Below are 107580 nucleotides of genomic sequence, written 5' to 3' on the forward strand. Positions count from 1 at the left end.
TACTTTCACAAGCCTCCCCTGCATGTAAAGCCAGAGACAAGGACAGGGAACTCTAAACTGTCAGAAAGACTTACAGGCTTTAGAGCCTCAGGATTGCTTCAGATTCCAAATACCAGAATCTAAAACCTTTTCTTTCACACTACCCACAGAACACCTAATCCCAGAAAAGAGATGGAAACAAGGGAGAACGGCAAAAAATAACTCCCTACATACTTTATTAAGTATGCTTTCTTTCCTGAGAGCAGACTATGCGTTGCTTTGCTCCCCTTCCCCTACACAGTACCAGTTGTAATGGGTAGTTTCTGCTTCCCCTTTTCTCTAGCAGCTGCTTTACTAGCCTTAAACAACTGCCTAAACCACAAGCAGAATGTCCAAGGCTTAATCTCTAAACCTGCACTGGAGTTTCACTGCATCCCAACATTTCCATAGCACATAGTATCAGCAACACCCTACATACTCTCACCTCACAAATAACCTTTCAAAAGCTTCTGTCTCAGCAGGCTCCTTTTATAGGAAAGCCTCACTGCTCAGCTGCCCTCTGTACCACATCAATTCCCCCCATCTGGAAGGAGGCAGCAGGCACAGTTGAGGGTTAGCCTGGCTCCCTGTAAGGGGTCAGCCCACCTTTCCTCAGCAGAGAAGTTACAAGCTTGTGCTAAGTTCAGTACAAGCTCTCCAAAATGCGCAGGCTGAGCCCCTAACTGTGCTTGAAAGAAATTTATTAACATATTTGAAGGAGCATAAGCAAATGATTTACCATCTTAGCCTTGCATAGAGGACATCCAGCCCAAGTTTTACATATGGAGAAGGTGATTTTGGAAATCCTGCAAAAGATACAGTGAAGCACCCAGTTTTCAGAGGGCAGGGGCTTTTTTTTTTTTTTTTTTTTTTCCTGGTGTAAATCAGGATTACAGAAAGTTTTATGACTGTGGGGTTTTTTGTTAGATGTTTCTGAGTTCTGCTCTTGGAAACTCGCTAGTAATCACTAGTTCCTTGGGAATTCTGGCTTTTGTCCTCTCCCTCTCAGTGAAGGGGGAGGGAGAACAGCTCCAAATTACCATTTAGCTGATGCTACGAACAACATCTGAAGCAATCCTGAGGCTCTAGAGCCTGTAAGTCTTTCTGACAGTATCACATGTAGGACACACTGGGGCTGAGGTCATGAGAGGACATGGCAGTGGGCACTGTTCCCATTTGGTGGGACACTGAGGGCAGAAATCTCAGAGGACTGAGTGATTTTATTGGAGGTCCTACAACATTCCTTGTGACGTGCAGGGCGCTTGCTTCTTCGGGGCATGGGGAAGATGGTGGACATGGTAGGATGCTGCTGAATTCTCCTCTACTACATCATTAATGCAGTTGCTTTGGGAGAGAAGGAGGAGAGACCCCCAGTTTGGTGGAAATGCTGACAGAGTCCTGATATCCAGACCCTTCTTCTGAGAGGAGACTTTGCTATTGGAGTCAACTTAGCAAACAAGATGCCATTTGATTAGTCAGTTGTTTTCTGGGCCAGTATGCCCAGAAATGATTGCAAACTTTTTTGCAATTTGATGCAAATGATTGCAAACCTTTGGCCAGACATTTGATAGAGTGCCACATTATATATTTATTAAGGGAGTGAAGAAATCCTAACTGGATAAAAATAGCCAGGCTTGGATTAGAAACTGGCTGGCAGATGAGGAACAGAGGTTCACTGTTGCTTCAGGATGCCTAATGTCGCCAGAAAGATCCTGCATGGTGTTCCTGTGGGTCTGTTAAGCTGAGGCAGAGGAGACACAGAAGACACATGACTGGCCTGAGGAACCATAGTGAAAAATACCAGGTTTTTTGGATGACTGTCTGATGTCTTGATCAAGAGAGGTAGTAAACCAATGAAATGGACTCTCTCTGGTAGAGACTGCACACAGATCTGCTCCTTGCAGCCCAGCAAAGCTGGAAGACATACCATTGGAGGTGAGGTGCACAGTAGGGTCCACTCTTCTGCCATGCAAGATGGGAAGTTCACTCTCTTAATGACAGGTGGAGCAGTATTAATGGTCCTTACATTATTTATGGGAAAAGGACAAAATGTCCTGTTTATAATGTCCTTTGTCAGGCTTCTTTTAGTCAGAAGGGAGTTTTCCTTATGAAGTGATACCTCCTACCTCCCGTGGTGTGTCTAGTGAGTGGCTGAAAATGGAAAAGAGACTGGAGGGTCCAGTCTCCTCGAAGATTTGGTTTTTGCTCTCTCTCCAGACAGGTCAAGGGTATCCCTTTGTAATGAAGTTACTGGTTCATTCTCCTGTTCATTAGCCCTGCTCTCTAAGGAGTTGCTCCCTGCAGAGAACCACCACAATTGCTACAAAATCGCACTTTGGGATCTAAGACCGGGAGCTGACTTATTTTTCCCACACAGAAGAAAGCTTCTAGCAGGCAGTGGAGACGGTGAGCACATCGTGTCTGAGGTGCAGCGCTGCCACTTGGAGGGCAGTCACCTCCACTCACAACCCAGATGTTACACCTTCTGTCACTCCAAACCCAGAAAGTGGTTTTATATACATACACTTTCCTCTGTCACTTCGTATCACACATGTGATCTGGAGTCAATATGGCCAAAGGATTGTTCAGGTAAGTTAATTCATATAAAGACTTGGATGCTTCTATTAAGATACTGAGTGAAGGCTGCCATCAAGATCAAGGTCTCCATTGTGCTGGGTGCTGCACAAACCCATGCTGGGAGATACCCACTGTTTCCAAAAGCTTACGGTCTAAGTAAAAACTTGAATGGGGAGGGAGACTGGGGCTTGTGAAAGAGGAATAATTTATCTGTGGTTGAAGGCTGAGATGGAATTGAAGCCCCTGTCTCCTGAGCGGGATCTGCTATCTCCTCTAAGCATCGCCACCTACGAATGACTGATACAGTCTGTAAATACTCATAATAAAAAGCCTGGCAGAAACAAGCCATGCTTAATTCCTGAGGACATTTTGTTCCTTCTCTGGTTACAAACCATGGGCGGGTAAGGGCTGTTCCAGCAGCTGCATGCAAGGCTTTGGACGTAGCAACAGCAGGCAGCTGTAAGAATGGCTCCTGTCATATGCGATCAGCTATCAGCACACCCTGTGGTGCTAATAAAAAAAGCCCTTCACAGAGTGCACAGCGTGCATTATTAGCTGAAGTTACAGCTGAGGCAGCATCGCCGTCCCTGAGTCGGAGAGGGAACTGCAAGGGAAATGCATCCAGAGTTGGTGCCTTCAGTGCCACTGTGAGTTACGTATTTCTCTTTGCTCACCCTGATGGCATGAGGACTGAATCATGTTGCCGTATTTCTAAAAACTGAGGAGAGGAAGTGTGGGACTCTGCCTCCAAACTGGTACTGCGATGAAATTTGACAGCAGAAAGTCTGGGAGTTAGCACATCTTTCACAGTGGCAATAGGTAAGGACAAAACTACCTAAAGTACACCATTCCAGAAAATACCACCTAGTGATGGATTAATATGAATGTTAGTTTCTTCTAATGTGGTGGAGGTTGGGGTTTTTTGCTTTCTTCTCCGTTGGTGTGGCAATGAATGCTTTGTCCTCTAAACATAGGGCTCGTTCCTACATTGCACGTGTTAATGTAAAACCGGTGCAAACATTGCTATTGATTTTCATTCCGAGACCAGATGCAGGTCCTCATATAAACTCTGATGTTTGGGAAGAGCTGACTTTCTACAGGATCCTCTTTTGCTCCCAAGGAGGTGCCATCCCACTGTACTGGGGTCTCAGCCCCCAGCAACCTCTAGCCAGCAGCCAGGATGTTCTTGCATCTTCTTTGGTAGGGTCCCCCCTTCTCATCACTGACATGTTGTAGGGGTACCCTCAGCCTCCTGTTCCTCTCCCTAGCAGCAGGCTATGCTCTGGTCTGTTTTCAGTTCAGATGTATCCTACAATACACCATCTCGCTGTCTGAGTCTGGACAAGTCATTATCTTTGCCATGCCTCAGTTACCAGCCTCTAGTCAATGGCTGACATTTCGTATGTGTACTGAGAGGTTGCAGTAGACTGTGTCCTGGGATGCTGCAGTGATGGAGATCAGATATGGATGACTTTGCAAAACATTCGTACAAAGCAAGCTTGACTGCTATCAGTTGTGACAAATGAATGTAACCAGCCAGAACAAAGTTTGCCATCATGCATTGACTCCCCTCAGCAGCACCTGAGCAACATGAAGCCATCTTTCCTAGCTGTTCTTCAACAGTGGCACTCAGAAAAGGGTTATTATTTCTAGCCAAATTTCTGTTTCCTTCCTTCTCTGGGTCTCTGTTTTTCAGGGCTCAATGGAAAATCTTGATCAGGCTACAGATCATGCTTTTAGCCTGTAACCAAAATGTGCCTTTAGACAGGAAAAGAAACACCTCCTTCAGACAGTGTTATGCTTCAATAAAGCATCTCTTTGTGGTGGCCTCATCAGGGGTGAAACCTCATCCAGGCTGACAGTATGAAAGCCAAGGGGCTTGTCCCCAACAGGCCAACAAAAGTGCTGCTTTATTATTTATGCAGCAGCCTATTTCTTGGGACACCTGTAAAAGAGGTCAGGGTTATCCAACAACACTGTGTCTGCAACATTTTTCCAACAGCCATCAATAAAAGTGCCTCATGTTTAAGATTTTGACAGGAAGCTGGATTCTGGCTCTGTCAGCAATGGCATTTGCAAAGGACTGATGACAAATTTTGTGGTGCCAGTTTCTCCTGACCATCCTGGAGCTGTTTCTTCATCTTGGCTGATTCAGCCTCCAAGCTTCTCATAATCACCATTTATTGGGACTGACTGACTGTTTTGGCAGAAGAGATGGTCCCAGTCAGTGCAGATGACACTGGAGAACACTGGAGCTGGAGCCAGATCCTGAGCCCTGGGTTTTATTGGGAAATGATTCAGTTTTCCTTACAGCTCGCTGGGGGACACAGCACCCTGTGGGCTGATCTAATGCTCGCCACTGAAATGCAGCCGCTCCCAAGGTGAAGAGTAGCAACAAGTAACACAATGAAGGCCAAGAGAAGTTCTTGGCCAAGGACAGAACAAAAATGATCCGGTATTTTAATGTACGAACACCGAACACGTGAAATCTCTCAAGCAAACAGCCAGGACCAACACTCAGTAAGTTTTGGGCAACGCAGAGAGGTCCTACATGCCTTCTCAGCCTTGCTACCCCCTGTGATGTACGGCAAGCTTTTTGACATTCGGTGTTCATGGGAAAGCCTGATCGCCTACAGCCCAAGACTCTCAGCTTGCCTTTCATGCGAGAGAAGAGCATGTTCCCAGCCCTGCCAATTCCAGAGGAAACAAGCCCCAAGAGTACCTTAAAGGCTTGGACACAAATAGCTCCCACTGTGTATTATTTTCAAGCCAGTCTTATGATTTTGCAGGCCTGACTCATTCTGGGTAAATGCCGAGGGTTAGTCATGTTAGTCATCCCTAGGCAAAGAGGAAGGGCCTCACTGGACTTATGCCAGTGCAGTTTTTACCGCTGTTTTAGGGCAAAGAGCCAAGCCAGATTTGCAGGTCCCTGTCCTTGGGATTTCTCCTAGGACCTGTTAGGGGGTACAACTGTGAAAAAGCATGGATCCGGTTCTACTGTTCCCACCTCTGATGACTTTACAGCCATCTCCCAGCTGAGGGTTGAAGGGCACCTGATCCTTCCTGAGCTAAGGCCAGGTGTCGGTAGAGGACTCATCAGCTGCCACCGCAGCCCCATGGGGAAGTGTGCCGCAGCACGCCGCAGCAGAGAGCTCACATCAGGGCGCTGCTGGCCCTCCACCCATGAGCACAGCCGCCAGCGGCTCCACACCGCTGCTGTGAACACTGAGCCACTCATGATTATCTCTGGTCTTAGCCCATGCTGAGGCCTCATGGTGCTTGCTCTGGAGAAGAGGGGAGGAGGAGAGGAGATTTTTTTAAGCCCAGAGCCCCTTCAGAGCCTGTTGTCTGTGTGGGACACGGCAATGCCCAGCACAGGAACATTTCCCTGCATCCCTGTGATCCAGGGATGCTCTTCAGCAGCAGCGCCGAGCTCCAGCCCGGCGGCAGGCCGAGCCGGGAGCACCATCTGCCGGCTGCCGAACAGCGAGCTGGCTCACCAGCAGAACAAATTACAGGGTAATTCAGAGCTACATACGCCACTGCACGGTCATTAGACAGCATAGCAAATTAGAAATTGAAAACATCACAGGATTGCATAAAACGCTCAGCTAAACCTCCTCCTGCCTGCATTACAAAAAGGGCTCCAAACCAATCAGTCTCTCTTCACCAGAGCTGAGAAAAATCGCTTGGGTGAGGGATAGCCAGTTGTAAGTCGGCTGGAGCTATTTACAGCTCCTGCAGAGCTCAAGGACAATTTCAGCTAAAAAAAGATCATGTCACTGGGAAGTTTTCTTAATAAAAGGGCTTGATTTTGTTCAGTTTGAAATGTGGTTTTGTTTCCAAATATTCCTGATTGATAATAATAGTATTGAGGGGAGCACAGGGAGCCTGAAAGGGAAACAAAGTGTCTGTCTCTGGTGCAACAGTGGATTCATTTAAGCAGCTCCCATGTAGATTTTTTTTCTTGGGTTCCTCAGGTTTGCCAAAGACCCAAGCTAGCAATTATTTACACCGTGCTGCTGAGCCATCTTCCTACTTTCCCCGCCTCATCCTCTAGCTCACTGAGCTCCACACACCTCTCAAACCCATAGCCCTTTCTTCCTCCAGCTACTAATCCTTCTAGTGAGTACAGAAGGATATCTCTGCCTTTTTTCTTTTGGGGGTTTTTTGGGGGGGTTTTTTTGGCATGCCCCAGATCTTCCCATGCAGGGGCCAAGCGTGTTTCCCCCTTGAGAGGCAGAGCCCTCCTGGGTGCTAGAGAGGCTCCTTTTGCAGAGCCACCTGCACTGATGCCTGTGACATTTACTCCCCCTGACCCTGAGCTTGTCTGTGGTGGCCCGAGCAAGGCTCTGAAGGATGGTGGCCATGTCCAGGATGAGCAGCAGCACGTGGCCTGGGCTCCTGGTCCCCAAAGGGCCATGCTGGGTAGTGCTGTAGCTGCCGCTCTGCATGGGGGTCTGACTTTCCTTCGAGGGGACAGGAGCAAGGTGTGGCTGGCACGTGGCAAGGGTATGTTGCTAGCCCTGGGAGCTCAGTGTGGTCCCTTTCACCTCCAGGGTTATCTCACCTCCTGCCAGCCAGCCAGGAATGTGCTTCTGTTCGCTCAGTCCTGCTCATCCTAATTACATGTTCCTGGAGTGCTATACATTAATTTCCCTCCCACCCTCACAGTCCTTTTTCTTCAAGCTGATCCTGCTTGTCCTTTAACAGCACACCACTTCCTTGCTTTCCTTTGATTTTCAGCCCCAGGTACCCCACCTCTCAGCACTTCTGTCCCTTTCCCTCTCGAAGCCTGGTCGGTGGGTGCTGGCAAAAGATGTCCTGGACCCATACTTGCTCTTTGGACTCTCGAAAGAAATACTTTTTTTGGCAACACTGCGTGTGCCTGTCCAAGTCACTGCCACGACAAGTCAAGACCGTTCAGAGGGAATATTCTCTAGTGCTGTAACTGAGAGTAAATGATAAAGGAATCGTCATAGCCCAGGCTAAGGAGGAACCAAACCTTGTGAAGTGTTCTAAGCTCACTTTCTCCAGGGCACAGCCAACTTCTAAGTACTGTGGCTAAGGAAGACATTTCCCAAGAGATCTTTGGCTTTCTCTTGAAACTGGCTGCTTTGTAAATGTCCATGCCTTGAACCCTGAACAGACCCTCTATAGCTATTATACCATTTCTGGCCCTTTTAATGTAAAATAATTTTCCTGGTTGCTTGCACACACCTTAAGCTTTTGTCCAGCAACTGAAGAACAGACTAAAGATCTGACCTTCCACCTTTCCTCACATTTTTGCAGAAGTCACTTCCTAGGAGAAGTGTGATGGATGTGTCCAGTCACACAGTTCACTGCAGTAGGCAAGGATCCCCTGAGCTGGCCCTGCATGAACCATAAGGAGAACCTGCAAATACGAGGATAACATTCAATATTGGTAAAGCACAAGCAGACCTTATGGGAGGCTGCTGAGCATGCATCACCCACGCACAGAACAGCGTTAGGGAACATAAAGGTTGCAAAGTCAAGCTTACGGTGAAGAGGTCATGCAGCCATTTGCGTGTCCTGGTGTGTCAATACCGTCTTCAATGGCACAATCTTACATTGATATAGCTAAAAAAAAAATAAGTAAACAGACAGGCTTCTGAGCACACCAGCACCTTTCCTGTCTTTTCAGAGCCAAAAGGCTCAAAAACCATGTTTGCTTATTCCATTGTGTTTCAATTGTTCTAATAAAAGCTATTAAATGTCCCCAGCCTTTGTCTTGCTTTGCTTCTGAAACCACTCGACTGTAGGAGCAGAATAGCATGGGCACATTCAGTATGGGATTGCAAGCAACGCTTACACTTTCTTGGGGCGCTGGGGATGTTTTCATAGGTATTAGATACTATTAAAGCCATATTTAGCTGGTGCGAAAGGCAAAGCTGCAGTTAAGTCAGTCAAAGTCTGCCTACTGCTCTGGGAAGCCAGACCTTCCTCAGACTTTTTCAGCTCTTTCAGGGTTGAATTCTGTGTGCTCCCTAGAGAAGGTTAATTTCTTTTCATTTTGTTCTCATACTTTTTGCATATCTTTTAAAATAAGAGACTTCTAATTCCTTCTTGGCCTTTTTAATGGTCATTTTGTTTTAAAAAAAAAAATCTGTCCTTTGGGCACTTTGCATTGACATAAAGAAATTTTTGAGATATCTGTGAGTCAGGCTTGGAATTTTTACCCCCACTTCTTAACCTCATTTTTCATATCCATCAGTTGCATTGGTACAAGGGTGGAAGGCAGCAAGAGTGTTAGAGGCTTTATTTTTCACTCTTTCTGTGATTATTTGTACATGGTCTTTAAGGACAGTTCAGATCTTCTCAGTACTCTGGAAATGAAACCTAGACATCTTATATTAATGTCTTGTTTTGTTGTTTGTTTTTTTTAACAAGCTGGAACAAATCACCACAGATGGTGGTTAAGTTCTTTGTCTCCTGTTGTCCTCAAACCCTGTCTGCTGTTCTGGGAGATGAGCAAATAGTCAAACACACATTACAGCACTCAATGCAAAGGTCAGTAGAGATCTGTATTGACCAACGGGTCAGATGAGATAATATACCAGTCCCTCTGGCCATGAAATGTATTTTAATGCTCTCTGGGACCATTTTAGAAAATGTACAGAGCTTTTGTCAGTAACAATAACAAAATTTGAGGAACATTATAAAACAATTTTGCATCCCATTTCTTTAGAGAGTACCTCATAGAGTCTATTAAACAGCCTTTGAGAGCTCTAATTAAGTGCTTTGAAACATGTTAGGGACAGTTTTGTTTCAGGCTTTGCCTCCAGCCTCTTTGGCTTGAAAAACACGCTTGTTTCCTGGAAAGTGACTATTGCATTTAATTGAAATTAGAAGTTGACTGGGAAGGCTGCTGGCTCCGAAGCACCCTGGTGCTGCTGGTGGTTATGTGAGCTTGGAGGAAGGCCTGGCTGCCGCTTGTAACAGCTAATGAAAAAATAAATTCCTCCTCTTTATTTTTGATCCACCTACAATTATTTTTTTTCCTCATTTTTGCAATCCCCTTACTTAATTTGTCTTGGAGTAAACAAAAATAGCTCACCCCAGTGGACCCAATGGTGTCCTTCCTTTCCAGCTGGTCAAGACATGTCTGAAGCATTGCAGGATTTCAAAATGCTGTTGCTGCTGGACTGGAGGAATGAGAAAACTCTGGTTCAAGAGTCCTGAAACAGACATTTGGACACTTAGCAGAAACAATTCAAAATTCTTCTTTTTCTTGCCATTGGAAATAAATGCCAAGTGCAGGGTGGCAGCATCCCCTGCATCCCACCAGCGCTGTTCCCGTGGGGCTGAGCCCCCGCAGAGCAGGCAGCCCCTCAGCTCCCCCAGGGCAGCGTCAGCCTCTGCAGCGGCTCCCTACAACGGATCTGGGACAGTCTGTTCTGGCAGGGAGAGCACAGCCACCCTCAGTGCTTGAATTAGGCTACCAAAACTATTAAACTGTGCTAAACATCATGGCATTGAAATTCTATTTCAATATAATAAATAATAATAAAAAAATATATATATAAATAAATGAAGGGCTTATTTTCCTCACCTTTCAGTTTCTGGGGTTTTATCTTTTACTAGATAAATTTTCAATCTTTTTCTTAGTGTACATAACACCTCGGGTTTTAAAATGCTCAGGGCTCCAGGAGCTGAGTCTTTAATTAGTGCAAATACTGTTAGCCTTGCTGTAATTGGATGCAGCTGAGAGGCACAGCTGGCCCTGGGATCAACTGCTGGCAGCTGCATTTTCTCCTCACCTAGGTGCTTGCAAACCACCCAGCCACCCCTCAGGGCGAGGGCCCCCCTGGCGGGGTGGGCAGCGCTGGGGGCAAAGGTAGTATTTTGCCAGCGGTGCCCTGCTCGTGCCCGGCTGGAGCTCCCTGGCCTGGGCACAGCTGGTCTTGTCATGGCCAAAGCCCAGCTGACAGCAAGTCACTGCCAGGCAGGTTTCACTCCCCGAGACTGTGTGACCCGGGAGGCATGTTTCATCTGCCTGAGGTGGCCCTGAGCAAAGCTCAGCCTCCAGCCAGCCCTGCCTGATGGCCCAGCCGCAGTGTCTCGCTCCCCTTCAAATCCTGTCCCGGTCTGGCCCTTCTGCTCAGCAGCCGCACCCCTGGTGAAATGAGTTTGACTGGTCTCAGCCCCCATTTTAGCTGTTTATGTCCAGAGCAGAAAAATCAGCTGTGCAGCGTGGAGAAGATGCTCCTGTGGCTCTGGGACAGGGTGGTGAAGCTGGTCCCGTTGGCCTGGGGCTGGTCAGAGTGGCTGTGGTGGGCAATGTGATCGTAACTGGAGTGCCCCACATGGCCAGGAGGGACAGGCTGGATGCATTTCTGAGTAGCTCCAGCAGATCTTGGCCTGGGATAAGCCCTCATTGAGAGAACACCAACCCTCCCAAACCAAAGACCATCTCCCACGGACTTTGTTTGAAACCCTAAAAGCAGAAAATTGAGGGGGAAAGGGAAGGTTTAGTCAGAGGCCTCTCTCCTGTGGTGAGGGTGGCATGTTGCAAACAGGAGGTGGGAAGAAAGAGCAGGTCACCATGACAAGGGAGGAGCAGCTGGAGGTAGGAACTGGCCCCAGTTCCCCTTAACCTCCTGGGGGATACTGAGGCAGAGACAACGTTCACATATGTGTTTCCTAGCCTTATCCCTGAATCATGCTGCATGCAGCCTGAACGCAAGCCCTCCATCCCAGAGCACCCAGCACACCCGGGCCCCAGCAATCTCTCCAAGGCAGGAGGAGGCGAGGGCACACCAAAAGCAGCCCTTCCAGTTGCCCTTGCGGGGGATAGAGAGGCAGGGCAGCGCTGATGGAGATTGAATCTAGTGATTACTTTAAGGGATTTGCTGTCTATTTCCTTATCCCTCTCTCTCTTTTTCTTTCTTTCTTTTTTTTTTTTTTGTTTGCCCCTTTTCCCTCCCTCTTATCCCTTTCGTGGTGCATTTGTCTTCGAGGAACCTGGGGTGTTCTTTTCATCAGTTCAATCTCTCTCTGGCACTTGAGTCCTGATTGGCTGAAAGACTTAGGGAAAAAAAAAATCTTTAATTAAGTAGATAATCTCTTCTTAGGAAGTTCTGCGGCTCCATTTCACCAACCCCCTTTAGCTCTTACTTGAGGATTGGTTACCCTTCACAGAAGTTGGGATTCAGGGGGCATATGCCTCTTCATCACACCAGGAGCGCCGGGTGGAAAATAACTCCATCCTTTCCCTAATTTTGTTGTCTTTTTTTTTTTTTTTCTTCTTTTCTCTGGTGGTGGTGGTACCCAAGGGTTTTTTTTAGAATCTCCTTTCTCCCTCTTTATTTGGATTTTATATTTCACATGGACCCTTATCTGGGCATCTTCTTCCTCACTTCCTTCTTCCAATGCTGCTGTGCCTGGTGAGTATCAAGAGCACCTTCAGTCTGTGTCACAGGCAGGTTCTCTTCCTGGACACCTTAAGGAAATTCCTCTTCACCTTCCTAAATGTCCCCTCTTTTCCACTTAGCTCAGTTCTGGTCTGTAATGGGACCAGATATTTAACGAAGCCCCAACACACTCATTGTCAGAGAGATTAGATCTGAGCAGAGAAAGTCCCCTTCCTCCCCCTTGCTTCCCAGCAGTAATTTTATGGGCCAGATCCTGAGCTGGGGTAAAATAGAGTACAGGAGAGCAGAAGATCTAGCCCCTCACTTTCAAATGGGAAGATAACCCAATGGGAGAACCAGGGATTTCTGTTTTTTCAAAGGCTCACAGTCTGCTTATGTCTCATCTTAATGAAATCAAGTGGGGCTTCTCCTGTGCTCCCTGAAGAGGACAGTCCCTGATTAAGAGCTCAGAGCCAGCAGGGGTGAGTTAGATCCACAGGAGTGTCACTCCGCATGAGCAGCCCGAGATCCAGGCTCCTTGGCCGGCACAGGGTCAGGATTATACGTCTGAAATTCATGTATTAGGATTTCCTAGGGAGAAGCTTTCGGTATGGAGATTGCTACGGCTTGGTTCCCAACCACCTGGGTCCTGCCAGACCAGTCCCCCCCATGCACAAACCTGCAGTCATCTCCTGTGGCCCTCTTGCTATGTGGTTTTACATTTCTTTCCAGAAATGTTTTACGAGTGAACAGAAAGAGATGATACTTGCATGAAATCTCTCATCATACTTTGCAGAGTGTATCTATCCCATGCTCAAATGGAGATGGACTCAAATGACCTGGCTCTGTAGGTATTTTCTCCTACATGATTTTTCCTGAGTACCCAAACGTTATTCTACATTTCTATGATGCCCTAGGGAATCTGCTCAGTGGGTTACAGACTTATTGCTAATAGCAAGGAAAGTCTTCTTCTGTTCAATTACTAAAATCCCTGCCTCCCCCATAGGAGATCTTTAGGGTTATTACATGGATGGAGAAACCAAAATTACAGAAAGAGAAACTTGGGTAAATGGGAACTCATTCCTGCTAGGGTGAGAGTGAAGTTTATGTTCTTTCAGAGATTTCCTCCTCCCTTCATTAAAAGAATGTGCAACAGTTTTTGTATACCTAAATATTATACAGTAGCAAACAGAAGATAAATCTCCCATCTGGAACAAGGGGAATATGTACGTTATGCAGAGAGAGGCTATGCAAGAACTCAGGCTGATTTTATTTTTCTTTTTCCGCTCTCCCTGTATGTGTGTCTTGCTTTCCTCAATTTAAACAGGTTTAGAATACATTAAAGTGTGTGTGGGAGGAATCAACATTTTTAAGAAAGTTTAAAGGGAAGAAATTTCAGAGCACAGAGTAGAGTTAAATACAGAAATCCCAGACATTGTCAATGGAAGTTGGATGTCTAAATTCCCTGTCTGCCTTTCCGAAGTTTTTATCTAAGAGAAAAGTTTATAGCTCAAGATAGCCCTGCTTCTCTCTGCGTGTTGCTCAGGTCCTGATTTCCTGAGAGAAAGGAAAATTGCAAATTGCATTCAAAACAATATGACAGACCCTGTCCCTTGAGGGGAGAAAAGAAAGGTTTGTGTGAATCATACAATAATCCTGCTTGCAATTTTTGCTGGTTGTCTTTATCTCATCCAACAGCTTAAAATGCAACAAGCTTCTTTTTTCCTGTCATTTAATCACAAGAATTGGGAGTGGGGGGCAATACAGATCAGCAATAATTTTTATATATAAATATTTGGCCACTTCCCTTCTCTGAGTGTGCATTAGATTGTGCCATGTCAGGTAGGTTGAATGGTCAGCGTGTTTCTAGATGAGCAAAATGTCAGGGTTGCATTTAGGAACTAAAAATCACATAACTATAACAAAACAGAAATGAAGAAAAAAATGTAAAGCTCCAAATGTTAATGAGTTGCCTCCTGGTCTCCTATCCTGTGGGAATAATGTAACAATCTCTAATACAGCAGCTTGTTTCTAAATGATTTTTACACTTCAGCTGTTGGATTGCCTTTAGTTTCCAGTGTCACTGGTTTTCTAATAACTTGGGGGAGTTTGTACTTGAGAATGAAATTCAGATCCAAAGTGAAATTGTATCCATTTTCTGTATTTACAATAATGACAGTAAAGATCTAAATACAGCTTCGTAATTTTCTAAAGAGCTGAACCAGCAGCAAAGTAGCATGAGTGAGTGATAAGGTATCAAACAAATACTTTAATGGAAGATTTGATAAGGCTCTTGGGGCATATTAAACTGAGGAGCAGGGTGCTGTTATTGGCTAAAGTTGTAACCAAGCAGAAATTACCAGAGGCTTATTAGTATTTGATATGTGTAAAATATAATGGGACAGCTGCTTGGCAGGGTTATTTGCTTTCAGAATCAATAAAACTATGACAGAGAACTCCTGCTATAGATATTAATAATTTCCTAGTATTGGATGCAGTGAAAATCCCTTGCCCTAGATTTGCTTTTTACCTGGATGCATAGAGTTGCAGCGAGGGAAGCAGTATGCCTTGCACAGGCTGGGGAAGGGGCTGAAGAACTCGGTGGGACTCCTCTCTCTACCTGCTGAGCTCTGTCTCTGCTCCGCTTCAGTCCGCGTAAGGCTGTCCTGGAGTTTGAGGGTGGAGGGAAGGGGGTTTAGATAGCTAGAAACCCTGTAAGCTTTCTTGGAGAAGAGAAATAATTTCAAGAGTTTCCTTTCATGTGTGTGATTTCAAAGAGTTTTAAATTCAGTGTGGAGACACCAAAGTCACAGAAACTGGGCTCGTTTACAGCTGCTGTGGATGCAGCTAGCCAGTTTAGGATTACATTCTGCTTTCCTTTACAGTGGCATGGAAAATTAATAGAAATAAATAAATAGATAAAAATCACATTACAGAGACAAAAATGAAGATAAATTCATTTTCATAGTGATTCCTATTTGCAGCATTATCAATGACTCTAGTGGCATTGTCAATATTGCACTACATCTGTGGAACAAGTGGCTTAATTACTCTCTACCCTTGCTGGAGACTGTATCCAGAGTAGAGATGCATTTTTCTTAGCGAGATCATACAAGCAAAGACAAAGCACACAGATTTTTGTCTCCATTATTATCTTTCCTTTTAGCATAAGAAAAATTTCAGCTAGCCTCCAGCCATACAACAGTCCCATCTCCCCTTCTCCTGAATCTACTTGCAGCTGCAAGAGTTAGATGTGGGGGGGTCAAGCATACCAGTCTAAATGAGTCCTTTACTTGTGTAAGTCCTACAAACCCGCCCAGCAGCATGCTTGCCTGTTGATCAGAGAGCTCAGGGAAAATGCCTTCTGTTTCTCCGACTTAATAAAAATGTTTAGAATATCCTGCTGGGAAATTGCTACTGTACCATTTGCTCAGCTGCAGATGGTGAATTGGCATATCCTGAACTTGGCCTTTTTGTGAACCTTGACATTTATCCTGGGAGGAACAGATCCTCTGCTTCAATGCAGTTATGTCAAGTGACACCTGCTAACAGGCTGGTTTGCTGTAAACCCTGAACTTGGGGATTACTGTCCTCCTCCTAAAGCCACCCTTGCAACTGCTCTGATGTTCCTAATCCAAGATGAGGCCAGCAAGGGTTTGAAACAAATCCTTCTTGCACACTGTGAATTTGGCTTTTCCTTCAGAGAGGGAAAGCAATGCAGATGGGATGTATTTCTTGTTTTGGTCACAAAAGCAAGATAAGAGGACTCACAATTCTCTACATCTTGCCTATACAGGGGCATTTTACCAGAGTTTTCGCACAGCTGCTACCAGGGGCTCAGGTTCACACTGACACCATCCTGAGTGTGGTCCCCATAGCAAAGCACTTAAGGGCAAGGCAAAGGACAGGAGGGAAACCAGATGGAAAAATGACTTGTTCATGCTGCTACCCAGTTGCATTAGGATGGAGACCCACAGAGCTTACACAGTCTGAAAAGCCCCAGGTTCATGGCCCTGTGTGATTCAGGTCACCCGATGCTCTAATCACTCGGCTACAGATGCCGTCTCTCCAAGTCCCAGGAAATATTTAATTAGCTGTACAATGCAGAAGCGGCTCCCAAAGGAAAATTCCTCTGCAAAACAGCCATCGACTTCGTGCTAAAGTATCCATGGGGGCTGGAGCACAGCCGGGTCTGAATCCCAGGCCTGAAACAAAGAGAAAGGATCTCCTGCTCTTGCAGTACCATGGCACAGGCTCTTCCCTCCTGTTTTGACCCAGGGGAATCTTTCCCATTACAAGATTCACCAATATGGACACATTTCCACCAAAAAAAAAGTCAGACTTGCCAGAGTGAGACTTTGCGAACTAGTTCTCTCAATTGTGTCTGAACTGTAATAGCAAAGACAAGGTGTTTTGAGGTTTTGACTAAGCTATACCCTGTCCGCCCCCATGTCCATGGCAGGGCTGCAGCACAGCTATGCTTAGTCCTCTGGCTTGGGACAGCAGCACCTGCTTTTGCCTGTGCTTAAGCCTGCCCTGGGATGCTCCCACACCCTCTGTGCAGGACTTGTAGCACAACAGGACAGTGCCTTTCTCTCCCTTACCAGGTATAACTGTGGCTCCAGACAGCATTGCTTGAAAACACACAGGGAGGAAAAAACGTACCCTAACCTGTCTTCCCCACATGCAGCCAAGGTCCACCTAGCTGCTGGGATTTTCAGAGAATGGAGGGGAGCTAAAAAAGCAGCAAGCATCACTGCATGCCTGGTAGCCCAACTGCAGAGTGGAACGTGCAGCTCTGCTGAAGAGACAGGCTTGCTGAAAAGGAGAGGCATCTGCCACTGGGAAATGACCAGCATTTGAAGTAGAACATCTCAAGAGGAAGCTCAAGAGTCTAATTTCTCTCAGTGCATGCTCTAGCTTTTCCCCTGTCATTCACTCACTGCAAGGTCTCAGGCCACTCATGCCACTCGTCTGGCCTCAGTGTCCTCTTCCATACAAGAAATAGGAGTTACTGACCTACAGAACAAAGAGAGGGATCACAAAATTCCCAGAACTAGAAGTTTCAGGAGCCTGCAACTTACAATTACTATAACAGACCCTGGTATTTTCAGTAGAACAGTTTTCCATGACTGGTAGCAGAATTAAACATTTCGCATGAATACTTACAAATCGGCACCTTTGGAAACGGCTCATCTCATTTTTTCATATATCAGTTGGAAAACACGAGAAAGTTTAATTTCAGCTAGGACCATCTCACTCGTACCCCTACTCCTCCCCACACAGTGCCCGGCAGCATAGGGAAAAGAGTGCTTATGCTCAGCCATCACTTTAACATGACCAAAATAAGAGTGTGGGCAGCCGGAGCTGGCACCGCAGGGAAACAAGGGACCATGATCTGGGGGGATGCTGCCAGGACACACACTGTGAAGGAGCAGCAGTGTGATCTCCTCCTTCCCTTGGCATGGTCCTGCAGGGAGAGCAGGTGCTGGCACACAGCCCATCTCCTAGGGCTGCAGTAGGAACCAGGGTGTTCCTGGGGCTGGGGGCAATGCTACCCTGAGTTAAGCTAAGCAGCAGCTTGGTAAGGCAAAAAACAAGGCTGAGGGAACAGGAAAGCCCTAACAAAACAGGGGATTGGTATGAATGTCAGCTGTGCAGAAGAAAGCAAGAGGAGGGAGGAGTAAGGGGGTTGCAGCCTGGTACAGCCTGCTTGGGGGAGATGGAGAAGGCACCATCCTGGCTTGCAAGGAGCAGCAAGGGGAGACAAGGGGGAGACAAAAGGTGCCTGCAGCTAGGAGACAGGCAGGCTGTATGGGGCAAGAGGAAAACCCTGGGATGCCTGGCATTCCCCAGACCCCTCCACCATCACCCCCTCCCTGCTGACACTGTCTCTGTCTTCCAGGTCAGTGAATAATTTCCTGATGACGGGCCCCAAGGTAAGAGAAATCCCTTTGATCTCTGTTTCTGATTCCACTAAACCCAGGAAGGGAGGGGGTCCTCCTTCCCACTCCTCTCCATCCAGCCTTGGCCCAGAGCTCCCCTCACTCCTAAGTTTCCAGCAACAAGACAAAGAATGTCAAGACTAACCTGCTTCAGGCTGTCCCAACCCTAAGCAAAGCTGTACTGGGGTCCTTTTAAGCTGGTTGGGGGCCAGATTCTGGAGATGTGTCTATTGGGAGCAGCTGGGCACCTCAACTGTCATCTATTGCTTCCTAATGATCAGGTTAGCATCAGGACCCACATTCATCCAACTGGAAGGGCACTTGCTATAGGCCCTGCAAAATATAGTTCCCCAAGCAGCACAACTAGAATTGCTAGGACCTTGTTCAGTGGTTTTGAACCCTTTCCTCCTTGCACCCCTTGTTCAGAGGCTTTTTTTTTTTTTACTTCCCTAGCCAGGACTAGCTTTAAAATTTAAAATTCACCTGATTTTTGTTCCTGGCTATTCCTCAGGAACACCCTAAGACCATCTAGCTATTGCCACAGCTCTCCATGCTATGGTGGAACAACCTTGCCCCAAAGTACTAGCTTTCCCCTGAGGCTGTGGTGAAGGAGGAGGCAGGCTGAGGCACCTGCTGGCCTGGAGCTCCCTGGTCTCTGAGGAGAAGGCTCTGCTTCCTCTCACACTGGAGAGATAAAGGGTTCTTCATTGCAGGGACTGGCTAGCACATCTAATGTGGCTAACAGCCAACAGCTCCTTTTGGCCTTCTCCCCTGGGGAGGCTCAGGCTCTGACCCAGCACAGCAGAAAATGCATTCCCTGCTGCTGCTGGCAAGCACTGCTCCCCAGGGGAGCCAAGCCTGAGAGACTTCCTCGGCTCTGTACATCTTGTCTCTGTAAGATGGCATGCAAGTTATTTTCAGTTGAACGCCAGCCACCTAGGGCCATATTCTCCCTGGTGTTTTGCACTGTGCTTCTCCATCCATCTAGACCCCGAAGCAGCAGTACCCACGATATGCAGCGCAGGGTAGGAAAGCTACACCTGGATCAGCCCCATGGCTGCGTGGGAAGCAGCTGGGGCTACACCAGCCTTGCACTGCCTGTGATGGAAACGAGAGCTGCTGAATGACTCTCCTGCACCCTGGGATGTTCTCAGCCCATTGCCCACGGGGCTGTCCCTCTCGCTGGCCAACTCATCCTGACTTGGTTTTGCCAGCCAATGCCTAGTGCTGGGGGGCTGAAGCAGGACACACACTGTCGCCCCTCCTGACCCGCTGCTCTGCTCCTAGGCCTATCTCATCTACTCAAGCAGTGTGGCAGCTGGGGCGCAGAGCGGCATTGAGGAGTGCAAGTTCCAGTTCGCCTGGGACCGCTGGAATTGCCCCGAGAGGGCACTGCAGCTCTCCAGCCACAGCGGGCTGCGCAGCGGTAAGGAAAGCATTGGATATCACTACTGGGACCCCCTCACTACAGGTTAGAGCCTGTGGGCCCCTCCCCTCTTCCCAAGTGACTCCTTTTCTTCCCCATCCCCACCCGGGATGTCCAGGAGGCCCCTTCACCCATCAGCTCCCAGATACACGCTGGGATCTAGCTTCAAGACAAGGCAGCCTCACGATGCCAGCATTGCCTCCAGACCCGCTGAGCCCCAGCTTGCACAGGACAGGAGTATCCCACCAACCCTCACACAACTGGCTCCCCACCAGGATGCACCACCATCACCTGCGGCATGGGATGCTGGACATGCCATGTCCAAGTGGTGCCTCTCACCTGGGTGTCCCAGGGAGGCTGAGAACCAGCATGGGGTGGCGGGGTGGCAAGCAGAGGGATGTGGCTAAACGGAGCAGGAAAGAGTTCATCAGTGGCTGTGCTCTAGCCAAGATGCAGGAGAAAAGTCTTCCCACAGCTTCCAGATGTCAGAGTCACCTTGGGCAGAAATCCAGCATCCATGACCTGTGCCACCACAGGGTGTGGGGCTGTGGTCATTGTCACTGTGTCCCATTCCTTACCCATTTGCAGGTGCCAGGAAGTGCTTCAGTGCATACCTGGTCCTCTGGACTCACATATGCTGCTGGGCTGAGCTCACACCTGCCCTGTACAGGCAGGACCTGGGTATGGAGGAGACCCTCTGGTGGGACTGGGAGCAGATCAGGGCCCCAGACAGAAGTGGACAGAGGTTTCAAAATGAGGCCTTGAGGAGGCAAATGCTGCGCAAAGTAACACTCTGGGACTGGGAGCAGGTCCCTGAGCTGTTCTGGTCAAGGTTATCTGCTCAGATCCAGACCTTGCCGGTATTAACTGAAAGCCAAAGGCTCAGTGAAGTCAGCTGATGATCACCACACTGACCCTGGTGGGTAGGTATGGGCCCCAGTGTCCAACAGAAGGTAAGGCTCGAGGCGGCTGTGGGAATTGACCTCTTTGATCCTTGGGGAGAGCCCCTTCCCCTCTGGGGACTATTAGTGAGACAGGGGGGACATTTGGCTGTCTGTGCTGTATCCCCGCTGGTGAGCTCTCACAAGGACAGCCAAGTGCGAAACTCATCCACGCCCTTGGAAATGGCATGAGTCAGTCTGGATCGAATTTGGGAGCTTCTGTCTTCATGCAGTTGAAGCCAAAACTAAGCTAATGTGACACGTAGGACCTCCTCTCCACCCCACAAAGCCCTGCCCATCACAGATCTCCTCCTACCCAGTCTGCTGCATGGCAGGAATAATTTCTAACACCGGTGGTGTGAAATCTTTAGCCCATCAGTTCTTCTTGTATTCTCTCTTTACAGCAAACCGAGAAACCGCTTTTGTCCATGCCATCAGCTCTGCAGGCGTCATGTACACGCTGACCCGGAACTGCAGCCTGGGAGATTTTGACAACTGTGGCTGTGATGACTCCCGTAACGGACAGCTGGGTAAGGAGAGATGAGCTGCCATCCCTCTCTCACATCCCAGGCAGTGGGAGAAAGCTCTTCTCCTCTCCTCTGCTGAAGCCTGCAGAAACAACTCCTCTTCCAGGGTCCCAGCACTTGGAAATAATGCCCGGAGTAAGGCTTTGCCTGGCTCAAACAAAAGTAGCTCTGTGGAATCTAATGGGGCCACCTCCAATTTACACCAGCTGAGGCCAAGCCCTTGATTTTTTCCATTACTTTCTAAATGAGCAGGAAATTAGAAAGGGGTTGTAGTTTCCCTGGTTCAAATCAAGAACAACTCTGTTTAAGCTGCTGGAGGGAATGACTGTATTGTATGGGCAGAGGAGAGGATCCGATGCAGTGCATCTAAATAGCAGATCTGGTTATAGCAGTGGTGATGAGGGACCTCCAGATTCTCAGGGTGTGCAGGACCAGGGTGGCTCTGGAGCAGAATTACCAGGAGGAAAAGCAGAGTGGCAGGCATTTGTCAGTGTGGCAGGCACATGAAAGCACAACCAGAAGAACCACCGTTGCAGCACACAGCCTCCACCCCATCTCCATCCCTGCGGTACCCAGGCCTACAGCCACTAGGCAGCCCTGGGGGAGGAACCCCAGGCTGCGCTGCTCTAGCTCTCTGCTCAGCCTTCACAGAAAACATTGACATTTTGGTGTTTTGTTTTGAATGGAGAGAAGTCAAATTTCAAAGTATCAAAATATTTTAAAAACCTTTCCCCACCCAACTACACTGGGCAGTTGGTACATGTCAGTTTATGACAAACTCCTCTGGAGTGTCCAGTATTTAGTAACTTGCTTTATTGGCTAATAGCTTTTAAAACAGCCGCTGCTGCTTAGGTGTCTGAGGCGTGGGATAGCCTGTCTCTAGCAGAGTAAGACTTTCAGGCAATGACACACCAAATTTTATCTTCTCTGGAAAACTGCATTAGTCATGCTATACTTCTTTTCCCAAAAAGATATCTGGTTTTCATGAACATTTTCCATTGTGAACTTAAAACCGTGGAAGGCAAAGGAAACTTTTGGGCTTGTCCAAAACAATGTGATTCAATTCTAAATGCCGTTGAGCTGAATCCAAGTTGGTGAAAGGTTTCCATTCTCCCTTTGGGCCCAGTTCTTGATTTCAACTTCATCACCTGCTGCAAGTACCCACCTCCCATGAGACACCCCTGCCTTTCCCTGGGAGAGGGGACCGCGATGCTCTGGAGAAATCCAGGCAAGGGCCAGGTCTTCCAGGGAGAAGAGAGGCACAAGACCGTTAAACCACAACTCCCAAGGTGTACCACCGAGGCATGTTAGGGTCATAATGTTCCAGATTTCAAATCTTCATAAAGAATTTGGCATTTTTCTCTAGGAGGAAAAGAAGCAAACCGCATGACGTGTTTCCAGTCAGCCAAGCTAAGTTAACGAGCTCCCACACAGTTAGGAAAAGTACCCTCCACATCTTGCTGTGCAGTTCCCAGTTCTGTGCTGACTCCTTTGTTTCTTTATGATAATTGGAAAATCAGACCCTTCTGAGATGCCCAACATCAGCCTGGGATTCTGGGTGTACCAAAAAGTGGGCCTCTTTTGTACATGTGAGCCAGGCTTGGGTTGTTTCCCGGTGGAAGGGAATCTGTTCCCTCTGACCAGGATGCCTCCACCAGTTTGCTAATCCACATTAGCAGGATGCTGTCCCTGCAAGTCAGACTGAACCAGTTCAAGTCAGGGGTTGAGGGAAGGTGATTAAAAACCCAAAGCCTCCTCTATATGACTGCTAAAGCATCATAATTAACAGGTTCTGAATCCTGCTCTATAGAAAGCCTGGAAATCCCTGTGTTTGTCGCACGGGACATACCCCTTTGCTGCTTGCAAGAGCCACTTACTATCCAGGCCTCGGTAGAAATGGTATGAGCCCAAAGGGAGGGAATTTGGGAATATCGTGAGGCAAAAGGCTGGATTTGCCCCACAGCCTCCATTCCCTCCTATCAGCTCTGACACACTTTCTTGTCCCTGGAGCGACAAGCCAGACAGGTGAGGGGCTGGTTCCCTGCCAATGCATGTCTTGTCTCCTTTCCTAGGGGGACAAGGCTGGCTGTGGGGAGGCTGCAGCGATAACGTGGGCTTTGGGGAAGCCATTTCCAAGCAGTTTGTGGATGCCCTGGAGACTGGACAAGATGCCAGAGCTGCTATGAATCTGCATAATAATGAGGCGGGTAGAAAGGTGAGCCCCTCTCTCCCTCCAGACCTGGCAGTGCATACCAGATTGGCTCTGGTTGTTCACTGTGTCACAACTTGCTGTGGCTAAAAGCACGTGCTCAGAAGAATCAACTACCTTGCCAAGGAGAAGGGGATGGCAGCAGTACTGATGTGATGGGTGGTGTTTGTTCTAAGGTAGCAAACCTTCCGTGATTACACTGTTAATGGCTTCCTGCTGTCCTCTTCCTCTCAGTTCAAGTAGGGGAGTACTTTGGAGAAGCAAATCTGCAAGCTTTAAGCCAACCACCTCTGAGCAGGACTACTGTGCAGGGAGGGTTGATGGCAAACCCCTCCACAGGTCTGGAGTCACATTTCTCCATGCACTGTGGCACAGAAATGACCCCTCTGCGTTTTTTTCCTGAATCCTCTTTCTCTTTCCTCACCCTGTAGGCTGTGAAAGGGACCATGAAGCGGACTTGCAAATGCCACGGTGTGTCGGGGAGCTGCACCACCCAGACCTGCTGGCTGCAGCTGCCCGAGTTTCGGGAGGTGGGCACTTACCTCAAGGAGAGGTATCACAAAGCCCTGAAGGTGGACTTGCTGCAGGGGGCTGGGAACAGCGCTGCCAGCCGGGGTGCCATCGCCGAGACCTTCAGCTCCATCTCCAAGAAAGAGCTGGTCCATTTAGAAGACTCCCCTGACTACTGCCTGGAGAACAAGACGCTGGGGCTGCTGGGCACGGAGGGCAGGGAGTGCCTGAAGAGGGGCAAGGCGCTCAGCAAGTGGGAGAAGCGGAGCTGCCGGCGGCTGTGTGGGGACTGTGGACTGGCGGTGGAGGAGAGGCGAGCCGAGATGGTGTCCAGCTGCAACTGCAAGTTCCACTGGTGCTGTGCCGTGCGGTGTGAGCAGTGCCGCAAAAGGGTCACCAAGTACTTCTGCGTTCGCAAGGAGAAGCGGGAGCGGAGTGGGGGTGGTGGGGCCAGCCGCAAGCTCAAGAGAAAGCTCTAACTTGCCTCTGCTCCTTCATAGTCCTGCCTGCCCCTCTCCTCTCCTGCCCTCCCCATCTCCCCAGCAGCCCCCTGGCACCATTTCCCTTTGGCTTAGTTTTGTCTCATTCCCAATGCCGCCTCACTGGGGCTCAGGCAAGGCAAAAGAGTGCTCGAGAGCCCCTGAGCCTTGGCCGTACAGGGCATTTCCCATCAGTGCAGTGGGGGATGACTTCTGGAAAGACCCTCAAGTGTTGACAAAACAAGCTGAGATTTGGTCCCTTCAACCCAGAGTCACTCTATCCAGCGACTACAATTTCATCGCTGAAAACACAGGTGGTCACGGTGGCTCTTTTGAGCTTGTCCGTTCTCCAGACAAGCACCTGCTCTGGGCTTTTGATCAAGTGAGTTCAACTCTCAGGAAAGCACAAGGAAGCTGAGATGGCGCCACCAGAGTTGGGCAACTCAGAGTGGTAATCCCTAAAATTGAAGAGGCTTCTAGTACCCTAAAAAAATAGAGGCACTGAAATAAAATTGTTATTGCCTTTTATTAAACCCTACACTATGAGGGAATAGAAAAGCTGGGCAACTCATTCCTGCAGTAAGGCAGCTTCCAGGAGGCCCATAGAGTCACTTCCTGTCCTTCGACAGCTTTGCTAAGCTCTCCAATGCTTTACTTTGCATTTGAGATGCCAGCATCAAGACTGAAGCTGCTGCTTGACCTGTCCATTAAACAGCTGTCCAAAAGAAGAGTCCCATCACTTGCTTTTTACACACTTTGCCTGTATTTTCTAAGCCTCCAGGTCTGGTCTCCCTTTTCACCCCAGCATCCCTGCCAAAGCCCTTGACTGATGCCATAAAGATGCCCTCACACTTCTCCAGTCCCTCTTCTCTCCTAAATCTCTCCCAGAGAGGAGCTGCCAGCTAAGCCCCTTCTCCACCTCCTGGTGTACTTGCCAAGCACTCTTACCCTGTCAGCTAACTAACTAAATACTTCCTCCTAGTCTGAGAAAATAATGTCAGTTACTATTTAATGGTGGTGTAAATAGGAAAGTGAAGCACTTTGAAGTTTAATTTATTGCACAGTTACTGTGATGTATACATAACAGTTTTCCCCTCTACTGCTTACTGTATATATTCTATAGGCTAAGCAAGCAGCAGGATGATTTGGTTGATGCATCTCTGTTCCCTTGCTGTGCCTGGGGTAGGGAGGGAAGCAGCTGTCAGCTGCAGGACCTGGGGAAGCTCACTGCACCATCACAGTGATCTCCCCTGGGCTGTGAGGTTATCGTCTACTTTGCTGTTTGAGGTGTCCTTTAGCCAGATGAGAAGCCAGCAGAGCTAAGTTCCTGGCCATTAGACCTGTCTTGTAGCCAATATTTGTAAACCAATAGCCAATACAATAAATCAGTAGCCAAGTGCTTGCAAAATGCTGTTGTGTCTAAGGAGTTTGGTGGAGTTTTTTCGTCCAATTGCATGTATGGATATATGTAGTTCTGGAGACTAAACCGCAGCTGTTTGCCCATCTGTTGAGCATAAGAAAAACTGACTGGTTCCCTCCAGACAGCACCATCACAGCGTCTGCGAGCAGGGGCAAGGGCTTGCTCTCTCCTTGAGCTTGTCTGAGGTTGCATCCAACTGCAGTGCAGCTGCCAGGGGGAAGGGGGGTGGGAGAGGGGCAGACAGGGGCTCAGTTGCCCATTTCAGAGATGATGCGTTAATACAGACTCAGCAGTCTGTGTGTATCTCTTAGTTATCAAATACCCCCTCGATCCCAGGACTGCTTCATTGAGGGTGGGAATTTGGACCTATGGAAAGCTGAGGTCTCACTAGAGCAAAAGCATTCATGTAAAGCAAGAATATGGTCCTCCAAAAATTGCAAGAAACAATTTTGCCCCGTTCTCAGGGAAAACTGAAACACTTCCACTTCACACACAAACCACCAGCAGTTTGTGCAAAGGTTCTTATTAACACAGCGACCCCGACCTCAGCCTCCCTTGCATCTCCACCAGCAGTTCCTCCATTGCCCTGTGGTGGGGATGCATCCTTGGGCAGGAAAGCAAAGAGGTGCTGGGAGCATCCCACCCAGCAGGGAAAGCTCCAGTGTGGGCTGGCTTGAGGGCAACTGCAAGGCAGAGAGGACAGCTTCCACCTCCACCCCATCCCTTGTACCTCTGTGCCCCCCCATTCCATGGGCAGTTGGAAATGTAAGAAAAGGAGAGGATATGGAACCTGTTTCCCGTCTCCTCCCCAGCACACGGCAGGCTGTGCTACCCCGTCCCTCCCCTGCTGACTTTATTGCCCCACACGATTGCCCCGTGAAGGCTGTGGCACAGCGCAGGATGTGCCCGCTGGGCACGGTGGTGCCTGTTGGTGAAGGGGACATGCGGGGAGAATTACAAGTGGGGCCCCACTGCCTCACGCTTCTTTCTCTGGGAGAAAATGGTGATACCGCAGCTGCAAAATGTGCTGACCTCAGCAGCGGGTCGGGGCCCAGAGGGGTCCCCCCTCCCCGGCACAAGGAGCCCTTAGTGGTAAAGGCACTGCTGCCATTGTGCGGCAGGATTGGATGCTTCCATGTATTCATTTCGGTTTAATGAAGGCGCATTCCTCAGAGGAGAAATATTTACATTCAGCTTCCCAGGTGGTCACCTTCGCCCAGATGACACACAAACAGGCAGCCCCCCCCGCTCCCTTTTCCAATCCAAACCTCTTTGAGGGCTCAGGGAGGAGGGGAGCAAGGGGAGGGGGGCTGCTGGGGGAAGCAGAATAGAGAAGGGAACAAAATGCTAATAAATCAGCCAGCCAGCCCTTTTCCCCTCCCCTCTGTGGAGTCAATGGAAAGTGTCATTTCACATGCTAATCCCCCTCCGCTCTGTTCACAACACCTTTTCCGAAAAGTGTTTGGGAAAAGTCCTTGTGGCCCGTTTACAGCTCCCTGCCGCTTCGGATTCCTTCTTGTCTAAGGCCGCGGCCCCCGTGTGGGTCTCTCCCTCCAGCGGGGCTCCTTACAAAAAAAATCTCAACAAAGACTTAGGAGTTCATCAGCCTCCCACTGAAATTCACAGCTGCTGAACAAACTAATCCCCTCTCTTGGCCTTTCTTCCTTTCAATGGGTTCTTGGCTTCAAAGACACTTTGGGAAAGGACTTTGTGGGGACTCACACTGCTCCCTCAATAGAAGTTAGTGCAAGCATTATCTTCAGAGCAAGTGGCTTTACAAACAAATACTGCCTAACAATCTCTGCCCCTCCAGCTCCCCCAAACACACAAGCCTAGCCTGCAGACATGATGTTATCTGCAACAGGATTAGAGCTCTGTTCTCTGTGCTCAGAGATCCTTTCCTACAGATGCCCCCCCCCCTCCAATTCTTTGTGAACCCAAAGGCCTTCTCACCCAACAGAAAACGCTTTCTCTATGGAGCATCGCAGGGATGCTGCGGTAGCATGTGCCCACATGGGAGGAGGCAATGTGGACCATAGACCAGAAGCTGCAGAAGCTGTTACCAGCCAGCAGAGATAGTGCTATAAATGGAGGAACACTTTCCAGGGGGGCTTGTGAGGACATTTACCACACCAGGGACACAAAGACAGGGCTTCCACCACAAGCCTTGCAAAGACTCTCGAGTGGGTCACCTCCCTTCCTCTTGCCTGGTTTCACTACCAAGAGTTTTAGGGACAGTGCTCGCTAGGGTAAACCTGAAGCAAAACTGAGCAGCAGCGGGACAAAGGGACAAGCAGGAAGGATGCATAGCAAAGGCAGGATAAATAGCTGGTCTCTGCACGAGTCCATGGGTAGCAGGACTGGTGTGTGCTGGAGGGAAGTCAAATGCATCTGCGAAATACAAGGAAAATCTGTGCTTATTTCTCAGTGGTACAAGTGGCCTGAGTTAAAAAAAAGAGGGGCTGGACTGCACACGGTACTGTAACTGGATCCAGAAAGGCAGAATCTAAGAAATAGCAGGCTTGTTAAATGATCTCAGAAAGCTAGGACTTTCTTTATATACTTGTTAAGCAAATGTATGCCTCCAGAGCCACTTGCTCACTTTGTTCATCATCAGAAAGGGTCATAACACAAGTGCTGCCTTTGAAAATCAGCTTGCATCTCCCTGATGGGGGATGGCTGAGAGGCCAGACCAGTTGCTAACTGCTCCCAGACTGGGCTGCAAAACCTCTGCAAGATTCCCTTACGCTTGGTGTTTGCCTCTGTAAGCAGCAGAACTAACAAAGGCTGTTTTTCCCCTCAATGTGTGTGCTGTGCCCATAACACTCCAGAACCCTCATAAACCCTGGTCCCTTCCCAGCAATGGCCCTTCAAACCTTCCCCATCCAACCAATCTTTCTCAAGCTTTACTTCCTCCCAAGCCCTCCAGCCATGAGCCAGGTAACGCAATCCTGCAATATTTCAGTTTCATGTGTGCTACCTGGCCTGTACATTCATACTAGCTAGCCAGCTTACAGCAAAAAGCAAACAAAAATTTTTTGAGATTACACCAGTCTTTTTGCAGAAGCTAGTTTGATTCCCCTCCCTCTTTATTTCAGTACTGATGTTTCACTTCAGCCTCCTTACCACCTTAAAAGCTTAAATGAAATCAGCCAACAGCTTCAGAAGTTACTAACTAATGGTAAGAACTGTCAATTCAGTGGTATAAGTCTGATTTCCACAAAGGAGGCCATATCCTCATCCTAGTTTAAAAGTGGTGTAATGCTGATTTCCAACAGGAAAGATCTCATCAAGGGCTCTCTGTTCACTTACTGACATACTTCCGACTTCAGATGTCAAGTGTAAAATCCCCAATGCTGCTGTGATTCTCTGAGGGAACCTCAGCCATCCTGGGGACCTTCTTGTGTCTGATGCGATGAACAGTCACAGTTGAGGTGGGTGATCTGGAGAAGATCAGTTCTCTGACCCTGCAGCCCTGGGGAGTAAGGCCTGAGGTCTCCACACACCAGCATGGTTGCTGCCCACACCAGCAGAGTCCAGAATCTGGTTTGCACCACACCATTGTCAATTCCTCCCCCTCACCAAAGCTGAGAACTCGGCTCTCAGTGGGTGGCCCTGCAGACTGAGGGAAGTCCCCTGTAGCCAGAGGTGACAAGTCTAGGAATAAAGCTACCAGCATCACAAAACACAGCTTTTATTTCACTGTTCTGTAATATCTCAGTGCATCAAACTGCAGCAATAGAAACAACACAGCAGCAACAAGGAGGCACTTTGACCTGGAAAGGAGAGAATGAGAAGTGTCCTCTCTCTCCCTTCCCCAATTCCCCTCCCTCCTAAGTCTCATGGTAGAGCAGGCTGATTCGCATGTCACTGAACCACAGTCCCACGATGGCACTATCACTCAAACAGCAAGCAGAGGAAGCAGGGGCTAGCTGCAGCCAAACATTGGGAAGAAGCCTTGCTCCCACCTAGGGCCCAAAAATTATGCTTCCTGGTTAGCATGAAAGAGGGCAAGAGAGAGGAAGGCAAGGAGGGAGGAAGAGAGGGAAAGACACACATACACAGATGTGCCCTAAAATCCCATCTGTCTCCCCAGACTTCTTCCCCAGGATAGATACGCTTCATTCATCTATTTTACCCCAGAGGAAATGCCACAGTGATGAAAAGCCTCAGCACAGCCATACCCTTGAGACCCGACAGCATCGCCTCCTGCAGCATATTCCTACTGCCACAGTGCCAAGGGGCCTTTGAGAACCACCTTTGCAGGTATCTGTTACTGTAGGCAGAACGAATGCACCATGCTTAGAGCAATAAGCTGTCTCTTCCTGCTCAAGTCTGGGCTGGTCAGAGTAGCTTGAGGGGATTCTTTATGGGACCTGAACAACCCCTGCTGCTCATAAAGCCCCTAGACTGTCTAAAAAGCCCGATGTAGGAAGCCTTTAGATAACACCAGTGGGCAAAAGGCAAACTGTGCTAACATAAAGGAAGAGAAAAAGGCCAGGAGCCAGAAAGTGTGGCTTTTAGCCCAAACACAGGATGCGACCAGCTCTGGGGAGGAGCACACAGAGCAGTCCAATCTAGTAGCATTCCTGAATGGGAGAGTCCCAGGAGCTGGAAGGGGGAAATCAGCCCTGGGCCTGAAACAGAAAGGGCTCAAGCCTGCAGCTTATGGGGTAAAATATATAAAGGAGGGGGAATAGAGGGTAAACGGGAGACTCAACTGTGAAGAGAGAGGGCTGGGTGAAGAATACAGAGAGAACCAAAGCTAGCCCAGAGCATGCTGGTAGTTAGCCCTAGTTGTAGCAAGATATGGGTGCAGAGGGGTGAGCGGAAGAGTTAAGGATGAGAATGAAGACAAAGGAAGAACCAGAGGAGAGATCCTCAGGGCAGTCCACCAGAACAGGGACATGACAGCTTAGGTCCCAAGGGAGCCCAGCTGTCACTCAGGCAGTTTACACTGCAGCAGGGAATAGAGCCTGAGGCTCTTCTGTCTCGTGGTGCTGCAGGTGCCAGCCCTGTTTGTCTCCTAAAATAAAAAAAACAATGCCAGTCTGGGAGGGAAGGAGTTTCCCCTTTGTGCTGGGGGAACAGGGAAGAGGGAGGATCTCTGTGCAACGAGGACAGCCTGAAATTGGGATCCCTGGGCTGGGAAGCGGTCTCAGACTAGCGAGAAAGAAGAGAGAGAAAGAACAGTCTCCAGGAGTCCCAGGCACCAGTGGGCTATCTGGAGAGTGGATGGGGCCACGTGTGCTGGCCCAGCACAGTTCCAGGCTCTGGCACAGACTTATTCCTCCAGAATCAGAAGGAGAGTCCACAACCTGCAGCACATCAACAGGTGAGGGAGTCCACCAGCTCTCAGTGTGCTCTGTTCCAGCTGCTCCACACTTTACACGTTCAGCTTGCCAGCAATGGTCATGAGGACTTTCAGGATGGGCATGAAACCAGACACCTCACTGAAACTGCTGCTGCTCACCACTTGGGTGTGAACCAGGAGACCTTGTTGGTAGTTCCTAGCCTCAATGCAGCGGGCAATTTCATGGAGACCCATGAGGATGGTTGGAGAGAGCTGTGGGGAAGGAGCAGAAATGAGTCAGCATGTTCAGCAGTGTAACACAGGCCCTCCTCCCTCCAGACCCTTCCCTCCTGTTCTTTACCTCATCCTTACCAAACAGCACCTACACACTCAAGCAGTAGCAGGAAGGATAGTCTGCTTCCTCCCTTGGTTTCCCAGCCAACAACAAACATTAATCTTTACAGTGAGCGCAGGTCCTAAGTAATGACATTTCAGCATTAACTGAATATCTGATGTATTTGAGCAGCTCAAAGGTCTATCTAGAATGGAATCCTGTCTCTATTCAGGCCTAATATGGACACTCAGGGAAAGGGTGTATGTTAAAAGGATGCTTCCCTTGATAGCTATCCATCCAGCAGTTGGCATCAGCAGCTTCAGAGCTTTCTAAGCCAGAGGTTACACTAGGTTCACACCTACCCCCAAGTGCCCCTTCCCTTCTAGAACCTTTCTATATGCCACTATAAATCCTGGATGTAAAAGCACCCTGCAAATACCTCCCCAGCTTTTTCTTACACTACGTTTGGGCCAAGGTTAAGGAAAAAGAGGTAAGGCTGGCTGGATTCAAGGTGCATTATAAGGTTTGGCACTCCCCTAGCTTTCTCAAGAGGGTATGTGCTGGAAACACTGGGACAGACACCAAGGCCCAAAATCCAACGCAAAGGTGGGATCAGGAACCTTGCTGGACCAGAAGGAATGGTGACACCTACTTACCGTCTGCTCACGGAGCTTCTCATACAAACACTCCAGCCGCTGCAATGCATCCTCCAGCTTCCTTCGGGTTTTCTGAAGTGAAACAGGTATTGCTAGCTCTGCCAGAGCTTCAAACCTACCTCTCCCAGAACAAAGTTGTTCTTGCTCAGTCCCTCTCCTCCTCTGTTCTTCCCACAGCACCTTACAATTCAGCTGTATCTCAGCCTCTGTCAGCCAGGGACTGTGATACAAGCCAGCCATGCCCTCACTGTGCACATATACACGCACGTTTTCTCTCCTCAAGACAGGAAGCTGGATTTGCCCCTTTTCCCATCTCTCATGCCCTAGGCATTCCTCCTTCTGCCAGTGTTTGCAGACCACAGGACAGAGCGACTACTTCCAAAGCTTGAGAAACATCCCCTATCCACTAGTTGACCCACAGGGCATTCAGACAGCCTCACCCTGGCTGACCTAAGCAACAGCTTCTTCCCTCATCTCCTTGAGGAAAAGGGGGAATATCCTTCCCACTCTAGGTAACCACCAAGGAAAGGGCCTGAGTACTGAAGCTCTGGTAGGACTGACCCCATTAACCCCACCTTGGATAATCCACTCACACGTAGATTATACCGTGGATAGAAATGCCTGGTTCTGGGCAACACTGGGACAGTAAGCCTTAGGAGCTCAGGTGCGTTGCATTGCTGCACGAACCCAGCTATTCAACCTCCACATAAGCCAAGTGCTAAGCCCAAACCAACAGGCCTTTCTGTCCATAGAGAGAACCTTTAGGTTATCTCCCAGTAATTGCTACACTGCACTCTCAGAAAGCACAGAGCAAACATGCTGAAGCTGCTGCTACACACAAATTGTCTGACTCTGAGATAGCAGTTTGGGCTCAGTGCTCATCCCAACATCCACTAAGCAGAGGTATTCTGGAAGGTATTGGTGGTGCCCACAAGCTCTGGGAAGACTTAGCAACCTAACATGATGCTGCAAACACTGCTTTTCTGCTTCCAGACAGTCTGGCCTGATACATTCATGGAACATGACACGTATGCCAACAGCCTTCCAGGAACCAGGGTGTAAAAATTACAGTGACTCGGACACAAAGGTTACCTGGCTTTCTCTTCCAGCCAGGATATCTCAGCCCTTCCCTCTTAGCTCTGAGGATAACTGGTAATACCAGCTCTGCAGGAACTATCTACAGATCAAGCCAGTGAAAACCTTTCCTCAGAGAAAAGAGCCAGGAGGACAGAACCATTGGTCCAGAGAGGCAAGGAGAAGCAGTGGATAAATACTAGAGAATGCATCTCAGTTCCAAGAGATGGACAAGCCTTTGGCCTAAAGGAAGGAAGCAATTAACTTGGTTATAGGGACAAGACTCTTCCTCTCTTTTCTCAACCAAAAGAAGGGAGTACCAGTCAACATCTACGAGGGCAAAAAGCCAAAGATCAGAGAAGGGAGGACTTACTGGATCAGTGGCGACAGCAGAGCAGCGTTGCACCAACCCTTCAAATGTGGTCTTCAGAGCCTGGTGCTCAGGGGGCACCTCCTTCTTCTCAACCCTCTCCACAGGTAGCTGGTGATACTAACAGAGAGAGAAGCAGCTGAATGAATACAACAGGAACGTGAAAGGCTGGAGCAGGGAGATTCCCCTCCTGCAGCTATGAACAGAGAAGATTTAACCCCTTTGCAAACCCAGAGAATACCTAGAAGCACAGAGTTAGATTATCATCTTCAGACTGTGGTATAGTTTCGGGCCTCTCTAGATTCGCAACTCCAAGCAGGCTGACAGCCTGCCTGGCCTCCCTCCCTGTCTCCCAGCTGTACCCAGGTGTCATTTTCCACCCTGGCAATTCCTTTAACACTCAAGCAGAGATGTCTTATAAGGGCTAGGGAGCAACATAAGCCCTGCAGCTGCCAAGTAATAAGAACATCAAAAGCTGAGTTGTTTTTCTACTTCACAAGGAGCTGGTGGCTGGGGAATGCCCCACTTTCCCTGGGTACCTGCAGGCTGCCTTCCTTGGGTGCTCCTGGGGGTGACTGGCCAGACTCTTGCAACCTGGACAGCTGAGGATGGATCCCTTGGGGCTCTGCAGGCAGGCTCATTACTGGAGCTGTGATGGGGGCTGGAGGAGTAAATTTCTCAGGCAACTGTCAGCAAAAAGAAATAAAAGAAAAAAAAAATCAAGAAAACCAAGTCCAAGGAAGGAGAGTTGGTTACATTCTCTGCAGTCAAATTCAACTTCCTTTCTAACTTGCAGAGTGCCCAGTTCTCAAGATGATGTGTAACACATCCCTTTTCTTTCAGTCCCCTGGCTCAGAGCATGGGGCCCTTCCTCTTGCATCCCAGATGAAGAGTCAAAGCGACAGCAAGAAAACTCCTCTGGAATTGTTCAATCAAACAGATCCGTTGCCCCTGAAAGCACTGGTCCTCAGAAAGCCGCCTTGGCTCTGTGACGGCACGAGTCTTGAATGTAGAGATTAGCAGCAGTAAAGTGTCCAACAGAGCAAGTGTTGGGGAAAATCCCACGACATAGGGGGAGAATCCTCTTGCAAACACTTCATCGTGCCCCAGCTAAGCCAGAGAGTCAGGCTAGATTCACTCTGACGGGGCTAGATCAAAAGGAGATGGCTTTAACAAGAGGCTAATCCTGTTGTAGTGAGCACAGCCTGAAGCAGGTTCCCAGCTATGCTGCCAGAAAAAGGGCGAGAAGTCTGTTCCAAGCTAAAGAAGAGGAGTTGGGGGTGGGAATGGTGCCAAAGAAGCTTCTTGTCACACCTGCCAGCAGGCAGCAGTGATAGAGTACTGATAGCATTTGTGGCAAAAGAGCTCAGCTCACAGGTCCTCTGGTGCAATCACTACAAGGCAGAAAGCAGCAAGGCCAACATGGCAGGCAGCTCACAGCTATGCCTGTCCCAGCTTCTTTCAGCAGAAGTGCCTTATCAGTGGGTATCAGCATCAGAGGAAAAATCACTGTGGGTCTCTCTGTCATGAGAGGAAATGCTGCCCCCAACTGTCAGGTGCGAAGTGAGCATGATCTCCCCAGCCACTATCAAAAAAAGGTGTGTGGGCAAGGGGATAAGATTAAATCTGTATTTCTAGCAACAAATTACTGTAGTCAGCCTGGGAAGTACTGTCAGAGGATGCAGCACCACAGATGATAACCATATTACAAAACAGCCACCCTGGAGAACAGGATGCGAGTTTGAATGGCAAAGGGTTGGGATAACTTAGACTCCAGTCCTAGCTATGCATGTAATGCACAAGTGAACAGACCAACATGGAATGAGACCTGCTGAGTGTGACAGGAAGCATTTATAGGAATGTGTCTGTTGCATGGAGCTCCCTGGCTAAAAGACACCCAACACATATTGCAGCTGAAAGCTTACCTTTTTCTTTTGAAGGCCTCCTCTTATAGCAGAGGGATCAGTCCAAGATTCCTGAGCTGCCAGGAGACAGAACAAGACACAAATGTCAGACTTTGAGAAGGTGGTCACAGCAACAGTTCATGGTTGCTTGCCATTTGGAACTTGCTCAGCAAAAGGGCCCATGGCTCCAATTCCCCCATCATTGCACCTTCAGACCATTTCAACCAAGCCCACAGGCCCAAGAACTGCTCTTGCTTCCCTCTCTCTTTCTTAATTATATTCTTAGCATCCAAGTATGTGCACAGGCTTCATGAGGTGACGTCTGATCAGATTTAGCTGGCACACACCCACTTTTTGCAACTACCTGAAGCTTCCCACATTCTGCATAGGTTGTGCAAGTCAGCCTCAGAGTCAGGCCTGAACCTTGGTCAGGACCTGCATGTGTGTGCACATCAGGGTTCAGGGAATTCCTGGGGTTCCCCAAGCAGAGAATCCAGCGCTGTGGTACCTGGTACCACAGTGAGGGCTATGCTATGGGTGAGAGAGGGCTTCTCAGCAACACTCACAGGAGTGCCTCACGGTGGCAGTTCTCAGCAATGCAGGTTGCTGCGATAGAAGGGGGAAGAGTTAGGAGGAGGTTGAAATTTTCCCCTTCCAAAATCACGTTCAGAACCAAAGCTCAGGAAAATTTGCTGGCTTCCCAACTAGAAAAAGAATAGACTTAACCAATCCATCCCTTGGGAGCAGAGGGGTGTCTCAGCAGATGCTTCTGTGGTACCTAGCCTCTAACCTCACTCCACGTAATTAAAAAAAATAAAAAATATCTATCAGACAACATGACATCAAAAGACTTGTGATCACACTTTATTCCGCTAAGGTTGAATTCCAGCTGCCTTGTCTGCTGCTGTCCTGTAAGGGTACCTGTATCTCTAGACAAAATCCCAGTGCTTCTTTTGTCACCCCAGTATTAATAACTTCAGGCCCATAAGATGGGAATAATCTGTGAGAAAGTGGCATAATTCTAAGAGGCAATATCAGAATTGCTGGAGCTCAGTGCCACGCTTAATGAGTCACTGATCCTGAACTGAGCTTTAAATATCACAGGGGAAAGATGCAAAAGGTGCTTTATTACTTTAATTACCTTTATTATTAAAATTCTGGCAGCCTCTTTTTGCCCTCCCTTTTCCCATGATTTCAAGACTTGTTCGCTGATGAGTTTGGATCAGTAGTTTAATTAAGTTGGCACTTGTTTCTAGCTTGGGGATTCTGTGCCCTAGCACTCTGCTGGCCCCCACTGAGCCTGTGGCCTAGCAATCCCTGGCACTATGCCAACTCAGTGGCACTTTGAATCCTCACAGGAAACATCTATTTAAATTATAGTCTTTAAGCCAGGCACTTAATCATCTGACATGAGACAACAGGACCCTGCTGCATTTTGCTAGGATGAAACTCTATCTTCCCTATGCTACTTGTGAAAGAGGATTTCTCACCAACCATGAAAGGAATGCCCCATGGCAGCAGTCTCCAGCAATGCCTGTCCTAGAGAAAACAGGTCTGTCAGAAGCTGGAGTAAGGGATTATCCTGGCCAGAAAGGAGATCAGCCAACACACTGCTGTCCTTCACCCTGGCCCCGACACTTCCCAAGAGTGTGGGATTTCTACATGTGGAGATCTCCCTCCATTGCACTACTGAGATTTTGTCCATGAGCTGTTCAGATCATGATTCTGTGTTCAGGGATTTCCAAAGTAAGCAAGTTTGGCCAGTCAGATTGAGTGATCTTACAGTCCCTTTCCAGGCTGAAACAAAGTACCCCTCAAAACCAGAACAATAATAGCAGGCAAGAAATCACTCTCAAGGAAGCCTGTTTGCACTGCTGATCCAGGCATAGAATCATAGAATGGTTTGGGTTGGAAGGGACCTTAAGGATCATCTAGTTCCAACCCCCCCTGCTGTGGGCAGGGACACTCTTGACTAGACCACGTTGCCCAAAGCCCCATCCAACCTGGTCTTAAACATTTCCAGGGATGGGGCCTCCACAACCTCTCTGGGGAACCTGTTCCAGTGCCTCACCACTCTAACAAGAATTTCTTTCTAACATCTAATCTAAATCGACCCTCCTTCAGCTTAAACCCATTACCCCTTGTCCTGTCACTACACTCCCTGATAAACAGTCCCTCCCCATCTTTCCTGTAGGCCCCTTCAGGTACTGGTAAGCCACAATTAGATCTCCCATGCCATATGCATGCCAAAACCTGGGAATAAACGCTTCTCCCCCAGGAGAAGGGAACTTCCCAACAGTGAATTCCCATGGGGCATCTTCAGCCTGAGGAAGTGCTTGATATCCTTGCTCTTGGAATCATCTTTCTTTTAACAGAGAAACATTGAGGCCTTTTGTTTCTCTGCTGAAGGGACAACTCCCTTTCTAGCGTCCCACTCCACACAGCAAGGCTTGCTTGGTGGTGTAATGTGGCTGCTCAGTACTCTGGTTTCCTAAATAAAGCTGAGATTCCCTGGATAATCTTTTGTGCCTGGTAGATGGTCTTTGGTGCAAGCAGAGACAGCCCACAGATATTAAGCCTTACCGCACTGACAGAACAGACTGAAAGATACCCACTCTCCATCATCAATGAATACCAAGGAAACAAATCAGTACAAAGCATCAGTCAGAAAAGCTCTATGGTCCAAATTCTCCCCAGCAGAAAGACTGAGATTCAAACCCAAACCTTGCCCTGTAACTAAAGCCAAAAGGGTTTTCTGGTTCCCCTTGGAATAGAGCCCCCAAATTCTGCTTGGGAAGCTCCATCATTACTCATGCTGAGACCCACCTCTTCCAAACCACCTAGGGAAAGCACAAGCACAAGTAAAGTCACACATAAGGCTGGGAGTGTCACAGGGAGAAAACAAGAGTTACAACCCCTGGCCTGTTACTTGCCTAGAGAACCAAGAAAGGAGCAGGGGCTGCTTCCCTGTCCTGCTGGCCCAGCAACAGTGAAGGGACACAGAGACTGAGAATGCTCTAATTCCTCCAGGACTCGAGGAAAGTAGAGAAGGAAGAAGCTGGAGCCCCTGCCTTCTGTATCAAAACTCATCAGTAAGAGCACAGTGCTTTCACTTCACTTGCAACATCCCCAGCTGTCCCTTACTAGTCCTCAGGACAAGTATGTCCACTATCCCAGTTGTACAGCTCCCCAGGCATGCAAGGAAACAACAAATAGCAGTGAGCATGCACGCATGCACACACAGTAAAACGTGCACACCGCCCCCACATTTCATTGGAAGCAGCAACATTGCCTCCCCCACAGGTCTGGAGGGTTCTCTGGGTACTACCTGCATGATCCACGTGGGGATCTAGCCAAGGGAAGAAACCTGAAAATCAAGGTAGGGTGGGAGAGTCATCATCACCAACAGCTTTTACTCAGTGAATAATGTTCCTGGACTACTATCCCTGACAGCTTTTCAGAAGGATTTTTTCCAGCCTCAGCAAGTATTTCCCACAGGCTTCACACAGTGGGATTTGCTATCCCCAGTTAAACCCAGTTCAGCAAAGGATTCCAGGTGAAAGCAAAACTCAAAGCCTCAGTTCCTTCACTATCAGAATACACGTGGCTTGGAAAAGCATCTGCTTAAAAATCTAAGGACTGTCAGCTTTGCTGTTAGGGGTCTCCACATCCTAGCTAAACCTGTCCTGTCCCCTGAGATTGAAACAGAATTAACAAGCACCAGATGCGGTGATGTTGTGGGAAATAGAAGAAATACCCATCCACTGGGAACTAGGTCCAAAAATATTCTCCTTTTTCTTTATCGTTCTATCAAAGACTTCACAGTACTTGCAGGCTGGGCTGGATTCAAACCACAGACCCAGGGGGAAAAGGCTCCAGGTTTAATACAGTGCACAGAGGAATTCAGAAGAGATTCCCAGGCAAGCACTTTATTGCAACAGGAAAAAGTGGAGAGAACTGGAGCACACCAGACAGAGAAATTTGATCCTGAAGCTAGGCAAGGGGTATCCCATGGACAGAGAAGCAGCGTCCTGCTCTACAGCATTTCAAATGCACTTCTTGTGTAAGTTAGGTAAGCAGAGGCGAGGTCAACAGGCCTTCTACGAGGCATTCCCTGGGAACCACCACCCTTTCAGTCAGAGTGGATGCCTCTGGAGTAGATGGTTACTCAGGGTGCGCTGGGGACCTGAAGAGACAGCATCTTGTAACCACAACCTGGGGGACAGTGGCTGAATGAGCTGAATGAAACTGTCATCATTGCTGTTTTTCACCACCACAGCAAGACTCAGCACAATGTGCCTGTAAGGTTAGCCTCAGCACCACATCCAGCCTTCATGGTGACAGACCAGACCTCAGAAGGCCCATGTCCACTCTGTACTGCAAACCCCATCCAGGACTGTCCTGGATGCACAAGTCACAAAAGCAATACTTACCTACGGGAGGAGGAGGAATGCTGGCTGCTGGCAGGGGCTTAGTAGATGGAGCTCCAGGACCTCCCTGAGGGTAACCCATGTTCATGGGGGAGTTGAATGGTGTTGAAGAGAAACCTAGAGGAGACTGGCTTGCCACAGGGAGAGGACAAGCTGCAGGAAGCTGAGACGATGGGACTGAGGCTGGAGTGAAGAGGGCAGGTCTGGGTGGTGGAACACCAGGAGATGTCATGGGCATGGACTGTCCTGGCAGAGAAGGCTGGCTGGGGAAGGGAGCAGGACCAACAGGTCCGACTCCCACTGGTCCAAATGGCTGAGACTGTGACACACCTACAAATGAGAAAGAGTGTATCAGCATCACTTTTTTCATGTGCCAACTACTCCTGACGTTTTCCTTCATGCTAGTAAGTCTGCCCTTCTCCAAGCCATATCCTAGAATATCCAGGCCAGGCATATCCCCTATAACTCAGGGTACATCAGTCAAACTCTGCCACAAAGCTAGCAGTGGCTTCTCCACCCCTATATTTGCTTAACATGGGTGGAAGTACAGCAACAGTTGCTAGAACTAGATGTGTCAGAAGCGCTGAAAAGCCTCTCTGACAGCTGACTTGTTCTTTTCAAGTACAAAGAAACAAAGCAGAGCTGCCATACATGCTGAAGGCTTTAGTCTAAAAACCTGGAGAATGGCCACAATTATCAGACAACACTTACCTGGCCCTGAAATGGTTGCTGGAACCAAGCCCAAGTTGTACTGTGGGTACGGGGGCCCTCTGGAATAGACACTTGTTTGTGGACCTGTGCTGGCCTGGGGAGGGGCAACATGGTGAGATGTCATGGACATCGCTGGCACTGGCTGAGGTGTGAAGAGGGAAGGCACTGAAGGCTGAGAAGGTGCTGAAGAGGCAAATGACGACTGATAGTTGGGCTGCAATTAAAAAAACAAAGAACTTTCAAATGGTTGACAGTGTCATGTACATAAACACACAAGCAGATGCACTTTCTATCCCTGTCACTTCTTGGGCAAAGAAGATGCTGCTGCTTCAGTGCCCTGGATGGATTGGATCAAAGGCCTTTCCCACCACATAACTTGCTCAACAACTCTTCAGAGCATTCTCCGGCTCTCAGAAGGATTAGTCCTCAGGAGCCAGTTCCCATACAGTGACTTCCTGGAAGCACAACCAGAGGATATGATGAAGGAGGAATAATGAAGTAATAGAGGCTGGAAACAAAACTTCCTGAACAGTTTTCTTGGGAAAGAACTGAGATGAAGCCACATTACACTAATTTTACTGAGATATGAAGGCGAGATGGGCATAGGAGAATGAACCACAGCCCCCTTTTCCCTCAGGATGCGAGATCTCAGTGGACCACTACACTTGTAACAGTCTCCTCCAGTGACTGCATATGGGACAGGGCTTTATGAAAAGCCTACTTTTGGATTATCACAGAGCTTGTGTCTGCTCCAGTGAAGGACATCACTGATGAGTTCCTCAATGCCTGTAATCTGCATCATCTCCTATCACTTCATATGCCTTCCACAAGCCAGTAGCCTCCCTCAACCCAGTAGCCTCCCTCCCTCTCCCCAGGCCATGAACATCATGAGTTTAAGGCCTACCTTCTCTGGATGTCTGGGACCTGTTTTGTGAGCTGCTCCTTCAGGGGCAGAACCACCCTTGGCTGCTGTGGACGTGTGTTTAGTGACACCTACATTGACACGAGTGTAGGGAAAAGGGGGTGGCTGCTGATCACCCACATTCTCTCCCTGAGCATGGAAAAGCCGGTCTCGGAGCTGCTCGATCAGGAGCTGAAACAAACTATGCTTTAGCAGAAGTGCCTTGAGAGCCTCACATGGAAGGTGCTGAGGAGGCATTCAAAGCAGACTCTGACCCAAAGTACTGAGCATCAACCTGCAAAATTAACCATTTCCCCAGTAGCCACCAGGGAAAAACAAAAAACAAACTGTAAGCAACAATCTGGGACATCACCTGCCATATTCCCAGACAGATGAAGTCTCACTGATCCTTTACCCAGTCTTTAGGGTATTCCCTCCCCAACCCCTACTCACATTTGGGCACTAGACAGATTTGTTTCAAACTACAAGGTGACCTCTGCATTCCCTTCCTCTACCAGCTAGTTTCAGAAATACATGCAGCTTCCCTGGAAAACTGCTTCCCAGTGGTGTTCCCCACAAAACATTTTCTATCATTTCTATAGTTCCCTTCCTTTTCCCTGAATCAAAGGACCTACAAAGAAAAACCAAATGAAGACAAAAGCTGTGTCCTAGAACAAAACCCCACACCTCTACTTTCAAGTTACCATAACTAAGGTGAAACCTTAAGTCCTGATGCATGTCAAAACCCAAGTGCACTCTCATACAAAGTATCATTTTTCCCCACATACTAGTCTTTCCCACAACAATCCATTTCTCACTCACCTCTTTAGAGCTGCTGGGTAAGTAATTCATTGCAGCTGCCAAGCATCCTTGTGATGCCAGAAGACTGGCATATTGGGTGATTCGTTCTGCCAAGACAGGGCCTGGCGCTGGTCCTGCTGTGCCTTGGAGCATCTCAATGGACCTGCTCAGCACCATCACCTTCTCTATGAGATCCTGAATAAGCCAGGGGGAGGGAAGAAATAGACCACTCAATCTCACTTGTTTTACTGGTCCATCTCACGCTTAGACAATACCAGATGGCTTTCCCCACTTTCAACTGACATCGGGTCCAATGTGAACAGAAGTTACTCCACTCTGCACCAGGTACTACCACTGATGACCGTTTCCTCAGGTGCACTTTGTGGAGGAAAAAAAAGGAATCAAGAAGCAAACCCTGACACTGCTACTTTTATGGCAAGGGAAAAAAGAAAAAGTCAGAAGTCACAAGGACATTCCAATTAACTGTGCTCTTTTTACTAGGAAGTTACTACTGTAACTCTAGGAGTTACAAGCTATATACTTGGAAGCGGAAGGATTAAAACCATACAAGGCAAAATTCACTAGGAAAAACTATTACTGCTGACAAACGGACCAGAAGGTTTTCAGTTATTCAAAACTCCTCCAACTCCTAGAAATCAAAGTAATGTTTATATCTATAGAATGATACATGCATCACTAGCTGATAACTGATAACTAGGAGGAGATCAGTTTTGAACAAAACTAGGAATGCTGAAGATGCCTTTTTGTTGCTGTTATTCATTAGTGGGGTTGCAAAACCAGGGAAGTCTGTAGCAGAGGGCATTATCTGCAGATACCTGAGTGGAAGACTTGTGTAGTTCATTCTAGCAACCGGTGGACACAACAGGGGTTAGTGACTTAGCTAGGACTGGTTTAAGTGTAACAGGTAGGTAACAACACTGACTTAGAATTACTGATTCATCAGCAAACTTTGACTTCCCATACCTGACATTCTACTTGCAGTGGGAATAATACAGTCTAGACTTTATTTTATTTTGCCAGAAGGTGTTCTGAAGGTACAGCTAGATAACTGGAGCATTACAGTTAGACATGATAAGCACAGCAGCAAATATACTCCCAGGCAACTACCAGTAAGAAAACAGATACAGTATAAACTTCCCTGCCTAAAAAGAAGCTGAGAGGTGACTTCAGTATACAAAGACAGGCGGGTAAGCCGTAACTCCTGTCCATGGCTGGATTTATGTGCGATGTAATCAGTACTCTCTAAACACACAAATGCTTAATGCTTAAGAGTGCAAGCCCCCTTTATGCGTAAACCCATAATCCAGGCTAGAAGGAGATACCTTGGTGACTACAAACAGGTCTCCACTGTCAGCCAGATACTCTGTTTGAAGGGATAATACAAACAGATCGAGGCTGCCAGATTGGCCTAATGAGGAGTCAAACCAACATTATAGCACCTGTACCTGCAGATCAAGGGGTGACGAAGTCTCATGGGTTTTTACCCAGCATTCCACCAACCTCTCCACATTGCCTGATGAGATATAGCAGAGGCAGGCATCATTGGACAGGGCTGCATCTCCCTCCGACTCTAAGCGGGCACCCAGCATGTCTAGAGAGGAAGAAATACACCCAACATATAACACACACTCTCTTTGAAGAGCTCATTAACCTCAATGCTCATCTCTTAGCAATCCTACTCTGGCTTAACATGAAAAAGCATTCACAGCTTTGGATCTGCATCTAATTAGAATCACAGAATCATAGAATCATTTAGGTTGGAAAAGACCTTTAAGATCATTGAGTCCAACCGTAAACCTAACACTGTCCCACCAAACCATGTCCCTAAGCGCCACACCTACACATCTTTTAAATACCGCCAGGGATGGCGACTCAGTCACTTCCCTGGGCAGCCTGTTCCAATGATTGGTAACCCTTTCAGTGAAGAAATTTTTCCTAATATCCAATCTAAATCTCCCCTGGCACAACTTGAGGCCATTTCCTCTTGCCCTATTACTTACTGCTTGGGAGAAGAGACCAACACCCACCTGGCTACAACCTCCTTTCAGGTAGTTGTAGAGAGTGGTAAGATCCCCCCTCAGCCACCTTTTCTCCAGGCTAAACAACCCCAGTTCCCTCAGCTGCTCCTCATAAGACTTGCTCTCTAGACCCTTCACCAGCTTCGTTGCATAATTCTTGGATAACACAGAGAAATGGGCACCATTAAGGAATCCCAAAGCCAACTTGGTTGAAAAAAGTAGTAATTTTTTTATATATCTGCCAATTTTTATATGTCTGCCCAGACATATAAAAGAAAAAAAACCCACCACCTTAAAAATTACAGATTAATTCAGTGAAAAAATCCAACACTTTTTTTTTTCCCCCCAAAAAGAGGTGTAGGAATCTCCAGGCAACAGTAGTAGACAGCTAGTAAGCTGGTAGTTGTCAATGTTTAGCACATGCTAGGAGATAAAGGTGAGCGGGATCTATCTTACTATCACCACCGCCACAGTCACTTTCCACCCCTACAATTTGGTCTGTAAAAGATGTCACACTTTCTTGCATTTCAAGTGTTACCTGACTTGTATAAAGTGCTGGCATTTTTCCAACAGCACTTAGCTGGTCCCATCAGCCAGGAGCTAGTTTCCCACCTAAGCAATGTGAGTAACTTCATCAGATTCTGTCACTAGATTGCCTGCTAACTCTGACTCTCAGAACAACCAGTTGCTGAGCCTGTTGAACTATTAACAGGACTGAGGAAACTACTGAAGCCATCAAATATTCATTAACCCCTGGTTTTGAGCTTAAAAGGGAGGGGAATGTGCTGAATGGTTAACTTCTTTCAGATGGAGTGAAGCCACTGTTTTACTGTTAAGGAAATCCCTTTCTCCTCAGAATATAATAATAAATATCACTCTTTTAGTGTCTCAGTCTAGTGCCTATCCTATTTTTTTCCACGCTATTGGTAAAGGTGACAGGAAAGATCAGCATATATAACCTTACAGGATTATTTTCAGCTCCAGGGTGCATCTGTCATTCTCCTAACTCAACACTCCACACTTATTAAGCTCCAGCTAGCTGTAATGAGTAAGGAGTGCTTTACTTCCTCAGCTGTACCCACTTCTTTCTGTAAGCAGTTCAGAGGTGCCCTCCCTCAAGGGAAATCATAACAAAACATAGTATGCTGCATACCACAGAGCTGGGTATAGTCCTCATGCTTTGAGTACGTTAACAAGATGGCCAGTGCCTCCTTCCAGCTCCGTAGATCACACATGCAAACAATGTCTTGCCAGTTCTGTTGCACAATGGAGGAAAGGAGCTGTAAGGGAAGCAGAAGGCCTGTCAGTCACTGAAGGCAAAGATAAGCTGACTGCTTAAGCAAGCGTACACACAGCAGCAGCTCACTTTCAGGCACGCTTTCCACTATGGAGCAACTACCTCACTGTACATTAAGGTCCACCAATCCCAGCATCCCAATGTTAACAGTAATTGGAACCCAACACCTCTAAAGAAAGTGAAAAAGCCCAAAGCACTTAAGAGAATATGGAAACAGCTGCACTAGGAAAGACTAAAGATCTGTCTAACATATATCCTGTTTCAGAGCAGCTAGTATCAATGACTGGGAATACAGCGTTAGGATGTTAGAGTAAATGTTGAGTCAAGAGGAGATGCACAGATTCTGCTGACATTCTACTTCCTGCAAAAGTATTTCCACATATATTCAGGCAAAAATCTGCCAAGATATCACACATTTTCCCCTGCTCAGTGGGTACACAAAACTGTCACTTACCAGGGAGAGTTTTGTCTTCCGCTTGGCAAAGTAGCACTTCTGGGTCTCCTTTAGGAGCTTCTCCCCACCAGCTATAGCTAAGATGATGGCATCAGCAAAGCGTTCTGCTCGCATGCACAGCTCCACTGCACCCTCAAAATTCCCCAACAAAAGGGCTTGACTGATGAGTCCATCTGTATCTACAGAGGTGAGAAGCAGAGTCAGCCCACAGGAGCATCATCCATATGCATTGATGATGCTTGTTTTAAAAAGCAGGCAGTAAAAACCAATAATATATGGAAGCCTAGCTAAAAGAAAATTTGGAAACCCAAATCAGATTTTACACTTTAAAAAAAAAAAAAAAAAAACCCAAGACACTGACTTGACTGTAAGGCTTCCATCATCTAGAAGATTGTCCTATATTTTCAATGGGTCTCTTACCTGGGAAGACTATCCCTCTGCACAATGCTGAGATATACTGCATGACACGGGGAGAGGTCATGTGTTTTAAAAGTATCCATCTGCCGGAGTGGACCAGATTCTTCCTGGTCTCTCTAATTTTCTGGTTTCCCCCTCCCCTCTTCCTAGGATGAAATACACTTCATGTAACACACCTTCTGTGACAGGAATCTCCAATGCACTCATATTCTGTGGGATGAGGTTGTCAAAAAAGGCTGAAGAGGAGGAAACAGCAGCTACATCATCACTGGAATTTATCAAAAGCTGTGCAAAGAGTGCAAGAGGTTAATTAATTCATTGAACACACAGATCCTGCCCAAAACAGTTCAGTGGATTACACAATGGGATGGGGCTGCTCTCCATTTGGTTGAGCATGCTCATAAATCTGATTTCAACTTGGAAACCCATCATGCCTCCTGCCACTGCTCTATCAACCTGCACAGTTTCACCAGGGCAGCAAAAAGAGCAGTGCTGCTATTGACAAAGCTTAGGAGATTGATGGTATAAAACATGCAATGCCAGCAGTATTGCTGGCCAGCATTCATCAACTCAACTGCCAGCCCTTGAGCAAGCTGAACAATTTTGGACAGAATAAGGACAAGCCCAACAAGTGACATCTGTAACTAACAGTAGGATCACAGTCATGCCTGGTGCTCTACTGAAATGCAGGACACAATTGCTATCCCTAGAATATCTTAGCCAGTATTTAAGGTTTGTAAATAAGATTACTAATTTGAGGATAGCAGTTTTAGATCTCTTAGATGAGCAAAATTTACAGTGCATGTTGAACCAGGCCTTGGAAGGTATCTGAAGATGGACACCCCAAAATCATGTCAGAATACATTTCAAAGGACAGAGGTGAAAAGGAAAGAAATGCAAAAGAAATACCACAGCAGAAGTTTCACAGAGGAAATCCAGAACTGTAGCATGAAGTTAAGCTGGGGTGAGGCTAATTCTATCACTGAAGAAATCAGCCCTGGTGAAGCAAGCCTTCTTGCAGTGTTAACAGCCAGGAGTCCGTCTTCATCATTTGCTGATTTGTTTTAAAGCCAGAAGGGACCGCTATGATCATTGAGTCTGACCCTGTGAGGGTCTGACAGGCCTGTGAACTGCCCTCTGCAATGCCTGCATTGAGCCCAACAACTTGTGGTTGGAATTAAACCTTCCTGTTCATTCTGCCCTCCACTGCTCTCCCAGGCTGGCAAGATGTACAGGACATACCTGATCTGGCTGCGCAATATTTGTCTCATCTGCCTCAGGAAGGGGCTTCTTATCGGGGATCCCATTACTCAAACATGAGGCGATCTAGAAAAGTAACAGACATGCAGATAGTGAAACCCCTATCAAAGTTAAACACCTGGGCAGCAACGCCACCAAGTGACGGGCAAGCCCCAGACAGAATTCCCCCAGCTCTTTCACCTGTTTGAAAAGTTCCACCTCTCCCTATTCCTGGCTGGCTGCCTATCAGAGGTTATTTATCCTTTTCAGACCATTGTCCATGCTGCTGCAAGAGTTTCCTCCCCTGCAGCTCCATCAGTGCTATGCCAGACTGTCTTCATCTGTCACCTTCTTCCTGTCTGAGGAATCCCCTGAGATGCAGAGAGCTGGATGCTAGAAGAAGCTCTCACAACTGCACTTTTATTATACACCTCCCAGAGCACCAACAACTGGAATCAAGATAACTGGGCTCAAGATCTCTTTGGTCTGATGCAATACAGCTACAGTTATACCCTTACAAGTGCCCGCAATTGCTTTTTAATGAGGGATACTTGATGTGCCTGATATTTCATACAGTTTGGTCTTTCATGTGCTGTGAGATCACTCACTCATTTCCAGTAGGGACCCTGCGACCCTCTTGCAACAGCTTTAGTCCTGCAAAGGTTTCTCTCTATTGGAAAGACCCCTTACCTTTTTTTGCAGATCTTCTTTACTGTAGCCCAACAGCTTGAGGAATTTAGTCCTGGACTGCTGCTCCAGATTCACCTGAGTCCCAAAGGATATTAAAAAGACAAGAAAACATGTAAAATCCTAGATATCTACACACTGACAACTGTTGGCTGCTTCTGGCAGCAGCAAAGTTTAGAGCTCAGTTTATAGATAAGGAACTCAACTATGACAAATTCCATAGATTTTCCCACAGTAGTCATTAGGTGGACAAGTTATAATCATGATAAAAGGGTGAAATTCAAGTTTGTCACAGTTACAATTGAGGTACAACTGCATATCAGGGCTATGACTATAAGCATACCTAGTGTACTTGGTCACTAATTCCCTGGATGCTCTAGGAATCACCAAGCTAATCTCTGCATAGAGACAATGGACTGATTTGAGTCCAGATGAAACTGAGACAAGGTGGTTACCTGAATTCCTAGCTGGCTTCACAAAAATTAGTTAACTAATTGTTACAGAAGCTCCCTGGGTGGGGATTTCAGACAGTCCCGGAGATTCCCACAGGTTGCACGCAGCCTAATTGATAGGCTTTATTTGTATGCTTTAACACGATTAGCATTCTGCAAGGAGAATCTGTCAGTCCCAGGCTGTTCCTACTAAAGAATTGATCAAACTGTACATGGATAATATATTTGTAAACAGTCAGTAGAAACTGGTCTTGCATATGCAGGAATGGTCATGCAGAACAATCTTTTGTACACAAGCTTGGTTTGCAGTTTAAAACATAAGACATTAAGATATAATTTGGCAGTGGGTTGAGATGAGAAAATCCTTTTTAGCGCCTTGACACGAAGCCCAAACAAGTCCATTGAAAAGACCATTTCTACTGAAAAATAAGGCAACCTCCAAGACCTCAACTGCAAAAACTTTTCTTTAGACAAGTAAGTAACTAGCCTATTCAGTTCCATTTTATACCTTAAAGAACAGGAATATAAAGGGCTAGAGAGGACCACAATGAACACATGCCACCCCAGGACTGTAAAAGAACTGACCTCTGTGTTTCACCACAGCCATCCTACCTTCAAGAAGTTCCAAAGGTTCTCATCAAATGGCAACTTGGCTGTCTGGATCTTGCCCTGGCAGTAATCAAGGAGATTCCCTGACTGCAAGGCCATCTGCAGGTCTCTGGATCGGAGCAGGAATTCAGTTTCAGTAGTGACTTGACTGATGAATACCTGGTGTGGGTAAGTCTGCTGCATTTGCTGCCCAGGAGCTTTGGTAAGACCAAAGGAAATAAGTTTTCCACCAAACTGAGAAAGACAGAGGGAGACACAGTAAGCATTCTTATAAGCAAAGGTAAAAGCAACTCACAGCTCTTCATTCAGCAAGGTGGACTTGAGCTCCAGTTGTGATCACAAGGAACCCAAACAGTTTAATGTGTATAGATAGTAGAGACATTGAGGGAGTTCACATCACAAGTCCTTCAGCTGACGGCTGATAACCATGACACTTGTGTATGTGCTATCAGGCCAAGCCAATTGCCAATCCCAGAGAGGCACAGAGGAAAAAGTACCATTTGGAACTGTTTGTTCTTTTCTGACACGGAGAGGCAGGCTGCAATGATAAAAACTATCATGCAGATAAAGAGAGGAGAACAGGAATGCGTGTCACAGCCTACGAGAGCAGCTTTTATGAGTCTTCCTTAGTTTTGTCAACTCTTACTCATAACCTCCCATTCTTTGCTACAGGACTCCTTCTTGTTGGAGAGATATCTGAATGTTGAGCAGGAAAGCTTCGCTCCATGGGACACCACACTGCACTTTAAACAGGCATTAGAACAACTAGCAACGGGAAGATAAAAAGGTTTCTCTAGTGAAAGAAAAAGATTGTGTCACAAGACGACACATCTGTTGCATTTTAAGTTAAAGATGATCCATTCACTTACTGCAAATGAAACCCCCACAGGTCTGCGAATCCATTTGGGTGGCTTTTTTAATGGTGGAATCAAGGTGGTCTGAGCTACTTGCTCTGGAACTTGCAGAGGAGGAAGGATCTGTCCTGTGCCAAAGGGATCGAGGTTGTTGAAGGAGGAAGAGATCTAGAATCAGATGGAGAAAGAAATAAGATATAATTCAATTCCTCTCTGTAGGGAGTAAGGACAAAAAATATTGCTTAGTAATTAGTTACTTCCCTCACTGATGAAAAAAAGCCTACTACAGCACCTCTTCCTGGAATAGCACCTGGCCTCTAAGTGAGAGAAATGGTATTTCCAAACAGTTACAGAAATTATTTCTCAAGAAAGCTTCACCTTGTAATTTTTCCTTAGCAAGATGCAAATTCCCTAACAAACACTGCCTGGCCTAGCACCCAGCTCATAAACATAGGAGTTACAAAATTACTTGTTTTATGCAAGACAGTGACAACATATAGTCAAAATTGTCCAACTTACTTCTTGTTTTGCTCACAAAGGAATGCTGACTCCCTTTCTGTTGCTGGGGTCTTTCAAATGGGTTAGTTTTAAGGACTGTCCCAAGCTTTTATAACTTAGATGAGGCTGGTGAAATCATCTCTCCAGACTTTCTTGCCTAGACAGGAGTGTCAAAAGTGACCTCTGATCTGGATTTCTGACATTTGTGAAGTCAGTGACCATATATACAATACTGTTCACGAGCATTCTTAATTTTTAACATTGTTGGCGTAGATTTGTTGTTTGCTAAAGATAACCCTGTTCAAGTTGGAACTGGACCATAGTGCATAGCTCCAAAATAGCGCTGACTAGCATACCTGAAAAGAAGCAACACAAGGCTCATCAAGCTAAGGTTGCCAAACAAAGAATCACAGACAAGATCTACATGTTTTATCTTTCAAATCTTTCTTGAGGGGAAACCAATTTCAAAGAACGACCATTTCCTGGAGGAACAGCTTATACCTAACAGATCAATCTCCCCAAACCTTCAAAAAAATAAATACATGACGAGGGTACCAGTAACATCAACCACCAGGTCTTCAACAGGGTTTCTGTCCTGATACCATGGAATCCAGAGGAAAGAGACCTTTTAGTCATGAACTCCCCACCTCCACAATTGTCATTATCTCCTCCTATTTTTGTTCTTACTTGTTATTCTACTTATCTAGGAGTTATTCTACCCTACTGTTCTCCAATTTTGAAGAGTTGAAGTGTGGTGCATGCACATGAAGAATGCACAGAAAGAAAATTCTCCATGGGTTAAATAAATCCTTAATCTCCTAAAGCTGTTGCTTGATAAAGTATTTTATTTCTCTTGCAAATCCTATGAAACTGAACTCAGTAAACTGCAAATGACTATATAATGACTATATAAGCCAGCTCATACGTATTCTCTTAAAATCTGTATTGTAAGGCATTTGTTTGCTGGGAGAGAGGGAAGGAATTAAAAGACTAGACACCAGATTAAAACTAAAATTTTAGACATTACTGACATTTAATCTGTTCAGAGTTTGCCCATCTATTAATCGGTTAAGTAATGGGTCTCAGTATCGAAATACTAACATGCTTGAAGTTATAGTCAATTGACTTCAGGAAAATTGCTAGTAGTGGCTTATAAGCTACTTTTTAAGATTCTCTTCTGACCTAATAAAGAATAACATGTTATATTAATTAGTATCAATGTATTTAATTTTAACCTAATGACAAGACAAGCTTGTTGCTCTAACAGGCATGCTGCTTTATTTCTAGTCTAGTAGTAATAACCACAAAATATATGTAACATCAAAACTACACTTGATCTTGGTTCTCTTCACTCACTTCAATGAATTTTACAAGAAATACTGAGACACTTTTGTTAAGAAGCAATGTAGTCCCTTTGGGACTTGGTGGATATTAAGTCCACACACACCATAGTTCCCACACCATACAGCTATATGTTGTGGTGGGTGGGACAGAATGCATCACTTAAAAACCATACTGTTACACACGTGTGCTTCCAACACTCTCTGAAGTCAGGTGAGTAATTGCCAATCTGTCAAGCCGCAACATGTTCACAGGACTTTACCTTGTCAGCCTGCGTCTTCTGCTGAGCTTCTAAGTTCCCACCCATAACAGAATAAATGTTGATCCACCCATCGAAAGTGGCAGCAGAGAAGACTGAAGGATTCCTAGGACACCACTGGACATCAAAGCACCACTGACTGCGAATGGGCAGCTCGTAAACCACCTATCACAGAAAGAGAGAAGGCAGAAGCACAACATGAATAGTCCCCTGGTTTCCCCAAATTACTTGCCCACAGCAAGCAGGTCACACTTTATTTATATATGACCATTGCATACAAGTCTCTTACTTTTTCTTCTTGAAGGATGCATTGCAACCAAGTTATAGCACATTGAGCCCAAACAACAGAAAGCCACAGAAAGCTGCTATACCACAGGATTCTGATTGTAGAACAAAATGCAAAAGCAACAAGTCAGTACTGTTGTACCTGCTGTTAACCAGGGGAGACACACCAGAAAACAACACAAGAAAACCAGAAGCCAAAGGGGAAGAAGGTGTCATGAGCAAGAACATGTTAACAGAAAGACTAGTCTGGAATAACAAATTTGACAAGGAAAATAAAAGCCTACAGAAAAAAAGTAGAACCACGAAAGAGGGCTGTAGCTGCAGATGAACTATGAAAGATATTGTAGCCAACAAGTTTCTGGACTAGCACTCAAAAATCCAAAGTTCAATTCATGGCCCAGTCACAGATTTCCTGCCTGATGTTGGGCAACTCACTAATACAACCTTGACTTTCAACCTCCAGTTTGTAAAATGAAGGTATTTCCTTTATGCCTCACAGGCACAAAGCACAGAGAATCACAGCTTCCTTCTCTGTGGGAACATGATCTGTGCTTTCTGTTCCCAGGTACAAAAACTTGTATTTTCTTATATTAAAATCTGGATTGCTAAATTAAAAAACAAACAAAACCCAAACACCAAAAAAGGACCAAAAAAACCCCTCAAATATCCCCCAAAAACAAAGAAACCAACCCTTCCCCTAAACTCACCAGATCAGCCATTCTGTATAACTGTACTGTCCTTACTATTGAACACCGTCCCAGTTTTTGTATCACCTGAAAATTTTCTGTTCATTGGTATCAAGTCAAGAACAGCCCCCTAACAACAGTTTGTGCATAAATGCCTAAGCTGAATTTGGACTCTGCAAATCTACAGCAGCATGCATAAAGATGAGCCAGCTGCAAATTTTTTTTTTTTTTTTTTTGCTGTTAAAATACAGTGAAAATACTTTAGTAAAAAGTAGACTTTAGGAACATTTCAGAGTCTGATTCTCTTCTAACCACTAGACATCTGTACAGAGTAAGCATCAAATCCCATGAAACCACAATAGCAGCATTTCATGCATTTTATGAAAATGGATTAATTTTTTTCCATATCTCCAAGGCAAAGGTGGTCAGCTACGTGAAATTGTCCCGTGAAATGAATCCAGCCTGAGGCTCCCAGCTGGACTTTGTTCAGTATTGTTAGAGTCCTTTCCCCATGATATGATTAAGATCAACTACATGAATTTTGTTCAAAGTTCAAAATTCAGTTTTATCCAGAAATTTAGCATTGAATGAGTAGGTGTGCACAAGTAGGAATGAGTAGGAGTTTTTTTTGCACAGACCTGTTTTAATTCAGGTGATGCCAAAATATTTCAAAGATGGTAATTTTGAGATACTTGACTAGATAAACACATACAAGCACTGTACTAAAGTTTACACACATTTAATTACATTGTTCCCTTCTCAATGACCCTAATAACTGCTCCTCATTCTCCTTCAATTTCCCCCTCCAAAAAAACTTACTACCCTAGGAGAACAAAGAAACAAGAAATGGACACAGAGAACACTACATGTGTAAACATAGCAGAAGTAATCATAATTAGCTGAAAGTAAGTTTTAGTTAAAGCTTTCTTCCCTCTATGATCTCTGGACACAGATATATCAGAGAAAATCTCTGCCTCCGTTGTTTTCAGTCTGGATATGGACAACACTTTCATTCACTCCAGACAGGAATAGTACAGAAGACATACTGGAGGAAATTACATTGGCACTCCACAGCGATACAGAAATGGGACACACATATAGCATAGCACACAACTCTGTATAAAGCAGACCATGCGTACTTATAGCTGTGGTTATGTACCTCTCCCATACTTGGGTTCCAGCACAAGATCCGGTTGTCTTTGGCGCTACTCAACAGCAGTTCAGGGTCAGCCTGGCACCAAGAGACAGAGAGAACTCCCCTAAAATAGATCAGAAAGAAACCAGTCATATTTTATACCCCGTCCACTCTCCGACCCTGTCACCAAGAAAGCAGAAATGCTGCTTAATCTCAGAAATTGTTGTCATCTCTACCTTCAATCAGATTCATCTATGAAACAAAGCAGGCCTGGCAAAAAAAATCATAGTTCTCCTAAGTCCAGTCTCCCAGATGTCTGCCTTTTAAAGGTGGAGATCCTTGAAAAAGCAACACAACAAGCAGGCCCTCACCTCGTGTGCCCTTCCAGCTGGCTCAAAGGAGAGGTAGCAAAACGTAAGTCCCATATTTGGATCACTGGCAAGCGGTCATCCTCAGAGGAAAGAACTAGCTGGGTTGCAACTTCTGGATGCCAGGCCATTCCTGAGCAATGCATCTAGGGACAAAAATAGCATAAGCTGAAAATTCAGTAAAGCAAACTGGCAATAGCACAAATGGCCCAGAGCCACATCATTCTGCACTTAACTGCCTTGAATGCTTTACATAAAGCAAGTCCAGCAATGTCTTGCTGTGGGAAGCAAGTATTTCTACCTTCTCTACAGAGCAAAAAAACCTACTAACCATACAGAAGTTGAAGGACTAGTTCAAAGTTCATCTAGGAAGACAGCTGCAATTAAAATGCAGGAGGTTTCTCATAAATGAGCTGTGAACATAGAAATTGAATGTGAGGGTGTCCTAATTTTAGGAACAGCTAGAGGTCTTGTTTCTCCATTTCATTAGAGAAAAAAAAAAAAAAAAAAAAAGAGGTGCTTCGATACTACAGCTCCAAGAGAACCAGCCCCAACAGTTCCCACAATGAAAACACTTGATCTCAAAGAGCATGCACCACTGCTTTGCAGTCACACGTGATGTGTTGCAAGCTAGTCAGAATCAGTGTCTTTCCTTCACTCACTCTGTTGCTGTGGTCACTGACTTTGATGATAGGCTCATTCTTCCTGAGGTCCCAAACCACAGCCTTGCCACTGGGGTGAGCAGAGGACAGGATATGCTGCACTTGCCGATTCCAGGACACCACACTGATGTCTTCATGAGGCTGCCAAGATAGGAAAAGGCCACACATCCATTATTCCCATGTTGAGAAAACACTAATCACTAATCTAAAGCTAGGGTTTTATACAGACTCCTCTCTTCAATCACTGATTAACTAACTGGAAATAGCAGCACTGACCAGAAGGACTAGGGAGCATGGAAAGTCCTTTACTCAGAATGTAGAGTGGACAGTCAAATGCTGTGGGGGAACCTCACCTGGAAAAGCACCTTTGCATTTTGGGAGCATTTGGACTCTGCATTGGCCAAATGAGTCATAAATCAGTTCTCAGAACTTCTACCCTAACTCCTGCAATGAACTTAAACAGAAAGATGACCTTATGCAACATTTCAGGAGTGCAATGAGATGGAAAATGATGAAGCATGCAAGGGTAATTGCTGTTACTGTATCTACCGCAATGCAGGAGATAGGCAAGGAAACAAATGGGAGGCTTATTGGAGATAAAACTCGGCCTGCTTGTATGCAAGTTTACTACGATTTTTTTTCCCTTTCAGTTGATTGCCCTGAATAACGTAATCAGCATCAGAAGCTTCTTCCTCTTCAAACTCAGGAAACATTATCTGGGAGTAATAGCCAAGATATGTTAAATGGCTCACCAACTCTGCTAGGGATATTACTTTCATGAGATATGAAAAGCTTCAGCTGAAGCCTGAAGTAAATTCATTCCTCAGAGAAGGTCCAATAAGAAGCCTTCTTAATCCACCACACGTGCCCCAGCTGGATCACAAGATAAACTGGTCAGTTACTTGATTCAAATCACCAAAGAGCTTACCCATCCATGCAAAGTGCATCCTTCCAGAGCTCACCAGCCTACCTGCCCTCCTCTGTAACACTCTTTCCACTTCCCCAGAATGAAGTTGATCAGTTACAATTCATCTTTCTCCTGACAGACATCAAGGTCATTCCCACACACTCACATCTTTTTGCCTTGCCTACTGAGATATAAAACCGCAGCAGTATCGTGCAGAGGAAAACTCATTTACCTGTGATTTAGCCCCTGGAGTCATAGGCACACTGAAGTTATTCAAGTCCCAGATGAAAATTTCAGAATCATTGGCTCCAGAAGCTAAGAGGTTACTCTGCATAAAAAAGAAAAGCTCAGCTGAGTTTCACAGGGAAAGAGGATGGATTTCTTAAAAATCACAGAATCATAGAAGGGTTTGGGTTGGAAGGGACCTTAAAGATCATCCTGTTACAGCCCCCCTGCCATGGGCAGGGACACTCTCGACTAGACCAGGTTGCCCGAAGCCCCATCCAACCTGGCCTTGAACACTTCCAGGGACAGGGCATCCACAGCTTCTCTGGGCAGCCTGTTCCAGTGCCTCACCATCCTCACAGTGAAGAACTTCTTCCTCATATCTAAACTAAATCTACCCTCCTTCAGCTTAAGGCCATTCGTTACCCCTTGTCCTATCACTACATGCCCTCTGGCTTTCTTGTAGACCCCCTCTAGGTAATGGAAGGTGCTATAAGGTCTTCCCAGAGCCTTCTCTTCCCCATGCTGAATAAATGTAATAAATGTAAGCAAAAAATCCAAAAGCTTCCAAAGGCAGATAACAGCTGCATTTCACAGCCACAGGTAAGCAAAAAGATACTAACTGGATTATAAACCAAGCACATTTCTGGCCTCTGTGCCTTCAGCTGTACCATGGCACAGACCTCTAAAATTTGTCTAGCAAGCTACATGTGCAGGTGACTGGTGTTACTCATCATGAAACTCTGCCACAGGCCTGGAAGCCGCTGTCACTGGCCAGCATCCTGGCATCTTGCCCTGCATCCCAGCACCAAGGACATTTCTTCTGAGAAGACCCAGGCTTCCCACAAGGGTCTGCAGACATCTTTCAATTTGCTTTTGTGCTACCACAAGAACTTGTGTTCTGTTCACTGCTCACTCATGTTACAGCCCCTTCAAGTGTGATCTGAGCCCCACTGAATTAGAAAACAACTGAACAAATAAAAAAAAGTTCTGATTTCAAATGGATAATGGTCTAACATGTAACAATATTACAAGATGAGTTTTTACAGAGAGGTGAGAGACTTGATCAAGGTCACAGGGGAATTCAGTGGCAAAGATGAGCCCCAAATCAGTCTTGTGTCACAACTACCATGCCTCTTTCAGGTTAAAAACTGTTCCTTCAGTTTATACATCTCTATACACAAGGGGAAAATTTTTTTAGTATGGAGGTTAACTTTCATTTGCTTATAAGTATCTCAATGTTGTCTACCTGGAAAGGGTTGAAGTCAAGAGCTCGAACAGGACCTGAATGCTTCTCTGTCTGCCCAATTACAGGCTCACTCTTTGAGGCCAAGATGCGGTGCACACTGTACATTGTCAGTACACCATTATCCCCTCCACCAATGATCACTCCGGAGGACTCTGGGGACCCATTTCCAAAGTTACCCCAGATCAGCTTATGAAACCTAAAAAAGAAGATGATAAAGTTGGCATAGGCCACAATATTTGGTGGAAGTCAAGACACCCTCTGCATTACCAAAAAGCACCTCTGTGTTCCAACCTATCAAACATAACCATCAGTCTGAACCTTAAAATAACCATTTCCCTTTGAAGATGACCGTGGCTCTTACATGGAAAAAAAGAAGTGAACTTCCTTCCAAAGACTTTTAAAGGGAACTTACAAAGGAAGAGCTAGTCGATCTCTTCCCCTTCCGCCCCGCCCCTTTTCTCCCCTTAAAACATTTAGGGCCTTATATGGGATTTGGTGGGTGAACTCCTCTAACCTCTACACTACATAGAAAATTAGATTACAGGACTATATGCCTTCTTTTCTAGAGCTATTATTTGAAAAATATGTTTACTCACTGTAAAAGCTGCTAGTTACAAATCAAGGCTGTGTTTTACACTGGGTGCTAATGTCATCCACGTTGATGAGCATAAGAAATCACCTTGTCTTAAAAAGCTCTTCCTCTAGTCTCTTTATTGCAAATCATCAGCCCCAGCAAATTCACATGATATAGAATGACTCTCCTGACTGACTACTACATAAGTCCTTTCAGACTTCTCCAATGGTCCAACTGCTGCACTTTTACACCCAACAAGATTTGTGTCAACAAGAATATTCGATTCTTCAAGACAGAGGTCAACTGATCCAAAAGATCACTTTATACCCCCCAAAATATGATGTCGTCCTCTCCTTTCTTGTACCAGAAAAGCCTTTTTCAGTTCCACTGATTGACATGTCAGTATGAGTCTCTAGTACCTGTTTGAGGCAGGAAGTGTTCCTTTCTGCTTCATGTCCACAGAGGGATCCCTGAAGTCAACCTCAAATATTTCCAAGGTGGCATTTGTACTGAAGGATGCATCCAGTTGTTGGGCAGATGTTCCTAGCAGAAATACAAAGGTGAAACAAGTGGGCACTTTTTTCAAGAGAACAAGATACAAAAAGAGCAGGGCATTGGAAATCTTCATAAGTTGGAAATTCTTCACAGTCAACACAATCTTGTTTGTGCCTGTTCAAGGAAAGGACATGCTTGAATACCTCAGAATGAGGAACCAACAATTCTGAAAAATATTTTGAAAGAAATTAGAACCTCTTCAAGAAATTCTGGGCGCCAGGGTTACTGTTGAGCAAATGCCTTTCTCTCTTGGAATAAATATAATTCATATACCCTCTGCCAAGCAGCCACAGCTTCTGATATTAAGTCCTTATCTAAATTACAAATGCAGTCACATCACGAAACCCTGCTACAAGTATGATCCCAAACACTTCTGTATACTGCTCCTCAACCATGACCATATGTCTTGACCAGCCCTTCTAAACCTGGTCTACAGCAAAAGTTCTTCAACCTTAGCCAACTGAACACTCTCCAATGACCCACAGACAGCTAGCAGTTACACAGTGGTGGCTTCCTTCCTTCTCCTTAGCTTACAGGATAAAAGCTAAAAATAGATTTAACGTTGCCTAATGGGACACTGCCAGGCAAATAGTCACCCAGTTACCACAGAGGTGCTTTGTAACTGCCTATGGCATGGAAAGTGCTCAAGAGACTATTAAAAAGCAGTACAAATTATGAAACTATGCAGTTTCTGATCTAAAGCAGACTGAAGCCAAGACCTTTGGTCCAACCAAAAATCTGTCCTTATTAGAGAAACACAAGATAGACCATCTACCCCAAGAATTTCACTTTTAAGGCAACAGATGAACTTTCATTACCTTCTTTTGACAGTCATCTCTGGAAGAAAAAAAAAAAAAAAAAAAAGGCAAAACAATATGGCAGTGCTGCCCAACCCAGGCAAGAGACAGAGCTGACTACTTCTCATGTTGGGTAGACAACCTAAGCTGTTGGTTCCACACAGACACTAAACTCACCCACTGCCAACTCAGTGAACAAGCTGACTTTGTGCTTCAGGAAATAAAATTATTATAACAATAGTGAATAATATCAACAAAATGCAAATTTAAGGTTTTGCAGAAATATTGAAAATTGAATGATAACTGAAACATGCAACTTTAGGGAGAAGATATTTCTATTATTTGATTGTCAAACCATATGATAACGTCTGAAGATGAACAAAGTAAAAGGGAGCTCAAATGAACATAATTAGAATGAACTTTTTTTCCCCTCCCACAGACATACCAAGTAGGTAACCTTATTTTGTTTTAATTTTTATAGCAAGCAGGTGCTGAAGTTCATACAGACTTAATTAGAAGTTACATCCAAAAAGCCATGTATTCACCCCTTGAAAAAAATCACTGGCCTTTAAGGTATCAAAGCTCGGCATGCAAATAATCCTCTACAGTTCACTTAAAAGAAAAAAAAAAAAAAAAAAAAGGCTGTAATGTTTTCAGTATATTGCTTTTCCAGAGATCATTAAGGTGGGAATTGTTGAAAGTTAAAGCCAGTGCAACTCTACATAAAATCTGTGACTCATACTTTAATTTTGACAAATTGTAAAGAACTTTACCTGTTGCTAGATAAATGGGGTGGTTGTTTGCTGGACTCCATGCCTGGACAGCTGTTCGCTCAATTTCCTTTAGCTTCATTTTCTAGGCTCTAGAAGAAATTTCACACATTGGTTAGAATAGCTGATAAAGTCAACATTAAAATAATAACACAGTAACAAAATATCCCTCTTACAAACAACTTGCTCTCAATAGAGAGAAGTTACTTGTTACTTCCCGAGGTAGTGAATAGTTTCACAGGAATGAATTAGGGTATTTTAGAATTCCTGAAAAAAACCTGCAAACAATCCCAGCTGTCTGATCCCAGATTTTCTTTCATATACAGCTCTCTCCTTCATATACCCCAATTATAGGAGAGATTCAGTAAAATGAAAGGGATCTAAATTAAACAACACACTCAAGGCTTCAGTCCAGGCTGGTTTAAATCAGCTGCAGAAATTAATTTAAACAAATGTATTTGCAAAGCAGTAGTTGCTCTCTCTGAACAAGCTGATGTCAGTACATACATAAGCAGAAAGGGAGCAGAAGGAATCTCAGGGCAGGCTAAATTCCAAGCAGAAAAGTGACGTGGCAACAGAAAACAAAGTGCAATGCTATCAAACGCCAATTCAGTTAATGTACTTTGTTCTCGTTCCTCTGAGAGGTGAAAGGAAAGAATTCATTTGACTTTCTGCTTGAGCTTGTAAATGGCAGAAGGTGAGAAGAAGCAATCCAGAAATAACTACTGGGTTTCAATCTCAGCTCTGAAAACTCTTTTTATTTACTCTGCATAGATCAACTGACACCTGTGAAATGGTAACACAACTTCCCCATGTCACTGGAGAGAGATTAGTTGGGCAATAATGTAGCAGGACAATTGAAAGTCAAACAACAGCAGGCAGCCAGAAGGTTGCAAAACTGAATATAAATACAAATTATTGTTCCATGTACGATCCTGTTCTTGCTGAGGAGAAAGCATCCAGCACCTCTCCATCCCAGACTATGCCCAGGTCTTCTAGGCACGTCAGCAACATCAGTGATGTGCGGACATACTATTCACAGGCTCACGGGGTCACTCTCACGAGCAGTTCCTAAACCTTTCGAGCCTGGCTGCAGCACAGTCTTTTAACTCTAGCTAAACAGAGCTGCTAACTATGCACTCAGATGATATCATGCCAAATAAAGTAAAACTGTCCGCAGGCAGTGCAGCAAAACACTCTGCATCTTGCCAGCTCAGTGTGAGTTCATAAAGGTAGCTTGCTGTGGCCAGCCCACTGTCAGGCCACACCATCCCAAAAAACCCCAAACAAACCCAAACCAGTTCTGAAAAAGCCTTCCATCATCTTGTGGCTTATATGAAGCTACGGCCTTCTGAGGCCCACACAAAGGGAAATCTGGTCAGCATTGCTTCTTGGGCTTGGACCTGCTGGCTAATAACTCCACACTCTTTTAGGGTTTCTTCACTCTTTAGAGTGGCTCAATATCAACAGAACAACTGTAGAGGTGCTGGATCGCAGGTAATGAACAGGTACACTGTGTCCCTGGTCTTCAAGGCAAAGCAGCAGCAGTGCCAATAGACTTGAGAATGCCCACAGGAGATGCCCAAGAAGCCAAAATCAGAGTATCACACCATCTCTTAAGCACCTCCTATCAGTTCTGCTCCACCGCAGCTGAGGTTCTGCAGGGATGCAGCAGCACCTCCTCCTTAAATCAGTGGGGTCTGAGTTTGGAAGGAAAAAAAAGCCGGATATGAGTCTTAGAGAAGCGATCCTCCTATACACTGTGCACGTCTGTATCCAGGACAGGACTCAAAGATCCTTAGAGCAGGAAAAAGCCCTTCTTTAGCAACCTCTTGTGGCCGCCTGAGAAAAATTCACAAGCATCAGACTCTTCCACACGAGAATGATTGGGGAGAGATTGCCACCTGCTGTCACCTCCCAGTATAGCATCTAAGACTTCTGAGAAAGCTCACGCTTTTCTCAGGACCTCTAATTAATTAATCATGACAATACCTCCTCCTCCTCCAGACATCCGATTACAGACCTAACGTATTAGCGAACCTCAGCCCCAGCGGGAGTCACAGGACAGAAGCAGCGTTTCCCCGCAGCCTCCCCCGGCCGTGGTTTCCTGCACAGTGCCCTTAAAAGGCAACAGTGTCTGCAAAGCAAAACTCGGCAGGTCAGAGCGCTCCTCACCACCGGGAAATGGAGAGCACACAGCCAAACAGTGAAAAGTAAAAGCACGTGTTCTCAAATCACGACGGACCACGCAAACAATGCTGACAGAGGCAAAAATTCCTCACCTACATTAACTTGAAATACTTGTGGCTTGGAATACATCCTAAAAGACTGTGGTTGTTGTATCAGCTAATTGAACCTCACAGCTGCCCTGATAATCATCCCTGGTATCACTCTAGTGAGGCCTTCTCTCTCTTGCACCACCCAAATACTGTCAGCCAGAAATCCCCTCCTACTGACTTTCCCAATCCTCCTCCAGCAACTGGGCACCCAACCATTCTGCATTGAACAGTTCCTGCTGATACTGGACTTCCAGCACAGCACACAAAGGAGCTGATAGCCTGATCCCCCTTAGGTAAAGGTGAGAATTGGGCAGAAGAGACTTGTCCAAGGTCACCCAGGTGACAAGCAGCCACCCTAAGAATTGAAAGAGGCCTCTCAGCCATGACACAATGGTTAAGACAAACCGACCTAAAGTCTCCACATCCCAGCATTGATTTAAAGTCTTTGTACTTCTCCTTCCCTTTGCATTGCTCTGACACTCTCCTTTCACAGCTCCCCAACACCTTACAGCCAGGCTGTTCTCATAAGTGCTTATTATAAACCCCGATTACAGAGGGCAGAAGGCACAGAGACACTAATCTCAGCTAATCATTGGTGTTTGCAAGGCGGGGTTGTTGCCACGCAGGGCTCAGCACATTCCTCCATGACAGCTCCCATGGTATATAAAGAAACTTCTTGTGCTCTGAGCACTTTGAAAAGCTATTGCCAAGCGCACAGCACTGCCCAGATGGGAGTGCCTATACAGGTATCTAGTCAGCTCACTCCACACACCAGCATGATGCTGTACCATAGTGAAAAAAAGGGAAGGTCTAGAAAGCAAGCATTGTCCTCGGCCACCGGGTGTCACAAAATAGGCCCTTGGCTTCGCCAGAGGCCTCCCCGCGGCCCAGGTCAACCAGCCTAGCTCCCCACAGGCGCTCCCCGCCTGCCGCTGCCCAGAGGCCGCCCCCCCCGGCAAAGGGAAAGCAAGCTCCGAGGCTCCCGGGGCAGAAGGGTAGGGACGGAGCCACGGGACCTGGGGACGGAGCTCGCAGCGACACCGGGACGGGCAGGGCAGCGCAGCAAAGCAGGCCTGGGTTGCGGGGAAATGGGGTCGCGGGGCCCAGCCCCGGGGCGCGGCAGGGCAGGGGCGCCGCGGTCGGGGCTGGGCCGGCCCGGGGGGCGGCTCCCGGGTCCCTGCCCCCGGCAGCCAGGGCTGAGGGGCGCGAGGGCCGGAGCAGGAGCAGCCGCTCGCGTCGGGCCGAGCGGAGCGGGAGGAGGGAAGGAGAGGCGGGCGGCGGCCCTTACCGGCTCGCTGGCCGTCCCCACCGCGCCGCCGACCCGAGCCCGAACAGCTCCCACGGCTGAGCCCTCACGACGGTGGCCGCCAGGAGCCGAAAAGCGCCCGCCCGCGAAACACCGCCCGTGACCCCGCCCCCGCGGCGCCGGAGGGAGCGCGCGCCGCCCGTCCCGCCACGCCTGCGCAGACAGCAGCTTCAGAGGGCGGCGGGAGCCGTCACCGCTCCGCTACCGCTGGCGGCATCCGGGCCGCCGCGCAGGGCGGGAGCCATCACCGCCGACCAGGGTGCGGGAGCCCGTCCCCTTGGGGAATTTGGCCACTACCGCCCTCCGGGTGCGTCCCGAAAGCGTGTGGGGAGTGTGCTTTCAGCTCTCCTGACCAGGAGCGGGATGTCTCCTCCTCAGCTGCGGCACCGCGACCGGGGAGGGCCTCAGCAGCCGCCGGGGCTCAGCACGGGGCTCCCAAGCCAAGAGGCTCTCGGGGACCTTTTCTGGTTTTACAGTACTTGGATTTGCTCCATCCGCTACTCTGAAACGGTTCATGCTGCAGGCCAAGAATGACCATAGCGGGAGCTGGGGCCTGCTGCCTCTGAAGTCACCCTTTCCCAGAAGGGCTTTGCCTCAGCAACAGATTTAAGCCTTCCCAAGAGGGCATGCAGAAGTGAAGGGTGCACAGCTTCAGAACATATTTTCCTAAAAGCATTTTAGTTGCCAGGAGGGGAAAAAAAAAAAAAAAAAAAAAAAGAAAAAAAAAAAAAGCAGAACCCAGATCTCCTTCCCTCACCTCTCTGTTTTGAGAAAAATTGCCTACACTAAAACCCCCATTTTCCCTTTACATACACCAAGGTAAGGCTCCTATTACTGCCCTCATCCTTTTCATTTTACTTGGACTCTTACCACTATCACAACATTGTATATAGTGCTGTCACATAACTGCTCTGGAACAGTAATTCTTACTCAAGTATCCCTAAGGAGTGTTTTCCCCTGCATAACACTTTGTAACAGAATTCAGTTTCAAGGTCCCCACAGCTCAAAAAATACTTTAGAAACCCTTCTGGGGTAAATAATAATCTGTAATTTAAAATTAAGCATCTCTGTAACTAGAAGAGAAGGTGACAGCTTGCAAAAGCCAGGAGGAATGCCGATCGTTCAGCACCTCCAAAGAAGTTCGTTGTATTTACACACACATTTGTATGTCCTCACAGTCAATCACATCATCCCCTTCAACATACACCCTTACAGAAATCCCTATGCAGAGATCAAGCTAGCTATCCTTTAGAATCTGGGGTTAAAAATCTTTATAGATTGAAAAAATCATGAATCTCTATCTACAAATACTTGCTTCTCTTAAAGCACAAAACTATGAGTCATGACAGGGTGTTGACAGCATCCAGCCTACAGGAAGCACCCAGGAGAGCCCAAGCCCTTAGCCTTCTGTCATCACCCACTCCTGCAGCCAGGCAGCAGGGTCTAAGCCCTAGCACAGAGCAGCTGAGAAAACTTTCACTGTAAATCAGTACTGAAGGTACCATTGCCTCCAGTAACAAGGGGGAAAAAACCCTTATGTTAAGGGAAGAGTAGAGCTGGAAAAATCTAGGAGCTTAATAAAATTGTATAACTGCTGATAACGCCATAGGAGGCCCTAGACTAGTGTTTTGCAGAAACAGGTCAGACATAACTCCAACCCTGGTGGATGAGCTCAGACCGTACAGGAGCAACTTGGCATTTGTGCTCTTGGACCAAAGCCCATGCGCAGCAGAACAGGTCTGGCCAGAGCTGGACTTGCTCATCAGCCTTTTCGTACCACTGCTCTCCTCAGCTCTGCTGTCAGCATCAGGCCATACACTGCAAGGCTCTGTGCCTCACTACTGCTTCCTACTGGTTGTGCAAGCTTCATTTCAGGAGTAGTCAGATCAGGAAGAGCTCAAAGCCAAATCCCAGTAAGGACAGACAGTTATCCAGACAGCAGGAGACTCCCAAGCGCTGGCCACTGTGGTTGTGCCTGTCATTTCACATTACACGATGACACTTGTTCAACTCCAAGCAGCACCTGGAGTAAGCCACTTGGTAATAGGCAGTATCTGCCACAAACAGGCTTAGCTAAGGAATGTTTGTGTACAAGGTACATAAACTAGCAGCAGTCCCAGGACTGCACGCAGAACTTTACTGGTTTTCTAAATGGGCTAGTATCTGTGGGGCAAAGGTCATTCAGTTTCATCAGCCATCATTCAGCCTTCTCAAACCAACAGAAGACAGCTAGCACAGTGGGTATCATTGATATATTTCACTGCAGTTAGTGGCTGAAAGTTGATGAACAAGTGTTAACACGTGCCACAGCGAACACTAGAGAAGATGACATCCCCAGCAGAGCTGATGCAGGAGAAACACAGCACTTCTGACAACTTTCAGATTTCATAGTGCGTCACCACTGGTGGCTCTTTATTGGGGTCTCCGCCTTTCTCCAGATACAGGTCATTGAAGGGATACTGCTTCGGTCCCTACAGGGAGAGATAGTGGCAAATTCACCAAGCAAATTAAGGGATAACAGGAAAATGTCTCACCCCACCCCACCCAAATCAAGGCTTGTCATTTACAACTAAAATTTACATTTCTTAAGTTCTTCAGCAGGGATATTAGAGTACAAGAGAAGTAAATTCAGAGTTAGAGTTCTTTGTACAAATCCACATCCTTTAACAGTAACATCAAGGTGGTCTTGCATTTAATCTTCACCAAAAGTTCATCTCGCAGCATGAGGATAATGTATTGCAAAAGCTGTTTGTGTATTCAGATGTATTTTTCAGAAGTACATTCCAAATGACCCAGATCATTATATAACTAAAAACACAGGGCAAGAGAAGAGATAAAGCATGTCCCTTGTGCAGATGCACACAGGGGAGGAGAATACCTAGACCAAAGAAGGGATACTGTAAGAAGTACAACTTAAAATTAGTTCCCTACAAGCAGGCACTGCTCACTACAAAGCAGAACCTGTGGGCTGAGCCAAGCCATTCAACAGAACAACTCAGGCTGGATGAGGCCACAGGACACCCCTTGGCCCATCGCCTGCCAGCAGCAGAGTTTTACATTCCCACCCATCATTCAGCTTCAGCAAAGCCACTCTTCCTACACATCCGCGGTGACAAGAGACACAGCTACTTTTATTCCCTTTACCCAAGTGTGTCACTCACCACAGGCCTGTAAGATGGATAGATCTCTCCAAGACCAAACATGATCAGCATGGTACTCAAAAAGACAAGGAAGTGTTTGCGCATGGTGTGCCAGGGAACTGGAGTGGGAGATGTATCAACGCGATTCCGAATATACATGTCAAAGTCCCAGTGCATCTAAAGAACAAAAGAAAATGGCTGCACATTTATCAACTGTGCTCAAGCTGCTTCTATCAAGGGAAGAAGTGCTTTACAACATTCACAAAACTGCCAGAAGCAGATTTATCCCCATCTCACAAGTGGTGATAAAGCCACAAAGGAGATAAGTGATCTACCTACAGTCACAGCAAGTTGTCACTTACATAACTCAGGACTCCAAATTCCACCCTATGTTTATACCAGACAATATGCTTAAATATAGGATAGCAGCAGCTTGTATTATATACATAATCACTCCACCTTAGATTTGTCCCCCAGCACTGTTGAAAAGTCATGGTATGAATCAGTACCCTCATTTATGGAAGTTCAGTCACACACCTCAACAGACATTATTTCAAACAAAGAAGGAATACCTGCCACATGGAAGCTGGTTTCTCAAAACAGGTAGAGCACCTGCCACTGTGACTCCATGACAAGAGCAGGGCTGGTAGCAAGATAATGCCCTTCCTGACTGAAGCAGAGGGCATTCAAGCTTCTGCCTCAAATTATACATAGGGAAGTCCTAAGCATGTTCTGCTTATAGTCCCCTTTCACATTAATGAAAGCAGAGAACTCATTAATTTGCAGCTCAAGTCCTGCCTCTAGCTCCCCATCTTTCCCCTTTGCACACAGGGCCATTTGTTATCAAACCCAGAGCACCAGACCGAGCAGAATTCTACTGCCTAAACAGAGGCATCTGCTGACACCTGAGACACAGCAATATATTCCACCTGCAAGGGTACCTACACAAGCCTGCCTGTACCAAGCACCACCACAATACAGAATCACCACAGGTTTCTTCATGCGCTTCTACAGTCATTACAACATTCACTTTAAATTTTACCGTGGTACACATGCTATGATGCTCTTGCATGTTTATACTATGATGTATTACATACACATGCTTACATAATCTCTGCTTTCATTAAGAAGAGCTCAAGTCAATTACCAAGTTCAGTAACCACAGTTAGACTGCAGTCATTCACAGAAAGACCATGCGCTAACTGAAGTTACTCCTTTACAAGGAGTCTGAGGAACTTAAATTTTGGAAGTCAACACAGATGCTCTATTCATCTATTTCTCTTAATGATATCTTGCAAACTTTCTTCAGAGAAAACCTCTTTACATATATACTATCCCAAAACAACCCTGAAGTAATAAAGCAGCAGTAGTTACTTCCATTGTACTAGAAGGACTTTACTCAAATTATGGCTTCTTTGCTAAGTGATTCTGAACTAAGTTCTCATACTGAGTCACATCAGGCAAAGAAAATGGATGAGACTTTCCTATTCCTACAGAAAAAAAATTGAGTTTGTAAAGTCTCCCTCCTCATATGTAGTAAGATGTTAACATTCCTCAACAGTTTCAAAATATTTACCCTGATGCCCACAGCCTAAGCTTCCCTCCAACTGATTGTCCCTGCTTGCACAGGCAACACAGCTGCAGTTGATGATGCAATTACACAAAGGATTAAACAGAAAGCACTGACAAGATGTGCACGTTAGTATTTAGTAACAGTAACATTGCAATCATAATGAAAGGCGCTATTAACATCCCTACCGGCTCTCCCCAGTTATGCCTCATGTCCGGCTGGTCCCACTGGTACCAGGGGTCTCTCTCATGAAGCGACTTATCAGGGAGCTTGGGATAGTCACCATACCTGTGTGAAACAGAAAAATACCCAAACATACAAGAAATCTGTATTAACTTAGAAACATTTTGGGGGAGACACCATAGCATAGGCCTATGGAAACGGAAGACTTAAACATTACTTTGTTTTTATAGCTCCTATGTATACACATATTTTAAATGCATACATGCAACTAGCACAACAGTCATCACCTCGATGCCAGTCATCATAACAAATTGCATTCCTCAAAGTGGCCTTTTTAGGCTATACTAGCTGGAAGAAAATGCAAGCTTAAGTGAAATACAGAACCCTAGTTATCTAGCATTTTGCACACAGCAACATATTCCCCCAACATTTATTTCAGAGATGGCTTTCAGTTCATCCCTCTTAGCCCTGCATTACAACGGCATATTTAGTCTCTCATACAACACTTTATTCACACAGGCCTCCAACTCATTCCATTTGTTCCTGTTTTAAAATACTGGTGCATGCCTTCAAATCTCTAAGCTCACAGCACAGCATCTCCAGGCATTCAACAGAGACTACCAGCCTGCCGGGAGGTGCTGGCCTTGGCCTGCTCCCCGGCTGCAGGGGCACGGAACCCCCCAGCTCACCCAAAGCCGTCGTCAGGGTAGGGCTCATAGTCTTCCACCCGCATATTGTACTTCTTTGCGGCAGCTGCCCGCTCCTCCGGTGTCCGGGGGTACGGCCCAGGCAGCAAGTCCTTGGACATCTCCGAGGCTGGCGGGAGAGCAACAAGGCAAAGGTGGACACGGGCCCCGCCGGCAGCCGCAGCCAGGCCGGGGAGGTCGCGCCACCCTCACACCCCAGCCCCGGAGTCACTGGCCCACCGCCCCAAGGACACCCGCCCCGCCGCCGAGCGAGGTCTCCCCGCTTCCGTCTCCGTGCTCACCCGCCCGCGCCCCCGGGGGCGCCGCCGCAGCGACCCGCGCCGCCCACAGCCGGGCGGCCGCCCGCTGCCAGAGGACACCGCGGAGCCCAGCCGCCGCCATTGCTGCCACCGCGCAGGCGCGGCCAACGGTAGCCGGCAAGGACAGAAGAGCTCGGGGCAAGAAGGTGCGCGGGGACGGGGCTGGATCGGGGCGGGGCTGGATCGGGGCGGGACTGGATCGGGGCGGGGCTGGATCGGGGGCGGGATTGGATCGGGGCGGGGCTGGATCGGGGGCGGGGCTGGATCGGGGCGGGGCTGGATCGGGGCGGGGCTGGATCGGGGCGGGGCTGGATCGGGGGCGGGGCTGGATCGGGGCGGGGCTGGATCGGGGCGGGGCTGGATCGGGGCGGGGCGACCCCAGCCACCGCCCGCACTGTAGAGTACGAACACCCCGTGCACGGCATTAATTAATCATCCGCTGTTATTATAGTGTTGACACAGGAGCTCATGGACAGAAAGGGCACCGGAGTGGTATTTCGCCCTGGCTGTCATTGTCTGAAGCAGAGTAATGGGAATTTATGGCAGGTATTACGTCCCAGACGCGGGGCAGCCTCCCGCGGAGCAGCCAGGTCGATGCTCAGTCGGATCGATGCTGTAGCTGGCGTCGTTATGCAAATTGCCTTCTCTCTATCAGTATCAATATTATTAAAGCTAATACCCAAATGTAATCGTCTTACCTCTGTGGAGCCAGGGAGACATGAACAGCTGAAACAGCATGTTAATTTAGCGATGCTATTCTTCAAACGTAAGCGATGTATCATCGTAGATAAAATCGATATGAGCATTAAAGGATTTTGCAGTTTACTTCATTATGTAAACTCTGTGATAGTTGAACTCATTTTCCTTCAGTTATTCACATCAGCCATAACGGGTAATGTCTCTATAACGATCTACATTATAAACCTTTGCAGATCAAAAACTATCATGGACAATTTGTCATTAAAGTCATTCCTTCTAATAACAACATTAATTGTAAATCCACTAATTGAATGAAGATAGTGATGAACCACAACAATATATCTGAGACACAGCGTGCCTGAGGCGGGGGCATTGTCACAGACTAGAACAGGATCCTTTCACTTAGCCCAAAGAAGCGCCTTGTCATGTCGTTTTAGGGACGACGTCTTAATTCAGCCAACTCCCTTACAACCAAGTATGCAGTGAAGTTAGTCCGTCAATTAGTTATTTAATGAAGTTACTAACTCAGAGCCCAACCTTCCAGTGCAGAAGCTGCCGGCGTTTTCCGTGGAGCAGTGTTCAGTGCCTGTCCCCCTGTTTTGGGGGCTGCAGTGCCATGCTGGAAGTGGGGACCTCTGGCTCCTGGCTGCACCGTCAGTCTGGGTGCAGACCTCGCTGCGGGCTCGGATCGGGGTCGGCTGCTCCCGACATTGGCTTTTCACCGTGGGGTATTTACTTTTTGGCTTGAGTCTTCCACAGATGCAGCTCAAGCTTTCTGAGCACCCAAATATGTTTGCAAACACGTTGTAAAAATTTTTCCTAACCGGTACAGGAGTAGTGCTGTAGATTTAAAAGGTGAGGGTACACTCCTTTTCCTAGAAACTAAGCACATTCATAAATTTTGGAAGGACAGAGGAAAATAGATTGCATTATTCTCACGAAGGCAAAGCTCTACACAGCTACAACAGCAAATCCATCTACTGCAAAATGAAAACCTCTGAATGCCAGAGACCAATATTTTCTCAAGAGCTGAGGCTTCATTCATGTGGCACTCATTCTTGGGACAGAGCAGTCATCATTCTTGCTGCTTCCAGATTAAAAGCAAAGTGTATATTTTGTTTCATGTAATAAACACACACTAAGAAAAAAAATCGATCACTCCGGCCCTAGGCATGCAATTCATGAAATCTTGCTAAAACAATGTAGTCACACAATGTCCGTTCACAATCAAAAGGCAGATGTTAGTTATACCAAGCAGCGCGACATATTTTGTCTTGCAGCTGTGAATTAACACCAGAAGTGTAATTAAACTTCTAGTTTAGAGGCACAAAGCACAGCTGTACATGTAGATGGGCGGAGGACAAGGGGCAGTTTGCGGTCCCCTCAGGGGCATGGCAGTGGACCAGCTCCCAAAGAGCAGCGCTCGTGCCCTGTCAGCAGCCGGAGACCTCAAGGGGAAGGGACCGTCAGCCGAAAGCTGGGAGGGTGGCACGGGGCCGAGCCCCGAGTGCCCACACACCGCTGTACAGCCGATTTCACGGAGGAAGCGAGGCCTCGTGGGCGGCCGGTCGCCATCTCGGGGTGCAGGGGCCTGCCTGCCATGGCGGCCGTGACCCATCCTCCCAGGGCCCGAGTCCCTCCTGCAACGCAGTGATGTGCGTTGGCGTCCCTGTCTTCACACACAAGCCATTCTGGCTTCTGTAGTGGGGTTTTCCGCGCGTGGACTTTCAGCTCCGCTGGTGTCCAAAACCTTTGGAAACGAAAACGCACAGGGGAGCAGACGCCTCCTCCAACCTCCCGCCGCGCGGGGGCGCCGCTCGCCGCCGACGCCGCGCCCTCCTGGTGCCGCTCCCTCTCCATGGTGCCCCTCCGCCTCCCGCCTTCTCCCCTCGCTTCCGGTGTTGCCATGGGCAGGCAACTTCCGTTTCCGGCTTTCTAGTTCCGGGTTCTCCGGTGGAGGCGGCGATGGCGGCGGCCTCCTCCTCGGCGGCGGCTGCTGGCTGCCGGGAGGGCCCGGCGGCAGCGGCAGGTCCCGGCTGGAGCGACTCCCAGTTCCGTCGTTACTCTTTCGAGACGCGGCCCATCCCGCGGCTCAGCCACAGCGACCCCCGCGCCGAGGAGCTCATCGAGAACGAGGTGCGGTGGACAACGGCGGCTTGTCTTGGCCTGGCCCGGGGGCCGCGGCGGGGCCGGGGGGCTTGTGCTTCGCGGTGTGGGGGCTGCCTGCCCTGCCCGTTCAGGCCGGGCAGAGCAGTGCCCGCAGAGGGGCTCGCAAAGTGCGAGGCTCTCCCGGGTCCCGGTGCCGTCCCGGGTGCGCTCATCTCCCCATCCCGGCTCTGTCCCTCTGCGCTAGCGGGCTGTCTGCGTCCTCCCCGCGCGGGCTTGGTTGTTGCCGCTGTCCCGTCCCTCTTACTTGTAGTGGACATTTCTTTTTGGTCCCACGGTGCTGAGTTGTGAAACTTGCAGGAAACATTTGCTCTAAGTGCTTTGTTTTCCGGATGGAAATCGTGGAAATGTGTAAAACCATGGGCACATGCTCGCTATTTTCTAAGTGAGAGCGGCCACAGATGCACAGGTTGCCTTGCAATTGTGGCTCTTGTATTGGCTATGGACAAGTTCCATCTAGTTTTGGTAAGATTGCTGGTTGTTTTGGGTTTTTTTTAAAGAAAGCCTGCAAGAAGGAGAGCTGTGCACGCACAGCTGGGAAACACAGCAGCTGTCATTCTTGGTTTGGTTGGTTACTGTTTATAGTTGAGGAGATAGGTGATGTCCTTTGTTTTCCTTTTGTAGTGGTTCTGGTTTTGGTGTAGAAGAGATGGGGTAATCTCAGTTTTCCTGTGGCTGAAGGTTATCTGCAGTCCTCTGAGAAGAGATGAGTGCTGTCTCTTTTTCTGGATTCAGAGGTAGCAGCATTTACCCTTTCCTAGCTGAGGCTGGAAGTGACCAGACAGAATCTGTTGTGTCTCCTTGCTACGTGGCAGGACCAAGTAGGCCTAAAACTGTTCCCAGCTCATGTTTGTCTAACCTCATGTGTTAGAGATTAGCTAAGTAGATAGCACAATCTGTCCCATTGCTACCAGGAGCTTGCTGTAGAAGCAGGCCACCACTTTCTTAAAACTTCCTATAATGTTTTGTTTGTTTTTCTCCCCCAACCAAGATATCTGATTACTCTAAATGTCTTTTCCAATTCCCTGTTTTCCAAGAGAGTTTGTGTGGTTGCAGTAATGAATGTGATTGTTCTCAAGTTCAAGAGGTCCTTGAATCAATACACTTCCTGTTTCTCTCCAGGAGCCAGTGGTGCTGACAGATACAAATCTGGTTTATCCTGCTCTGAAATGGGACCTGGACTACCTCCAGGAAAACATTGGCAATGGGGACTTCTCAGTGTATAGTGCCAGCACACACAAGTTTTTGTACTATGATGAGAAGAAGATGGCCAATTTTAAGAACTTCAAACCCAAGTCGAGCAGGGAAGAGATGAAGTTTGCTGATTTTGTGGAGAGACTCAAAGAAATACAACAAAAAGGGAGTGCTGAGAGGTGAGTGATACATGGAGGTTTCTCCATTTCTGCAGGTCTAAGTAGGGGGTAAGTTTCTTTTCAGTGAGTGTTGATCATTAAGACCTCTCAAACTTTTCATTTTTTTTATAGCCCTGCTTTTCCTGAAGGGCAGCTACTTGACAGCAGCCTTGTTAGCTGATTAAAAAAGTCATACCATTAGTTAATCAAACTGTTCATATTGTCTGCAGAGATTTATTTCCTTCTCCATCTGAGGCAGGGTTTGGATAGAGAAAACCTCAAGATTCACTTTCTTTTGGCAGGCTATGGTATTAGTAGAGGAGCTTAGTTATCTGATTAAAAGGTACAGGCTATAGCTCTCGGCCTTTTTTACAGAATATCAAGGTAGCTGGTGCTAACCCTCTTACAGAAAGATGAGAAAAGGTTGTATATGTGCAGTGTATTTGGTGGTGGCGATGGCCTACACCACTAACAGAGCTGTAAGTTATTGAGAGGAGCTTCACATTTATATGGAATACAACTATTAACAACTGTACTTAAACCCTCAGTTAATTTTATCGGTCACCAGCTCTCTAAAAAGACTTAGGGATGCTTAATTGTGTCTGAATTGGAAGCAACTCTGTGTCCTTGTCCTCTTGTTGTCTGTACCTTTCTCTTTTTTCTCAGCTTCGGGTGTGTTTTTTGCAAGAGAGAAGGCAGTCCTTGAGCTTAAAAATGCATTTTCTTTCCACCATTGTAGACAGACAGTATTCTGTAATACTGTGGTTGTTAATACAGGTGTTTGATTCCTCTGATCCTCTATGTCTAAATGTAAGTGTGGCTTTAAATTAACTTGATACTGAAACGTGCTGAGTTTCCTGAGCTCATTTTGGCTCTCACACATTTCTAGTAGAAGTAACTCTTATTGCAGATGAAAGAGAGTGTTGGCATTTATCTGGGGATTATTCATGAGTGTGTTTGATATTTGATAGTGGCCTGTTTACAGTTTCCTCCTCCTGCACTGTGAGGGGGTTGTTCTTGCTCTAAATTTCTCTTTTTTTCTTTGTGACTGTTCAAGCAGAACTGAGTTCTGTTCCCTTCTGTACCAGGAAGTCTTTCAGCAAAGTCTGGGGACTTTTTGAAACTGTTTCCTTCCACAGGTGTTTGTGGCATGTAGTGATAGAACAGCATCTCTAGGAGTTATGTTTCTTTGTTTTGAAATCTTTCTGAAGAGATCGGAAGATATGTCTTTATGTTCGTGACAAAGCTTAATACTTGATTTCTGCTTGTCTCTGGGAAAATACAGGCTATATCTGCAGCAAACGCTGAATGACACAGTTGGAAGGAAAATTGTCGTGGATTTCCTTGGCTTCAACTGGAACTGGATTAACAAGCAGCAAGGGAAACGTGGCTGGGGTCAGCTGACTTCTAACTTGCTTCTTATTGGCATGGAAGGTAAGCGGTTTCCTCTGGCTGGAGGAGGAGGGGAGAAGATTTGGTCAGCAGCTCTGTATTTCAGTTCCAGAAGGTCTTTCAAATGGATTTTCCACTAGTTCATAAGTGTTCTTTCAGAGCAGGCACTTTAAGCTTTGTGTTGTGACTGTTGTCACAACTTAACTTGGGTTATAGAGAGGTAACAACCAAAGGAATAGCCTGTGTTTCCCCAGGGACGTACTTGAATGCCTGGATGTAATCTCCTTATGGAAAGGCTCTGTGTGATGCTGGTAGGGCTGTGTTTTCAGTAATTGCTAATCATATTCTGAGACCTGTTTATTGTTTGGATGCTTCAGGTGCTGGAGACTTAAAATGCTCAGAGTCTGCAGTTTTAAGATGCAAAAGGGTTTGCAAGTTGAGCTAAGTTGTGTCTTCTGGGCTTAGCATGTCCAGTGTCTACCCAGGAGGAAATGTTGATTGTTCTGTGAAGCATTTGTTCTTATTTGATCTGGTACACTGTGGGGAGGAATTCTCTTTCAATTAAGAGCTGAATTTCTTCTTGGAAGGTTAGAGGGCACTGGAGAACTTGAAGGTGGGTAAATCCTAAAAATATCTGGATGGAGTGGAGTTCCAAATCCATGTGGAGACTGACTGATAGGCAGGTGCCTTAGACAGAGGTACTACTACGCTGTTGACAAGGAGAGCATTCTAGTAGAAAGTAATCTCAATAACAGGGCAAGGAATGTACATGGTTTCGTGAAGTGGGATGGCCTATAATCAGTGTGGCCATCACATCCAGTTGTCATGGACCAATTCTAATTACTTGGCAGTTCATGGCTGTTCAGTTCTGACAGCAGATGTTTTTTCCCCTTTGTGACAAGTCATACTCAACTTTACAGTAGTTTGCCACTTGTTTTATTAGCTGAGAGGAGAGAACTTCATATAAAAGCACTGCACCAACTCTTCCCTACAGGTCATAAAATGATCACTAAAATCCTATTATCGACAGGTTATGCACAAGAACCAAGAAATTGTCTCGAACCAGTGTGTGCTAGATAAAAGGAGTGTCTTTACAGGAACATGTGATTGTATGATCTGTTTAATGAAGTTAGGGGGTTAACTGTTACCTTAATTCTTTTTAGTGAAAATACATATAAAAACAAGCTAAAAGATTAATATCTGAATTAGCAAACAGACTGAAAAATGTTGTTCTGAGGCGTACAAAATGACCCGCTCTATTTAAATAATATTTGATTAAATTCAAGATCTAGTGGTGACAGTCAAGCTTCATAACCGTTAATCACACTGAGGAGGTGCTGTTGGTACCCCCAATGACAGCGATTTGTTTACTTGTTTTCTTGCAAAACTACTAGGACTTTTTTTTCAAAATCAGACTGTTAGACTCCTTTTCTCTAGACTAATAAGTCCATTCCACAACTTGTCATCTAAACAGTGTTTTATGAAAAAGCTTCCTGTCAACACTCACCATCTGCTGTTCATGGAAACAAGCTGGAAATCCTAATCCTGTAGAGCTTGAGTTGCTGAGTAGGGATTTAGAAGGGAAATTAAGTGGGATCGCAACTGCTCAATAAAGGCTGACTGATACAGCAATCAATTTCTAACATTCCTGCGGTCATTTTCCTTATTTAGTTTTCTGAATATGTGGGAGTGTATTTACTGTCTTTATCAAGGAATATAACTTGCTTCCATCTTTCATACGTGTACATAAGAGTGTCTCGATCATCATCTTTTCTCTCCCCATAGGGAATGTGACACCAGCTCATTATGATGAGCAGCAGAACTTCTTCGCTCAGATTAAGGGTTACAAGAGGTGTATCCTGTTCCCTCCTGATCAGTTTGAATGCCTCTACCCTTATCCTGTGCATCATCCGTGTGACAGACAGAGCCAGGTGAGAGGCAGATCTGTTCTCTGCTCCATGCTAAAAAAGGGCATTTGTGGAGATGCTGGGTGGGAGGAAGCTGCGCTGGAGTTAAAGCTGCATACCACTTGCTGAGCTTTTGCAAAACCTGCGTTCAGATCTGTTAATTGCTGAATACGTTGAAAATGGATGGAAGGACTGGTGGTGTGTCTGTTTGTGTCTGATCCTGGCTTGCAAGTGCTAGAGCTGTAAACATCTTGCTGATAGCATAATTGGGCTGCAGTTTCTGCCTTCTCTGTTCTGTTTCATTGATCACTTGGTCAAACACAGATTTGTTCAGATGTCTCAGTTGGTGGTACTTTTAGGGTACTGCAGGACCTCACAATGGAGTTAAGACGTGAATCAATGTAAAAGCCATATAGAGAAGATCTGGAGGATTTGATACTGAGCGCCAATAATAAGGATTGTCATTGCAGGAAGTTCTTATGAGTTTCTTAATGTTTTCTTCCATTAGGTGGACTTTGACAATCCTGACTATGAGAAGTTTCCAAACTTCCGGAGCGTGGTTGGCTATGAGACGGTGGTGGGTCCAGGGGATGTCCTATACATACCCATGTACTGGTAAGAAGGATGTTGGAACTGCACAGCGATCAGCAAACAAAGGTTTAAAAAGTCTTCTGCTTAAAGTGTTGGGTTGGCTCTTAAGAGAATTTTCATACAGTCTTAGAATGGTTTGGGTTGGAAGGGACCTCAAAGATCATCTGGTTCCACACCCTCCACTAGACCAGGTTGCCCAAAGCCTTATCCAGCCTGGCCTTAAAACACTTCCAGGGATGTGGCTGCCACAACCTCTCTTTGGTTTGACTTCTCCAGCAAGTAGGATACGTTCTGGAATATTTTGGGCCAATCTGCTTCTACTTCCTGTCTGTTGGATGGGAGTGGTAATTCTTCCTGACACTGTTATTGTGCAAGTACTCCACTAACGTGTGCAAGAAAAGGATCTATATTTAAATAAGGAGAGCTTTCCAGAAGTTCTGAGGTCTTGATGATGGAGGTATAGGGCAAGGCTTGTCTAGTCCAGTCTGAACTCATCCATCCAAGGTATTTCACTATAAGCTACAGCAATAGTTTCTTTTCTTTTTTGTATGGTTTCCATGCAGGTGGCACCACATTGAGTCTCTCCTGAATGGGGGGATTACCATCACTGTGAACTTCTGGTACAAGGTGAGTACAAACACCTTCCTGCGCAACTTGGATAGCTCTCTCCCAGAGGATTTTTTCAGGTGGGATGTATTGGCACGTGCTGTCAATATGAGAACTTCATTGCACCAAATCCTTTGCTTTAAAGCTGAAAGCTACTTTCTCCCTTTCGAGTGGTGTTTGAAGAACTGGGTGGCTGGGAGAAGGTGGAATAATCTGCCAATTCAGGAAGCATGCAATGAGCTATTTTTGATATTTCAGGGTGCCCCAACCCCAAAGAGAATTGAGTATCCGTTAAAGGCTCATCAGAAAGTGGCGATAATGAGGAACATTGAGAAGATGTTGGGAGAAGCCTTAGGAAATCCACAAGAGGTACAAAAAAGAACCATATAGTCAGTGCTGTTGAAATTGTTATGGCTTAATGCAAAACTCGAGATGCCAACTATTTGGCTCTGCAGGTGTCACAGTGAGGGTAGGAGAAAGGGTTGCTCTGTTGCTGTGAATGGTTCTTCCTGCTGTCTTCAGAAGGTCCTTTGGCTACAAAAAGGCAAGCTCTTTAAATTATAATTCTGGAGAGGACCACTACAAACAGTGGAGTAATTGTTCTTGTATGTGGGGGAAGGTGTACCTTGGCTTTGGGCACTGCCAGGAAAGCATTGCTCCCAAACTCTCCTTAGCCTTCTGTGCAGCAACGATACCCAGTATTTGCAAAAAAAACCAAAAAACCAAAAAAAACCCACCAAAAAAAAACCCAAACCCAAAACCGGACAAGCAAAAAAACCCCAAAAAACTGTTCTACCTGTTGAATCCAAGTTTCTTAAATAAGAGAAATCTCATGTGCTTCCCCCTTAATGCCTGTCTCTGTCATCTCTGAATTCTTTGTAATTTTAACCAACTGGTATTTAAAAAAAACCAGATTGAAGTACTAAAAGTATGCTTTTGAAGATCTCCTGCTGATCTGGAAGGGGAAATACAGGATGTGCACAGAAATGTTTTCATGGTCTGTAACCCTTACCACTGTGCAGAAACTCCTCTTTAGCACACTCGTGTGAGATCATGCCTCTTCCCTGAGATTATCTTACTGCCATAGCACACTGAACTTCCCTCAGTGATCATACAGTGCTGAGAAATGGGAGTGGTCTTGACTGAAACAAAACCTTAGCAAAATCATCAGTCCTAGCCTTCCAGGGGATCCCAAGGACCAGAGAGGATTCAGTGAGTAAGAATGTTCCTTCTGTGCCCTGCAAAAAGCAACCCCTGATGACTGTTGGCTCTTTTTAATAGCATCTACTGAGAAATCACAAATCTAGGGTGGGAAGTTAAAAAGTTTCAAATAAATACCATTGATGCAATGTTTTGAAGACAACTGAAGTTGGGTGTTAGCAGAGAACCCTGCAATTTTGGTAGGGTATTTGAGGATGTGCTCAAGAGTGCCCCAGTGTTTTATCTAGAAAATACTTTTAAAGTGATTCGGTGTACCTTAGGCTCAGTTTATGCACTGAGATCCTCTGCCCTGGGCTGCTCAGCTCATAAGGTGTTGGGATGCAGAGTGAGCAGGCTCTGCAGGTGCCATTTCTGTGTAACTGTCCTGGCTAACGATCTGGTTTTGCTTTGAACAGGTGGGTCCCTTGTTGAATATGATGATTAAGGGACGGTATGACTAATGCCTGGCTGCCCGGGTGACTGATGTTGGAGCTGCTTTGTTCACAAGCAATGGAAGATACTGAGCGCTAGTATTGCACGCAGCACTTAACAGACTGATGGGTCTCCTGGCCCATCCCTGCCCCACTACAATGAAGGGGGCTACTGGAACTGCAAAACCGTTAGTACCCCATTCATCCTCCACTCTCATCTAACCGAACCTCCCAAGAAAGAGTCTGCACTTATTGGAAGCTGGATTCATGCTCACTAACTTGTTTTTTTTTCTCCCTCTGCCCTGTTTGCCACAACAAGAAGTGTGGCTTCTGGCACTCGGATGTGTTGCTTCAGGATTGTCAGGCATTTGAAGAAGAGCTTGGAGGAGATCCAGGAGTGATCTTGTTTCCTCGGCCTCATGGCATTTGGGCCTCCTGGCTGGGTTTGTATGTTGGTGCCTGCAGTGGATATGAGATGGGAAGTGATTGGTTTCACAGTCCTCTGTTGTTAGAGGACCTGTCCATGCTCAACTCTGGAACCTTTTTGTATAATGGAAACAAACATGTGAGATGGCCCGTGTGTAATGAGCAACTGGACAAATCATTCAATTTCTTCAACTTAAGACATCTATGCTTTGGACTTAGTACAGGGTAGAGATCAGAGTGAATTAATCTAGTGTGTGAGCACCAAATCCTGTGCTCTCTAAATAGCATCTGTGTTGTAGGAGTCTAGATAAACCTCCTTTGCGACAGCTTTCTCTGGGGAGTGAAGGCTTCTCTCCTGCTCTTCTGAAGCTGCAGTGCGGTTAAAAGGGGATGTAGCGTTATGAAGGGAGATGCATAAATGCCAGGGCATTCTCCAAGTCTTGAATGGTTAAGCCATGTTTTTAAGAGAAATTCCCCTGGGGTGCCGAGCTAGACTGTCAAAATGCAGTGTCAGACAGGTACAGAGCCTCCCTTCTCCCAACCAGGGGTGCTGACTCCTCGGACTAACATGGGAAAGTGCCCTTTTTACTGGAACTGCAAGAACTCGAGTGTGTGTGGCTGCGCACAGGTGCACATGTTCGTGTGATGTTGTGTGGCTCCTGTCCATCAGTTAAATCTATGCCAGTGTGTGGTTCCCTTCCTTGTACAGTCATGTGAAAGAGGTCAGGGCTTTCTGTTTAAATGTGGTTAAGTTTATCTTGATCCTTTTTGTGTTCTGGGACTTGACATGGCAGGCCAGGAAGTGAGAAGACCAGGGCACAGGAACCAGGCAAGCCTCTGTTTGAGTCCTTGGCAATCACCCTGAAAAATCATTTTGCTTTCCTCCTCCTCCTCTTCCATGCAAAAGCCTTAGGCTTGTATGGAGGCTGGCTTTTTTATTCCCAGAGGTGCACTGCACTGCTGTCCCTGGTTTGGGGGGGGGTGTGCAAAGGTCTTGTATATTTGATGTGGTTGTAATGGGTCCCAAGAGCTAGAGGTGGGAGAAGCTGTTTCATAGCCCATATATCTCATCCCAGAGAATAGTGGAGAATTTGTTCTGTTGAGACTTCCCAGTGTTTTCCCCCTTGTTTTTTGGGGCTTGTTCTGACATGAGATTGATAAAAGTGTTGAGAACATGCTGCTCAAGAAGTGTTCCATGTTTGGCCTCGGGTCCCATCTTTTTCTGGGACAGCTCCTGCACCACTTGCAGTGAGCTTGTCTTTGCACAAAGGTGAAAGGCTTCTCAAACAGGTCCCAGGGGTTAGTTTTCTGGCTGCTTTACAGGTCAGAACAAATGAAGTGTAATTGGCAGCTGCAGGGTCCTTGTTTAAAGAAATATGTCTGTGTCACTGAGTAGTCTGACTGCCATGTTACTTGTCGCAGACTCTCCAGAGCTGTGGTTAGATCCAGACGAAGGTCACTCAGCTGGATACTTACCAATGCCCAGCCTTTGGGCAAGTGGGGACGAAGGCTAAGCTGCTGACTCTGGCCAAAAGCAAGGCCTTTCTAGGAATCCTGGGCACATGCCCTTGATTGAAAGATGCTAAAATGAAATCCCATCTCTGTGCTATTTATTCAGCACATGGTAGTCTCCAGTACTACTTGTTAGACACCATCAACTCTTGAAGCTCAGGGTGGGAGTTTATATCCCGTGTGGAGAGAGAATGGTACTTACAGAACTTTAGGATCCTATTTTTTTTTCTTTATTTGCCAAAGGTCTAACTTTTAAAGTGTCTGAACAGGTTTTGCTGCACTTGACTTCATGAAAGCTCATTTACAATGCACTGATGGACTGACTCCCCCCCCTTCCCTTTTCACCTTGTGCTTTCAATGCCCCTTGCCATGGTATTGGGAAGCTGTGTGTGTTCTCTGCTAGGGGTGTGTGTGCAGGGGGTGGGGTGTGACAAACACACGGTACCTTCTGAAGTGTAGTTCTTAAATACAACCAATGTTGAACAACAGAAGTGTGTGGCTTTTATTTTGTGAGTGGCTGTAAAGGAGAGCTGTATAAGGAGATGTGCGTATAAAGGTGTCTTTCAGTCTTTCTAGTAACTCCACAGTGTTCTTCACTGGTGAAAGCTGCTGGTCTCCAGAACTGCTTTCAAAATAGCAATACCAACTGCATTATTGCATGTCTTCACAACTTTCCGCATACTACTTCCGTAAGCCTGAAAGGAAAGCTGGGAATAAGATGGTATCCTTGAACCCTGTCAAAAACACGTGTTAGTGGGAAGGGAACAAATTCTCCTCCCTGCTGACCTGAATGGTGTCACCATGCTCTGGTCACTGACAGGATGACAGAGCAAAGTAGACTATCAGGTCTAATGAGTTCTATCAGTTGATTATCCTTTGCGATATCATGTCCTCCATTTGGTCCTTCATCCGATTCATACTTTGATCAAGGAGATTTTGGGGGGAGGGTTTCTCTGTGTACCCCTGCTATATGTTAGCAGCCTTAGGTGGTGGAGTTCTCTCTACCTAATAAAGACACAGTTATTTTATGGTAATGTTAACTCTACAATCTTGGCATCTAACCATCAGTGAAATGTTGGCTAAATCTAAACAAATTTCTAATGTGTAGTAAAGTGGGGAAGAGTTAAATAGAGATTAGGGATGTTGGGGGTAGTGGGGGGAGAGACAGACATCTGTCTGAGCCTGGGGTACCATGTTTGGCATTCTCACGCCCTCAGGGGACAGGGTGAATGTGGAAGGAGGAGGAAAGACAAGTGGATAAAGTCTTCTGTGACCATGGGTGTTCACCCTTCCCTGCTGTGCCTGTTGGGCGTGTCTCTGAACACACAGTCGCTTTTGTTCCACTGAACTTAGTGGTCTGTTATGCTTGATCCTGTAGTCTTTGTGTTGTGGCTGTGCCTCTTGGGAACATGCATGGCTGGCACCACAAAGCTCAGAAATGTCTCAGGTTGTGCAGAGAAGCAGAGGAAACTGTTGTATGAGAATGTGTCATTTGAAAACTAGATCAGATGACAAGATTTTTCACTTGCACTTCTAGTCTTGTTTGCTTTTATTACCTTAGGTTCTATAGTACCTTTCTTCTCTTTTGTTTTTCCCATTTCCCTGTTCCTTGAAAAGAGGTTTTTTGAAGGAGAATTGACCTTTCTCTTAATCCTTGTAGATCATGGCTGCAGGATCTTTCCTGTAGAAAGAGAAGAACATGGGTTTTTAAACTGATGCGCTGTTTCACCCCCTTGCTGATCAGTGTCAGGCTCAGCTCAGTGATCACCCAGGAACTCTGGAGTGATAGAGCAGGCCCAAGGTGAAAGCTAGCGGGTCAGGATCAGGGCCAGGGCTTGAGGAATTGTGGGCCATAGCTGTGATGCAGGGGCAGCCCAACACAGGTGGGGGTGAAGGGGGAGACGCTCAGCATCAAAGCAGCTCTTGAGGGAAAGGGGCAGACCTGGGCTGAGACTGCTGCTTCACTTCTTTACAGCAGTTCTTACCAATGAGCAAGCCGACCTTGAATGCAGCCAACTGCTCTTGAAAGCTCTAGAATGAGGATGGTGCACTCAGAGTCTTGGCAATCTCGTGGCAGCCCTCTGGTGCATGGTCAACCCATGCTGCCTTCCCAGCCCTGGAAGCAGAGCAGCAACTGCAAAAGGGAGTACTGCCTTTGCATGTGTTTTTTTCAAAGCACTTTTCTCTAAGCCTCCCTTCTGCCACATGTGTGAGGAGCTTCCTTGCACTCTGGGTTATGCTCTTCATTTCCTGTTCCTCTTTTGGAGACGGCACCTCTTCCATCAATGTCCTGGGAAGTCCTCAAGTCCTTGTCTTCTCAGGGCGCTTTTCTGCATTGGTGCTGCCTAGAAGGAAAGGGAAAGAGATGCTGTTACTGTGACAAACACATGCAAAGTAAGTTCTAATTACTGCCTTGCAAAGTCAAATATTTGTTGCAAGCAGAGGACTAATTGTGGGGGGAGGGAGCGGAAGTTGAGGCTCTTGGAGTGTAAGTGGAACAGATGCCTGGACGCCTTGGGGAAACGCAGCTTTCCTCTACAAATCAGAGCTTTAAATTACAAGGCTTTTACCAACGAGAACAGTTGTGGGAAGTCGTCTGCTCTCATTTGCGTAATGGCTTCTGTCACTGGTGATTAGACACAGGATGAAGGAAAAGAAATTTGACAATTAGGAATGAGCGATCATTAATCAGAATCTTTGTTAGAAGGAGGGAAGGGGGGGAGAATATCCCGCAAACAATGGAGGCAGCCACTAGAGCCACAGTGAAGTCCATGAGATGCGTAACTCTGAGTGCTGCTGTTGCTCTACAGAGCCCCCTCTGCCTAGGTACAGTGCAGCAGCAAGGGTCTTGGCTTGGTTGGAAAGCTTGTGGAGGAAGGCAGCCACGCAAAATCTTTCCTGTGCTGTTCAGCTGTTTCTGCTTAGTAAGGGAGAGAGCACATCTTGGAGCCCTCTCCTTGCCCCATTAACACCTTGTGCTTCCTTCTCCGTGCCTGGCTGCAAACTGCCAGCAAAAAACACAGAAACAACTTCTTAAATTTTTGCAGTGTCCTTTCCCCACACCTTGCATGCAGCCTTGCAGTTTCTGGTGTGGAGGAGAGCAGGCACGGACTTTGACTGGCAAGCAGAAAGATTAGGATGAACAATGTGAAAGCAGTTCCAGGGTCTTTTCCTGATAATGTCATTTCCTACAAGGACACAGAGGAACGTGATGGGCTGCATGACAGGTAAATAAAAGAAGGCAGTTGTGACTTCTCTGTGTGTTGTTGGCTGGCTTAGCTCACCATCCAGCCATGCACAATCCAGTATATGCATTTGTTTGGGTTTTGTGGGTTTTGATCAAATCATCAGTACACATGATATCTGTTACCTATTTTTCCTACAGCTGTCATTCAAAGTCTTGTCAGGTTAAACATTTTAGTATAGCTTACACTGCCTCAGATTAGATCAACAGTTATAACTTGGGAGGGGGGATGACAAACCATTTGTGGGGCACGCAAGGTTGGTTGGTGCATCTCAAGACTTAAGCTTACTGGATTCATCGATTTCAGTGACAGATCCTGTCTTTGCAAGGCTGGGTCGTTCACTTGAGGTGGAGGTCTCTGTTAGGGTCATTATCATTTCTGTGACTGAAAATCAAAGCAGATACCTCCAAAGGGGAGAGCTGAAGCCATGTTGCCTCATTCCTAGCTGCCTCTGAGCTCAGACAAATGACAGCAGCTTGGATTTTCAGCCTCTTCCCATGGCTAGTGGTGTTCACCACAGGAACTCGAAAGAGAAAACAGTGGATCTCAGGACATGATCTAACAGGACTTTTCATCCAGTGCTCATCAGGAGAGAAGTTACGAGAATCATTGATCACATTGCTTGGCGTGGGGAGGTGTCAGGCAGTGACTTCTATTCCCTCTTAAACATGTGAGGCTGCTTCTCATTCACAGCAACATTTTAAATACATGTTTAAATTTGGAGGAGTGCACCTCATGCTTTTTGTGGGTGGTAAGGCAGCTTGTGGTGATGCAGTGTTGCTGTTGGAATTCACCTCATAAAATTGCTGTAAACCCTGAGAAAGCCCAGACTTTGACATGGCAGAGTATTGCCCTTGCTGTAGAAGAGGTCACTGTGCTGGATGGCAGGAGCCACAGGTATGATTTTCATCTTGGAGTTTCAGTTTTGTTTTTTTCCTGGATAGTCAGGGTTCACCATTGAATGCCCTGACAGAGAGGACCTTTGGATTTGACTTGAAACCCTTGGGAAGCCAGGAAGGGAGGAGAGTGTATGCTCTCCTGTATGTAGGTAGTCCACGTTACGAGATCTCCTGCATGCCCTGTGCTCCCTGAGCTGCTGAAGCACTGCTGGCCTCATGCAGTGAGCTGTGTGGAGACTCTGGCTGAGCTGAAAGCAGCTAAAGGAGTGAGGCCAAATCATTTGCTTCTGTAAAAGGACAGTCCCCGTGCCCACAGGGAGGGCACAGGGGGTTATAACCGCATCCAAGGAGGTAGTTTCTATGGGAGGGCTTAGTACCACAGGTGATGGACTGATTCTGCCCAAGCTTGGCTGCTCCAAGTTCCTCTGCCAGGACCTTTGACAGTCTCTCAGAAGCTGCTCCTCTCCATCTCTGTTTGACTGGGGTAAAATGCTTCTGGCAGCAAAGAATTACTGGTGCTGGTGGGTATTTAGGTCAGATGCAAGCTACTGCAGGCTGTGGAGCTGGAGGGTAGATATGGGGCGGTAAGACCTCGCTCAGCATTTAAGGTAATAAGCTTCTGGTCTGTCAGTTCATGTGAACTGCAGAGATTTGTAGAGCTGGGGAGTCGCAGGGCTGCGTTACTTGGGCTGTCAGGTCTGACGCTGCTCTGGCGGAGCAGACCTCAGTGCTCTCTGAGCCTATGTTCGGGGGTGGTGCAAACCTGGGGGGTGAGCAGAGGTGGGAATCTCCAAGTGGAGTTCGGGGCTCTGAAGGACCCATTCATCTGCCACCAATTCACTCCAAGCACAGCCTGGGGCCCCTCGCTTCCACCTCCTCCCCTGGGCAGAGGCAATCCTGTACCTCCTGCTTTTGCTGTTTGTTTATAGCTCTCCCCATCCCATCTGTCTTTCTCTCCTCCTTCCTCCCCTTCCTTTTCCCTCCCTCTCCCTCCTCCCCCTCGTTCCCTGTAAGCGATTAATCATTTTGACAGGTTCAGCGATGGCCTTTATTTCCTTGAGGCGGCCAAGAAATGTCTGTGAGCACCTTCTCTGACACTCCTTGTGTTCTCTCGCCAATCAGATCAGCCACTTTGCTTGGAGTGACAACACCAGAAATGCAGGGAGGAGAGCAGGGGGGGAAACTCCAGCAGAGCCAGCTGGGGAAACGGGCAGTGGGGCAGCATCCAGTTGGGGTGCCATGTGGGCCCCCATTAGCTGTGATGAATATGTCATTTCACTATAGCTTGAATGTGTCATACTTCGCTCCCTCCTTCTCCCCAGGCTCCCCTTCAAATCTTGGTTTCAGTGCAAAGGCAGTCGAGAAGAAACCAGGCTGCTCAGAAAAATATCAACCTCCAACAGAGTGGCTGGAGGGAAAAGCTGTTGGACAAGAAAGAAGAGCAGGCTGGGATCATCAAGGGAAAAAGAATGGGGATGATTTTGCAGATGGATGTGGAAGCCTTCCTGGGAAACACCCCTTTGTCTTGTGCAGGAAGAAAGTTGCCTCTGAGTCTCTGTCATGGTTCACTTGGACTTGTCATGTTGTCATGAGGATGCCTTCCATCCACCTGCAGCCGGGGGAGCTCTTGGGCCACGGTACATGCTATTGCAAATGCTCTGCCATCTAACTAGAATGAAAACGGGGTGGGTCAGGGTGCCTGATGTTCCCAAAATAATTTTGTATCTGCTCTGACTAGAGCGGATTAGCTCTGATTAGCTTTACAGCATCCTCCTTCCCCTTGGCATGGGACTAAGGGATGCCATACCTCTAGAGTTATTCTTTTCCCTCTTACCATGAAAGCAGATGTCCTCCCCACTGCGAAGGAGAGGTCCAGGAATAACCATTCTACCCAAGGCCTCTGGTGATGTTCAGAAACCCTTTGTGCAGAGGAGTAGATTATAATGAACACTTAAAGAAGTGGAGCAGATAGTGAAGAAGAAAAAGAAGTTGAAGATGTTGCACTAGAAGTGAGATGGAATGTGATGTAAAGATCTTGCGTAAGGCAGTCAGGTACTGTAAGGCAGGAGACTGGTTATAGTGACCCAAGGGATTCTCTCTAGTCTCTCTTGTTCCTATTAAACAAATAAATAAGCCCTGAGCTGAGACTAGAAGACAGTGAACAGGCTCATTGTGGATAAAAGGCCCTAGAGTAAGACTGCACCAACTCTTCAAGAAGGGCAAAGAGCTGGGCAGATGGAAGGGAGTGTCTGTGCTGGGAAGTCACCACCTCTTAAGATGGGACAAGGTGAAACCCCCTACCTGAATGCAGCTACACCTCTGGGAGGAGTAGCCAGGCAGGAGATAGCTCCCAGTTGACTCTGGGAGGCTCACACCCCCTTATGAAACACCAGTGCTTGCTATTCACCGCATGAGCTTGAATTCTTGCCCTACATTGAATTCTTTTGGTTGGAAAAGACCTTTAAGGTCATCAAGCCCAATATGAAAGGCATAAGAGTCAATTTTAACTGCAGGGCCCAGAAGCAGCAGGCAGGTTGGGTTCAGTGACAATGTTGAGGGAAAACTACAACCTCACTCCTGTTGTTTGTTTCCTCTTTGTGAAAAGGTTGCTCTTCAGGTAGAGACCTAAAAGCTGATACAACCTAAATCCAAAGGGAGAGCAGTGAGCTCATCTGGAATAAATGTCTTTGCCTTTTGTGGGCTGACTCTGCATGAGATCTCTGCAAGGTAGGAAGACTTGAACTAAAGAGGAGTTAACAGGCCCTTTCCAGCAGACGAAAAGGCAGTGTGGACTCCCTCTGACAGACATGCTGCCCCATGTCTTGGGAGTGACCTCTTCTGAGGTCACTGCTGAGTTTCTCTAAGCTAGCATTTCTCTCAAGGAAGTATTGATTTTGTGTTGGTGGTGCTAAGCACTGTTGTTGAATTAGAAGCTATAAATGCTTGGCAGAACAGTGGTGGCCCTTCTTGGCAGCTAGACTCTCTGATTTGGCTTGCTTTCCACAGGCTTGTGCTCATGTGTCCAGGGTGAGGAACACTGGCTTTGTGGTTCCAGGCTAGTGACCACTAATGGCTTCAGTGCCTCTTCTCCAGCGCGAGGTAGTTATGTTTGCTCCCTTGTGTTCGGTCAACGACGGGAGATGTTCATTAGCAGCAGAAAATGGCCTGTCCCTGGACAGTTTACATCCAGTAATAGGTTTCTTTCTTGAATATAACAAAAGAAGGGAACATAGTCTTAAACAGTTTATCTCAGTGCTGGGAGTTTTCAGAGAGAATGTATGAGATCTTCAGATGTTAAGTCCAACCAATGCTGGCTATCCTCAAAAGCCTGTTTTAAATCATGAACAGCCTTAGTGATATCTAGGTCTTTAAGGGTTCCTGCCTGTTGTGTGCACTTAAGGCTTTGAATCACATAGCACTGCAGTGTCTTTGCCCTCCCAAGCCATGAGCAGCAGGCAGAACGCAATTCTGTCTGTCTGTCCTTTCTTTGAGGCCACGCCGTGAAAAGGGAAGAGAGTTTGCAGCAGTGGGTTCCCACTGTTGCTTTCATCTGTTAAATTCAACTTTGCTTGCCCAGTGAGGTGGTTGTGTCTCCATCCTTAGAAATATTAGTTTGACTGGCCAAGGTCCTGAGCAACCTGATCTAATTGTACCTGCTTTAAGCAGGAGGTTGAACTAGATCTCCTGAGGCCTCTTTCAACACAGATTATTTTATGATCATATGGGTTTGCCCAGGAGAACTCATCACCTCATGTGCTGTATTTCATCCCACCCCTTAAAACAATTACAGAGCCCAGATAATCCAGAATGTAAGGGAAGTATCAGATTATTTCTATATATAGAAGCCTTTGTGTCAGGATGTTGTAGGCTACTTTCTTTGGTCCTGGGGTTATAAACAGTTTTGTCACTGAACTTGCACCATGGCTGTCAGCAGAGCTGGTCAGTAGGGCAAGCTCAGGTAGATGGTAATGGATTGAGAGGGCTCAGTCATCACATGGCAGATGCTTGTCACTTCCCCCCCGCAGTGAGTGTCCGCACAATGCAGTGGACAGGGTGGGACATCACAGGGCAAGGGTAGAGCTGTTTGACTGCAGAACCAAAGCAGTGTTGCCACATCAGCGTAGTGTGGAGGCTTGACTCACTACTGCGAAGTCTTATTGCTATAGCTGAGATGGTGTCCTCTGCTCGGTGCTGTGCTGAACTGGTGAAATGAATGAGCTGCATGGGGATGTCAGTCTTGCTGTGTGGATGCGTCTGTGGCCTGTCCTCTCCTGGAAGGCTGTGGCCTGGTTGCATGAGCGCCATAGTGGCCCCAAGCCAGCTGGAGTCAAGGGGAGCCCTGTCCTCAGGCAGGGGCTGACCTTTTGGCCAGGGTGCTATGTGCTGTGATGAGGTGACAAGGTGACTCGCCTAGTTGCAAATGGGAAAGTGTTGCAATCAAGAACTGTGATCCCCACTATAGACAAGCTGGACTATGCCTGGCGAGTCAGAAGCTGAACAGTAACTCGCCCCCACTTTCAGGAGTGGAGGATCTAATTTCAGAACTGGTCTGTGCTGCATGTTGTGCTGTTGCTGTCCCTGTAGATTTCTGCAGCTTGAGTTTCAGGTGCTAAGCATCCTTGTAGTGCCCTGGGTCATCCCCTGTCCCCTGGAAAATATGAGATATCCTTGGTTATTGGCAAGCATCTCCATGTTGTGCAGCTGTTCCAGATTTCTGAGCAGCACCCAGTGTTTAATGGGAAAGCTGGAGAACAAAGCTAACATTGCATGTTCCTTTAGGAGACAGAGGTGCTTGTGCCCTTGGGGACTTCAGAATTGGAGGTTGGGTCGGTTGGATTTAGGAATCTCACATTTTGAGGTGCCCTGGCCAATGGAGACATTTGTGTCTGGGCTCTGTCTGTCTGGGCTGCTCTGAACATTATGGATGTGTTGCTGCTGTCTTTGCGGAGTGGATGAAAGTGTTTGTGGTAAAATGTAATCAAGTGGAAAATTGCAGTGCATATAAACACATATGGCACTCAATGACTGGGCATTAGGCACAGTGACTGCAGGCAAAAAAAAATTATCTGTAAACGTTTCGCAGCAAGTTTTGAAATCTTAAAGAACAATAAGATATTAGCAATTTAATGGGGTGATTCAGCGAGGCAGTGATCCTTGGGTTGGGAGAACGAGGATGCATGCAGCTGCAGTGACGGGAGCGGCTGGGATTACTCAGCCAAGCTCAACAAGCCCTGTCTCCCAGCACAAGACAGCTGCCAAAGGTTTCCTTCACATGGCAAGGTGGCTGTGCTTGGAGAGGAGAGAGCCAGGAGGTGGCCCATGAACCTTACCAGTGCCACCTTCCAGCCTCCTCCAAGAGCCTGCTGTTTACAGCAGCATTTGGAAGAGGTTGCGTGCAGTCAGTGAGGCAGAACTGATGGACTAGGTGGATCAGGCCTGGCTCAGGTTGGGAGCTGTGGAGGCGCTGCAGGTTAACGGCTGGCTTGGCCTCCCAGAAAGGGAGAGATGGGTCCTCTTCACCTCCTGTGCCTCCAGGCTCCATCTGCTTATGCTGCCCAGGATAGCACCTTCCCAGCTATAGCAGAGCCCACAGCAGTCCAAATCCTTCCTGGGGGCAGCTGTTTTGCACCCTGCCAAGGAGCTCTGTCATCTACTGGAACTGCACTTGGATCTTTCACATCTAACACCACAGGACTTCACTGCCTGAGCTAATTGTCCACCTCCAATCTTCTTGCTTTGATCCCGCTGCTTACAGGGGACAAAGGCATGTCAGGCCAGCATATGAAAGCGATTTTTGCTGAGTGACAGAAGTACCAGAAAGGTGTTTTTCTTCTCTTGCCATATGCTGATTTCCCTTTCTCTGACATGAATGTTACCTGTGAGTGGGAGGAGAAATGCACCTTGCCAGTGTCACCTGGCTGGCTGTACCTTTCCCAAGGGACACAGCAAAGCAGCTCGAATACTCAGAGGAATATAGCTTTGGTGGCTCTACTGACTGCCCTGAGGTCCTGGATCTGGTGGTCAAACTTGCTCAGCAGTTGAAGAGGGAACAGCTTCTGAAGATGGAGTGAAGAGGGCACCAAATAGGAAACCCCAAGGGTATTGGCAGCTGGGTCCAGCAAAGCCTGGCTCATTCCAATCCTGTCTGGTGAGAAATCTTCCCTAAGTAACCAGTGACAGTAAGAACTGCCCAAATGAAATAAAAAATAAACAAAACCAGTGTTTCTGGGCCATAAGTGACTGCTTTCCAGGAATGTAAGGAACATAGTGGGGTCCTAAACTGATGTGAGTAGAGCAGTAGGTTCTCTTAATCTCTCTGCATCAGACCTTTCATTTTCATGTTAGCACACACACAACCATGAGAACATTCCTTTTCTTGGATCTGATCCTGGAAACTGAGACCCAAGTGCCTGCATCATTAGCAAAGTGTAACTTCAGTGAGATTACAGGCAGGCCTGTGTTGATGTCTTCGGCTTCATCTGGCAAACTGCCTAAGGCTGGAATTCAGTAAGACATCGTACCTGCCACACTTTTGTGTATTCAACTCTGGGAAGAATTGACTAGAATAAGGGTGAATTAATGAATTGCTATATTCATATATAAGATAAATAATGTTTATCTTCATTACATGTTTTTATTCATTTAAGAAATTCCTGCTTTTGATCATATCTCCTTAAACATGGTATGTTAGAAAGGAAGATTCTATTCCTTGGCTCGTGTCACCTGCTGGTTTAGGCACTCATGGTGTTTACATCTATAAGCATTCTTGCTCTTGCCGATACACAAGTACCATAGAGAAGTCATTGTCCTACTAGCAAATCAAGCTGATGAGGCATGGCTACCTCTGTTGAGTACAGATATGTTTACCTATAGAATTTCTGTGTCTTTATAACCTTCAGATGAAGCCAGCCCTAAAGAACTGCCCAGCATACCCACAAAATACTCTGCTCTGGTCAAAATCAAATCTGAAGTTCTTCTTCAGACTTGTCCCTTTTAAAGGGCTCTGCATTTGCTTGAACTAGGTCCCTGCCTTTCCACTCTCTGCTCTGCTACCTATGGACCGTAGCTTGTTGCCAGCTTCACCTTTTCTCTGGGTATTTCTGTGCTGCTGCAGCACTAAACTCAGAGGGGTTGAGCCTCCCTTCCTCACATGAAAAAAGGGCATACATGAGCTTTCAGTCATAGCATTGCCCTTCAGTATGAGTGAATGAAGAACAGGCTGAAGCAGGGCCCTGCACTCGTGAGCTTACGTGTACCAGTTGCTGGGAAAAGGTGGGCTTAGCTGGGAGAACCCTTGCTGAGCTGCTCACAAGGGTGAGGTACTTCTGAGGAGGACTAATAGAGGGGGGATTTTATGGTTCCCTGTGGACAACTAGTATCTGTCCCTGGGCCTGAAGTGCAAACAGGTCCTACCTGCGTTGGCAGCTGCTTCTGTGCCCAGTGGTTAAATTACAGCTGCTGTCACCCTGGTGAAGGCACTCTGGAGAATGACATGTGGGTCTTCCTGCTGGCTTATGACCAGAAGAGGGGAGAAAGTCCATGAGAAATTGTGTGAGATACTTTGTAGATAGCTGGTGAACCAGAAGACTGCTCTCTTTGAGTAGGCACAGTCACCTCCACTGCTCCTCTGGCTCAAGTGCTCTTCTGAGACAACTGGTGGTGCTTCTTATGCAGGTCAAGAACAGGAAAATGCTCCTCTTGCTTGCTGTAGCAGGTGGTTTGACACTCAGATAGGCAAACTAGAAATGGTAGGGTTGATAGGGTGCATGGGCTGGCTGTTCCTGTGACAGATTATGAAGCCACCAGAGTCACTGTCTTATTGTCCCCACCCACATGGAGGCTATGGTACTGGAGGCAGGTCTGCCTGTCACACCTGAAAGAGCTGTACAGCTCAAGCACAGCCAGGGAGGGATTTTAAGTCAAGAAGCAGCTGTTCAGTCACTCAGTGCAAGCTTGTGGGTAACTGAGGGAATTCTCCCGGTTTCTTTTGTCTAAACCCCTCCTTCCCAAAGGGCCTCCTGTCAGGTTTTGAAGGCACTGGGACAGAAAATCTACCGCTGCTCTGAGGAATTTGCTCCAGAGGTGAAAGGCCCCCATTGCTTCATATAAAACTCATCACTGGATCTCACTTTTGACTAGAATTTCTCTGGGTTTACTGTAGGTTCTTCTCTTTCTCTGTTGGCATCAGGAATGGGCACGTTCCCCTCGCTCCCAATACTCAAGTTGCCTTTGACCTCTGGGTGCCATTCCACCTGCTGTGCTGATTTTTGGTTTATTTGGCCTGCAGCTGCCCTTGCTGAACAGCAGCCAGACCTTGCCAGTCAGCCTGGCCCAGCATGCGGGAAGATTTGCCATAAGGCCAGCTACTGCCTTTATTCCTGCCTGCAGCTTCTGATGGTGTGATGACGACCTGCCTTTCCCAGAGTGGCTCTCCAGCTCTGTGAGGGTCTCTCCACTCCTCAGGAGCAGCTGTGATGAGCTGTCTGTCCTGGTGCAGCCAGCCAAGGCACTGCTGTCACCTCTGGCAGTTGCTGTACAGCTGTCAGACCCTCTTGGTCCTTCCTAGGCAGGGCAGAGCTGCTGCTAGTGCCTGCTGATGCCAGTATTGCCTCCTGCATCCAAGAGGCTGGGCTGTTGTTGCTGGTTTATTAGATATTGCCCTGGGAAGGGACCATCAGATACTGGTCTTGCACCCTGTGCACAACCAGTCAGTCACTGCCCAGCAGTTTCCAGGCACAAACTTACCTACCTGATTCTGCCTGTGTCTGCAAGCGCCCATGCACACAGGGACAGCAAAAGAACAGGCATGGGTGGGTGAATTCCCACAGCACAGCCCTGCGTGAGGGTTACAATGAAAGGTGGTGACTGGTGGGATAAGAAAGCCCCAGGGTCTTGTAGCTCAGAGCATGGCATCGTTTTTCGTTTAAAGGCAGCCAAATAATGGGAGAGTGAATGAGCAAATGGGGAGCCATTCTGTGGGTCCAGGAGAGGACATCTCAGACCCAAAGGGGTTGAGTTTTGAAGTGTCTGGGCTGTGATCAGGTTTGGGGACACCAGTGTTAATGAAGATTGAGGTGTCTGCGGTAAGCGGAGGGGTAGAACAATGAAAAAACCCTCCTGAGAGGAAGGCACAGAGACAAATCCACCACCTTTCCTTGTAAGACAGACGGCAAGAGAAGCGGTGGGGGACCTGCAGCTGTAGGGTGTGTGCAGTGGCGGTGTACGTGTGGGCACAGCCGGGGGTGATCCGCCGGGGAGGGGGCTGGCAGTCCCCGTCCCGTCCCGGAGCTGCCGTGTGCTGCTGCGCTCTGGCCACAGCGTGGAGCCCGCGGTCCGTGCGGAGCTCCGCGGGGCGACGGGGCTGCCCACGGGGGACGGGGCTGCCCACGGGCGGCGGCGGCTGCTGGGAGCCCTGCAGGGGGGATGCCCCGAGCCTGCAGAGGTGCCCAAGCCACTGCAGGGGTTTCAAGCTGAACTATCAGGAGGGTCAAAAGACTAATTCTGAACTGAGGTCTCATAGGAGCAGCTTTCCCGTGAAAATCCTCTCCCCTGGCACAGAGTCCTGATGTGTCAGAGGCACCAGGCATGACCTTGAATCCAGTTTCAGCCTCAGCTTTGGAACACAGATGCTAGACCTGGATTGGGCTTGCCTCTTCTAGACCATACATATAGGTGCTAGGGATGTACATGAGAACAGGTACCTACATACACCTGGATGTTGGTGTTGCAGGATGGATGCTGACTGCTGTGCTAGGTGCTGTACAATTACAAGCATATGATGCAAGTCATATTTTCATTGTGCCACATATGCTGTCCTATACCAACACAACCCTGCTGAAGTCTGTGTGTGCTCTAGTCACACTGCTGAAAGATTTTGTGTGTGTGACAGCTGATGTTGGCTACTTGCGTTTCCCTTAGTGTACACCCCCCCCCTCCAAAACAAACAAAAATTGTCCCCTGTTTAATGTGCTTCTCTAGCAGGTAAATCAAGTCCTGGCCTGTTTTCCATGGCTCACATTGCTTTGTTTCTTTGCACCACGGGCTGCTTTTCTATCTTTCCCAGCACTAGAAATAATACTGGGGTGTACTCCAAGCTTGGAAGAAGCTTCCAGGACCTTGCTGTACTCCCAGCTGTCTACTGAACAGCTCCAGCAGCCCATGGACACATTGGGCTCAGCTGTGATGTCTGCCTGTCCAGAGGAAAGGAGGAAGGACAGATGACCTGTGATGCCCCTTCCAAAGTGGAGGTGATGCTCTAGCTCCTGTTAGCACTCTCTCCAGTGCAAGGGGGTTCTTGTTTTCACCTTCTTTTCCACCACCTGCAGGCTTGGGACAGAGACCTGCTCAATGTCTTCCCTGGGGCCCCTCTTAGTACTCCCTGCCCCCCTTCCTCTGGTCCAGACCCAAACCAGGGAGCTGCCTGCCTTTTTCCCCTTGCCCTTCCTCCCGGCAGCAGAAGGAACAGCCTGTGCCTCGGCTCTCCGCAGGGAAGGGTGCGGGCGCGGATGCTGCCTGAGCCGGTGCGGGGGGCTGCAATGTACCCGCTGGACCCACGAGGGCAGCAAAACACTGCGGGAGAAGCGGGCTCTCCGCCGAGGTGACCGCGGGTTGGTGACAAAAGGGACCCCGACTCGGGGATCTTCACATGCTGGAGGGGGTTCTAGGGCTGCTGCCTGGGAGGCTCAGAAGATGCTGCGGGAGAGGTCAGGCACATTGCCTGCCTCGGGAAGGACCCACCTGTGTCCCCTCTTGGGACCTGGGCTCACCCCATGCTTGCCCAGGGTCTATTTTGCACGTCTGAGACTTAGGGTGGTAGGAATGGGGCTGTGCCACAGGCCCTGGTGCCAAGAGGATGGAGCTGGCAAACTAGCACCACACTGATGTGACCTCACCCCGGTGCTTGTTGGAGCGCTTCTGGGTCTGTTATGCTCAGCCATCAGCCCCCTCACAGATCAGGTCTGTCCTGGGAAATACACAGGGGTGGGGGGGAGGTGTCTGTTTTGGCAGTTTTCTCTGTATCTGCATGCCAGGCTCACAACCCTCACCAAACATCACCTGTGTTTCTCGTGGCTCAGAGAGGCTTGAATGCCCTTTTCAGTGCACCTAAGGTGGGGAGCACCCTGTCTCCAGCCAGGTGGTATGGTCGGTGGCTGAGCTGGCACCTTCCTGCTCTCCCAGCAGAGGCAAAGCCCCTTGGGGAGAAACAGAGGGAGTCAAGGATCTGTCGAACTCCCTAGTAGAGCCACACAGCTCTGATTCCCCAGAGCTCCTGAGGCTTGGGGATGCCAGAGACTAAGGTGAGCTCTGACCTAGACTGGAAATGCAAAGCCTCAAAGAAAGCATTGTGAAGAGCTCATTCCCATCCTCTTCTCCCAGCACCCACCACGGCACCCACTGGGGTGAATTGTGGAGGGCAGGGAGGGCTGCTCGCCCTTCCTTCATGGGGGAGATGTGGAGGGAAGCTGCCACAGCACAAAGTGTGCAGAGGAGGAGGCCTTTGCTGCCACAAAGCAGGGTACGGCGGCTGCAGTGAGTGACTCAGAGACCCAGAAGCCACAGCCAGCCACTGCCATCTCAAACGTCCGCTTGCCAGAGCTGTGCTCCCAGCCCCTCTCTGCAGCCCCCTCCCCGCCCCTCCTTTCCAATCCTCTTGTACTGTTTTCTTGGCAAGGGTGCTGGCTTTCAGCCCCTGCACCTCATGTGCCCTATTGATAGCTGGTAATTTATGTAAATCTCCTAATATATGGATTCTGGGATCAGGACAGAGGGTTTGTGTGTGAGATGAGATTAATATGTTTGCAGATTCTCTCTGCAAAGAGAGGGAGAGAGGCAGGCAGGGCCGGGACGTTCGCCCTAGGTCTCTATTAGCATCTCTGCGTGCACCAGCCGTACCTGATCTCTGCCTCCCCGTGGCCCGTGGGCCAAAACTCTCCCAGCTTTGTCCACCCTGGTCACTCACAGCCAGCCTTGCTGTCCAGCCACCCCAAAGAGCCCATTTCTGGGAGGCCACAAACGCCCAGTAGTGGTTTCCATCTCTCTCTCTGCTCCCCTGAAGTTTCAGCATCTCCAGAAGGTGGCTGGGCTGAGCTGTGACAGAGACTGCTGCTGCCGCATGATCGTGTGGCCCCCTGGAAGCGCTGGGAAACTGCAGCTCAGCTTTATTCTCCCTGTGGCAGTTCAGGACAGTGGAGGCTGCTTGTAGCCACTGGCGTCTTGGTGCAGCTGGGGCTTGGGGTCTCCTGGTCCAGGTTGAAATCAGGGACATGGTGGTGTAAAGAGCAGGACATGGGCTGGGGGGACCAGTGTGCCAGCGGGGTGGCAGGGCACAGAGCCCTGGGCAGAGGGAAGATGGTGAGCCCCACGCCTGGCTTGGTGCCCACTCACTGGGCTGACATGACGGGCTGAGGTTGAAGGATGGGCAGGGGGATGCCACATGCCCCTGTACTGTCCCTCCTGGGGACTGCAGTCCCTGGGGCAAGACATGCTACATCGACACCCAGCCCCGTCCTGGGGCTATGTGCCTTATCCGTGCACATCTCCCAGGCCGGCACCCACGCTTGGCTGCCTGGGCTCGGCATGGTGCTGTGCTGGTGGGTCAGACGGGGAGGCAGAGTCCGCCGAGGCATGCTGGGGTTTGACTGGAGCTGGGGAGTGGGTGGCGGGGAACGGAGCTGCCTCCGATTCAGATGTTCCTGAGGAGTTCCCGTTCCACACCTGACATTTAGAAACCAGGAATCCTGCTGATGGATAGGATTTGATGTGATGGAGTATATTTCACACTGTGTCATTTATCCTGGTACTGCCTCATGTGAAATGTCAGCTGTCCAGGAGCTTTTCTGATCGCTCTTTGAAGTACTGGTTTCTGATAAACTCGGGAGAAGGATGCTTTTTTCCCCCAAGTCAGGGACCAGGAATGGCAACAACTTTTCTCCTCTCTGCACAGGGTCCCTCAGTAGGACCTGCCAGCTCAGCCCTATGTACCGAGGGTAGCAGTGGGGGTCCTGCTGCTCTCCCTTCCCCTGCCCCTTTTTGGGACTGTACAAATCCCTTTCTCCCTCCCCCCTCTCTCTGACAGCACCTTCTCGTGTTCCCTCTCCTTGCCTGTGTCTGGATTTGTTCCCAACACTCTTTTTAGCCTTTGGAGGAATATTTTTAACTCTCCTGGGGTTGCTGCTGTTGACAATGGAAATGTATTGTGTTTTATGTGCCTGGAAAATGAATTTCCATGTCAGAAGAGGAGAGCAATTATCACAAGCAAGAGAGATCAAATTGGGTCTTTAAAAAGAAAATAAAGTTCAGATCTTATCTGATTAATGAGATTTCTTCCAAACCTTAACAAATCTTAATTACAGTGACTCTGCTGGAAGGGATGAGGTAAAGCTAGAATTGGGGGCTATCTAAACAGAACCGCTCTCTTCTGAGCTAGAGTACATCCCTGCATGAAAGCAGCAGGGACGGCCATTGAGTGCAGAAAGCTGCTCAGCTGGAAATCAGCAAGGCAGGATTCTCCATGGAGCCTGAGCAGCTCCTTCCCCAAAGGCCTGCGGCGCTGGGGGAGAGCCCCGCCAGCCCCGACCGGCAGCGAGCCCGCTGCCTCGCTCTGTCCCCGATCCTGTCATCGTTTCTGCTTCAGAACCCTCCTTGCTGCTACAAAATTTTCACCTTTCTTTTTTTTCCCCTGAAATAAGAATGATTGTTCAGTTCCCAAGGATTTTTATTCTCACTTTCCTGATTTTTTTAAAATAAGCCTTCTGTTGAAAATAAGCTGAGGGACACAAAGTTGTTTATTCAGTTTATGCTCACAAAACACTTTCCGATGATTTTATTGGATTGCCTGCATAGCACTGTCCAGAGATTGTCCCCCTGTTATCCCTTTATTGAATACAATAACTTTCTTCCCGAAAGAATACAAGTCCTGAGCCGAAAATGTCGAGAAAGGGAGACTCTGGTGCTTCCCATAACAGCCTGCTCTAATGTTTAATCACCCTGACTTCCTCAGCCAAAGTAAAGCAAAATAGAAAAGGTCCAGTACTTTATTTTTAAATGGGACTTGTCTAGCTTCAGCATTTATCCATTGGCTCTTGTTACGGCCTTCTCTGGCAGATTAAAGAGGTTTTTAGTACCTGATATTTCTTCCCTAGGAAGAAATTTATATGTGGGAAGCAAGTCACCTCTTGATCTTTTTAATAAACTAAACAAACGGCTCCCTTCAAATCCTTGGTGTAGTACGTTTGCCCCCCAGTTTTGGGTAATGTTTGGGGCTCTTCAATCCTGTCATTGGAAAACAAGCAGAGATGGAGAGAGGAGGAAACAGAAATAATTCCAAACCCCTGGAAAATCAGACAGCCAAACCCTCCCTCCTCTTTGTCTGTACAGATACATTGTTGTTTCCCTTCCCATTGTCTTTGGAACAAATTTGGGAAAATATCACTCACCTAAAAGATATTTTCCCAATCTGTGTATGATTTCAGATTAATTATTAACAGCTATTACCAGAGATGCAACTGGCTGTCAGCATTTGAGTGAGGGATAAAAATGACAACAGATCTGTGTATTTAAGCACACATAGATTTTTCACGGTACTGGTGGGAATTACAGGATGGGTTGCGGAGTGCCCGAGCATCCCCTCTCGCTCCGCTGTGCTGCTCCGTTGCGGAGCTCGGCTGAGGCGGCGAGCGAATGGGCCCCGATGGGAGTTTGTTCTCCGGTTGGCTCTGGGAATGAGGCAGCCCGAGAAGCTGAAGTCGTGTGAGAGAGCCAGTCACAGCAGCATCTGAAGAGGAGGAAAATAAAGCAGGTACCATTGATGCACACGCGTCCTCTGAAAACTTTCTGCTGTTGGACTCTGAAGATCTGTACCTAGTGTTTCCAGTTTAAACTGCTAATCACAAATTTTGCTTCTGTCCTTGATTTTTTCACAAAGATTTCACCTTGTCTCCTCAGTCCTGTGAAGTTTCAAAATGTGTGAATAATTTAAATTCTTTTTGCCTCATTTCCACTGTCTCATGTGATTCTCATCTGCCTGTCTTGTTTGCCTGATTTATGAAGGTTTGGGGTTTTTTTAGGAATTGTCTCCATTTTTACTAAGGGAGAGAATTTTTTTATCATGATAAATTTTGTTATCTTACTGCCAGCTTTCTCCTCAAGGCCCTGATTCGGTGAAGCCCTTCTGCAGTTATTCCACTTTAGACATGTGCTTAAATCTTCTCAGAAGAAATGGTCTTGGGCGCAGAATTAAAATTAAGTATTTTCCTAAATTGAGAGTCAAACCTTTAGGAAATATCCTGACTTGCCCTGCTCCTAATTGTGATTATATTTGCAACCTTTAATTTCTTTCAGGATGCTGGGAGAAGAACAATCACAAATACATTTAGAGAGAATTGTCATTTTCCTTCCATTTCTTTATACTTTGCAACGAAAGCTGCTTTTTGCGTTTAAAAAAACGACACCTCTTCCCTAGTGTTAACAACTTTAACTGTTCAAAAATCAAAGAGCGAGCCCTCAAACTAGCAACATTATTAAAATAACATAGCTGGAATTCTTGTACTGGCTTTCTGTTTTAAGGGGTTCCGTGTGTGACATTTTCAAGCCATTCTCTGCATTGTCCACGGTTAGAAAGTTACTTTTTAACTGAATGCTGAATTCCTGATCCTAACACGTGCCCTTTTTTCTTCCCATGCCCCCTTCTTCCCCAAAGTTCGTGTATTATTTTATCTGGAAGGATCTGATTTCTGCCTGCAACGCTGCTCTCCCGAGGCAGTGCCACTGGGTTAGGAGCAGGCAACCGGGCACTGAAGCTCACCAAGCCAGTGTGAATGTACGAGCAGAGCCTGGTTTGACTGTGCCGACTCTTCAGAAATCATGGGCTTGATCCCCATTCACCTTTCACATTTGCAAAACTGGCTTAAAAATCACCATGTTAAAAAAAAAAAAGGAATTAGCAAGTGGCTTCTTTTCTGATGCCATTGTGTTGTGGAACAGCAGGCCAGCTTTCAAGCTTTTTGCGGCATCCACAACAAATAGTTATTTCTTAAGAAAAAGGATTAAAAAAGTCTGCTCAGAGCTTTGCATATAATCCTATGACTCCAGGACCCAAGGCTTTGAGTAATATCAAAATCGAAATAAATTCTCCCTGTGAGAATCATAAGAATCTGCCAAATTAGTTCACAGGGGTAAACAAACAGCCAAATATTAGTATTCCACACTAAGAGCTAAATCCTATAAGTGGGGCCAGGGTTGCACATGGATTATCCTTTTATAGTTCAGGCATGGATTTACCAAGGGGATTATAGGCCTTCCCCTCCCCACCCTCCCTTCCTCCCCTCCACCCCTGGTGTTGCCCAGCACTGCACACTCCCACAACACCGCACAGTTCCTCCTGGCCTTCCCCAGGCACGGGGCTACATCTGCCCCCCTGTGTTCCTCAGCCCCAAACACCAGCGAGCAGGGGCAAATGGTCACCCCCATGTTCAAGATTTCAAAAGCAGGAGTGGGAGCGATGCAGAGGTCGCTCGGCTCCAGGTCCTGAATGGGTGCAGCATGCCCGGGGGATGGGGGATTATTCCCAGATGTCCCAACCTCCTTTCTTCCTGCCACTACTTTGCATTGCTCAATGCCGTTTCCTGAACAGTGGTAACGACGATTCGAGCTGACACCCTGCTTCAGTTTTCCTTCCCTACTGGTCTGATATTGCAGTCCTGATGGGTTGTCACTCTTAATATCCTGCGCACTTCCACTGAGCCCCTCGGAGCATCAGAAGGCTTTGATTGCACCCAGGGTACTTTGCATGATGCTGAGGTGCCACATACTTACAGATTTGATGGACTTGTTCCCTCCTCGACTTTTTCCCTACTGTATGCGCGCGCGCATACACACATATATGCATGTGCATGCACAATCTCTCTCTGTCACACACATGCATACATACATTTTATTATCAAAGTAAACATAGCTATTTTTAACTGGATTTTTGCTGCTCTTTTCAGGTAGAAACAATTCTGCAACATCACTTGCTTGCTCTGATCCTTTTATTTGTGTATTTTTATAGTTTATTACTATTATATAAAAATGCCCAGTGCTTTACAAGACACAAAACACAGATAATCTCGGTTGTGAAGAGTGCGCAATCTAAACAAAACAGACAACGTAGACAGAGCTCCCTGAGAAGCCCAGAGGAATGAAGATTAGTCTTGTTTCGTTTTTATAAATATATTCCTAACATTATTGGACAAGAAATAGACATGTTTTCTTCTTCTTCCCCCTCCATCCTCCCATTTAATAATACTTCCCTCTCATTTGCACAATAGAGTTATGATGCAACATGAAATAAAGCCTAGTTTAAGCTGCTGGCCCCGATTCAACAGCCCTGAATCCCGTGCTTGCTCCCGAGTGCTCACGTGCTTAAGATTTCTCTGGATTGGTGTCTTAGATCATGCAGTCTATTGACAGCTGCCCTTTTGCTTACAAATGAAACCATCCCCAAATCAATAAGAAAAACCCCTTATTCTCCTCACCTGTTTAATGCCACGGCTGTGGGTTGCTGTAAGATTTCTGAACAAGCTGATGTCTACAGAGAAAGCAGTAAGAAAAAGAATACCTTCCCTACCAAAGAGAGCGAGTGTTCTGTGTTTACATACAAATCACCTTCTGGGGCTTTTGTTGGTTGGCTCTAGAAATTTGCTGAGTGGATTGACAAGCAGGGGCTATTGTCTGGTGTGCTTCTGCCCGATGCAGAGCCTCAGCGCTTTAAATGGACACTCGCAGCTTGACCACAGCTTTCAGCAAGGCACATTTTGGAAAGAATCTGCCTTTGGGTAATGAGCATTTCTCAAATCACTGTTATGATTCCTTTTGGTTTTGTTTTTTTTTAAACAAAAGGTCATTTCTTGCTTCCCTCCATACTCATACTTACCTCCCATCCTAATGGTTTTAAGGATTTGGGGGTTGTAAGGGCAATAGAATTCTGCGATACAGAGGAAACCATGTACATGGTCCTGTACAAAGGCAGTGGCATAGGGGTTAAAGTCAGTGCCCAACCAAACCAAGTGCGGGTCCCTCAGAGTGGAAGAATTGTCTGGCTGCAGGGGGCTCACCTGGCACTTGGCTGACAGATTTCATGGCATTTGCTTGCTATGTGACCCAGGTCCAAGTCACTGGATGAGTCCTATGGCTCAGATTCCTGGCTGGAAGATAGACATGCCTTGTGAAGTTAGGGAAGTTGATGTGTGCAGAAGAAAAGCAACCAGCAGTTGAGATGCTTTGCACATGTTTCTCATCTCGGCATACTTAATTGCTCAGACTTCACTGCCTTCATCTTCCTGAATAGTGTGTGGAGGGACCTCTCCCCTGGGCATCAGTCACAGAGATTTGGAGAAGAGGGCTGGCTGGTGAAGGCACTATGGGAGCCCCCACAGGCATCCCCAGGTGGGAGGAGGACACTTCAGAAAGGTACACTGGAAAATGCAGAGATGAACCCAGGATGTTTCCATTTGATCTCCCCTTCCCATTTTCCCTGGAGGTGGTACAGCCTGGAAAGACACGAGTGTGGCAACATGGGAGGTCTCAGCAGGATATGGGAAAGGTGAGCCTTCATTCGTAGGTGGGCACCCATCAATTCACATATGCAGGCATCATCAAGACAGGTGTGCCTCAAACCCTCTTCCATGTGAATTGAGATGCCCAGTGAAAGCCTTGATGCCAGTGCCCCAGCCATGCCACGCAGAGCCACTGGCTTGCCCATGTGTCGTGCGGTCGCTCGTCTCATGGCAGGCCTGGGATGAACTGTTTCTGCTGATAGTCTCCCTGGTGGACTGGGATAATGTGTGGGATCCCCTCCAAGTCACGATTTGGGTTTCATGACCCTCCCCGAGCACGACACAAGGAGGCTCCCGGAGCTGGCTGGGGGAGGTGTGAATGCTGGCCATTACTGGCTCTGCAGCTGGCTTGCAGGGTGGCCTTGGACCAGTCACTTACCCTTCTCTGAGCCCTCTGCTCTCTCCCTTTTGTTGCCTGTCCTGTTGGTCGGCATTTTGGGGCAGGCAAGTCCTCTCCTTTGGCCATCCACAGTGCTTGGTTGCTACTGAAATGACTAGCCGCACATCTGCGGCATAAGGTCCCCTCCCTCCTCCTCCAGCCGGAGCAGCAGCGGGTCACATTGCTGGCATGCCATGGCCATGATTCAAACCCTACTGATGACCCACATTTGCTTCCGCACCCAAGTTGTGTGTCTTGCATCAAACCAGCCACTTTGACAGGAGGTTTTGGCTACTGCCCCGGTGAATTAGATCTCAGACCCTGTTGGTCTCATGCTGAAATTGGGACCTTCTCTCCAGACGCTGTCATGGCTAACCTGGCTGCCTGTTGTTTTTGCCCATGCACAGTTTCATTACCAGCACATTCTTCTTCTGAAACTGATACATCAGTTTTAATTAGTTAGGTTTTCTCTTGCTATCCAGACGAGCCTCCTGCCTTCAAAGACCAACTTTCAAACATTAACTCTTCTAAATGTTTCCCCCCACATTTGAACCCCTCCCCATCCTGCCTTGTAAATTATCTTCAGTCCTTTATTTTTAGCAGGCAGGTACTTAGTGTGATAAATTCAAGTTAGCGTCTCCTTAAGTGTATGTGTGTGTGTGTGTGTGTGTATCTGTGTGTGTAAAGGAGCAAAATAAAGTTGTATCGAGCCATAAATTACTACTCCAGCATCATAAATTGCCAAGGGAAAGCTCCATTTTTGGACTTTTCTTTCAACTAAATGAGATAATTAATGTAAGAGGGAAAAAAATGGGGGAGACCTTCCCCCTCCCTGGAGCCCTTTGCCTTGATGTTTGGCTATGAAACTTCAAGGTTGCAGTGGGGTGGAGATCTCAGTTCTGGAGTGGGGGGAAACAGCAAAGGAGCCAGAGATCTGGGAGGGTGGGGGTCATGGGGACGGGCGAGTGTTTTCATTTTGCCAGGGCTGTGGGAGGGACTCTAATGCGGGCTGTGACCCTATTTAATAAAATGCCTAGGAAGGCAAGGGGCCAGGAGGGGGGGCGAGAGGGAGACGCAGTGGCTGGGGCTGGCAGGAGACTGTCATGAGATGAAAGTGGCCCTTCGTCCATTCCTTTCCTCCCTCTCTGCTGTCAGCACTTTTTAATGTCAAACAGCGTGAGCGGTTGGTGGAGCTAGTTTCTGTCTCCACATAAGTATTTTTTTCACTTTCCCCAGAACTGCAGCCAGACGAATTCACTGCTTGGGAGTGACTAGAGCACGGTGCGGGTGGCCCTGCAAGGCATCCTTTTCACCAGGATCTTGAGCTGAACTTTTTTTCAGGGCTTTCTCTGAGGCAATAGCTTATCAGGGAATGGCTCCTTCCTGCCCTGCCACCCTCAAGTCCTAGACCACCCTGGGTCTAAAGCTGGTCTTACACAAGCTGCCACCGAGACCAGTGTGGGCATCACACTGTGAGTACTGTCCACATGATAATCTGGTCCCTGTGTACCGGACTGAAATTTAGTGAACTTCAGTGTCTCTGTGATCCCTGCCACCAGTCTGTTGGGAGACACTGGGTCATCTATCAGGCAGTGCCTCAGTTTCCCTGCCTTTAAAATGGTGGTAATCATGATTCCTTCATTTGTGATGAACTTTGCGATGTATGAAAAAAAGCAAGGTAAGAAACTGTTGCTTTTATCAGTTGTGCTAATCTGTACGTGAGCTAGCACCATACAGCCCAAAAACGCCCCTTAGTGAGGTGGCTGGCTATGCTGGGACCATGGCGACAGTGGTAGGTGGCCCTGGTGCAGCAAGTGGTGGTAAGTGTTACCACGGGGTCACTGCACATGTGGCATCAAGTTCTGCATATCTCTGCTGTGGCTGTGGACCTTGCTTGGCATGGGCATGCTGCAATAGCTGTGTACGGCCACAGCGTGCTCTGAGCAGGTGCCCACGTGGGGCTCTAACTGGCACGTGTGCGTAGCACCAGGTTCTGCTGTGGGGGTGTCTTCCGTGCAGCACCATGTACCCCTCGTGCTGTATGTGAACTACCTTAGGGGGTGCTGGGTGTGCGTCTGTGGGTGTATGTACTGGCTGGTGGCAGCCACTCTCAGATGAAGAGGGGCTACAGTTTTGATATCACCATCCCTTGTAAAAGCAGCACCAGGCATCCCACTTTCCTGTGCTCCAGATGAGCACAGCCATGTACCTCTCAGCACAAGAGCCAGCACCACTGTGGTGTGTCACACACATGTACTCTGGTGCGTGCAGGCAGTCTTAGGATTACTCCAGAAGATAAGGAGACCCAGGTTAGGGCTTCACTCCTCTTTTCTGATGCAGACTTCCTACATGGCCTTAGGACCTAGCTCAGCCCTGGTCCCTCTCCTTTTCCCAGTCCTGGCCCAGAGGGCATAGTACCAGACTATCACAGCAGTGTTG

The 107580-nt window shown here is 47.3% G+C and overlaps 4 protein-coding genes across 8 annotated transcripts; 2 read left to right on the plus strand and 2 right to left on the minus strand.

The window, feature by feature from the left end:
* Positions 1 to 3158: 3158 nt before the first annotated feature.
* Positions 3159 to 24148, plus strand: WNT8B (Wnt family member 8B). Of its 3 annotated transcripts, none has more exons than XM_075758392.1 (6): positions 3159 to 3242; positions 17875 to 17908; positions 19202 to 19340; positions 20686 to 20811; positions 22881 to 23023; positions 23449 to 24148. In XM_075758392.1, the coding sequence occupies exons 1-6, from the start codon at positions 3211 to 3213 to the stop codon at positions 24004 to 24006; spliced, it is 1032 nt and encodes a 343-aa protein (XP_075614507.1). In that variant the 5' UTR covers positions 3159 to 3210; the 3' UTR covers positions 24007 to 24148. The 3 variants fall into 3 exon arrangements, with proteins under 3 accessions (XP_075614507.1, XP_075614508.1, XP_075614509.1); XM_075758393.1 differs by lacking the exon at positions 3159 to 3242 and adding an exon at positions 3310 to 3414; XM_075758394.1 differs by lacking the exons at positions 3159 to 3242; positions 17875 to 17908; positions 19202 to 19340 and adding an exon at positions 20232 to 20293.
* Positions 24149 to 30550: 6402 nt separating this feature from the next.
* Positions 30551 to 63946, minus strand: SEC31B (SEC31 homolog B, COPII component). 2 transcript variants are annotated; one of them, XM_075758390.1, is made up of 27 exons: positions 63827 to 63946; positions 60263 to 60351; positions 58557 to 58680; positions 57564 to 57759; positions 56322 to 56417; positions 55183 to 55323; positions 54524 to 54666; positions 54177 to 54276; positions 52050 to 52211; positions 49964 to 50116; positions 49098 to 49328; positions 48037 to 48111; positions 47350 to 47433; positions 46284 to 46392; positions 45691 to 45869; positions 45093 to 45219; positions 43367 to 43512; positions 41922 to 42095; positions 41103 to 41291; positions 40199 to 40412; positions 39491 to 39817; positions 38386 to 38424; positions 35079 to 35134; positions 33693 to 33839; positions 33157 to 33273; positions 31710 to 31781; positions 30551 to 30992 (listed from the first exon to the last, which is right to left on the minus strand). In XM_075758390.1, the coding sequence occupies exons 2-27, from the start codon at positions 60339 to 60341 to the stop codon at positions 30813 to 30815; spliced, it is 3660 nt and encodes a 1219-aa protein (XP_075614505.1). In that variant the 5' UTR covers positions 60342 to 60351; positions 63827 to 63946; the 3' UTR covers positions 30551 to 30812. The 2 variants fall into 2 exon arrangements, with proteins under 2 accessions (XP_075614505.1, XP_075614506.1); XM_075758391.1 differs by lacking the exon at positions 38386 to 38424.
* Positions 63947 to 66081: 2135 nt separating this feature from the next.
* On the minus strand, positions 66082 to 69880 carry NDUFB8 (NADH:ubiquinone oxidoreductase subunit B8). Its single transcript, XM_075758395.1, has 5 exons — positions 69726 to 69880; positions 69427 to 69553; positions 68743 to 68842; positions 67006 to 67161; positions 66082 to 66315 (listed from the first exon to the last, which is right to left on the minus strand). Exons 1-5 carry the CDS (start codon positions 69823 to 69825, stop codon positions 66223 to 66225), a joined length of 576 nt encoding a protein of 191 aa, XP_075614510.1. The 5' UTR covers positions 69826 to 69880; the 3' UTR covers positions 66082 to 66222.
* Positions 69881 to 72368: 2488 nt separating this feature from the next.
* HIF1AN (hypoxia inducible factor 1 subunit alpha inhibitor) lies at positions 72369 to 82516 on the plus strand. 2 transcript variants are annotated; one of them, XM_075758405.1, is made up of 8 exons: positions 72369 to 72578; positions 73731 to 73981; positions 75246 to 75394; positions 77138 to 77283; positions 77768 to 77874; positions 78414 to 78477; positions 78715 to 78825; positions 80073 to 82516. In XM_075758405.1, exons 1-8 carry the CDS (start codon positions 72408 to 72410, stop codon positions 80115 to 80117), a joined length of 1044 nt encoding a protein of 347 aa, XP_075614520.1. In that variant the 5' UTR covers positions 72369 to 72407; the 3' UTR covers positions 80118 to 82516. The 2 variants fall into 2 exon arrangements, with proteins under 2 accessions (XP_075614520.1, XP_075614518.1); XM_075758403.1 differs by lacking the exon at positions 80073 to 82516 and adding an exon at positions 78912 to 79152 and having other exon boundaries at positions 72387 to 72578.
* Positions 82517 to 107580: the final 25064 nt, after the last annotated feature.

Source organism: Balearica regulorum, chromosome 7 (assembly GCF_011004875.1).
Source record: "Balearica regulorum gibbericeps isolate bBalReg1 chromosome 7, bBalReg1.pri, whole genome shotgun sequence".
In the NCBI taxonomy this organism is placed as follows: domain Eukaryota; kingdom Metazoa; phylum Chordata; class Aves; order Gruiformes; family Gruidae; genus Balearica; species Balearica regulorum.

Excerpts from the sequence above, each read along its gene's own strand:
- WNT8B (XM_075758392.1), top strand. The coding sequence starts at position 3,211 with ATGCATCCAGAGTTGGTGCCTTCAGTGCCACT. Across the intron at positions 17,909-19,201 it reads TCCTGATGACGGGCCCCAAG|GCCTATCTCATCTACTCAAG; the intron begins GTAAGAGAAATC and ends CTCTGCTCCTAG. Across the intron at positions 19,341-20,685 it reads CCACAGCGGGCTGCGCAGCG|CAAACCGAGAAACCGCTTTT; the intron begins GTAAGGAAAGCA and ends CTCTCTTTACAG.
- SEC31B (XM_075758390.1), bottom strand. The coding sequence starts at position 60,341 with ATGAAGCTAAAGGAAATTGAGCGAACAGCTGTCCAGGCATGGAGTCCA. Across the intron at positions 49,329-49,963 it reads CTGTGGGGGTTTCATTTGCA|TTTGGTGGAAAACTTATTTC; the intron begins GTAAGTGAATGG and ends TGTCTTTCTCAG. Across the intron at positions 33,840-35,078 it reads GAGGCCTTCAAAAGAAAAAG|TTGCCTGAGAAATTTACTCC; the intron begins GTAAGCTTTCAG and ends TTTTGCTGACAG.
- NDUFB8 (XM_075758395.1), bottom strand. The coding sequence starts at position 69,825 with ATGGCGGCGGCTGGGCTCCGCGGTGTCCTCTGGCAGCGGGCGGCCGCC. Across the intron at positions 68,843-69,426 it reads TACCCTGACGACGGCTTTGG|GTATGGTGACTATCCCAAGC; the intron begins GTGAGCTGGGGG and ends TGTTTCACACAG. Across the intron at positions 66,316-67,005 it reads ATCCATCTTACAGGCCTGTG|GGACCGAAGCAGTATCCCTT; the intron begins GTGAGTGACACA and ends CTCTCCCTGTAG.
- HIF1AN (XM_075758405.1), top strand. The coding sequence starts at position 72,408 with ATGGCGGCGGCCTCCTCCTCGGCGGCGGCTGCTGGCTGCCGGGAGGGC. Across the intron at positions 77,875-78,413 it reads CTATACATACCCATGTACTG|GTGGCACCACATTGAGTCTC; the intron begins GTAAGAAGGATG and ends GTTTCCATGCAG. Across the intron at positions 78,478-78,714 it reads CTGTGAACTTCTGGTACAAG|GGTGCCCCAACCCCAAAGAG; the intron begins GTGAGTACAAAC and ends TTGATATTTCAG.